The 115,288-nt window shown below is 42.5% G+C and overlaps 1 protein-coding gene and 1 pseudogene across 1 annotated transcript; one reads left to right on the top strand and one right to left on the bottom strand.

Moving 5' to 3' along the window:
• The first annotated feature begins 24,053 nt into the window (after positions 1-24,053).
• Positions 24,054-79,962, top strand: ZNF280C (zinc finger protein 280C). The gene is made up of 18 exons (XM_056107744.1): positions 24,054-24,153; positions 34,375-34,421; positions 43,423-43,611; positions 46,403-46,468; positions 46,561-46,697; positions 49,640-49,751; positions 53,073-53,179; positions 54,887-55,107; positions 58,721-58,878; positions 59,476-59,576; positions 60,331-60,477; positions 64,958-65,089; positions 67,983-68,506; positions 68,929-69,069; positions 74,464-74,526; positions 78,039-78,157; positions 78,293-78,330; positions 78,435-79,962. The coding sequence occupies exons 2-17, from the start codon at positions 34,391-34,393 to the stop codon at positions 78,316-78,318; spliced, it is 2,274 nt and encodes a 757-aa protein (XP_055963719.1). The 5' UTR covers positions 24,054-24,153; positions 34,375-34,390; the 3' UTR covers positions 78,319-78,330; positions 78,435-79,962.
• On the bottom strand, positions 40,157-40,280 carry LOC130017067 (uncharacterized; annotated as a pseudogene).
• Positions 79,963-115,288: the final 35,326 nt, after the last annotated feature.

Here is a 115,288-nt window from a genome sequence, read left to right as displayed (position 1 = left end):
ATTTTCCACCGCCACAGGTCCCAGTATCCCTCCCAGCCCCCAGCCCCCCCCATCCCACCCTGCCTCTGTGGCAGGGCATTCCCTTTTGTTCTCTCCCTCTCTCCTTTTGGGTGTTGTGGTTTGCAAAAGAGGCATTGAGTGGCAATCATGTTTGGTCTATAGTCTACTTTCAGCATGCTTCTCCCATCCTGGGAGGATCCTCCCAACACCCTTTATTTGGTGCTCCCTTCTCTATCTGAGCTGCCTTTTCCCCTAGCATGTGTGGCTGGCCTCCAAGCCATGGGAGAACTGCTCTTTTTAAATTTTGTTTGTACTCTCTGGCCTGGGATATAGGTTTTTAGTGGACATTGTCTGTGCCAGCTTCATTAAAATAAACAAAACATTTGTAAACACTGTCAAAAATATTGTTCCACATATTAATAACTTATTCATAGGTAAGAAAGATAGTTCAAATGGCTGGAGCACATACAAAGCATGGGGAAGTTCCAGGTACAAATTTCAGCACCACATGATCCCCGAGTATTACTGGGAGTAGTCCCTGAGTAAAAGCACCACCATGTCCCCTTCCCCCCAAAATTATTTATAGGACGAGATTAGTGCAAAGGGCTAGTGTGCATGCTTTGCATATTAAAAGCACTAACTTGATCCCTGGCACTACATGTTCCCTTGAGCATCATTAAGAGAGACCTCCAAGAACTAAGCAGACAGTAATGTCTGAGCACCACTGGATGTGGTTCCAAAACAAACAAAATATTTCTTTTTATTGTTGCATCCCTTTACATGGGCATGAAACTGTTTCATTCTATTCCACAGTTTGTTTACTTTTTCTTCTGTTGAAAGATATTTTAGGTCTGGAGCAATAGTACAGCTGGTGTTTGCCTTGCAATGGGGGCTGACCCAGGTTCCAACCTCCAGCATCCCATATAGTCCCCAGAGGACCTCCCGGAGTTAATTCCTGAGTGCAGAGCCAGGAGAACATCCCCCCGCGGGGTCCCTCCCAACACGGCAACGTGTGACCCAAAAACCAAAACCAAAACCCAAACCAAACAAAGACATTTTAGTTGTTTCAGTTGTAGTAGTTTTTGCTATTTCAAAGAAAGCAGCAATGAATAGTATTGAATGTTTTCCTTTTTTTTTTCTTTTGGGTTTTGGAATACACTCAGTGTCACTTGGTTACTATGCTCAGAAGACCATGAAGAGCCAGGGATCAAACCCATGATTCCCACATGCAAAGTACATGCTCCAGTTTTGAATACAAGTCTTAATATGGACATACGTTTTCATTTCCTTTTATAAGGGGTGTGGTTAGGACCACACTCATCTATGCTTTTAGGGCTCACTCCTGGCTCTCTTCTCAGGGATCACTCCAGGAAGGGCTGGGGGACCATCTGCAATGCCAGGGAAATTGAACCCAGGTTGGCAGTATGCAAGGCACGTGCTAAACCCTGTACTATTTATCCAGCCGTGTTTTTGATTTCTCAACAAGATAGTAGTCTTTGTTGATTATAGTGATTTTATACAATAGTTACTATTTGGAAGCAACAAATGCTCAAAGACAGATGAGTGGAAAAAAGATGTGGTCGGGCCAAAGCAATAATATAGTGGGTAGGTCGCCTGCCTTGTATATAGCCAACCCTGGCACCCCATGTGGTCCCCTGAGCCCTGTGATCTCTGAACACAGAACCAGGTATAAGCCTGTAGCACTACTAGTTATGGCACCCCAGAAACAAAAAAGATGTTAAACACACAATGGAATACTATTAAGCTATAGGGAAAATGAGATCTGGGGTGCTGTAGAGATGGTGCAATGGGCTTGCTTGCATGTCCTCAACCTGGGTTTGATTCCCAGCACTCCATATGGTCCTTTGAGCACCACTAGTAGTAATTTCTGAGTGCAAAGCCAAGAGTAACCCCTGAACATCATCAAAACAAACAAACAAAGATGAAATCTGGACTTTTGCAGCAGCAGGGGTGAAACAAGAAGGGATTCTACTAAGCCAGATAATTAAAAGGAAAAAGTCAAATACCAGATAACTTCATTCATACATATAGTAAAAAGAATCAGGGACTGAAGAGATAGTGCATACTGGGGTTAAGGCACTTGTTTTGTATGTGGGTGACCGTGATTTGATCCCCAACACCACATATGACCTGAATATACAAAACCCAAAGAAAAGAAAACGCTTGAATTCTGACCACAGAACTGAGGTTACCAGAAAAGGACCTTTTGAAATTGAAAGGGTAGAGGGAATTCAGTGAACTGTGGTAAAGGAACATCAGTACTTTGGTGATGATATAACGTGAAACAATTTAAGTTGTGTGAATCTATACCCATAAAACATACACAGTCTGTGAGTTAATGTTGCCTCAACAGAAAAATCTTTAATGTGTCATAATCCACAATTATTTGGAAAAGTAAAGGGAGTTCTCTTATTAAAAGTTTAAGTACTATCTACCTGTACTTGTTCTGATACCACAAGTTTGAGTACTATCTACTTGATTACCTATCTATTATCCTATGAATAAAATATTTTTAATATTCCTGTATATATCTCATGGTAGATCATTATATTTTTGGCTGCTAGATGTCTAGATGTGAAATTGCTGGAATTCCTGGTATTTTTTTTTGTTTTTGGCTTTTTGTCTTTTTGGGTCACACCTGGTGATGCTCAGGGATTTTTCCTGGTTCTGCACTCAGAAATCTCTCCTAGCGGTGCTCAGAAGACCATATGGGATGTCAGGAATTGCATCTTAGTCGGCTGTGTGCAAGGCAAATGCCCTACCCACTAAACTATCGCTCCAGCCCTTTTCCTGGTATTTCTTAAACAGATGGTGTTGAATATCAAATTGTTGTTGAATCCAGAGTTGATTGACTATGTTTCAAAGAGTGATATGTAATTGTTTTGTTTTGTTTTGTTTTGATCCATACCTGGCAGTGCTCAGGGCTTACTCCTGGCTCTGTGTTCAGGGAGCATTCCTTGTGGTGCATAGGGGACAGTATGCAGTGCCAAGAGTTGAACCAGAGTTGACTGCATGCAAAGCAAGGTCCTTAATCCCTGTATTATCTCTCTAGCCCGTGTAATATGTTTATACACAATGGTGTCACTTCTATATTTATCTTCAGTTAATTCCTTTTTTTTCATTTCACCCATTATGCCACGTGAATTTTCTCTCTTTCTCCCTCTCTCTCTCTCTTCTCTCTCTCTCTCTCTCTCTCACACACACACACACACACACACACACACACACACAAAATCTTTATCTCTAACTCAGAATTATCCCTTGAGTTCTAAACTTCCACATAGGACAACTTGCTGAATATCTTTATGTTCCATATATGTCATGTGCCATTCCATAGAGCACACAACTCAAATATGCCCTAAATGGAACTTGAAATAATATATCATTGTGTTCTCAAAAATGTTTGCTGGGGGGCTGAAAAGATAGTACAGTGGGTAGGGTGCTTGCCTTGCATGCGGCTGACTTGGGTTCTATCCTCAGCATGCCATATGATTCCCTGAGCACTGCCAGAAGTAATTCCTGAGTGCAGAGCCAGCAGTAACCCATTATTCTAGGTGAATAAACACACACACACACACACTGTTAGAATTGCCGGGTGTGGCCCAAAAACTTTTTACGAAATTCTTTGCTAGAGAGCAACTTCATTCTAGTTTCTGCCTTCACATTTAATTCCTTCAGCCAGGAAATCACCATGGTGACACCTTCAATTTTTCTGTCTAAATATTAGTTGAGTCCATTTTCTAGCTTCCCTCCCTTCCTTCATATTGTTGCTGTTCGTATCAATTCTGGTGCTCAGAAAGTCCGGAGACCCCACTTGAATTTCTCAGTTAACTGGGCAGGTTATTCAATGTAAGGGCCTGAGATGCTTCTTGGGTCCAGCAGTGCTGAAGACCTCCAAGGCCACACTAGGTAATTCTTGGGGGACCATTGGTAGAGGAAATCAAATCCAGGTCAAGCACATATGCCCTAACAGCTATACTATATCCAAGTCATAGTTTTTTTTCTGAACTATCACAAAGGCATCTTAATTGGTGTCCTTGCATCCAGCATTAACACCTTCTATTCTCTTCCATTGAATCTACAGAAATCAAAATCAGGAACTAGAAAGATAGTATATGGGCTAAGGTCCTGCACATGACTGGCCCAGATATGATCACCAGCACAGCACATGGTCCCCTGAGCACTTCCAGGAATGATCCTTGAGCACAGAGTCAGGAATAAGCCCTGAATCCTGCTGGGTATGGTCCAAAAACCAAAAAGGAAAACGTGAAATAAATTAAAATTGATCACAGATCTATAACTGGAGTAAAATTACAGTGAGTAGGGTGTTTGCCTTGCATGAGGCCATCCCAGGTTCGATCCCTGGCATCCCATATGGTCTCCTGAATGATACCTGAGTGTAGAGTCAGAGTAATCCGTAAGGATAAACTCAGAGTCAGAGTAATCCAGGAATGGCTTAACTACCCTCCCCCAAAATTGATCACACACCTGTTCTTCATTCTTACATCAAAATCTTTGATGATTCCCTCTATCTATAGATTTAAAGTCCAACTGTATGGGACCAGAGAAATAGTACAGGGTAAGGTGCTTACATCACATGTGGCTGGTTTTAAATCTCTGACACTGCATGTGGGCCCCTGAACACTTCAAGAAGTGTCTCCTAAGCTGTGCTTGGTGTGTATCCCCACCCCCAAATCCACCTCAAGCAAGATATTCAGTGCCATCTGTTGTATGGCACCCCCACCTACCTCTCAATTAGCTTACACTATCCCTTATCTACAAGTAATAATAATGCATTGCTTCTCATTATTTTTCAATAACTTTGATGCCATATATCAGTTCAGCTTCTCCAAGAAGCAAATATCAAGATAGAATTAGACAAGCAATATATTTATTGGGAGGACTACCCGTAGAGGCTAAAAGCAGAGGGAGCAGGAATGTGTAGGAAGAGATTAAAAAAAACATGAAGGGTATCTGATTTTTGTGAAAGGAAGGAAAAGATTGAGTAGGAGGGACCTCATACTGTAATGCAGTTCTAAGAAGGCTTTGTTCAGAATAATGGGGAGAAACCAAGCAAAAGTTTCCTATTAGAGAAATTCCACAACATGCCAGAATGTCCCAGTACTAATATTCTGTCTTTCTCAGTCACTGTCTAATATTTCCCTGGAGGGAAGCATAACTTGGTGGGAACATTGCATCAGATTAAAAACTCCTGCAGCTGGAGACTGTTGATCATCAATCATCTCCATAGCAAGTTATTTTGAGGGGAGGGGCACACCAAGCAATGCTCAGGGGTTACTTCTGACTATGCACTAAGAAATTACTCATGCTGGTGCTTGGAGGGTCTTATGGAATGCCAGGGATCAAAACCAGTTCAGTAGCAGCCAAGGCAAACATGCCTACTTGCTGTACTACCACTCCAGTCCCACTGCAAGTGTTTTGGGGATAGAAAAATATTAGTGTGGTATTACATCAGTGCTACAAGCTACTATCCCTGCAATATCGGTCCAGGATGTTCTATTCACGACTCTCACTTTCCACTCCATGTTTGGTTGGTTAACTCCTAACAATACCCAAAGAGATAGTACAGTTATCAGTGCATTTGCCTTGCTTGAGGCCAGCTCAGGTTCAATCCCCAGCACCTCACGTGGTTCCTTGAGCACTGCCAGGAGTGAACTCTGAGTGCAGAGGCAGGAGTAATCCCCGATCACTGCCAGATGTGGCCCCAAAAGATAAAAAGTAATACCCCGAATTCCCTTTCCTTTTGCCAGTTTCCTTACTGAAATATAAGTTGTATATGCAACTTCTCTAACAGTAATTTAAGTTCGCAAATCACTCACTCACTCCATCAAGTATTCCTTTACATACCGGGCTGGAGCGATAGCACAGCGGGTAGGGCGTTCGCCTTACACGCGGCCAACATGGCCGACCCGAGTTCGATTCCTCCGCCCCTCTCGGAGAGCCCGGCAAGCTACCGAGAGTATTCGATATGCCAGACACAGTAACAACAAAGTCTCCAATGGAGACGTTACTGGGCCCGCTTGAGCAAATCAATGAACAACGGGAGGGCCTTTACCTTTACCTTACCGAGGCTGAAACAGGAAGTCACTTTGCACATACCTCTATCACAGAACTTACATGTTTATGAACCTTATGAACCTACTTCCACCACTTGAATTTAATCAATCTGAAAGCAGGAACTGGGTCCAATTTATATCACTATGTCCAACACCTGATATTGTTCTCAATAAGCATTTTCTATATGAATGAATGAGAAAATCAATTAATGCTCAAAATCAGTATCTCATGTTCTTTCGTTTTGTTTTGGTTTTTATCTATTCCTGGTAGTGTTCAGAACTATTCCTGGTTCTGCACTCAAGGTGGGCTTGGGAGACCTGATGGGATTCCAGAGACAGAATCAAGGTTGGCTGTGGTGCAAGGCAAGTGCCCTATTCATTGAACTGAGGCCTAATATACCTGTTGGTTTGTGATAGCTACTCTCAGCTGAGTGTTTATGGAAACATCCAGTGTCAGGAACCAAACCCAGGACTTCACACATGCAAGGCAAGTGCTTACTGTTGAGCTATAGCCCCGGTACCATTTGCATCTCATATTCCTGTTCTTAACCTAAAATGCCTCCTCTTTGCTTTATCTCTCCTTCATCTGGTCACATCTTTTTTTTTTTTTTTTTTGCTTTTTGGGTCACACCCAGCGATGCACAGGGGTTACTCCTGGCTTTGCACTCAGGAACTACTCCTGGCGGTGCTCAGGGGACGATATGGGATGCTGGGAATTGAACCCAGGTTGGCCGTGTGCAAGGCAAATGCCCTACCCACTGTGCTATCGCTCCAACCTCACATCACACCTACTTTTATCTGTATCTGCTTTATATCTACTTGTATCTGCATGAATTCTCACTGCACTTAACAGTCTGAGTGACACCAAGCTTGCACTTGATCGTGCATATTATTACACTGTTCACTAATCATTTCTTCAGAGTTACCAAAGCTTGTCCATTATATGTTAATGATGCAAGAACAGGATCTACAGTTGCATACTTTTTTTGTTTTCCCACCTTACTGAATAGTGTAATGAAAAGTACTGATTAAAAAAATTTAAACTGTACTGAGAGGTTATCATGCAAGCCATAATGTCCCAAAGTGGGGGAGGGGAGAGAGACAGACAGACACACACACACACACACACAGAGAGAGAGAGAGAGGGAGAGAGAGAGAGTGTGTGTACCGGAGTTAAGGAACATCCCTTACATTTACCTTTCCCAGGTTCAACCTTTTGCATCTCAGGGTCCTCTGAGCATTACTGTGTGTAAACTTGGAGACTCCCCAGAACTGCTAGGGTGGCTTGAGTAATCTAGTACTGCAGGGGCTGAGGAATTCATTTTTTGGCCCTAGCATTGAACCCCTTGCCCGGGTGGCTGCAAATTGCCAGGTTAGGGCCTCCCCACCATCAAAAGCAAAGAAAAGAAATAAAAGAAACCATATACAGTCCAACTGACTTATGGAGAGAATTCCCAGGATATGAGAGAAATGGGCCCAGATCAAGGAATTTCCATGGAATAGTTAACAACTCAATCCTTTGAAGAGATGAGGAAATCAAGCTGGTAAAGTTTCACTTGAAATACTTAAATATAAAACTTAAAATCCCTGGTACCCTGAGTACTGCCAGGAGTAATTCCTAAATGCTGAGTGCAGACCCGGAGTAACCCCTGAGTGTCGCCAGGTGTGATCCAAAAAGTGAAGAAAAAAAACCCTGAAAACTTAAAATCTTGCTGTGTGTTTGATGCATTCCTGCGACTTTTGGGGGGGGGGTGGAAGATAGGTTTGGGCCACATCTGACTGTGTTCAGGCCTTACCTCTGGCTCTGTCCTCAAGGATCACTCCAAATGGGGCTCCATATGTGGGACAGAATCAGAGTTGACTGGACAGAGAAAGCACCTTAGCCCTGTTCTATCTCTCCAGGCCTCCATTTCTTTTCATTCTTATTTTGGTAATGTTTAGCTTACTAAGAGAACCTGAAGTCTTTCCCGTGACCCCAAATGCCTTAACAATGATCTCCTGTGCCCATACCTGGCCTTGGCACCTGAGAAGAACAGTTTAGATGTTGTTGTCACTGTCAAATGGACATGAACACTGTGCTGTGAGCTGTGTGCCAGGTGTTGCGTTTTCAGAACTTCAAGGGCCCCTGGCCAGAGCAGCTTACTAAGCACTCTCTTCTTTCACTTCCTAGTCTCTCTCGGGATAGGATCTACATGGGCTGGGACTTCTATGTACTAGGCACATGGAGGTGAGGATATCTGGGATGTGAGACTCAGATACATCAATTGCCCTGGATTTCTTATTTTAAATAATTAATTGTTTCATAGTTCAGTTAACATGGTTACAACAGTATTAAAGTTCATGGTTCCTGTGTACAAAGGTAATTGAATCTTCCCTGTCCAGCGGCTTTCTAAGAACTTTGGTTAGAAAATACTTGACGCTAGTCTCTTGGCAAGAGCATCTCAAGAAAATCGTATTTATAGCCTCTGAAACAGAGAGGTCTAACTTGAATATTTTCTTTGCAAATAATAAAAAAGAATACTGAAATAGTAAATAATTGGAAATGTTTATTTCCTGATACTTAATATACCTGTTATAATATCTCATGGAATGCACATGTTAGAATAACAAAAATAATTTCTCAATAGCCTTGAATTAGGTGATCACTTTAGGGTGTGTTCTGCCATTTAGAAGACATAGCAGGAGAATTAAGTGATTTTTCCATGCATATAGAAAAATTATTAGGAATATTGATGATTGTTTTAAATTCGAAGCAAAAGAGGGCCAGAGAGTGTTGAGGTGGGGAGAGAGAAAGAGAAAGAGAAGGACAGAGAGAGAGAATTTAAAGTGTATGCTTTGTGTTCAGAGTGCCAGAGTTAGATCCCTGGCACCATATGATCCCCTAAGCATCACTGAGAACAACCCAGAGCACAGAGATAGGAGTAGATTCTGGGCACTGCTGGGTATGGCTACCCCTAACCGCTCCCAAAGGAAAAACATTAAAACTAAAGAAATCAATGTAGGAGGGAAATTGATCAAAGTATCTCATTGGATATTAGTTTAATCAATGTAAAGTTTTCATTACCTATCTATCGCTTAGCGTTCTAGAAGCACGTAAAATTACAAACAAAAAGAATAGAATATGCTTTTGAGTCTGGTCTTATTTATACTGGTGTCCAGAGTAGTATCTTACTCGCACTCCATTCTGTAGTCACATCATCCTAAGCTGAGATGCATCACTTCTTTCCTTTATGGCACGCTCCTCTTGGAGTTGTCCACAGTACTCTGCCACTTCTTCCCTTTCCTTATGGTGCACCACATTCCAGCTTACCGTGAGTAACATCTCTTCCTTTATTCTTTGTCTCTCTCTCTCTCTCCTCATACTTACTAAACAAAATGATTTTACTTTACTATAAAGCAAAATGTTTCTTACCAAGACCACCAATAATACACTAAAGCCAATGGCTGATGATCTCACTCATATGTGGTATACAAAAAAAAAAAAAAGCCAGAGCCAGACAGTGTCCCATACAAACAAACCCTTGGACTTTGGCAACAGAACCAAGGTTACCACATGGGGGTGGGGTGGAGGAAAGGGCTTGGGGAAGTGGAGGAATGGAAGCCAGACTAGAAATGACATAAGGACAGTGGTGAAGGCTCAGGCACTCAGGCACTGGCTTCTCCAGGGTAGAAAATCCTGAACACTTTTCTACTTGGATTCACCTGGATTTCTCTCTTAGTGCCCTTTGTTAGGGCTTTCTCTTCTCCTCCACTTTAAATGGATTAGCTCAAAACTCTATATCCAGTCCTTTTTTCTTTTCTCCTGTCTCTTTCCTTCCTCTCTCTTCCACCAACAATGGATATTAAGCCTGTTTTACTCCTAACTTCTAGGCTAACTGCCTCCTCGGTGTCCCTATCTCCTTAATAAACATCTCAAATTAAATATGCTAAACTACAAAATGTGATTTCCACCAGTTTTTCCTATTTCCCAAACATGGACCTCCTTTTTCTGTTTCATTTTCTATTTTATTTTTTATAAATTTATTTATTGTATCACCGTGAGAAAAGTTACAAAGCTTTCATGTTTAAGTCTTGGTCATACAATGATCAAACACCCATCCCTTCACCGGTGCACATTTTCCACTACCAAAAATCCCAGTATACCCCCCATCCCACCACTACCCCTACCTGTGTGGCAGATAATTTCCATATTACTCTCTCTCTACTTTGATTACATTCAATATTTTGACACCAGTCACACCATTATTATTTGGAAATTTTCCCCAACACTCAGCCAAAAAGGCAACATTAGACAATTTGTTTTCTATTGCTGATTATGAATAGCATATGATGTCTTGGAATTCTAAAACTTGTAAAATTAGATCTGGAGAGATTTCTGCCAAGAGCCTCTTGGTTCCAAGATTCCGAGATTTGTTTGTGTGTCTCTGGGATCAAAACATGGACCTCCTTAACTATAAATTGTACCTCTATTACTTATCCAGCTTCTTGATAAAAGTGTCATTTTCTCTCTTTAATTCACACCCTACATCCACACCACTGGTAGATTTTTTTTAATCAAATGCACCTCAAAATTATATCCAGCTGGGCCAGGGATGTATCTCAGTGGTAGAGGACTTGCCTTGCATGAGTGAGACTATGGGTTTTATGCCTGGCACCACAACAAAACAAAACAAATTATATTCAGAATTCCATTAATTCTTATTACATTTGGTTCAGTAACTGTAATGTATACCACCATAATAGTTTCCCCTCACTTACTGCAAGTACATTCTAACTGGTTGTTTGAATTATTAGATGCAGGTGAGCCAAGATGGGTAAGCAGATATGCAGAGAAATTTAAGGACTTTCTATGAGGGCAAATTTCAGAGCATGTGGGATCTACACTAGGAGAACCATAGTGAGGTGAACCGTGGGACTAGATTGAGACTCAGGATACTAAAAGACTTTGCATTTTAAGTTTGTGACTGGAGCAGATGAAAAACCTCCGGCTCCAGGCTACATCTCTTCAATTCCACTGTTCTTCCTGCATTAACATATGCTTCAGAGACCTGGGCCCTACGAAAACAGGATGAGAACACAATTCGGGTCTCCCAAAGAGGAATCAAAAGAGCTATGCTTGGAGTATCACGTTTCGCTCAAATGAAAGAAAGAATCCGGAGTTCCGACCTCCGTCGATGGTCAAGAATCAGGGATGCTGTCTCATTTGCCAAGGCGTCAAAAATCAGATGGGCTGGACACATGAGATTTGGAGACAACCACTGGACTAGAGCCGTTAACGACTGGATTCCATGGGACGTCAAAAGATCGCGTGGACGCCCACCTACAAGATGGTCAGACTTCTTCAACAAGACCCTGAATGATCGATTTGAGGCTCTTCATGTTCCTAGAACGAACAGACGCCATTGGACTACACTAGCACGCGGCAGGGACAAATGGAGACGTTACTGGCGCCCGCTCGAGCAAATCGGAAGTCAAGTGATCAAGTGATCAAGTGACTAGAGTCTATCTGATGTTTCTTTTATATATACACACCACTGGTGCTATGAAAAGACAAACATAGCATAGGAAAAATTCTTCTTTCTGCAATATTTCTCCAGTAGCCTCTTCAACTCACTTTAACATTGTATTCATCGTTAATAAGGGAGAAATTTTTATTTTAAAATCCTTCTGTTTGGGTTGGAGCAATAGCACAGCGGGTAGGGCATTTGCCTTGCACGTGTCAGACCCGGGTTCGATTCCCAGCATCCCATATCGTCCCCCGAGCACCACCAGGAGTAATTTCTGAGTGCAGAACCAGGAGTAAGCCCTGAGCATCGCTGGGTGTGACCCAAAAGGCAAAAAACAATACAAAACCAAAAAAAAAAAACCAACCTTCTGTTTGTTTTTGGGCCACACCTGGAGTTTCACTGGGCATATTCCTGGCTCTGTGCTCAGGGATCACCCTAGCAGTGCTCAGGAGATCACATGCAATTTCAGGGACTGAATTGGGATTAGCTACTTAAAGGTCTAGCACCTAAGCCCCTCTACTATTTTCTGGAGAAATTATTAAAGAGTCTAGTCTATTGCAGATCACTCTTCACTTCAGGATAAGTTTAGAACTGAGAAGCAGTAGATTGGTGCTGGAGCGATAATACAGCAGGTAGGGCATTTCCCTTGCACATGGCCAACCTGGTTTCTATTCCAGGCATCCTATATGGTCCCCCAAGCACTGCCAAGAGTAATTCCTGTGTGAATAGCCAGAAGTAATCCCTGAGCATCAGTAGATGTGGCCCCCAAAACCAAAATAATCATACTTGTAAGAAAATATATATTGATAATTGGCACATATTTCATAATCATTACATAAGCCTTATGTTAGTTTCTCAAACCACTATAGTATAGGACTTCTTATAATTCTAGAATTATGCATGAGTTATTTTTGGAGATGAAATTCAATATTATAATTTACAATTCCCATGCCTTTCCCTCCATTTTTAGTTTAAGCTTCTTCCTTGACAAAGATTACTACAATAACAAATTTATTTTTTTAAATATTTGCTTTTAGTATCTGCGTTATTTTTATTTTATTTATTTATTTATTTATTTTGCTTTTTGGGTCATACCCGGCGATGCACAGGGGTTACTCCTTGGCTCTGCACTCAGGAGTTACTTCTGGTGGTGCTCAGGGGACCATATGGGATGCTGGGAATAGAACCCGGATTGGTCGCGTGCAAGGCAAACGCCCTACCTGCTGTGCTATCCCTCCAGCCCCACAATGACAAATTTAAAGTTCAATAAAATACATGCCAGCAATGTGACTGGGCCACTGAATCCACATATAGTGAATACTGGGGCAGAGGATTGAGCCACAGGAGCAATTTGGGATGGCTTTGTTACAGATTGAACATGAATGTTGTAAGCGTTCTTTAAACTTATTCTGGAGGTAAGAATTGCTATACTGGGCCAGAGAGATTGCTCAACAGGCCGGAGTGTATCCTTTACATGCACAAGGCCCTAGTTAGATCCCTAGCACTGCATAATCCCTCAAGTACCAGCAAGAGGTGACCCCACGCCTAAGGCTGAGAGTAGAACAAACACTATAAAAATTTGTATGGGATCATAAAGTTCTCCAAATAGCCCAAGAAATCCTGACAGAATAAGATGGGAGGAATTGCATTACCTAACTTTAAAGTATCATATAAAGGTCTTGTAATCAAAACAGTGTGACAATAAGATAAAAGTAGACTCTCAGACCAATAGAAATAAAATTGAGATCCCAGAAGTAAATCCTCAAATATACATATAGCTAACTTTTGACAAAGGATCCAGGAGCGAAGAGAAAAAAAGAAAAAAAATGTCGCTAGCAATAAGCAAAATATTGGCATATTGGCATTGAACTACTACTTCAGACCATACATAAAAGTTACTTCAAAACCAATGAAAGACCTTAATGTCAGATCTGAATCCATAAGCAAAATATTGGCATTGAACTACTACTTCAGACCATACATAAAAGTTAATTCAAAACCAATGAAAGACCTTAATGTCAGATCTGAATCCATAAAATACATCAAGGGAAACATAGGTTCAACTCTATGATATTGAGTCAGGGACATATTAATGATTTATCCCCATTAGCAAATACAGAAAAACCAGATAGACTACATAAAACTAAAATGCCTGGGCTGGACTGATAGGACAGCGGGTAAGGTGCTTGCCTTGCCCATGGCCAACCCTGGTTCGATCCCAGCATCCCATATTGTCTCCCTAGCACAGTCAGGAATGATCCCTGAATGTAGAGCCAGGAGTTAATTCTGAGCACATCCAGGTGTGTACCACAAACAAACAAACAAACAAACAAAACAAAAACTAAAAAAGATTTTGTGCTGCAAAGGAAACTGACACCAAAATCAAGAGATCTAAGTGAATGGAAGACAATAACCACACATTATACATTTGCCAAAGGGAGTAATATCCAAGATATGCAAAGTTCTTACAAAACAAAAGGACCAAACAACACCATCAAAAATGGGGGGAATGGGGCTGGAGCAATAGCACAGCGGGTAGGGTGTTTGCCTTGCACGCGGCCAACCCTGGTTCGATTCCCAGCATCCCATATGGTCCCCTGAGCACCGCCAGAAATAATTCCTGAGTACGTGAACCAGGAATAACCCCTGTGCATTGCTGGCTGTGACCCAATAAAGCAAAAGATAAATAAATAAATAAATAAATTTTAAAAATAAATAATTTTAAAATGGGGGGAAGAGCTGAACTGATATTTCTCCAGAAAGGACATGCTGATGGCCAACAGGCACCATGAAAAAGTGTTCATCACTGGAACTGGGAAATAGTTCAGCAGTTAAGGTGCATGGCTAGCATGCCCCTGACCCAAGTTCTTTTCTTGCATCCACATGGTAATTTGAGCATTGCTAGCATGGTCTGAGTAATCCTTGGCACCACGAAGACTGAGAAGGATCGCATCCTCTGACCCTTATGTTAGATCACTGACCCAGTTGACCATGTTGTATACCAAGAGTCAATGGAAGGAAATGCTCGATAAAAACAAACCTTAGATTCTGATAACAGAATTGAGGTAACCTAGGGTGAGTGGAAGAAGGTGAGGGGGAAGGGGAAGATAAGGTGGGGCATAGGGACATTGGTGGGGGGATGGTATTTTGATTGTGGGTGTGGTGCAGTAACAATTATGCCTAAAATATAAATATCAACATTATTATAAAACATGTGACTTCAATACTAATTAAAATCTTAAAATAGTTAAAACATGTTGTTTTTACTGGAAATGGAACTAATATCTTCTAATGGGCCTGGAACAATAGTACAGCAGGTAAAGCACTTGTGTTTGCACGCAGCCGACTCAAGTTTTATCACCTCCACTCCATATGTTCCTCTGAATGTCACCAGAAGTGATCTGTGAGCACACAGTCAGGATTGTGCCCTGAGCACTACCAGGTGTTGCCAAAAAACAAAAACAGGCAAAAGAATATCCCTTAAACATGCAACAGTCTTATATTTGTCTATTGAGTGAGTGTGAAATTATTTTATTTTCATTTGAATATATCTCTGTAGGAGTTCTCTTAAATGTAAAACATGACATGACTCAGCTGGGCATATAGCTCATGTCGTAGAATGCATGCATTTCATAGGTGAGGCCCTGGGCTAGATTCCCAGTACTGCATGTTCCCCTAAGCAAGGCTGGGTGTAGCCCCAAGAACAACTGAGGACCACCAGTCTGTGCACTGCTTCCTGGAGTGGCCCCAGTCCTCTTGCACAGTCAAGAGTGTTCTGGTTCCCACTACAAAGAAACATAAAATGGCTCAGAAAAAAATATGAAACTAGTTTTCTTATCTGGCTTTATTTTCAACTACATGCAACCAGCAACTTGCTATCAAGGGACCATTTTTTAAAAATGTATATTTATGTAGGTAACTTGGTTTTTGTATTTTAACTGAAATAATTTCAAAAAATTTTTATGGGAGTAACAGTGTAAATGTTTGTAGGCTTTAGGGATATGTTACCACACCACACTCATCACCGAAACGCCAATATTACCTTACACCAGTTCTCAAGAATTCATTCTCTCTCATCATTATATATGTGCTTCCTTCACTAATTCAGCGCCCAAAAGATGGCTTGAGTGGGGTGACATTTAGTTTTCCTGCAATCACCATGAGTCATAGTCCCCAGGCTTACTCTCAATTGATTGATAATACTCTTTTACTTGAATTTTTTTTGCTTTTAGGCCACACAAGGCAATGCTCAGGTGTTTCTTCTGGCTATATACTCAGGGATTACTCCTGGAGGAGCTCAGGGGACCATTTGTGGTGCTGGGAATCAAACCCAGGTTGGCTGCTTGAAAGATAAGCACCTTACCTGCTCTACCATCTCTATGGTCCCTGAACTCTACTTTTCCTCCAATTTTATACGAAGTAAATCTCTAAAACATAACTGTTATTAATGGTGTCAATTGATTCTCTCCTATATAGAAAGGGAGCATTAGTTGTTAGTTCACTTTGGGGGTTCTTCTTAGTGGAAGAACATGGGAAATTTGAGTTTAAAATGCCTTCCCTGAAGACAAACTCTGCAAAAAGTATAGAGATATTCATTGCATTTTAATTTAGTTTAATTTTTCCACTTCTGGAGGTGATGGAAACTTACTCCTGCCTCTGCACTCTGGGATCACTCCTAGCAGGTTTCATGGGACCATTTGGGGTGCCAGGGACTGAACCCAGGTCTGGTGTGTGTAAGTCAAGCGCCTTACCTGCTGTACTCTCTCTCTAACTCCATCTATTAGATTTGTTTTGCTTTTTGGGTCACACCTGGCGATGCACAGGGGTTACTCCTGGCTCTGCACTCAGGAGTTACTCCTGGTGGTGCTCAGGGGATCATATGGGATGCTGGGAATCAAACCTGGGTCGGCCACCTGCAAGGCAAATGCCCTACCCACTGTGCTATCTCTCCAGCCCCTAGATTTTAAATTAAAACACTTAGGTATAAACTCTTAGTCTTATGATATTTAGGCAGTAGGTGCTCCAAAATGTCACTGAAGTCAGTAACTAAAGCACTGACATTTAAGCCCCGCTTGCCTCATTTATCCATTCCCATACTAAGAATATCATTAGTAGATATTACAAGCTCCTCTCATTTTCTAAACCTAGCTCAAATATTTGCTGCATATACAAACATGAGTAATTCGTCTGTGGAAAAACTATTATTGGCAGTAAAGGGGCAGAAAGCCCACTCAATGGGTTGAGCACAAGCTATTGCATGTAGGAGAGTTTGAAGCTTGGATTCAATCTATGATACACATGGTCCTTCCAGGACAGCTGGGAGTGATTCTCAGCATAGAACTGAGAGAAAGTAGGGGCTGGAGTGATTGTATAGTGGGTAGGAAGTTTACCTTTCACGCTGCCGATGTGGGTTTGACCCCCAGCATCTCATATGGTCCCCTGAACACTGCCAGGAGTAATTCCTGAGTGGAGAGCCAGGAATAACTGGTTAGTGTCACTGGGTGTGACCCAAAGAAGAACTGCGTGTAGCCCCTGAGAATTGCCAATCCCAAAACGAACAAATAAAAAAATCTCAAACTATTAATTTTGGTAATAGACGTGCATATGCTGCCCAAGCCCCTTGTGCTGCTTCTGCCCATGTCGCCGAGTACATGCGGTGCCTGAGCACATGTGTCGCCCGCATCTCCCCGCTTGAGATGTGTACTTTTATGCTTTCCTATCTCTTTAATGCTAGGACGTGTGTAGGGGCTCTTTCGGCCCTTGGAGAAGCCCGCGTTCTCTCTTGAGCACATTTCTCTGTCTATCTCACTCTACACTTTCTCTTCCTCCTTCCCTTTAAAAGTCCTCCAAATAAAATCTGTTTTACTTCAAAAAATTTTGGTAATAGAAACTTGAAAATTTTATAATAAATGGATGCTTATATGAACTGGAACAGTAGGTCAGGCTGTTATACAGGTCATGTATACTCACAACAGCAGGTCATCTTATACATGGCTGACTTAGGTTCAAATTTTAACACTCTATATGGTTCCCTGAGCCCCACCAGGAGTGATCTCTAAGCATAGAGCCAGGACTAAGTCCTGAGTGCTACCGGATGTGGCCCAAAAATTTTTTAAAAGAATGATTATAAGATTAATTGGACGGGCTGGAGAGATAGCACAGCGGGTAGAGCGTTTGCTTTGCACGCGACTCACCAGGGTTCGATTCCCAGCATCTCATATGGTCCTCTGAGCACCGCCAGGAGTAACTCCTGAGTGCAGAGCCAGGAGTAACCCCTGTGTATCGCCAGGTGTGACCCAAAAAGCAAAAAAAAAAAAAAAAGATTAATTGGAAAAGTCAAAATGCAAATTTGTTTGTGCAATCCAAATTTAACTATGTAAAAATGAAAAAAAGTTGGAGGGAATAAAATAAAAGAATGGCTGCCTCTAGATGGTAGCATTATGCATTTTTTGTCTTTCTTTAAAATTTCTCATACAGCAACACTTTTCTGTAAGGAACTTGTTTTCTTTTTAATAAGAATGATACATTAAGTAACAGTTGAAGGGTCCAGAGAGATTGTACAGGGTATAAAGCATGAAGTTGTATTGCATGAAGTTAACTTTGTTTGATGCCTGACACTACATATGATCCCCTGAGCACAGCCCGGAGTGTTCCCTGAGCACAAAGGCAGGAGTAATCCCTGAGCACAGTTGGATGTAGCCGCTCCAAAAAACAAACAAAAAAGTATTCATGAAACCCTATCATTAATAGCACTGTAAATCACAGTGTCCCAAATGAAAGGTTTTGGATTTTTTGTTGGGGGCCATACCAGGTGGTGCTCAGGATTTACTCCTGACTTTGTACTCAGGGATAAATCTTGGCCAGGCTTGGTGCCCTTTATGGGATGCTGGGGATCAAACCCATGTCAGCATGTGCAAAGCAAATGTGCTACCCATTATATTATCTCTTTGGGCTCAATAATAGCTTTTTTTTGGTACGGAGCTGCCTTGTACTCAGCCGATCCAGGTTTGATTCTGGCATCACATATAGTCCCCTTAGCCTTGCCAGGAGTGACCCTAGATCACACAGCCAAGACTAAGCCCTGAGCATAGCCACTTCGGGCCCCCACACCAAAACAAAAAACAAAAAAACCCCAAACCCTAAAACCAAGTTCAACAAAAGGAGAAAAAAAACCACAACTGGAATCTTCTATATTGCAATGTAAGAACCTTAACCCCTGTACCATCTCTCTGGTCCTAGGAAAGTTGATCATAGGTTGATGAAAGTATTTAATTGGTTATGAATAATTCAATCATTGGTGTTAGGAAATTCATGCATTTAATTTTATTGAAAAGTATGATGCTTGGAAACTAAAAGGCATGCATCAAACCAGAAAAAAAAATTAAACACACAAAGCTACAGCTGATTTGAAAATGGTATGCTAATCAATTATTCTAATTCCAAATATCAATGTATTATTGTTATTTGAAAATAACTTTTTTGTGTTTGGGGCCATAACTTATAGGTGATGTTCAGGGGTTACTCTCTACAGTGGTTGGGGACCATGTACTGCTGAGGATTGAACCTGTGGCTCCAGCAAGCAAAGGGTATGTTCTAGCCCTGTGAACTATCTTCTAGTCCCAGAATAAGTTGCAAGCATAGAATTGAAGTCCTTTATTGTAGAAATACTTTCAGAATTATAGTACAAATAACATCCCTATATCTTTTACCCAAATTCCCATATTATCAGCAATTTATGTGGGAAATCATCCCCTAACTATAATCCCAAGATACTTCCCGGACAAAAACACTTTAGGCCCTAGAAGATAAACGGGTAGCAAAGCTGCACCCAAGAAAGAATAGAATAAAAGAATTCAGGGGCTTTTATTGGGTATAAGTAGAACAGGAAATATTCATTTTAATATGAATATTAAATAGAGTTAATACCTAACTCTAAACTTTAAGGATGCCTGCTGATTGGCACTGTGAAATATCATAGTCTCTGCTCTTAGTGTTAGACTTTGGATTTTGATGTGCTTACGAACTAATCTTAATGTCTCTGTCCACTTAAGCAATAAATAACTCACATGTTTGAAATGGTGGTGGGGGAGCAATATTGTATTGATTAAATGGCTAGTCTGTGAGCGCACTCAGGGCTGCCCGGGCAATCCTGAAGCTTGGATTTGTCTTCTTATACGTGTGTCTCATTCTCTGCAATCGACCTCCTGCTGGAAAATGGCTTGTCTGTGAGCTCTCTCAGGGCTACGCAGGCAATCCTGAAGCTTGGATTCATTCTCCTTTTATGTTTCTCTCATTCTCTGCAATCGACGCCCTGCTGGACAGGAATTGAAGGTGCCAATCTCACCGGCAAGAGACAACTTATCCCATTTTCATTGTCATCCTCTGGATTCTCTACCACAGACTGAATATTTATGCCACCCTTACAATTCATATGTTAAAATGGTAATCTCTAACGTGATGGAATGAGGAGGTGGGGCCTTTGGGAGCTAATTTGATGAATGGGATTAGTACACATACTAAAGGCACCTCTTCTGTATGTCAAAACACAGCAAGAAGGCCATCTATGAGTCAGGTAGCAGGTTCTCACTCAAATCTGCCAGGGCCCCTTTTTGTACTTCCTGGCCTCCAGAACTAAAAGAAAGAAATGCTTGTTGTTTAAGCCACCGAATCTGTTTTCTCTTATAGCACTCCAAACTATACTACCTATCAACAATTGTGTACACATACATAGATATATGGATACATGGAATGATTTTTGAATCATTTGAGAATAAGTTGAATGCATTATCAACCAGTTACCAATAAATACTTCAGTATATGCTTCCCAATACTATGTTTAATCTTTTACATAATCACCATATAGCTATCAACTTTAGTAAATTTCTTTCTTTCTTTCTTTCTCTTCTTTCTTTCTTTCTTTCTTTCTTACTTTCCTTCCTTCCTTCCTTCCTTCCTTCCTTCCTTCCTTCCTTCCTTTCTTTTATCTTTGGTTTGGGGGCCACACCAAGTGGCACTCAGAATTTACTCCTAGCTCTGTGCTCAGAAATCACTCCTGGTACTGTTTGGGGAACCGTATGTAGTTCCAGGTATAGAAACCAGGATAATCACATACAAGGCAAGCTCCTTGACACCTCTCCAGCCCCACATTGAATTTAAAAAACTTAATTAGGGGGCTGGAGCAATAGAACAGAGGGTAGGGTGTTTGCCTTGTATGCGGCCAACTTGGGTTCAATCCCCAGCATCCCATATGGTCCCCCAAGCACCACCAGGAATAATTCCTTAGTGCAAAGCCAGGAATAACCCCTGAGCATCGCTGGGTGTGACCCCAAAAAGCAAAAATATTAAAAAATTAAAAAAAACTTAATTAGTATCCTATAGGCTGTATGTTTACAGTAGTGCTGGTATTTGTGATTTTGGTGCATACAGTTATCTCACCATACCATACCAAAGTGCCCAAGACCCTCCACCAGTACCTTTTGCTAACTTCAGTTCACCTCATCATTGCTCCCATCCCCCATCTAGCTATTTTATGTTTTGTAATCCAACATCCAGAATTTATTATCAACTGATATTATTTATGCCCTTGATTTGTTTCTCTGTATAACACAGCTGAATGGGAGCAGAGAGGATGTATTTTATATGGACACATATCAATAAAAATAGCCCAGAGTGGAGAGAGTCCGGTGGATACGGCATTTGCCTTGCATATAATAAACACAGGCTTGATTCCTGATTCCATATATGATCCCCAAGCCCATCCGAAAGTGATCCTGAGCACAGAGGCAAGAATGAACCCTGAGCAGTGCCAGGTGTGAACCAAAAACCAAAAAAGCAAATAAAATAAAGTCCCCAACAGACCATAGAGGCATAAATTCTCATTTAATGACAGTCCTGAAAGGAAAGAAAAAGGACACATGGCCAGTTCTTGGCCAATCAACATGAATTTTCTAGAAATTTGAGGTAGTCTTATGGGTAAAGTATTAAACATTTAAAATTTTCCACATGTTAATTCTTTTTTTTTTTTTCATGCAGCAAGGAAGCACACCTCCTGGCTGTGTTCAGGGCTTACTCCTGGCTCTGTGCTCAGAAATCATTTTTGGTGGTCCTAGGGGAATCTATGCAGTGCCATGGATGGTGTGTAACGAAGTGCCTTACTCCCTAGACTCTACCCCTATTCTTTTGTTGGACATTTAAACTATTTTAATTGTAATTTGACTTGTATACTTTGACATATGGGTTCTGGCTTCACCTGGGAGTACTTAGAGCATACTCCTGACTCTGTGTTCAGGGATCACTCATGGTGGGACAAGGAGTACTGGGATATTACCAAACTTGCCGTGTGCAAGGCAACCCACTGTTCTATCTCTCCAAGCTCCATGCGTACCTTGTTTTTTGGTGGGAGGGATGTCAGGGTTTACTCCTAGCCCTTCACTGAGGAATCACTCCTGGCAGGCTCAGCGCACTGGATGTGGCACTGGGATCAACCTATGTCAGTCGTGTGCAGAGCTATAAGCACTATGCCTGCTGTACTGTCTCTCTGATCCCTGTGCATTTTTCTAAAGCGAAAAATTTCTGATATTTACATTTTTTCCATGAAAACATAGTAAATTGGATTTGATTTTGGTTTATAAAACTTTTCTGCTCATCCCATTGAACAGATTGGCTGATCTTTCTACCTCCTCTTTTTTTTTTTTTTTTTGCTTTTTGGGCTACTCCCAGCCATGCACAGGGGTTACTCCTAGCTTTGCACTCAGGAATTACTCCTGGAGGTGCTCAGGGGACCATGCTGGGAATCGAACCCGGGTCGGCCACATGCAAGGCAAATGCCCTACCCGCTGTAAGATCGCTCTAGCCCTCCACCTCCTCATTTTAGTTGAACTGTAAAGGTTCATGAGACCACATACAAAGAAAATTTGGGGCCGGAGCGATGGTACAGAGAGTAGGGCATTTGCCTTGTCTGTAGCTGATGTGGGTCCCGTATGGCCCCACGAGCACTACCAGGAGTAATTCCTGCGTATAGAGCCAGGAGTAACCCCTGAGCATCGCGGGGTGTGACCCAAAAAGCCACAAAAAAGAATTTTAAAGAAATTTTACTGGTTAAATAAAATTCCCAGGGAAAGTACTCCTCAGGAAAGCTGAGGGGTCTTAACAGAGCTTGGCTGCCATAAGAGACAGAGCGGGTATATTGAGCTTTCACATTTTGTAGGGGGGAGGGGTTCTGAGGAAAAGTTTTCCCAGAGTTTGTATATTCGCATCTTTTAGATTTCTCACTGCCTACATGCGAGAGGTGCTGGGCTTAGTTATTAGCCTGTTCAGAAGTGGATGGCAATGTATAAGTGCTTGAAGATTTCGAACTTTTCGCTTTCCATCTTTGGATCTTCTGATTATCCTGTCCTTTCTCACAAAACATGTTTTCAGGGAATTCTAAAAGGCCTTCTCTACAGCAAAGGGCAGGAGAGATGACGAAGAAAAAACCAGCGCAAACCGGCTTGAACTGCTAGGATTCGGTTTCTAACAATGTAACGGTACTACGGGAGCAGTTGACATAAGATTTTACATCTGGCAGCTGGGACACAACAATCCGCTAGTTTCATAGCTTGGGAGGAGAGATACTTTTTATTTATGGTTCAGAACACAGAGTGCAGGGGCCGGAGAGATAATATGAGGGTGGGGGCAGGGCGCTTGTTTTTCAGGCAGCTGCCCCGTGTTTCAATCACCTGCAACCCCTCCTGAGCCCTCCAGGAGCTTATCCCCTGAGCTAAGAGCCCGGAATAAGCCCTGAGCACCGCAGGGTGTGCCCCCTCCTCCCTTAAAAGAATGCCCAGTTTAGAAAATGTTTAAGCAGTCCGTCGGCAAATGTTCTTTTTTATGCATGCCCTTTTCTTAACATTCTAATAATTTCTATGGACATTTCAACGACAGGAAAAAGATGCAAGCAAAAGATGCAAAAAAAAAAGAAAGAAAAAGAAAGAATAAAACAAATGGAGCAACAGCAACCAGTTGTTAAAAAAGCGTGACGTTCATTCTTTTTTCTCTGATCTGTAACATCCCCTCGCAGGGCTTTTATGATTCCTTTTAAAAAGAATTTGTCAGGCGAGTGCTCTCAAGCCCCAGGCACAGGTTAGGACACAGAGTCCACGTTTCCAGGTTCTTGGATACTTTCTTCGGGGCTTGCCCCTCGCAGCTGGAACATGGCCTCCCCCAACCACGGCCCACTGCCACAATGTTTCAGCCTTCGACGACCTATAAGATTGCGCACATGTCCGCGCCGGCTGTCTCCGAGCAATTAAGGCGAGAAACCCGGATGTGCGGGGAGGGGGGTGGGGTTGGCGAGCGTGCGAGTAGCCGTCGACTTACCCAGGAGGCCTCGCGCGCGCGCATATAAACTCCGGCGGCGGCCGCGGCGCTCACTCGTCGCTCGCTGGGAGTCGCCGAGGCAGTTTCTGCTTTGGAAGGGGGGCCTCGGCGGGCGTTTTCGCGGACCAGCCGGCCCCCAGCCTCCTCCCGCTCCGTTCGAGTCCCGGACAGGCGGATGTCGCTAGCGTGCGGTAAGTGTCCCTCTCGGCCGCCGATCGCGCCACACACACACACACACACACACACACACACATCCCGAAGCGCTTGTGGCGCCAGCGGCCGCTTAGCTCCCTGGGCGCCCGCGACCGCTCGGCTCCGAGCGCGACGGCGGGGAAAAGTGTGGAGCTGGGGCGCTTGAGGGTGGCCCCGGGAGCGGGGGAGGGGACGGCGCGGGCGGCGCGGCGGCGGCGGCGGGTGGGCCACCATCTTGCCGGGGCCCCGGCCGGGGAGGGGACGTCCTGGAGGAGGCAGCCGCGCTGTGGCGGCTTCGGGGCCGCGGGGGCTCCGGCGCTGGGGCGACTCGCCGTGGTGCCCCTCGCCGGCTCGCCTCTCTAATTCGGCCTGGGGGGAAGGGGCAGGGGAAGGGGGGGTGGGCGTCTCTGCGTCGGTCCCCAGATCGCTTTTACTCTTTCCTTTCTGGAGAAAAATTCCCTTTCGTCTTTTGTACATTTGATGCGGACGTTAGTAGAGACCCGCCCCCCCGCCACCCTCCGCCAGGTCTCCTCCGGCGTCAGGCGAGAGCGTGGCGCTGCTTGGAACTTTCTCGCATGGGAAGGGGGGGGGGGGCTTAGAATCAAGTCCTCCTTCGGGTCCGGGTTCCCGCCCCCCGCCCCCCCCCCGCTCCCCCCCGCCCCCCACTCCCCGCCCCTCTCCCCCACCCCCCACTCCCCGCCCCCTGGTTATTGGTCATTCTGTGCTCAGATTCTCGTTCTCGCCGCTTTTCCAAGACGGGCGTTCTTGGAACCCCTGTTCCATTCCGTTATTGTCTGGAGAGGGGGAAGAGAATCGCGGGAGTTAGATAAGAACGGCTTTGAAGCAATTTGCTTTGCAGTTTTTAACGAAACGAGGGGGGGGCGGTAAATGATCGCCTTTGGAGCTTCTGGAGCTCTCTAGATGCGGAGAGGGCGGGGGTCCTGATAACTTAAGTTTTCCTGTTTCCTAAAGGAGAAGTCAGAGACGAAAATGTCTAGTGAGCTAGCTTCTACAAGCATGGAGGATCTTCAATCAAGAGCCTGTCTTTGTTTGCAAAGCTTTATTTTTTATCAATTTTTTTAGTTTTTTTAAAAAAATAAAATTGGTGACTCTTAGTTAATGCCTTTATTCTTTTTCAGTTTTGAAATGTGAGTTATAATGTCTTTTAGTGCCATTAAATATTAAATTGAAACCTAGAAATGAAACCTTAAACAGAGAAGTTTTCTCTTAGCATTTGTGAATTGTCCTGCTTTGGGCATTACTGTGAAAATGCTAACTTGATCCTTAAACTGATGATTTAACGGGTCTTAAGACGGCTATGGTTTGTTCATAAATTTAAATAGCAGGTATGAGTCTTTAATGTTTATGGTCACTACAAAAATCGACATACTCTTATCTTGCATTTGTTAATTTTGTTGCTCTCCTTTTGAGATGGGCTGTGGAGTGTTGATAGAACAATCCAGAAGCTGAGCAAATAACTTAAGAGAGGCTTTAGAGAGTTAATATGGCTCAAAAACCCTGCAATAAATTCTTCATTGTAGGTCTTCTAACTTCAGGTAATGCCCAAGTTACTGTTCATAGCCCCCACTTTTTATGTGAGGTGATGAAGAATTAAAAGCATTGGGGCCAGAGCAATAGTAAAGAGGATAGGGAACATTTGACCTTGTATGAGGCTGACTTAGGATTCCCAGAATTTCCAGTGGTCCCCTTAGCCCACCAGGAGTAAGCCCTGAGCCACCAAGTGTGGCCCAAAAACCAAAAAAAAAAAATTAGCAAGGAGATTCACCAAATTGTGGGTGGGCGTGGCGGGATTAAGGGGTGGCCAGGGTTGTTGGGCCAAATCCAGAAGTGCTCAGGAACTACTTCTGGGTGTATATTATGTATACAATATGTATTAAATATAATTATAAATGTACATGTTTATAAAACATATTTTTGATTCACACCCAGTTGTGATCTGGGGCTGCTGCTGGCTCAGTGCTTGGGGTTCTCTCTCAAGTGGTGCTCTGGGGATCATGCAGTGCTGGGGATGGAGCCCCAGCCTTTTTTTTGCATGCAAAGTGTGTGTTCTAGTCTGTTGAGCTCTCTGACCTATGTTTGTATTTTAAGACTTTGTATCTCCTCACCTCTTTAGTATTTAACACTATGACTTTATCCAGGTAAGTGGAAGAATTCAGGTAAAGCCCATTTACAACCTCAGAAAAAAAAGTCCTGTTGTTGAAGGACTTACCTTGTTTGGCTTGTTTCCTCCCGTAGGTACTGTTGTCCACTTTAGGTTCTTCAGGCCGGGGACAAAGTTCAGGTGTAGAACAACCTAGCATGTATGAGGTCCTGGGTTCAATTCCTAGCATTGCAAAACAAGCCACAAAGTGTTTCCATTTAGTTTTTTCAGCCCAGGGCTTTGCTACACAGCATTAGATAATGGTAGAGGAGCCAGAGAGAGAGATGAGTTCAGTTGTAGGGTGCTTGCCTTGCGCATGGATGATCTGGGTTCAATTCCTGCCACCCCATATGATCTTCCAAGCTCGCCAGGATTGATCTCTTTGAGTGCAGAGCCGGGAATAAGCCCTGAGTGCAGCCCAGTGTGGGCCCCAAAACAAACTAAATATTTAGACTCATACCAGAATTATTTTGATGAGGGCTTAGCAGTGCTCAGGAGGCCCAGGGGCCCTTCTGGATGATTCTTGGCTGACCAGGTTGATACTGCAATATGAGGACCCAATGATATGGTCGTCCTGCTGAACATGTGCCAGGAACTACCCAGACCACCCTGCTGGGGTTGTGAGGGCCTCTAGGGTCACGCCCAGAGTGCTCCCAGAGAATTTTGTGGTGCTAAGTATTGAGCCAGGGTCACCCATATGCAAAGGCATGTACGCTCCTTAACTTTTATACTGTGTCTCTGGCTTCATATTAGCATTGGGGGTGGCGAGGGGTTGCTGCTTTTAGGTTAAATGGACAAAGAAAATGCCTAAATGAATACTTAGCCACTATGAACATGCTGGCAGGACCTGAGATCTGAGTCGGTCCTCAGCTTGCTCTTGACTCTTCCTTTCTGGAGACAATTCCCTTTGGTCTTTTTGTACAGTTGATACTTGTAGAGACCCGCCCACTCCCCCCTCCCCCACCAGGTCTCCTCTGGCATCAGGCAAGAGTGTGGTTGCTTGGAACTTTCTGGAATCTTGGCCTCAGAATCAAGTCCTTTTGTTCTGGGTTGCCAGCCCCCCCTCACTCCCAGCGTGCTCCCCCCACCCCGGTTATTGGTCATCCTGTGCTCAGAGCCTAGTTCTCGCCAAAAGAGCCTCGCTCTCGCTGCTTTTCCAAGACCGTTATTTTCTAAATTGCGCAGTTAGATAAGAATGGGTTTGAAGCAATTTGCTTAGCAGCTTTTAATGAAATGGGGATAATGATCTCCTTCGGAGGTTCTGGAGTTCTCTAGCCGGGGAGAGGGCGGGGGTCCTGATAACTTAAGTTTTCCTGTTTTCTAAAGGAGAAGTCAGAGATGAAAATGTCTAGTGAGCTAGCTTCTACAAGCATGGAAGATCTTCAATCAACAGCCTGTCTTTGTTTGCAAAGCATTTTTTTTATAATTTAAAAAAATTTAAATAAAAATTGGTGACTTTTAGTTAATGCCTTTATTCTTTTCAGGTTTGAAATGGGAGTTAAAATGTCTTTTAGTACCATTAAATATTAAATTGAAACATAGGAATGAAACCTTTCACATGTTATGACCTGGGTTCAATCCCTGCCACCCCATATGGTCTCCCAGGCTCACCAGGATTGATCTCTTTGAGTACAGAGCCAGGGATAAGCCCCAAGCGCAGCCCAGTGTGAGCCCCAAAACAAACAAAAAATTAGACTCATACTAGAATTCTTCTGGTGGGGGCTTAGCAGTGCTCAGAAGGCCCAGGGACCCTTCTGGGTGATCTTGGCCGACCAGGTTGGCACTACATTATGAAGACCTAGTGATATGATCCTTTTGGACATGTTGTGCCAGAGACTACCCAGACCATCCTGCTGGTGGTGTGGGGGTCTCCTGGGCCACGCCCAGAGTGCTCCCAGAGAATTTTGTGGTGCTAAGGATTGAACCAGGGTTACCCATATGCAAAAGCACATGCACACCTTAAGTCCTGTACTATGTCTCTGGCTTCATATCAGAATCGTGTGTGGGGTGGGGTTGCTGCTGTTATATTAAATGAACAAGAAAACTACCTAAATATAGGATGCCGCAGATTGAACCTGGGACAGTTGTGTGTATGGCAAATGCCCTACCCTCTGTACTATCCCTCTGAGCTTTTTACTTTAAGTAAAAAAAAAAAACAAACTTTGGAATGTGCACATGGCTCAAGGATGGGAGCACATACTTGGCATAGATGATGCCCCAGATTCAATATCCAGCTTGGCATTCCTCCCAGCACTACTGGGTGACTCCACGCATCTGCCAGGGTAGTGCCACAGCACTGGCTGGGCACTGAACCGTCATTAGTTCTACACTGCCAGGCCAAAAATGGCTTGTCTATAAAAATAACATTTACTTTTTCAGTTTCAGTTTCTAGGAAAGTAAGTATAAAAATCCACATAGGGCCAAAGAGATAATATAACACTATCTTGCTATACTATAAGGTGCTTGCCTTCCATATGGCTGATCGAGTTGAAGCTCCAGCACCACCTACGGCCCCCCTCAAGCACCACCAGGAATGATTTCTGAGCCAGGGTAAGCCCTAAATGTGGCAGGGTATGACCCAAACCCCCCCCAAAAAACCCCTCAGTTCACATTAATAGAAAGCTCATTGGAGCCCTTGGTAAGCTTTATTTGTTCTTGTTAAGGGCGTCACACCTTTTGCTAGACTGGGTGGTGATGGAGTAGAGGCAATTAATTGAACTCAGAGCACATGCAAGGCATGTACCCTACTATGTGGATCACATTCTTGACTCCTCGGTTAAGTTCTGAGAATGAAAACAGGTCCTGAAACCAAAAAAATTGAGAATTGCTGATTTGGTGTATGTTGTAACAATATTTTAACAATTATTCATGTGAACCAGAATTTTAATATTTACCAGTTTACAGTATGACTTCCAAGTAAAGAAAATCGGGAGCTGGACAGAACAAATTAAGGTGCTTGTCTTGCATGCAGCCAAGTCTAATTTGATCACAGGTCCCACGTTTGGTCCTCTGAGAATTTCTATGAGCAATCCCTGAGCACAGAGCTAGGAGTAGCTCCAGAATACTTATTATACAGAATACTGAAAGGAAAAACTATCCATAAAAGGAAAATGGATTGAACTAATGCAAAAATACTGAACAGTAAGTTTCCATGTCATTTATTTCAGATTGTGCCTCAAGGAAAACATTACATGTAGAAAAACTAAAAACTCAAGGATGTTGATCTTGCAGTTTTCAGAACTAGAAAGTTATAGGATTTTAATTCCTATTCATTTAACCTTTATATCTGGTGTTCCTATCGGATTTCTCTGTTATTGACATCCATAGTGGGTAAGCTTAATGCTTATAAAGCATGGTATGTATTTCCTAAGTGACTTTAGGAATTAGTGATTATACAACAGCTTATACGGCAGAGTCTGGCAAACTCCCCGTGGTGTATCCAATATGCCAAATACCAGTAACAATGATGGGTCTCATTCTCCTAACCCTGGAAGAGCTTTTAATATGGCACTTTTTAAAAAAATCTCAGGGCTAGGACGAAGGGGCCTGCTCGAGGCAATCGACGAACAACAGGATGGTCGTGATCATCATGATAACAGCTTATAATACAAAAGATTATATGGATAAACTTTGGCCTGTTATGCAGTAGATTTGTTTCAGGTCACGTTTTACATACATAAATTATAATTAAAGCATATTCTTTGGTTTGTTGCCTTTTCTGATGAGGGGGTATTGGACCGCACTTGTGCTCAGGGACTCTTCCCAGTGTAGTGCTCAGGGGTCACTCCCAGTCCAGTAGCATATGGTGCTGGGGACCAAACTTGGATATCAAGCATGCAGATAATGAACTAGCTCAAAAGTCTCGACACCCTATCTGCCAAACCTTCGAAAAGATATTTTTCAATCAAAAATTATAATTCAGGGGGCTGGAGGTAGGGTTGAGGTAGGTTCAGCAGGAAGGCTGAGGTAGGTTGGAGGTAGGCTGAAGGTAGGTTCAGCAGGTAGGGTTTGCCTTGCATGCAGCCAACCTGGGTTCAATTCAGCATCCCATACGATCCCCTGAGCACCTCCAGGAGTGATTCCTGAGTGCAGAGCCAGGAATAACTATCCCTGAGCATCACTAGGTGTGACTCAAAAGAAAAAAAAGTTACAATTCATATATAATAGCAGCCCAACCTTCTGGATTTGTTTGGTGTTTCAGTAAGGATTTTTTAAGCCTTTCTTTTGGGGTTGTTTTTGGGCAACACACAGTTGTGTTCAGGGGAGCATGTAGTGCTGAGGATTAAGCCTGGGGTCCTACATATCTTCATTTTGTTTGGTGGGGGCACACTTTGTCAGTGATTCGGTGTATATTCCCAGCAGGGTGCTCAGGGTTTTCTCCTGGTATTACTCGGGATTGACCAGAGTTGGGGATAGAAATTGGATCTCCATATGCAGAACATGTGTTCCAGTTCTTTGTGCTATCTCTCCTCATTTTGTTTTGTCTTCTCATTGATGCTAGCGTCCGCCAGAGCTACAACCTAGCAGTGCTTGGGAGGGCATGTGGTGCCAGTGATCGAACTGGGAGCATGCAAGGTATGCTCACTGGCACTTTGATCTATCTACCTAACCCAAAGCGCATTCTCTTTGTTTTTGGTTTTTGAGCCACACCTGGTGGTGCTCAGGGGTTATTCCTCGCTCTATACTCAGGAATTATTCCTAGTTGTTAGGCTCATGGGACCATGTGAGTTGCCCGGGATCAAATCCAAATCAACAGTATGCAAGGCAAGCACCCTACCTGCTGTACTTCTTTCCATCCCATGTATCGTAATCTTCGTATGTAATCGTTACCAGTTCAGAAGACTGGAGAGATAGGTAGGAGTCCTGGTTCTTTCGCCAAAACTACCACCAACTCCAGTACTGAGTTGGTAGTAGGCCTTGAGCACTACCATGTGTGGCCCCTTAGAAGAAGAAAAAGGTTACTTCTCAGAAAGTAAATATTATTATATTGCCCCATCCCACAGAGAAATTGTACAGGGGTTTAAGTGCATGCCTTGCATGCAGCTGACCTTGTCTCAGTCTCTGGCACCGCATAGTCCTCCAGGCATCACCAGGTCTGGCTTTTGAGGCCCTGAGCTACTAGGGGACCTGGATAATTCCAGAACTCCCAGGACTGAGTAGCAGCAATTCTTTGGACTCTTTCTTGCATTGAACTACTGAGACTCACTGGCTGAGACTCACTGTGAAGGAACCTCCAGGCTTCCTGAGCATTGTGTGGGAGTCCAACAAGGAAGAAAAGGATATTTTGAGTTTTAGAAAGAATGAAAGAAGTCATAAGTGAACTATTTGGTACGTGATATATATATATATATATTTTATATACATATATATTGCAAAATGCAGTCTAAATTATCCTGATTGTATATAATGTTTACCCGAAAAATACATTACTTTTATTCTAAAGTCTTTATATTTACTTAAATATACAATAAAATCTTCTTTGGTTTTTTTACACAAGCAAAAAAAAGGAAAGGACTGGGTGGGGCCAGAGTAATAGTATAGTGGGTAGGATGTTTGCCTTACACAATTGACCTGGGTTCTATCCCTGGCATCTTGTATGGTTATTCAAGCACCACCAGGAATTACCCTTGAATGCAGAGCCAAAGTAGGCTCTGAATACAGCCGTGTGTGGGCACACCCCCAAAAATACATATAAAAAAGAAAGAAAAGAAATGGGCACCAGAAATGTACTCAGGATAGAGTTTTCTAGGTGTAAAGGACAACATGGGCTAAAATATAATAGTGAAGTGTCATGACCTTACTCTAAACTTTAAGGGTGCTTTAAAGTCTCTGTTCTTAATGTACCCATTGAATTTTGATGTGCTTACTAATTGTTCTTTCTGGCAACTTAAACAAGAAGTCAGGTGTTGGGTCCAGTGGTGGGGGAAGAATACTGTATTGAATAAATGACTAGCCTGTGTATTCTGCTCAAGACTGTCCAGGCAACCCTGATAGTGTGTGCCTGTCTCTTCAGCCAACCTTCGCTGGACAATTGGCATTAGACACAGTCCTTTGAGCCATCTCCATAGCCCTCCAAAAATTAATTTACACTCAATTACTTGGAACTATTTTTTCTGCTTGGCAACAGTATGTTAAAATAGACATAGTGTCTCTTACCTGGGTCAGTAGCTGGGGTAGCAAGTTTGTTCTTCCATGGATCTCCAGTTGCAGAACTAAGAGAACTTCTGAAACTGACATTGTAGGAATCTCTCCACGTCTTTGCTGGATATGCAGTACATTTCTCTGACACATGACAATCTCCCATAAAGTTTCTTTCCCTACCACCAAAACTCTGAAGCAAGGATTTGAGAGTTTTTTCATGGTAATAGTTTTTATAATAAGTACTAATGTTAGTTGTTTGTGCCAACAGACAGTTTATATAACCACTTAATTAAAGTGTTTTAGGTAAGTTCTAGATTATTCAGTTGTAGCTCTTTTATTGTTGTCTTTTTTGGGGGGTGGGGCACACCCAGCTGTGCTCCGGAATTACTCCTGGCTCAGCACTGAAGAATTATTCCCGATAGGCCTTAGGGATCATATGGGATGCTAAGGATAGAACCTGGGTCGGCTGCATGCAAGGCAGTCGTTCTGCCGGCTGTACTATGGGTCTATCCATAGCATCTGCCTGCCGTAATATGGGTCTATCCCTGGTAGCAATAGATTCTTAATTCTGAGCATCATTTGTCATGTATTTGACATACAAAGCCCTGATTATATTTAGGTCAAGTGATAACTTTTCAAATTATTGAGAGAAAGCGATTGGAATAGGGTTTTTTCAGGGAGGGGTTGTTTGTTTTTTGGGTCAGTGATGGGAGTTACCCCTGTCTCTGCACTCAGGAATTACTCCCGGCAGTGTTCAAGGGACCATATGGAATGCTGGCGATTGAACCAGGGCCGGCCACATGCAAGGCACAAGACACCTTTAAGAAAAGTGCAAGTACCTGTCTTTTAGTTTTAGCTTCTGAGCCACACTTTGTGGTGCTCGCAGGCTCCTCCCAGCTTGATGCTTAGAGCTGACTCCCAGTAGCCCTCAAGGAATCATGGTGTACTGGGGATCAAACCTGCACCACCCTAAGCATAGCCTGTGCCCCAGACCTTGGAACTAGCTCCAAAATCACAAATCCTTGTTTTGTTTTTAATTGAAATATTTATTTGAAAATTGAGGGTGTATTTCAGCAGTAGCACACTTGCCCTGCATGTGTGAAGTCCTGGGTTCAATCCCTGGTACTGCCAAAAATGTTTACAGACTAGAGAGATCAGCTCAGTGGGCTGGAGGGCTTTCTTCGCAAGCCTCATTGCAATTCCAAGCACCCAGCTGGGAGTAGCCCCTGAACACTGCTCCAGGTGTGGGTCCAAAACCATAAAAGCCAAGACAGATTACCTTATTTTTTCCTAAAATTGAGCATATTAGTTTGAGAATAAAAGGCAGTGATTGAAATTGGTAATTTAATAATTTCGTTAATTTCTTCAAGTACCTGATACATTCAACATTTTATTTACTGTTTGCCTTCGTTCAGGAATAACTGCTGATGGAAAATGAGTTGCATGTATAGATCAAACATGGCAAACTCAAAAGATAAACTTTGCTTAGGAGGACAAAATTAGATTATATTTAGGGTCTGAAGCGATAGCACAGGGTAGGGCGATAGGCGTTTGCCTTGCACGCGGCCAATCCAGGTTTGATTCCCAGCATCCTATATGGTCCCCTGAGCATCGCCAGGAGTTATTCCTGAGTGCAGAGCCAGGAGTAACCCCTGTGTATTGCCGGGGGTGACCCAAAAAGCAAAAAAAAAATTAGATTAGATTTAACATAGTTCAATCTTAGTAAACAACCAGTTGTATACATTTTCATTTGTAAATTGAAAGCTAATATACCTGATTTTCTTCCTGTGTTGAAATCACATGGTAAGTTTGTTAGAGATTGATGTAGTCTCAAGATTTATGAATTCCAAGTTTCATGTTTCAGTATTTGGTGTATTTTAGTGACTTTTGAAATTAATTGATCTCATTTTGTGTTTAGGTGATCCTGAAACTTGATGGATGACAGCAGTCCTTTGCAGCCAAAAAGTAAGTATTACAATCAATATATGTATGCATGGCATTTGTACTGAAAATCTTGCTTTATGCGAAAAGGTGAAAGAGACAAAGATGGGAATATTAAAAAAGAAGTTTCACCTTATTAAAGTGTTTATTAAGAAGCTAGAAAGCTAGTATAGTGGGTTAGGCACGTGCCTGGTACATGGCCGATCTGGGTTCAATACCCAGCACCCAGCTGAGTAGGAGTGACCCCTTAGTGCAGAGCTAGGAATAAGTCCTAAGCACAGCTGGGTGTGGCCCCCAAATAAAAATGTTTATTAAGGTTAAAAAGAATAATACACTATAAAGAGTAATGTAGAAATAAGACATTTCTTCCTCATCTCTGTAGATAACTACTATTATTTTTCCTGGTATATATAATCAAAAACTTCTATCATAGACCAAAATTTCTAAGATAGGGCTAGAGTGCTAGCACAGTGGTAAGGGCATTTGCCTTGCATGTGACTGACCCGGATTCTATTGCTCCGCCCCTCTTGGAGAGCCCGACAAGCTACCGAGAGTATCTCGCCCGCACGGTAAAGCCTGGCAAGCTACCTGTGACGTATTTTATATGCCAAAACAGTAACAAAAAGTCTCACAATTTGTTGAGAGACATTACTGGTACCCGCTTGAGCAAATCGAACAATGGGAGGACAGTACTATATTTATAATCAAAAACTTTTCTATGTATAGATCAAAAATTATTTCTAAGATCACCTAAGGGCAGAGGTGTAGATCAGTGGTAGAGAGAGTATTTTGCATATGTGAGACCCTGGGTTTGTTCACTGGTACACTGCAAATAATAATAATACTTGTATGTACTATTATGTACCTTTCAAAAAGTTTCTCTGAACATATCTAACACTGGAAGCACCCAGTTGAAAAGAATTAGAGAAAAGAATGAGAATAGCCAGAGGGAGTACAGTAGGTAAAGTGCTTGCCTTGCATCCAGCCAACCCAGGTTTGATTGGGCACCACATATGGTCTCCAGAAGCGAACACTGAGTGCAGGGTCAGATGTAAGTACTGAGCACTGCGAGGTGTGGCCCCCAAACAAAACAAAAAGAATGAGGGGAGCTGAGGTTGTAGCTCAAATTGTAGATCTGCATGGCCAGCATGTGTGAGACCATCCATCTTCAGCACTTACAGGCTCTCCTCCTAAGCATTGCTGGGAATGTCCCTAATGGCCTCCATGCACTGTTGGAACTGAGCACTGCTTGGATTGCCTCCCCATAACAATATTAAAAATAGGGAAAACTATGTGTCAAGTGGTATTAAGACCATGGAAACAAGAAAGTGACAAATTATTAATCTATTTCTTATTTATTATTTTGGGGTTTTTTTTTGGGTTCATACCTAGTGATACTCAGGGGTTAACTCTTGGCTCTGCAATCAGGAATTACTCCTGACAATGCACAGGTGGACCATATGGGATGCTGGGGATTGAACCCGGTTTGGCTGTGTGCAAGGCAAATGCCTTACCCATTGTTCTATCTCTTCGACCTCTAATCTATTTCTTTTAGGGAGGTCACACCTTTTTAAAAATGCTCAGCGGTTACTCCTGAGTCTATACTCAGGAATTACTCCTGTCAGTGCTTGGGGGATCATATTGGATGCTGGGGATCGGGAATCAAACCTGGGTTGGCTGCATGCAAGGCCAATACCCTCCCTGCTGTATTATCACTCTGGCACCAATATTTTTTTTTAAATTTAAGAAATTTTAGACTGAAAATTTAAAGGTATAAGTCTAATATTGTAAAATTTAACATTGCCTAATTTTACCTAGCTTTTGATGGTTTTTGTTTTTATAGTGCTTAAGGGGCTGGAGTGATAGCACAGCGGGTAGGGCATTTGCCTTGCACACAGCTGACCAGGTTGGATTCCTCTGTCCCTCTCAGAGAGCCCGGCAAGCTACCGAGAGTATCCTGCCCACATGGCAGAGCCTGGCAAGCTCCTGGCAAGCTCCATATTCGATATGCCAAAAACAGTAACAAGTCTCACAATGGAGACATTACTGGTGTCCGCTTGAGCAAATCGATGAACAATGGGAGGACAGTGCTGCAGTGCTATAGAGCTTAAGATTAAACCTAGGACGTACACTCTGCCACAAATTTTATTCCTGTCCCTTCCTAGTTTCTTAGCTCGCAGAGTAACATATTTTAAGTGCCATTACATATACAATAGTCTACGGGTTTAGGAGGAAATGAAAAAGAAAGTATGTTATTCAGACTCAAGGAACTTGCTTTGGAGTTAGTTGTATCTGGTTATGTCATATTAAGTGATAGACATTTGGGATCATACATGACAAAGGTCAAATTACATGGCATAGACTAGTAAGGGGAGGAAGAAAAACATGATGTAATGTGTTATTGTGGAAGTTGTAATTGAACTAAGAGTTGGAAAGAGGCAGGGAATTAAAATTTGTTGAATACTAGTAGTTGATATATAATTTTCTTGAATTACAGTACTATTTGATATATCAATATTCGAGGTGAAAAATAGATTTAAGAAACTTATGATTAGGAATGGTACAATGAAGATTTGAAATAGGTAATTTAATATCATATACATTCTTTCTAATATATTTATTGTGGACAGTATAAGGTAAGGAGGGAAGGGAAGATGTTTATAGATTGAAGGAGAAGGAAAAAGAATACTCCAAGGGAAATAATAAGGGTGGTGTTTTAAATTAAACTTAATTATTTGACTTAGAGCACCCTGTATTTTTATTTCTTGGTTTGGAGTCCACATCCAGGATTACTTTAGTTCTTGGGTCTGTGCATGGAAATGACTCCTGGCTCTGCTGGGGAGAACGAATAGGGTGTTGTGAATCAAACACAGCTGAGTTGAAGGCAGGGCTCTGCCCACTCTACTGTCTCTCAAGTTCCATTTTCTCTATATTTTTAAAAGATATAGTTTAGACAGGAAGGACATTAGTCAATAAAATTGGTTACATTTGTGAGGATGGAAAGGTTTTTTTCGGTTTTGTTTTATGCTAAGTGGACTACTAAACATTAGACAACTTTATGCCAAGAAATGATTTTTATGTTCCTATATAAAACAGGATCTTAAACTAAAAAAATTAAATAATGGCACCGATTTCTTAATGTGTTTATTTTGTATGTCATTCCCTCTCCATCATTTTTTTACATTGGTACCTTTATTTTGGTTTGGGGGGCCGTACCTGGAGGTGTTCAGGGCTAACTTCTAGATCTGTGCTCCGGTGTCACTCGTGGTGCTCAGGGCACCATATGGGCTGCCAGGGATTGAACTCAGGTTGGCCATGTGCAAGGGAAATGCCCTACTTGCAGTACTGTCTCTCCCATCCCTAAATGGTTCCTTTAAATCTTGGAATAAAATGTACAGGATGGGACGGGGTGGGGGGGATGCTGGGACCTGTGGTGATGGATGACGGGCACCGGTGGAGGGATGGGCACTTGATCATTGTATAACTGAAACCCAAGCACAAAATTTGTAAGCCTATAACTGTACCTCATGGTGTTTCACTAATAAAAAAGAAAAAAAATAAAAATAAATAAAAAAAATGTACAAATGACATGTTCATCTAGTAAAATTATCTTTAGAAATAGCTGCATTTAAAAGATAATTTTTTTCCAGAAAAAAAGATATAATTTTATAAGTTAGGACCCTGGAATCACCTTTTTTAAAAAATTTGGGGGTTGGGCTCCCAAAGCAGTATTCAGGAGGCTCCAGAACCTGGTGCACTTGGACAACAGGACCAGATGTTCCAATGCTTCAACCTAGTAATGTAATATTTCTTGGGTCCTCTTGTGGTAGGTGCCAGCAGGACCACCTCAGTGCTGCTCCAGCCATGTAAAACCAGGGATTGAATTTGGCACTGTGAAGGTGCAAGGTGTTCACTATAGCCCTCGAGGTTGTCTCCCTGTTCTTTTTTTTTTTTTCAGTTGTTCCTCTATTCACATCTCACTTCATACATCCAGCACCACTTGTATTCTTTCCAATTCCTATTAATTTTCTTTTTCTTTTTGGGTCATACCCAGCAATGTACAGAGGTTACTCCTGGCTCTGCACTCAGGAATTATTCCTGGCAGTGTTTGGGGAACCATGCTGGGAATTGAACCCAGGTTGACCGCATGCAAGGCAAACTCCCTACCTGCTGTGCTATCACTCCAGCCCCTCCATTGCTATTATTTTAATTTAGGTCTTCCCTAACTTTTTTATAAATCTGAGTAATCTATGCATAGTTTGAAAAGGATAAATCTTAAATAAAGACAATGTTTTAAATTGCAAGTCACAATCATAGTCTTAAGGGTGGGAGAGAAAGGTGTATCCAGTCTTAAGGGTGGGAGAGAAAGGTGGGAGAAGATAAATATTCATGTGTTGGCAAGTTTTTTTTTCAAACGTTCACTTTCAATATTATTCTGTTATTCTAAAATTTTTCTTTTCACATTATGAAATCTCAAAACACATATATTGCTCTCTTGAATCATTTTTGCCATTATTTAATTTTTCCTGCCAGAAAAATTTTCCTTTTTTAGTTTTCCTCTTAGAATAAGATTGTTTTCTATTTTTTTCCAATAATGTTTATGCTCTTACTGTAGAAAATTACTTCCACCAATACCACCAATGGTGCCGCAAAAGAGTTTTCTTATATTTAGCCTCCCTCCAAGTGTCTCCCAGTATGGTTATATCTTAATTCGAAGACTATGATAACTGTTCCCTAATAAACTTAATATTGTTGTGTTAATGTTATGGATATATTTCCTTTTTTTCTCTTTTATACAGCAGTTTAAAATTGTATTTTAAAAAAACTTGCTTAATTTATTGAACGTTATAGCCAAGTCTTCTCACACCCTTCTGCAGCCTCTTAAGTCAATTTCCTACATGGTAATACCTGCCAGGTAATCTTACAATTTTTAATCTGTGTACGAGTAAGTGACTGTGTGTGTGTGTGTTGTCTCTTGGAGACATTTCTTTTGGGAGTAATGTTCTCCTGCTCTACTCCTGCTGGTTGCTCTCTAAATCTTGAACTTCTGTTGTCCTCTGAGACTTTCCTTTGTCTTTGTATTACGTTAAATGTGATGTTTTTGTGGCCTGTGTCTTCCTCATTATAAGTCTTGTATATCCATCAAATCTTGCTAAGAAATAGTGAATTGGAGGTAAGTTTTGTATAATGTCACTTGTCTCTGGGGGGTTGTCCTCAAAGGACTCAGGCTACTACATTTCTCTGATGGACAGTTCAGTGTCAAAGCACAAGGATGTGGTGCTTCTTGGGTTCTGCTATGCCAAGGATCTTCATGATTACTCCAGAGGATTTTGAAGTCCACCAGCACTTCACTTCTCAATGCCAGATATCAAGTCAAGGTCTTATGCATACAAAGCCTAACCCTTATACCACATCCCCAGCCCCTTGTCTGTATTCTTGATAAAGACTATGTACCTTATGCTCAGTGGAAAAAAATGGCTGGGTATAGAATTATACATTGAAAACTATTTTTACTAATACCCTCGATGAGATCATTAGTTCTGCTTTCTTCTCTCTCTGTCTCTCTCTCTGTGTATGTGTGTGTATCTGTTTCTAATATTTGGTTATATTGTTAAATCTCATGATTTGCCTGTCTACATCCTTTATTCACTTATTATTTTTGTTTTATTTTGAGTCACACCAAGCAGTACTCGGGTTATTGCTGACTCTGCACTCAGGAATCACTCTGGACCCTATATCCATTTTTTAAAAAATTAAGAACCAGATAGGAGCAATTAGTGTGTTTTCAGGCATAATCACGCATGAATCATGCAAACTCTAATCATCATTCTCTATCTGCCCTCTAAATAGAGAGAAACAGGTAAGGATTATCCTACCTGATCATGTCCTTTATTATTTTTTAAATTTTTTTTTCTTTTTGGGTCACACCCGGTGATGCACAGGGTTTACTCCTGGCTCTGCACTCAGGAATTACCCCTGGCAGTGCTTAGGGGGACCATATGGGATGCTGAAAATTGAACCCGGGTCGGCCGCATGCAAGGCAAATGCCCTACTTGCTGTGCTATTGCTCCAGCCCATGTCCTTTATTTTTATCTTTGAGAATTTTTTGTGCAGGGTCCCAGTGGGCTATATCAATCTTGAGATTTATATTCTTTAAAATTGGAATTTTGTTTTGTTTTGGGACCATACCTGGCAGTTTGCAGGGCCCGTTACTGGCTCTGCACAGGAGTGACCCTTGATGGTGCTCAGGGAACCATATTTAGTCTCGAGGATTCAAACTAGAGTCACAGCTTCATGCAAGACAAGTGCCTTACTTCTTATACTATCTCACCAGCTCCAAACTGGGGCTTTTTATTATAGTTTACTATAATTGTTTCCTCTTTTCCCTGTATTGCTGGAAGTTTCATTACATGGTTTTACCTTTGAAATTGGTTTTCTAGCAGTCTTGTGTTCTCTAGTATACACATGTAGTTTTCACTTTTCTTTTGGTGGTGGGTGGGGCATTCCTGGTGATGCTCAGGATGTACTCCTGGCTCTGTACTTATGGATCAATCCTGGCGGAGCTCAGAGGTTCATATGTAGTGCTAGGGATAGAACCTGGGCCAGCCACGTGTAAGGCAAGTTCCTTACCTGCTGTACTATCTCTCTGGCCATCTAGATTTTTACGGTTTAATTTCAGATTTTTTTTATATTTTTTGTTTTTTGGTCCACACCTGGGTGTGCTCAGGATTTATTCCTGCCTCTGAGCTCAGGAATCATTCCTGGTGGGCTCAGGGGAACCTTGGTGAGCCGTGTGCGAGGTAAATGCCTTACCCTCTTTACTATTTCCAGCCCCTGGATATTGCTTTTTATTTTTGGGTCACACCCAGTTATGCTCAGTGGTTAATCCTGGCTCTGCCCTTGGGAATTAATCCTGGTGGTTCTCAGGAGACCATATGGGATACTGGGGATCAAACATGGGTCAGCCGCATGCAAGGTAGGCAGCCTGCCCGCTATACTAGCTCTCCAACCCCTGAGTATTACTTTTTTATAAAATATCTTGTCTCTGAAAATGATAACACAGTCTCCAGTGTTCCCCCCTGGTCGTTGTAATATTTTTACTTAAGATTATTTAATCTTATATTGCCTTTGTTTTTCACAGCTTTATTTGTTGTATGAGGATCAAGGCAAGGACCTCACAAATGCAGCTAGTTTCTAGTATTGAGTCTCATCATCGGTCATAACATTTTTAGTTTCAGTCTGGTGCTTACTCATTCGTCTACATTTCAGAATGAGGCACTTTTAGTGAGGTGCCCTTGATGAAGTAATATCAATGCATCAATTAAAGAAGTGTCTAGTTTACAGTGCTGTTCACTGTTGTATGTTCTGTGGGCTTGAAAAATGTATGTTGTGTATTCATCGTTAGAGTATTATTCAGAGTAGTTGTACTGCTCTAAAAATCATTTGTTCTCTGCCTTTTCACTCTTTCCACCCCTCTGGTTAGCCACTGATCTCTTCACTTTCTCTGTAGCTTTTCTTTCCCAGAATGTTGTGGAGTTAGATTCACACAGGACATAACTTGTCTAGATTGTCTTCTTTCACTTAGTAATGTGCAATGTCTCTTCTTATTTCTGAAGTTCTCCAATCACAAATTATGTGTCATTTGTAATCAGTCTATTGAATGTAGTTAAATTTTAAGATTTGGGAAAATTAGTTTCCATGGTAACAAAAGTGCTTTGGTTGACTCTGTTTCAACCTGAATTTGTCTCACCTTGGACCAGCTGTCTATGTATAAAGCCCTATTTTCAGTGATGGTAGACTGGACAGGTTGTTGATCAGCAGTTGTTTAGTTGTTGACTACTAAAGATTTCAGTACCCACCCTGAAACCTGTAACCTTTTGTTTACAATGGTCAGTACCCGTGGGACCGTGTGGGCCCGAATGTAAAATATGTGCCCTTGACCCATAGAACATAAAGAAATTCTGTGTGTGGGGGGTGTTTGTTTTAGGTCATACCCAGCTGTGTTCTCTGTGCTCAGGATCACTCCTGTCAGGGCTGGGGAGCATAGGTGATGCCAGAATCAAACCCATGTCATCCATTTACAAAACCCTCTTATTTCCTGAAATATTATGAAACCAGCCAGGCTTCATACAATACCTCAGTAAATATTGAATTTACTGAAAGGATATTGAGTTAATAAAATCACTATTGAATTATTTGAAAGAAAATTTTTCTGTTCAGTGAAAAGAAAAATGAGAGTCTCGTAGATAACCTCAAAGGGATGGTGCATATGCTTTGCATTCAGGATCCCAGGTTCGACCCCTGGCACTACATGGTCCCTGAGTACCACCAGGGTACCCACCTCGCTCCCAAACGAGCAACTAATTGTTAAACACCTGAGCACTGTTTGGTCTGCCCCCCTCCCCCAAACAAAAAACCAAATCCCAAATGAAAAAAAAAAAAACGAAGCACTAATTCCTAGAAGCTGTGTGCATGTTCAATATCTGTAGGCAGGTGGCAGCCCCAGATTCTATGTTTGTTGAAGGTGAGAATTCTTTTATTTGCCCTTGATCTGTAATAAGCCTCACATAACTCCCCTTTTTCATACAAGTACTAAATCCCTGCACGTCTGTTCCTGGTATCTCTGAATCTGGTTCGGTTTTTTTTTTGTGTGTGTGTATCTCCCACCTGTCGCCTCTTACTCTTAATTTATCTTCCTTTTGTTATACAATCATATTTTAGCCCTAAAATGGAAACTCACTATGAGTGGATTTGATCTTCTAAGATTCACTGGCCACTATAAATAACTGCTGTCATGCGTTAGCTAGTTTGGTTTTACCAGTTAAGATCTTAGAGATTGAGGACTGGGTTTCTTTTACTTCTACAGATACCAATTCATTAATTACTATTAGGACATATTAGTAATAACAGTAGTTGCTATTATTACTATAATACAGTAATATTAAAGTATAATTTAAATAAGCTGTGTATTGCAGGAAAAGTTTTCTTTAGAAATAGAGACTTGCTTTTCTCCTTATAAAATTAGGTAATTTCAGAATGGCAGAACTCTTTATGGAATGTGAAGAAGAGGAACTGGAGCCATGGCAGAGAAAAGTAGAAGAAATGCAGGAACAACAACTAGAGGAGGAAGAAGAAGAAGAAGTAGAAGAAGAAGATGATGATGATGAGCTGATTTTTGTTGGAGAGATATTAAGTTCAAAACCAGCCATTTCAAGTAAGCATTTAATTCAGTGAGTTAATGTTTTATAAGAGCTTCCTAATGGAAGAAGCTAGTGGTTTGTCTAGTGATTAGGTATAATATAATCTTAATATGTCACTATTATCTGGATGCATTTGGAGGTAAGAGCAAGCCTAGAATAATTCAGTTCTCAACATCATTTCCTATAACGAATTGAGAGATGCTTAATGGAGTGTTAATTCAGTTATAAAATGTACAAGGCATGTTGGCATGCTCATTGCTGATGGTGGTAAAGAATATTATGTTCTTATTTTTGTTTCCCTAGTGCCTGTGATTAGTTTTGTGCTTAAATATTGCCATATTTCAAAATTATTCAAATCGTCTTACTGAAAGCATGACAATTCAAGTGGAGTTTAATAGCATTCAATTTCTGGTCTGGAGGCATAGCTCAACATGCAGGAGGCCTGGGATCAATCCCAGGCACCACGCAGTTCCCCAAACCCTGCTTGAAGCAACTTCTGAGCACTAGACTTGAGTAGTCTCTGAGCACTGTTGGCTCATAAACCAAAAAATTGTGCTGAATTAGAACAATATATATATATTAGATTGTAAATAATTTTACTCAAAACAAAATTAAGCCTAGTGTACTTTTTTTTAAGCCTAGTGTACTTTTAATTAATTCAGATCATTTTACTGATTTTGAATTACAAAATATTTTTGATGTATGGAGTTTCAAATACATATAAATATTTAAATATATGTATATATATGCACATATGCATACACACATATATATCTAATATATATACATACATAGATACATATGTGTGTGTGTACAGTCACCATAAAGGGAGGGAACAAAATATTTGTGTTAAATGATTTTAATATCTTAAAGGGTCAAAAGGTTAGCACATGGGTTAAGGTACTTGCCATGTATCCCAGTTTGAATTTCTGGCACCGCGTATTGTGAGCCCCTAACCCAGCACTGCCAGAGGTGCCATTTTCTGGCACCAGAATAACTCCTGAGCTCTTCTGCGTGTGGCAAATGCCTTGAATGTATGAGTGAAAACTATATCAATATATGAATTAACAGATTTTTTGATCTTTGAAGACTTAGGTTGTACTTGATGCTGTATTTTAATTTTCACAAAGAGCAAAACCACTATTTTTTTAAAAAATAAAAGATAAATATATGAGATATGTAAAATAATAATAAATATATATCTTTTCCCTTTGGTGCTAGGAATGAAAAGAGGAATTATTTTAGCTTTTATGGGGTTTTATTTTTGGTCTCCCGAAATCAAATACCTATTTTGCACAAGGTTTTTTTTTTGTTTGTTTATCTGTTTTTGCTTTTTGGGTTACAACCAGTGATGCTCAGGGGTTACTCCTGGCTCTGCACTCAGGAATTACTCCTGACAGTGCTGGGGAGACCATATGGGATGCCAGGGATCAAGCCCGAGTCGGCCACATGCAAGGCAAATGCCCTACCTGCTGTACTATCGCTCTGGCCCCTGTTTTACACAAGTTTTTAAAAATTTTTTTTATTTGTGAATCACCGTGAGTTACAGTTACAGACTTAGAGACTTTTGTGCTTACATTTCAATAATACAATGGTCAAGTACCCATCCCTTCACCGGTGCCCATTTTCCACCACCAATGGGCCCAGCATCCCTCCCACCACCTCCACCCCATCCCCCACCACCCCGCTCCACCTCTGTGGCAGGGAATTCCCTTTTGCGCGCTCTCTCTCCTTTTGGGTGTTGTGGTTTGCAATAGAGGTATTCAGCAGCCATCATGTTCAGTCTATAGTCTACTTTCGGCACACATCTTTCAACCTGAATGGGTCCTCCCAACATCCTTTACTTCGTGTTCCCTTCCCTATCTGAGCTGCCTTTTCCCCCAGCATGTGTGAGGCTGGTTTTCCAAGCTGTGGAGCACACCTCCTGGTCCTTATCTGTACTACTCTTGGGTGTTAGTGTTCCATTCTGTTACTTTATATTCCACAGATGAGTGCAATCTTTCTATGCCTATCCCTCTCTTTCTGACTCATTTCAATTGCTACTTTCCATGTTGATCGACTTATATGCAAATTTCATGACTTCATCTTATCTAGCAGCTGCGTAGTATTCCATAGTGTAGATATACCAAAGTTTCTTTAACCAGTCATCTGTTCTTGGGCACATTTCCACATTTTTGCTTTTGTAAACAGTATTTTGCACAAGTTTTATGGAATTTTCTAAAAAGTTTTATACCTTTTCCTGATTAATGATTTTAGGCAAATCTCTATTAAATTTTTTATTTGGTTCTTTAATCTAAAAGTTAGGAGTTCGCATGGGTATAAAGTGAGCAGACTTGAATTGATCTAGATGTTTATGTTAGGCTAAAATTGGTTATTGGTATTGTGAGTGGATTTAAGATTTTCTGGTGGACTAGAGATTCAATTTTAGACTATGGTCTTTGATGCCGTAATTTTTTCAGAATCTAAAGAATAAAATTGAGCTGGCACTGCATGGTCTATGTACTGCTGGCAGTAGCCTGCAGTACTGGCAGGTATAGCCCAAAACTATCAAACAAAAGAATAAAAGTTTAGATAATCAAATCAGTTTTACCCATAATGAAACTTTGCAGGATATGAATGTAGATGGGATTTTGGGGACAGCTTGATTTTTGAATCAGGAACATGAGTCTGTTTATAACGTTGTCACTATCAAGGAAAGGATATACTTGAATCATTGGTTGTGTATGGATATATTTTCGTATATTTTTTCTCATCTTACTATATATTCCCTCAAGCAACACATTTAAAAATAATTCTATATTTTAGATATTTTAAACAGGGGTAACCCCAGCTCATCTTCAAATGGAATAAAGAATGAGATACTCAGTCAAGGTACAGTATTATCTTAGTTTTAAAGTGACATACTTTGGTCAAATTAGTTATATTGAAATGCACTCACTATATTGTGTAATTTTAAAAAATAGGTGGTACTGATCTAATGAGGTCTGCAAGTCAACACAGCAAAAGCCCAGCATCAAGACCAGCGACTCCATTGTCTATATTTAATCTTGACTCTGAATCTAAATCTTCGCAGAGCTCTATTTCTAATGTGTCTAAACCAGTAAGTATTTTTTTAAAGTATGCAATTAACTTAGGTATACAACAGACTTTATAATACTGAGAATTGTGAACTAGCATAGCTGGCCACCATTCCTGACAAAAGCATAATTGCTATCAGAAAATTTCACCACCTTTATGTAAGATCGTTCAACTAATACCTAATCTCTGCAGGAACTAATTAGCTAATATTTTTAAATAGTTACTAAGATTGAAGATTGTCATCTAAAGGTAAGTTAAATGTATTATCAGTAATGAAATGCTGGATAATTACAATAGATAGTAAACTATTGCACTGGTGGAGGGATGGGTGTTGGATCATTGTATGACTGAAACCCAATCGTGAACAGCTTTGTAATGCTCTGTCTCACGGTGATTCAATAGAAAATAAATACATAAATAAAGATAGTAAACTGAAACATGTTTTCTTTATTAGGACGATAGTTCTAAGGTCATTGTGTTTTGTTCGGAAAACGTATCTTCATAATTTAGTAGAAAATGGTAGTATTTAACCTTTTATATTTGTACCCCTGTAAACTAGCATTATTTAAATAAAAATAAAAAGTTCACATCCTTGATTCAGTTATTTCACATTCCTTGTGGGTAAGTATTTGTGTTAAATGTTACACACATGTAAATTAGTCTCATTTAATTCTATGATTTCCTTATAAGATAGGCATTATCATTATCCCAATTTTTTAATTGAGGAAACTAAAACTCAAAATGTTAGATAATTTACTCAAGACCACACAGATGAAAATGATGGAACTGAGATGTCAAAATCCAGAGTTTTATAAAATAGGCACAGATACTCTCCATGCATATAAATTTATACTTATGAAAGTTAAAGGACAGAGAGATATTTCAGAAGGTAAGGTGCTTTCTTTGCATGCAGCTAACCCAGGTTCGATTCCCAACATTCCATGAAATCCCTTGAACTGTATAGTAGAGGAATATGGTATTTTTTCAAAGAATGTGCAGTTATACCCCTAAATCTGTGTATATTTATACCCCTGTAAACCAGCATTATTTTAATAAAAGTAAAAAGTTCACGTCCTTAATTCAGTTACTTCACATTCCATTTCCAAGAATTTAAGGATATTACATATTTATTTGGTTTTGGTTTCTGGGCTACACCTTTTGGTACTCAGGGCTTACTCCTGGCTCTGCACTCAGAGATCACTCCTGGTGGGCTCAAGGGATAATATGGGTGATAATATGAGATCAAACCCAGGTTAGCCGTGTGCAAGGCAAATGCCCTCTACCCACTGTACTATCTCTCTGGCCCACAAAATGACAATGTTTAATGGAGAAGTATTTAAAATAGGAAAAAGTAAAACCTATAATCCAGCAATAGGATATTGAAACAAATTAAATAATGGACCGTGTGCAACATGATTTTGATAAATAGTTTGATAGCTATTTTGATAAATAGTTCATGTTAAAGAAGTGGTTTCTAATGTCAAGTTCAGGGGAAAATAATGTTGCTATGTATAAAATATTAACATTTTCTCCTATTAGGATTAAAATATAGAACATAAGTTACTAACAATTTTCAAGATAGTTCTTTACCAGAAGTTCTTCCAAAGAGAGTTAATACGTCAAATCTCTTCCTGAGTCTAAAGTGCTACCACTTTATAAACTTTTATTACTGAAACACCATGAGGTCCAGTTGTAGACTTACAAGTTTTTGTGCTTGGGTTTCAATTATACAATGATCGAGTACCCATCCCTCCACCAGTGCCAATTCTCCACCACCACTGATCCCAGTATCCCTCCCACCCCCCATCCCCCATCCCACCCTGCCTCTGTGGCAGGGCATTCCCTTTTGTTCTCCAAAGAGCATATATATTAATCAACAAATAACTTGTTAAAAGATTTGTTCAGAACCAGTGTAATAGTAGAGAGGGTAGGGCATTTGCCTTGCACACAGCTGGGTTCAATCTCTGGCACCCCATGTTATGTCTTGAACCCACCAGGAGTAAGCCCTGAGGACCACCAGGCGTAGCCCAGAAACCAAAACCAAAATCGAATATATATGTAATTTCCTTAGAGTAAATTCTGGGAAATGGAATGTGAAATACTGAACCAACTATTTGAACCTTTTACTTTTATTCAAATAATGGTTTACAGGCCTATAAATGTGTATGAATATTATATGTATTTTATAGGTATTTATAATTATATGTATTTAGGGGTATAATTGCACATTCCCTCAACAAGTACTTTATCTCCTTATTATAGTTCATTTTATGTTACTTTTATTGACTCAACGTGAGATCTGTAGTTAAAATGTTGTTCATGATTGGGTTTCAGTCATACAACTTCCCAACACCCATCCATTGTGCAATGTAGATTTCCTACCACCTATATCCCCAGTTTCCCTCTGGCCCCTGTCTGCATCTTTCCTCTCTCCCCTTCTCCCTGTACCTACCCATTTGTCCCTCTCTCCACTCTTTCTCCCTCTCCCCCTCACTTCGTCCTCTCTCTCTCTCTTTCTCTCTTCCTCCCTCCTTCCCATTTTTTCTCATATCATTTTTCCTCCTTTTCATACCCAGTTCTTGTCCATAGTGATCATTACCAATTATGTTGTCATAGTAGTCCCTCCTCTGTCATACCTGCATTCCCTACCCCTAAGCCCCCCATGACAAGCTTCCTCTTCGTGATGAGCTTTCTGCCATGGACATATCCTCCTGACCCTTATTTCTATTGTCTTTGGGTATTATTTGCATATTAGGTTGTTTCATGTTCTACAAATGAATGTGATCCCTCTCTTTCCGACCCTCTCCCTCTGACCCATTTCAGCCAGCATAATAGCCATGTCCATAAGTAAATTTTCACAGACTAATGATTACTTTAAAGCTAATGTTTCTTTATAATATTGACATACAGTTAAATTGACTTTTTAAAAAAGTTCATGAAACAGAGTTATTATCATTTTTACAGGATTTTGCAAGTGACTCACTAGAAATTGATTCGGATGAGTCTCAGGAATTGTTTGACTTGACCCAGGATTCAGAGTCACTGTCCCAAGATAACATCGCAGATGATATAGAAGGTTTGGGTTTTTTTTTTTCTTTTATCAAGTCCCCATCCCTCCACCAGTGCCCGTCATCCATCCCCATGGGTCCCAGCATCCCCCCCACCCTTATCCCCCCCCCCATCCCATCCTGCCTCTGTGGCAGGGTATTCCCCCCTGTTCTCTCTCTCTTCTTTTGGGTACTGTGTTTTGCAAGAGAGGCTTTGAGTGGCAATCATGTTTGGTCTATCGACTACCTTCAGCATGCTTCTCCCACCCTGGGAGGGCCCTCACAACACCATTCATTTGGTACTCTCTTCTCTATCTGAGCTTCCTTTTCACCTAGAGTCTGTGGCTGGCCTTCCATTCATGGAGCAAAATTCCTGGTACTAATCTCAGCCATTCCTGTGTGTCACTCTCCCTTTTTGTTGCTTTATGTTCCCCAGATGAATGCAATCTTTCTGTGTCTATCCCGCTCTTTCTGACTCATTTCGCTTAACATGATACTTTCCATGTAGTACCACTTGTATGTAAATTTCATAACTTCATCTTTTCTAACAGCTACATAGTACTCCATTGTGTAAATGTACCAAAGTTTCTTTAACCAGTCATCTGTTCTTGGGCACTCAGGTTTTTTCCAGATTCTGGCTATTGTAAAGAGTGCTGCAATGAACAAACAATTGCAGATGTCACTTCGACTATACCTTTTTGCCTCTCTGGGATATATTCCCAGGAGTGCTATAGCTGGGTCAAATGGCAGATCAAATTCTAATTTTTTGAGAGTCGTCCATACTGTTTTCCAAAAGGGTTGGACCAGCCGGCATTCCCACCAGCAGTGAAGGAGGGTTCCTTTCTCGCCACATCCGCGCCAGCACCGGTTGCTTTTGTTCTTGTGGATGTGGGCCAGTCTCTGTGGTGTGAAATGATATCTCATTGTGGTTTTGATCTGCATCTCTCTGATGATTAGTGATGTAGAGCATTTTCTCATGTGCCTTTTTGCCATTCGAATTTCTTCTTTGCGAAAGTTTCTGTTCATTTCCTCACCCCATTTTTTGATGGGGTTGGGTGATTTCTTCTTGTGGAGTTTAACCAGTACCTTGTATATCCTTGATATCAACCCCTTGTCGGATGTGTACTTGGTGAATATCCTTTCCCATTCTGTAGGCTGTCTTTGTATTTTGGTCAATGTTTCTTTTGAGGTGCAGAAGCTTCTTAGTTTAAGATAGTCCCATTTGTCTATCTCTGTTTTCACTTGCTCGGCCAGTGGCGTGACATCTTTGAAGATACCATTAGCTTCAATATCATGGAGAGTTTTGCCGACTTTGTCTTCAATAAACATTATGGATTCTGGTCTGATGTTGAGGTCATAAATCCATTTTGATCTTACTTTTGTGCATGGTGTTAGGCAGAAGGTTTGGTTTTTTATGTCTTTATAATAAACTTTATAATAAACTTGTTGAATACAAATAGAGAATGAGTTTCAATTTTTATTTTATACTTTCATGTTAAGTTTTTCATATGCTGTAAGATAGGAGCTTATAGTTCCTAAAAGCCCTTCTAGGTGATTTTATGTAAAATTGTATAGGATGTTTTGTATCTTATACATTAGCTAGCATGTACCCTTGAGCTCTTTCTCACTTAGAATCAGCCATGGACTGAAAAATCTTAATATAGTTTCTGTGAGTCGTGGATCTCCCTTGATATCCTAATACTGTGCTTTTAGAAAGAAGCTTCAGTTATTTGGAAGGTCATTAGTATGAGACTAATGAATGATTATTTATAATTGATTTCTTAATAGGATAGTGCCTTTCTGTTGGAATAAATGATATAGCTGTAGTAGTTAAATGTAATTATTTTTTAAAGTGGCTTTACTGAAGTAATAGTTAAAGTTAAATAATCAATACCAGTAAATTTCCATGAAATACAAACCTTCGATTTAATAATTTTTTTTGTATCGTATACCAAAGTTTTTTATTAATCTCATAAATTGATATGCCATGAAGAATTTTGGGAATTAACTACACCTGGAAGTGCTCAGTATTTACTCCTGGCTCTGCACCCAGTAATCACTCCTGGCAACATAGAAAATAAAAACAAATTATTGTTTTGGGGCACACCTGGCAATGTTTGAGGGAGCATGTGGTGCCAGAGTTTGAACCTGGGGCTCCAGCATGCAAAGCATGTACCCCAGCACTTGGAGCTAGCTCCTTGCTCCTCTTTGTAATTTTAATATACTTTATGTTGGGGCTGAGGATATAGATCAGCAGTAGAGCATTTGCTTTGCATCTGTGAAAATACATATCTCACATGTGTGGAAACCAGCACTGCTGATTGTCTGTTATTTTCAAGAGAACTTTGGTTTGGTTTAATTATAGACTAGCTCACTCGTTAGGCCAGGGAGATAGTACAATGAATAGTGCACTTACCTTAAATGCTGCCAGCAGGATCAATCTCCAACATCCATATGGTCCCCAAACCCCTCCAGGAGTGATCCTTGAGCTCATAGCCAGGAGTAAGCCCTGAGTACTGCTGGGTGCAGCCCCCAAAATTAAATATATTTGAACAAAATTTTGGGTAAATGTCTAATTAAAAAAACAATAAATGTGCAAGGGCGGAAAAGGTAAAAATGAGTTTCCTGACATGCCCATTCATATCCCATTAGACTGAACCATTAAGCTCTGGGCAGTATAATTGTTCTGGTCTTTGCTTGAGATATTTTTGGTCTGATTTCTTTCATGGTGTTTATTCATATTTTTAATTTGAAAGCTTCCTTAGAATTTTGTGGCATAAAAAGTTTATTTCATGAACTGATCAAATTATGCACAGTTCAAATTGTTTTAAAGTAGCTATTTGTGCTCTCTCTGCCTATTCCATCACATAATTTTTGTCATTATTTGCTCAGCTTACATATAATAATTGAATGCTATTATATTTAATTTAGCTCAAAAATATGTTTATTTGATTTAAACTGTAATATTATACTGCTCTGAGAGCAAACAGTATTACTCCCCAGAAACCAAAGATCAGTGAAGCTGTTACCCAAGTAAATGCTTCTGCCTCATTGTCTTTAAGTAGTTCTTCAGAGTCATCCTCTTGTGGTATGTTTTTAAAGAGTGAGTATTAAAAAAAGAGTATAAAGTCTATCATAGAAAAAAGAGAAATTATATTATTTGTAGTTTTGAAAGTATGATAAATTTATAAAGCTAAATTACCGGTTCTTTAGGATTTAACTAAGTGTAGGGGCAGAGAATGTGACTCTGGTAGAGGGCTTAGTTCGTCTGTTCGAGACCCTAGATTTGATCCTTAGCAGGAAAAAATTGCATAAGATTTTGACTTGTGACAGTTCTTAATTTATTTTAGATCCAGATAATGCATCATTTCATTTTACAACTGGAATACCTGTAAGAGCTTGTCCAAAGTGCAGTACCCACTTCACTCATTTTGAGACTCTGCAATTTCATATGAAGGTAAATCGCATCTAAAATTTGATTTTTTAAATAGTCACCAATCAGGTTGGAGGGATAGTACAGTGGGTAGGAACTTGCCTTGCATGTAGCCAATCTGGGTTTGATCCCTGGCACCCTTCCTGAACACCACCGGATATAGCCCAAAAGTAAAAAAATTGTCACCACATCTCTGAAAATTCTAAGACTTAACAAATAGTAAAAGGTTATTCGTCCAGATATTTAGATAAATCTTACTAGTAATTTCATATGGTCAGGAGTGGGATCCTATTTTCCTGCCAACAGTTATCTGGGTATTAACATTATCCACAGACCATATATAAAGGCAGACTTGCTATAGGCAGCTGACAAGAAGCACACATGTCTGTCCTAGAATGTACCAAGGCCAGACCATGTGATTTTGACATTTTGTGGCCCACAAGCCAGACATTCCCCACTTTTACCTTAAGTAAAATATTCATTTGGTCAGAGAGACAATATAGCAAGCAGGGTAACTACCTTGTATGTGGACAACCCAGATTTGATCCCCAGCACCCTATATGGTCCCCTGATCCCTAGCAGGAATGATCCCTGAGCACAGATGAGTAATCCATGAACACTGCCATTTGTGACCATTAAACAGAAAACAAGGGCCGGAGCAATAATACAGCGGGGAGGGTGTTTGCCTTGCACACGGCCAACCCGGGTTCAGTCCCTGGCATCCTATACGGTCCCCCAAGCACCGCCAGGAGTAATTCCTGAGTGCATGAGCCAGGAGTAACCCCTGAGCATCGCTGGGTATGACCCAAAAAGCAAAAAAAATAAAATACTCAGAAAACAAATTCGGGACCAGAGCAATAGTACAGTGGGTAGGGTATTTGCCTTGCATGCAGCTGACCCAGGTTGGATCACTGGCATCCAATATGGTTCCTGATCATCACCAGGAGTAATTCCTGAGTGCAGAACCAGGAGTAACCCCTGAGCATTGCTGTGTATGACCCAAAAAAAGCCCTGATCACTGCTAGGTGTGGCCCTCAAACAAAAAATTTTAAAAATAATAATTTTGCAGGAATTTAGGTGTGGAACACAGGTCTAACCCATGCAAAGCAAGAACACTACTTTATCCCTTAATCCTTAGAAAATTCTTGAGGATAGATCTTTTCTCTTTGTTTTATAGCTAAATGACATAGCTGAGATTCAACCTCCAATCCCTTTCAAAAGTCCCCGTAATCCCTTCAACCCAAAGTTAAATGGCTTAGGTACAGAAGATTGTTCTGGTTTAATGGCTTAATATGATTGCCTAACAATTTCAAAGCTGAGTTAAAAGCACAGTTCCCCAACATGTACTGAGATTTCGAGATTTCTTTTTTAAAGAAACCAGTGTTTCTTTTTGGGGGGGGGGTGTCTTGTTTTGTTTTGCTTTTTGGGTCACACCCAGCGATGCATAGGGGTTACTCCTGGCTCTGCGCTCAGGAATTACCCCTGGAGGTACTCAGGGGACCATATGAGATGCTGGGAGTCAAACCCAGGTTGGCTGTGTGCAAGGCAAATGCCCTACCTGCTGTGCTATTGCTCCACCCCGCAAGAAGCCAGTGTTTTAATGAATATTTTTTCAAATATATTTCCAGCAGCAATTTTAAATGAATTAGCTCCAGTTATAAATGTTGAATCTTTCGTTATCTAGTTTTTAAAGATATATATATATAAGACATAACATTTTTTCTCTTTCAGCATTGTTGCCCAGATATGATACATACAATTTTGGAAAGCGCTAACATAGATCTTACAGATACTGAAAATACAAACAAGACTAGCTCAGAAAAAGGAAAATTGATCATGCTAGTTAGTGACTTTTATTATGGCAGACATGAAGGAGCTGTTGATGATGAACCGAAGACTTTCACAACCTTTAAATGCTTCAGTTGCTCAAAAGTTCTTAAAAATAATATAAGGTATGTAAATACTCATTGTATGCTGTGAGCATAGATAGTGTATATTTTGCTCCTGTAATACTTTCTACTAAGAACAAAAGGCAGATTATCACGTTGTAATTTGGGTTTGGGGCCACACTCAGCAGTTCTCAGGGCTTATTGCCGACTCTGCACTTAGGAATGACTCCTGGCAGGCTTGGGGGACCATAAGAGATGCCAGGAATGGAATCTGGGTCAGCAGTGTGAAAGGCAAACTCCCGCCCCACTGTGCTATCATTCCAGCCCCCATGATGTAAACTTTTTTCTTTTCTGGCATTTTTAGAAGTTTCACACATAGCTCCACCCTGTATTTCAGATAATTTTAAAAAGGGAGAAATATATTTTACCCTGAGGAAAATTATTTTTTTTCTTATAGTTATCATTGAAATAGGAATCTTTGTGAGGTATTTAGAAAACACATTTTCGTTGCTTCTGGATCTCTTTCTAGCATATAAAACTACTTTATCAGGATGAGGGAGTGGACTCAAGTGGCAGAGCACACGTCTAACATAAGCAAGGCCCTGGGTCATCCTCAGCACCAGAGCTGGAGAGAGAGATAACTCAATGAACTCAACATATACTTTGCACGTAGGAGGTGCAAGTTAGGTCCTTGGCATCACAAGTTCCTCAGAACACCACTGTGGGTAGCCCTGTTAGCCCCTGCTCAGTATTCCTAGGCCGTTCACTGCCAAGACTGGCCTTTGGAGTCCCCAGCCTCTCCAGGTATGGTCGCCACAACAATTTTTTTAATCAACTTTTGGGCTGGAGCTATAGTACAGCGGGTCGGGCGTTTACCTTGCACACAGCTGACCCGGATTCAATCCTCAGCATCCGATCTGATCCCTGGAGCACCTCCAGGAGTTATTCCCGAGTACAAAGCCAGGAGTAACCCCCTGAGCATCACCGGGTCTGACCCAAAAAGCCAAAAAAAAAAATCAAGTTCTACACAGAGATGGTATGGAGGTTAAGGTGGTTGCCTTGCATGTCGCTGACCTGGATTCGATCTCCAGCACTGCATAATGGTCCCTTGACCACAGAACCAGGCTGTTTTGAGCATCACTAGATGTGGCCTCTGAAAAATAACCAACTTTAGAAAATCAAGACACAAAAACACTGCTAGTATTTTGTATTTAAAGCAGCTATAATGTATCATACATCTTCAGAGTCTTCCGAAGATTTCTGTCATGACCCTGTGGCTATTGGGTGATACAATTTCTTTCAAGTGTTTGATTTAAAACATGATTTTAAAATGTAAATAGTACTTTATGTATTGAAAAGCGTCCAGATACTTTTCTTTTGAGGGAGGGGAGGGTTTTTGAGCCACACCCACCAATGCTCAGGGATGATTCCTGGCTCTGCACTCAGAAATTAATTTTCGTGGACTTAGGGAGACCATGTGGGATGCCGGAGATTGAATCCGGGTCAGGCATGTACAAAGCAAGCACCCTACCCGTTGTACTATTGCTCTGGCCCCCAGCTTTTTTTCATCCTTTTGTGTGTTGCTGCAGATTGAACCCAGGTTCTCACAAATACAAATTTCTCTCTTTTTTTTCTTTTCTTTATTTTGCTTTTTGGGGGGTCATACCCAGAGATGGTCAGGGGTTACTCCTGGCTCTGCACTCAGGAATTATTCCTGGAGGTGCTCAAAGGACCATAAGGGATGTCCAGGATTGAAGCCAGGTTGGCAGCATGCAAGGCAGACTCCCTCCCTACCCACTGTACTACCACTCTGGCCCCTTCATTTTGCTTTTAGTTTTGGGGTCACACCTTGTGTTACTCAGGGATTACTCCCAGTTTAATGCTTAGGGCTTACTGTTCTCTGAAGCTTTTGGTTGAAAATGAGGTGCCAGGAAATTAAATCCATGCAGGATTTAATGAATGCAGGGAAGTGCTCAATCACTGAGCCACATTCCTGGCCCTTGTTTTGTTCTTTGAGTATGGACCTCCACAGAAGTTCTGGTGATCACCAGAGTTACACCTGGCAGTACTCTGGAGGCCATGCAGTTCCAGAGATTAGCTTGAAGCACTGTGCATGACAGGTATGTGCCCTGAGAGCTGTCTAACTTCTTGGTTCATTAACCAATTATTTTTAAACAAAGCTGCAAAAAAAACCCCATTTGCCAGCGTCTTAGTGGAAGTGGTTATTTAAAATAAAATGTTTGCTTTCCTAGTGGGTTTAGGTATTTGGAATTTTGAGTAGTAGAATGTTTTGGAGAAGGTGCTTAGGGACCTTGGAGGCTATTTTCAAGCAGTGCTTAGGGGCCCTGGGGTCCACTCCCACAATCAGTATTTAGTGAACCAAGACATGTGGTTCAGTGCCTGGACCTTTTGGTGTGGAGCAGTACTGGTGGGGTGAGCATGTGGCAAGGACTTTGAACTTGGTGTCTCCAGTGAACATAAAGCATGCTCCATTGACCACTATGCTATTGCTCAGCTGCATTTTTTTTTTGCTTTTTTTTTTTGGCTCACACCCAACATGCACTCAGGAATTAATCCTGGCAGTGCTTGGGGGACCATATGGGTTGCTAGGGATTGAACCCAGGTCAGCCGCATGCAAGGCAGACTCCCTACCTGCTGTACTATCGCTCCGGCCCGTCCCAGCTTTATTTTTAACATTGAGGTTCAGATACCTCTTTAAGGAGATTGACGACAATACAGTGTAAGGTTCTTGCTGTGCACACAGCTGACCCAAGTTTGATCACAAGTACCTTATTTGGTCACCCTAAGCCCTGCCAGGAATGATCCTGGAGCACAGAGCCAGGAGTAAGACCTGAGCACCACCAGTTGTGGCACCAGAAAAAAAAAAGATTCCCTCCCCCCCTCCCCCGTATCTTGTTTGAGATTTTTCTTGGTTGAGATTTTTCTTAGTTATAAATATGAATATATTTTTAAGTTTAAAATATACCAATTATTTTATTTTATAGGGTTGTTCACAATAATTTACTACATTCAATATTCCAACACCAATCCCACCACCATTACATCTTTCATCCACCATTATTTCTTATTTTCCCAGCCACCATCCAAGTCTGCCCCCAATAGCAGACCGTAAAAATTTATTTTGTATTGCTTGTTAGGAATAATTCTCTAAAAATGTTCAAAAAGTTTTCCTTAGGAGAAAGTGTGTGAAGATTGTTGTATCTCACCCTGGAGTCATTGAACCCTTGTATACGAGATTCTTAACATGTTCTAGCAGGTTGCATCCTTGTGTACTAATATTTTTAATTGCATTTTTGCTTGCCTTCTATCTTACATCCTATCCATTGTGTGCTACTCCTGGTACATCAGTGGTATAGAGTATTCACACTCCAAGAATTCTAAAATTTTAAAAAAGGTGATACCACTATAGTTAAATTTTTAACTGGATGGTGATTTAGGGGTCTGAGGCATCTCTGGAGCTTGTTGATCTCTTCTGAGATTTGTGAGTCTCTGGATCTCCGCGGGTTAATGAGCTTAGATTGTGAGAGAGGCAGTGTGTGGGTGTGACTGCCAGGTTCTGGAAAGAACAGGGGCATGGGGGTAGGTAGCCCATCCCTAACTCTGAGAGGACCTGGAGGAAATTTGAATATTTATGCCTAGTGATACTCATTTCTAGATTTATGAATCATATGAAGCACCATCTGGAACTGGAGAAGCAAAACAGTGAAAGCTGGGAAAACCACACCACGTGCCAGCACTGCTACCGCCAGTTTCCAACTCCTTTCCAGCTGCAGTGCCACATTGAGAGTACACATACTCCCCACGAGTTCTCAAGTAAGTCACCAGTTCATTGAAGCCCAGAACTTCATATTGAGGATTGAAACTCTAAGGAATCCTGGGTCAATTTGGTAGTGGAATAAGAGTCAGAAAGATATTTCTAAATTGCGGACAAAGTAGCTTTGTCCTTCAACCTTCACTGAAATCCCTCTTAGAAATAGAAACTTCTTTGACAGTGACTCATACATTCTGTGGGCAATATGAGAAAATGCCATGGCTTTTGTGTATGAAACCAGTAGTCTTCATTTACATTTTACTAAGAAAAGGAACACTTTTTCAGGAAGATGGGTTAAAGGACTGGGGTGCATGCTTTGTATGCAAGAGCCTCTGTTTTGAGCCCTGGTCTCCCATGTACTGCTGGGTGTGGCCAAAATCCCTAGAGAAAAGATATGGAAAAACAGTAAAAGCCAAGTATGGAGTGAGACCATAAGTAAACATAAGTTATTAGAATGGTATTAGGAGGTTATCAACTATAGAATTTTAGGAACCACCAGCACTACTGTAATTATTACTTCATATTGTTGGTATGGATGTATAAAATAGAATTATTATTTATATGTACTTAAAATGGTATATGCTTTTTCCTCATTTTAGCTATTTGCAAAATCTGTGAATTATCATTTGAAACGGAACATACTCTTTTACAACATATGAAGGACACTCATAAACCTGGTGAAATGCCATATGTTTGTCAGGTACACACATTTTGTCATTAGGTATTTGATATTTGTGCTATAGGATACATTTTATTTTTGGCTAAACATTGTTATCAAAATTTAAGACCCACTTAATGTAGTCAATCATAGTTGGCTTGGTTTAACTCACATAAGGGAGGGGGAGTTGGATTTGACCTGTGGGCCATAGACCTCAGTGCTAGATAAAAAGAATCCCCTGCTGAAAAAAGGCAGACATAGGACATAAAATAACAATAAAAATGCCTATGTCATTGCCCAAGTCTATTTGAAATGGAGAATACTCTTGTTTTATATAGCAGGATTTTTTTTTATGACAAGGGGTTAGAGTTTAGAATTTGAAGTTAATATAGGAAAAGATGTTGGGAATTCTATGTTTAGGAATATCTCCTTAAATTTTTTTTTTAGTTTTTTGGGTCACACCCGGTGATGCTCAGGGGTTACTCATGACTTTGCACTCAGGAATTACTGCAGGCAGTGCTCGGGGGACCATATGGGATGCTGGGAATCGAACCTGGGTCAGCCGCGTGCAAGACAAACGTCCTACCTGCTGTACTATCGCTCCAGCCCCTCCTTAAAGTTTAAAAGTAGTTTTCTGTTTCAAAGATTACTATATTACTTGCGGTGGTGGGATGCTTGGTTGTATAAGGCTGCAAGGCTGAGTTAGCAGTACATGATGTTTCTCTAAAATTACTTATCATTGCTACTCTGATGTAATCTCATGTCAGATGTTACACCACACTCTTTATATTTCTAGGTTTGCCAGTTTAGATCATCTACATTTTCTGATGTCGAAGCTCATTTCAGAGCATCCCATGAAAACACTAAGAACTTGCTCTGTCCTTTTTGCCTAAAAGTTAGTAGAATGGCAACTCCCTACATGAATCATTACATGAAGCACCAGGTAAGATTTAGCTTTTTTCTTTTTTTATTTTGTCTTTGTGAAATGGTATATACAGTTTATCTTCACTTTCTGTCATTGATTCATAGTCCTTAGAAACGGAATTTTAAGCAAAATAACATGTAATGAGAATAGTTTGACCACAGGCTAATTTTATAAACAAAGAGTTAAGTTCCTATGGCATGGTCCTGTCCTGTCCTCCCGTTGTTCATCGATTTGCTCAAGCGGGCCTAGTAACGTCTCCATCATTGTGAGACTTGTTGTTACTGTCTTTGGCATATCGAATACATCACAGGTAGCTTGCCAGACTCTGCTGTGCGGGAGAGATACTGTCGGTAGCTTGCCAGGCTCTCCGAGAGAGTCGGAGGAATCAAACTCGGACTGACCTGGCCGGCCGCGTGTAAGGCAAACGCCCTACTGCCGTGCTATCGCTCCAGCCCATCCTATAGCATATTTTGAAAATTTTATTATTACACCAAGATTTACCAAGTGATTCATAGTACGGTTGTTTCAGGTATTAAATGTTCCAACACTAATACCACCACCACAGTGTGTTCCTCCCTCCACCTATGTCCCCAGTTACCCATCTACCACCCCAGCCTGGCCCCTTGGAGGCACAAACAAATTTACTTCATATTGCTATTTACAGCACAAAGGCAAATGGAATTATCAAAGCTTAGATCAATAGGAGTCAAATTGTGTAATTGTTGTATCCTATACAATAGTGTTACTTAAGTCATTGAGGATCTACTGTGCTGGTTAGTGCTAGTTGAACCTTCTGTGTTATTGTTTGGGCTCATTGAGCTTGGTGGGCTTCTATGCCACTTTCCCATCAGATGTGCTGGTCTGACGCTGCTATGAAATGTGGAGATGTCGCATGGCTGCATGTGCTGCTGCTATCCAGAAGCTATAGATCTGGAGGGGCTGGAGCGATAGCACAGCGGTAGGGCATTTGCCTTGCACGCAGCCAACATGGCCGACCCGAGTTCGATTCCTCTGCCCCTCTCGGAGAGCCTGGCAAGCTACCGAGAGTATCTCGCCCGCACGGCAGAGCCTGGCAAGCTCCCCGCGACGTATTCGATATGCCAAACACAGTAACAACAAAGTCTCCAATGGAGACGTTACTGGGCCCGCTCGAGCAAATCGATGATCAACGGGAGGGCCTTTACTTTACTTACTTTACTTATAGCTCTGGAGCTGGTAGCCTGGCAGCTTGCTGGGGTTCAGTTGGGGCTTTGGGCCATGTCTATGTTGAGGGTGTTGGTGTGGCTGAGGGCTGCTATGCCTTCAGGCTGAAAGAGGAGTCAGCCCACCCCCATTCAGAAAAGGCCCCAGAGCTCTCAGCCTGGACCAGTCTACCCAGGAACATTGGTACCAGCAGGGGCCAGAGAAATAATACAGTGGGCAAGGCACTTGCCTTGCATGCTATTGACTGGGATGCTATCCCTGGCATCCTACATGGTCTCCAGCACACTACCAGGTGTCATTCCTGAGTACAGAGCCAGGAGTGACCTTGAGCATGGCCAGGTGTGGCAAAAAAAAAACAAACTGAAAATTGAATGAAGATTTGGTTAAGTTTGGTTAGTTGTGGAGCTGGGTCGTTTCTCTGCCATCAATATGACTGGTGTGGGAGTAGGGGTTGGGGTTGCTGAGTTTTACAGTGGCAGGGCTTGGGTGGGGACTCACCCCCCACACACCATTTCTAGAATCTCCTTGAGTTCTCAGCTTATAAGCTTGTCTTACTTGGGACATTCAGCTGCTCTTTGTTCTTTATTGAGATTAGCTACCTACAGCATATATCTGATCACAGAAACATCACTATACTTCTAAATAAAGACCCCCTCCAAAGACAAATAATTGAAATATGATTATTTAATCAAGTATTGTATTCTCATCAACTCACTAATTTTCTTACTCTTGATTGCATTATAAATGCCAATTCAGCATTGATGCTGCATTATTTTTAGCTTGACTCATTTGATAATCGTGAAATTAATTTGTACTTAATTGTGTAAAAATTATAAAAAATAGTTGTTCAGACACCTACAGGATCATCTATGTTACTGGGATAGTAACAGCATGCGTTCCCCCTTTTTTTCGGAGAGTTCTACAACTGGCAATACAAAGGGGTTACTCTTGGTTTTGCGCTCAGGAATTCCTCCTGGCAGTGTTCAGGGGATCATATGGGATACTAGGGATCTAACCAGTGTCAGGCGCATGCCAAGGTAAATGCCCTACCCACTGTACTCTCTCCAGTCTCAGCTTTTTTCAATTTTTGCTTTTTGAGACATAACTCAGGGTAATCAGAAACTGCTCTCGAATCTTTTTCAGGGTTCACTACCAACAGTGCTCGAGGCACCATGTGGTGCTGGGAATCAAACCTGGACCTCCTACATGCAAAGCATGTGCTCAGTCATTTGAGTCCCCAGCTTATGCTTACATTTTAAAAACCTTGGTAGTCTACCTCACCCTAAGAACTTCTGGCAGAATCTCTTCTATGGTTTCCCAGAAGTTTCATTTTGGGGCTGAAAAGATATGACAGCAAGTAGGGAACTTGGCTGATCCAAGTTCAATCCTCGGCATCCCATATGGTCTCCTGGGCACCATCAGGAATGATTTCTGAGTGTAGAGCCAGGACAACCTCTGAGCATCACCAAGTATGGCTCTAAAATAAAACAACAAACAACAACAAGCAAAAAAAAAAAGTTTATGGGGGAACATCTCTAGAAAAGCTTTAGGTTCCTAGGAATAATCTTGCTCTGTAGGCTTCACAATTCAGTGTTTGGGCCCTGAGATGTGGTGCTGCACAGGCCCAGCAGTGTCAGGGATTCAGATAGGGGCTGACTTGCAAGGTCTGCACTCCAGACCTTTGAGCTATCTCCCTGGCTTCCCAAACTCTATTCTATCAAATGTTAGTATATGTCCTGCTTAAAATTTGTTCTTGCAACAAGAGATGCAATAAATGGCTCAATTTACAGTTAGTCATTTTTAAATTTATTTCGGTTTAGGGGCCACACCCAGCGGTGCTTACTCTTGGCTCTGGGCTCAGGGATCATTCCTAGCAGATCAGGGGACCATATGGGATCCAGGGATCGAACCCAGATTTTCCCACATGCAAGGCAGGTGTCCTGCACACTGGACTATCTTTCCAACCCTATTTATTTGTGTATTTTTAAAGCAAGATTTTTCAGGGGCAGGAGAGATAGCTCAAAGTAATAGGATTCATGCCTAACATGTGCAAATGACTCACTCCAGCCCTTTGAGCTATATTCCCTGCCTGACACTGAGCTTTCCATGAACTAATATGAGATGTAAATGCCAGGACTGGAGAGATAGTACAGCAGGTAAGGTGCCTGCCTTGGACACCTCCAGGCAACCTGAATTTCATGCCCAGGACCATATATGTATGGTCCCTTGAGCACCACCAGGAGTGATCCCTGAGCACAGAAGGATGTGGCTGCCAACAACCAAATTTTAAAAAATGAATGTGCTCGAAGCCTTGAATCACATGGTACAGTTTATATAAATCACTTATGCAAAAGAATGTAATTACAGTTAAATATTTTCTTTTTTTCCTTTGGCTAAACTTTTGTTTGGGTGCCTCACCCGCAGTGCTCAGAGCTTTCTTCTGGCTCTGAGCTCAGAAATCACTCCTGGTGGGCTGGGATAACATATGGGAGGCAAGGGTCAAACCTGGGTCAGCCATGTGCAAGACAACCACCCTACCCTCTGTGCTACTGCTCCAGCCCCAGTTGCTTCTCTTCTGAGAATTAGAAAAATCTGCGGACAATAAAAAAAACACCCCAGAATCTGAACACTTAGCCTCTAGGGCATTTCCCTGACAAAAACAAAATAGAAAAACCACCTCATATGTTGCTGCAGTTAGGTACTAGGGGATTGATTAAACTTGTCCTGTGCAACTCCATTGGGAAAGGATTCTTAGAAACCGTTTCCTAGTATCCTCCAGACTCCACCCAAGGCACCTTTGAAAATTCTTTTCTTCTCTGTAGCCTTTTACTGTAATAAATCATAGATCACGAGTGGTAAAACTTCTAAGTCTTTCAGATCCTCTTCAGAAACATCAAATTTGTGGGGGCCGGAGGGAGAGAGGGAGAGAGAGAATGAGTGTACTTGGAGGTTGCTCCCCGTATTCTTTCAAAATCAAATTATTTATAATGGGAGATGATAAAAGACTATTTATTTCACTCTCTGGAACCAGAGAGACAGACTGACCAACTGACCAGTCTATCAGTTGATTTACCTGTGGGAGGCCTACATTCAATCCCCAGTATCACACAATTCCCAGGAAAATCACTGGGTTTGGCCACACACCTCTCCAACAAAATAAAGCCAAAAGATCATAATTACATTTTTACAGTTAGAATTCAGAGTATTTTCAGAGCCTGAGATTTTATGGTGGTAGAAATTATTTCTAATAGTATGTTTGTAAACTGTTTTGTATGTTTACACTGTTTGTAAACAGAAAAAAGGAGTTCATCGTTGTGCAAAATGTAGACTACAGTTTTTGACCTGCAAGGAGAAACTGGAGCATAAGAACCAGCATCGAACATTTATAAAGCCAAAAGAGCTTGAAGGATTGCCTTCTGGTACAAAAGTGAGTTTTTAATATATTGTCTTTTCATATTTTATATAAGGATAGAAATAAACTCCTGTCTGATTTTATCCAATGGTAAAGGTTTCTTCTGGTTATAACTAAAATTTTAATTTTAGCTTTTGTCATCCTAATACTACTTGGAAAACATTTTGTGAGAGCTGTTGCTTTTTTGAATAATACTTGGAAACCATTGGTTGTTTTTTTAAGTGATTGTTATATGCCAAACTGCAACATTCTCCTTTGTGGTAAGTGCAAGAAGATTAACTGTAGACTGAAGTCAGGGGCTTAATTCAACATTCTCTAGGCTTATTTTTGGCAGTTCCAGTTGGCAGCATGTGACGTGTCTGCTTCAGCTGCTAGACTCAAGTTCAGATATCATGTTTAATTTATTTTTGTTCCACTATCAGTCATAGTGACTTGAATGCCACAGTTAGCTCAAATTGGTGTTTCTATGTCTATTGTCCATTCTCAGTGAAGTTATTTCACTTCTGAATAACAGCGCTCTCTTCAGTGAGCTAACACACATCTGACTACAAACTTCATTTTCCCTGATGACCTTATATATGTGTTTTCTCTGATTCTCTTTTTGTTTGGGGGGCACATCGGGCAGTGCTCTGGGCTTAGTCCTGGCTCAGAGCTCAAGGGTCACTCATAGTGGACTTGGGGGAACATATCTGTTTAAACTTAAGGTACATACAATAATTGAAACGTCCAAGTTTTATATGGTAGCTCCCTTTAAGGAAATTTTGTATATTACTCTTTGTGGGGCCTTCATGGTAACCTTTGGAACCATAAATCCTGCCCAGTACGTCCTCAAGAAAGAGCAGGTTATATCTGCTAGAGTGCTATTTTACAGTACCTAAGAGAAATGCAGGCCTTTTCAGAGTTGTTATTTTAGGCTTATGAAAGCTTTTTAGTTCTATCAGGGCATATGATAGCACATCAATTTGTACAGGTTCATTAGTATTTGTGTCAATATGTAGCTGTCATAATGTTAAGCTATTTTATTAATGACAGTAAACTAATACCGAGGTGAATTTTATCTAATTGGGATGACCATTTAAAGCACATGGAAACTGATAGAAATTTGTATTTGGAATTTTCAAATTAACTATGGTTTTCTTTTTCTATTGAAGTATCATAACAGTAGTTGAGGTATTCATATACCATATAATTCACCTGTATTAAGTATAAAATTTAACAATGGCTTTTAGCATATTCACAAAAACGTGCAAACATCACTGCAGTGCTTTTCTTTTGGTTTTTGAACTATACTTGATGGTGCTCAGGACTTAACTCCTGGCTCTACATTCAGGGATCACTTCTGGCATATAGGATGCAAAGGATCAAGCCTGCGTCTGCTACATTTAAGAAAAGCACCCTATCTGCTGAATTACTGTTTTGGCCCCAGAAGTACTTTTAATTTTTTATGACTATATTTTTTGGCCACACAAGGTTGAGCTTAGTGCTTCCTCCTGGCTCTTTGCTCAGGGATCAGTTCTGGCAGGACTCGGTGGGACTATATGTGGTGCCAGGTATCAAACCTGGGTCCGCCACGTGCAAGGCAAGCACCCTAACTACTGTTCACTCACACTGGCTGTACTCTCTTTTTTCCCTGTGGCTTTGCATATACTGGAAATTTTATTTAAGTGGAGTCATTCATTATGTGATCATTCACAATCAGCTTCTTCCACTTAGTATAATGTTTCTTGAATTTGTCCATATTTAGTTGTATCAGTACTTAACTCATTCTTATGGCTGAATATTATTCCATTGTATGGATCAACTGTAATTCATCATTTGACAGGTATTTGACATGTTTCTGGTTTTTTCCTTTTATGAATAATGTGTCTGGCAAATTACATGTACAGGCATACCTTGGAGATATTATGGATTTGGTTTCAGGTCACTGCCATAAAGCAGCCATCATAATAAAGCAAGTTGCATAAATTGTCTGGTTTCCAATAGCATATAAAATTTCTGTGTATTAGGTCCAGAGAGATAATATAGGGGTTAGGATGCTTGCCTTACATCTTGTGAACCTGATTTGAATCCTTGACGCCACAGATGTTCCCCTAAGCACAGAGAAAGAATAGCCCCTGAGTATCTCCAGGTGTCGCTCCAACCCCTGCCCCAAAACAAAAGTTTCGTTTGAACTATACTGTAGTTTATTAAGTGTGCAGTAGCACTATGTCAGAAAAAAATGTACAAGTCTTACTTTAAAAGTATTTTGCATACAGGAGGCCAGGGTTCTATCTCCAGCACCACATGGTCATGAGAACAACCAGGAGCAACCCTGGAGTAAAAAATCAGGAATAATCCCTGAGCATCACTGGGTGTGGATGACCCCAAACACACAAAAAAATCCTTCAGTACAAAAAATGCTAACCATGGGGCTGGAGAGATAGCACAGCGGGTAGGGCATTTGCTTTGCACGCGGCCTACCCGGGTTCGATTCCCAGCATCCCATATGGTCCCCTGAGCACCGCCAGGATTAACTCCTGAGTGCAGAGCCAGGAGTAACCCCTGTGCACCACCAGGTGTGACCCAAAAAGCAAAAAAAATGCTAACCATGATCTGAGGTTATTTATTATTGACTATACTGACATTTAATAGTAGTGTGGTGATTACTTTTTTATGGTTCATGGGATAAAACTTAGGTCTCATGAGGCAGGCACCTCATCACTGAGTCACATTCCCAGCTAATGATTTTTTCTAAAACTATTTATTGCATGGCCAGAGCAATAGTACAGCAGGTAGGGAGCTTGTCTTGCACATGACTGACCCGGGTTCAATCGCCGGCATCCCATATGGTTCCCTGAGCATTGCCGGGTATGGCCCCAAAACCAAAACAGTAAAAAGTAAAACTACTTATTGCCTCTATTTCTTATAGGTTACCATTCGAGCTTCATTTGGATCTGTTCATTCAAGACCATCAACTACATCACCTCCCAGTAGTCCGAGTACTTCTTCTTTTCAGCTCCCAGCTCCGAAATCTAAAAGTGCAACTGCCAAAAGTTCTGCAAAATGTGCTGCCAGCAAATCTAAGGCTGGCAAAGCTAAAGTGAACAAAGCTAATGCCAGCAAAGCTAAGGCTAGCAAAGCTAAGGCCAGCAGAGCTAAGGTCCTCAAAGCTAAGGTCATTAAGGCTAAGGCTGTCAAGGCTAAGGCTGTCAGGGTTAAGGTTGGCAAGGCTAAGGCTGGCAAAGCTAAGGATATCAAAACTAAATCTGGCAAAGCCAAGGTAACCAAATATAAGATCAACCCGGATTGCCCATCTACATCTGCATCTGCTGCAGGTAAAGCTAGTGCAAGTAACGCAGTGCAAAGTGACATACAACAAAAAATCAGAACCGCTATCAGAAGACGGTATCGCAGGAGAAAGACTGCTATCACTGTAGCTATGAAGAATGTAAGGTAAAATCTTTTATTCTTGGTATACAGTATTAATTTCATCTTAACTATGAGAAGTTTGCTTTGTTAGAATTTATCGTATCACAAAACCTCCACAAATATTTATGAGATAATCTCTTACCTGGATAAAGGCCAAGGAGAGAATAAAAGGATACTGTATATAGCTGCTGAGCAGAGTTCATCGTTTATTCTGTTGTCCTTCTATGTTAATCTATATTTTACGCTTGTATCTTGTGATAATTGAATATATCATCATTTTTGCAGGGCAACATTATTAAATTTTTTACACTTAGCTTGTTTGGAAAAAATTTCCTAATTATAAGTATTTAAAATGTTAATTTAAATATTTTGGCATTGGTTAATAAAAGGCTTTCCCTTACTACCTTTGTTTTATATTTTTGTCATTTCTTTCTGTCTCCCATAAGGTGTAATCGGGGACTTCACAAGTGCATTGAATGTCATTCCAAAATAAAAGATTTTGCAGGCCACTTTTCAATATATATTCAGTGTAATTTTTGCAAATATAATACTAACTGCAACAAAGCCTTCGTAAATCATATGGTGAGGTAAGTTGACCATATATTATCAGAATTTTCATTCAAGATGTTTGATTTTTGAAAACAAAGTTGTAATGTTAGAAGCCAGGTTGTCACATCAAGGAGCTAATGGATTTCAAAATATTACACACTACTGTTTTCTAGCTCTATAATGAATCAGTAAGACATCAGTAAGACAAAAATTAAAATAGTACTTAGGCTAATCAATTTAGTATAGGAAAATTAATTTTTCTATGTCTTTTAAAAAGTGGTTATTTAAAATATTTTCAAGACATTTAGCAAACCCATACATGCAACAGCATGTTCCCCTCTTCAGAATAGTCACTTTGAGAGAGTCCAGATTTATCAAAGATGTGAAGAAAATTATTGATGCTCCCAAGTATACATGCTTTACTCTTTCCCTCCATCTTGCCCTTCCCTTTCTCTCATCTATTTGTTCATATTCACTGAAATAGGAGATTTCAAGTGAGGCTATAGTATACTTCAGTCATAATAATAGTTCTGAAATTCATTTTTCTACATCATTTTACATCGTGAGTACCTACTACGTAACTCTGTGTTAGAGAAAGACTGTAAAGCCCACATTATGTTCCTGTAAGCCTCACTCATAGGCACTTACTTTATTCCTGAGGGTGGGTTTGGTTTTGGTTTTGTTTTGTGGCCACACCCAGCAGTGCTCAGGGCTTTTTCCTAGCAATGCTCAGGGGACCATATGGGGTAAACTCAGGTTGGTCATGTGCAAGGCAAGAATCCTGCCTACAGTACTCTCTCTCTGGGCCCCGTATTGATTTTTTAAGCAGACAGAAAAGTTCATTTCTTTTAGGCCACCATAATAAGACTTCTATTTATGTTAACTTTCTGATTGTAGCCAATTGCCGTATTCAAGAATTGTCATACTTTAGTACTTCACTCATGAGATTTTTCTTTCCCATGGTGATCAATTTTACCTCAAGGTACCATGGCATATTTTTTTTTGCTTTTTGGGTCACACCCCGCAATGCACAGAGGTCACTCCTGGCTCTGCACACTCAGGAATTATCCCTGGCGGGGCTCTGGGGACCATGTGGGATGCTGAGACTCAAACATGGGTTGGCCACACTCAAGGCAAATGCCCTACTGTGCTATCACTCTAGCCCCATCCATGACAACTTTTAAGTCCAGCATTTCTCATTAACTCTGATGTGTGGCACCCATTCCTTACTGTTCTCCCATTTTACTTCATCATACATAGTATTTATTTGTTTTGATTTTCTTTTTAATGTAATTTTTAAATTTCTAATAATTTTATTAGATGAGATCTATTATAGTGCCTTATTACTTTATTCAAAAATATCAAAGTAAAATTAACCATATTTATTCTGTTCTGATGTAATATAAGTTACATGTTTGTTTTCTTTTGCTTTCCTTAAAGTTTTTGATATATGAAGTTTTTTAAATTTCTTTTCAAATTTTATTTTCCCTTTACACCTTATATAAACACTGGTTTACAAAGTTGTTCATGATGATTTGCTGCAGTCAGTATACCAACACAAATCACACCACTGTTGCACCTTCCCACCAGTATTATCTTCAGTTTTCCCAGCCACCCCTTAAGCCTACCTCATAGCAGGCCCTCGATAATTTATTTTATATTGCTTTCTGAAACATTGATCAAAAATTGTTTCTTTAGCAGAAAGTTAGTGAAGATTGTTTATCTTACCATATAACTATTAAGCCCTTTTGTAAGAAATTACTAAGATGTAATTACAGTTTAATCCATTTGTGTTGGTATTTTAATCGAGATTGGTCACCTTCTACAGTATATCCCATCCAATCTGGTGTGCTACTCCTGGTTTATCAGTGTTGCAGAGTTTGAGGTTTCACTCCAGGAAGTCCAGAATTTTTAGCAGGGTGATGCAGCTGGAGTTATATATAGTTGGCATTTGGGGGCATGTGTGTAACTTCCTGAGCTTCCGGAAGTGCAGGGAGATGTGGGGAGGTAGCCCATACCCGATTTCATGAAAGCCTGCAGATTTCTGTCACAAAACCTACATATCTTGAGTTTTTCAACAGATGAATTTTTGGATGAGGCTCATTCCAGGCAGTGGAGTCTGACCTGGAACATGGCAATTGGAGTGTGGAGATTTTTGTCTGCTGGGGCTCTGCTTGGTCGGGTGCTGGGCTCACTGGCCCCCCTGTGGAGTGCATCAAACAACTAATGTTTCGGAAGAATCTCTGCATCTTGTTGATCTTTCTCGAGATTTATTTATGAGTCAATATTTTGACTTCTATCGGACTTTCAGTTTTGACACTTCAGTTCAGCAGCACCAGTCCAACTTACTCGCCAGTCTCCCCCTTAAGTCATCTATTTTGAACATTGCTTCAATTTTTATTCTAGAATTCTTTTCATCTTTAGTCATCCTTATTCGTACTATCCTTGAATCCCCCATCCTTTTTAAGTTTTCTTCTATGCTTGGTTCTAGACGACTGTACTGCTGCTCATTGAATCCACTCTTGGAAAGGTTGTTAGTCATGTAGTAATAGTTCATATTTAACCTATCATCTATAACTTTTCTCTTTGTTTCATATTTTGGTGGCAATGCTCAGGGCATACTCCTGGCAGTACCAAGGTATTGCAACTAGGTTAGCCACACACAAGGCAAGTGCCCTGCTCATTGTACTCTCTCTTCGGCCCCTAACTCACTATTTTATTACCCTTTTCCCTTCAACTCTTAGTGCCTCCTTATATACCCTTTCTTTATACCCTTGCTGGGTACCTAAACTACTCTTAGAGGTTTTTTTGAGCCACACCTGGCATTGCTCAAGCCTTACTCTTTGTGGTGCTCAAGGGACCATTTCATATAGAGTGCTGGCGATTGAACCCAGTTCTGCCACGTGCAAGGCAAACACCCTATTATCACTCCTGCACCCACTCTGAGAGTTTTTTCTTTAACCTATCACCTGTAAATACTTCAATTTCAGTGCTGATTTTTCCTGATATCTATTCCTTCATCTATAACCATTTGATAGATGTTTTCACTTTTTTTTTCTTTTTGGGTCACACACGGCGATGCAAAGGGGTTACTCCTGGCTCTGCACTCAGGAATTACCCCTGTCGGTGCTCAGGGGACCATATGGGATGCTGGGAATTGAACCTGGGTCGGCTGCGTGCAAGGCAAACACTCTACCCGCTGTGCTATCACTCCAGCCCCCAATGTTTTCAATTTTGATATACTAGGATCTGTATGAAGCACAGATAGGGCCAGAGATAGAGGACAGGAGGTAAGACACTTACCTCGCACACAGCCAACCCCTGTTTAATCCCTGGCACTGCATATCATCTGAGCATGACGTAGCCTGTGCCACCCCCCAAAAGTTCCATATTAATATGTGTCTGGGATCTCAGATACTGTAACTCCAACATCCTTTTGACACTATTTTTCAAGGCCTCAGTTATATAATCATGGAACATCAATTGGAAATAATACACTTTTAGTGTTTGAAGCCTTTGAAGTTCTTTTTTGGGGGATGGGTCACAGCCAGTGATGCACTGGTGTTACTCCTGGCTCTGCACTCAGGAATTACCCCTGGCAATGCTCTGGACCATATGGGATGCTGGGAATGAGCCCCAGATCAGCCGCGTGCAAGACACACGCCCTACCTGCTGTACTATTGTTCCGGTACCCTGTGAAGTTCTTTTGATTTCTCACCATTTGCCATGGCATCTTTGAGAATCCAACCATCCTGCCTCCCAGTTACTGTGATAGTTCTGCATCCGTGCCATGGTTTGCTCTAAACCAGATTCCAGCCAATCTCCATAAATCACTCAGATGAATTTAACCTCTAATCCTTGTCAAACACGTGTCTGGCCCAAAAGGGCCTTAATTCTCCCCATGATTTATAATATATTGAATTAGAAAATTATTTTCAAGCCTTGGGTTAATTCTGTCCTCCTTTCTCCTGTTTTTAAATTCTTTTGTAGGACTTCCAGCCTCATTTAATCCTAGAACATTTGGATTGGTTTGAGACTTTGTTCATAACTACTTCCCAACTTTAGTGAGCCCAAAGGCTTCGTTGTGATCTCACACAACTCTCAGTACTTTCTATTCCCCTCCTAGAGAGCTGAAAGTACCCATTTCTTTTCTAAGGAACTTGCAGGTCTCTATTTCTGCATTTCCCGTAATTTAGTAGTGCATCATGTCCCTTGTTCCTACCCAGTGTGGACTTTGTGTCATAGACACAAACTCTATATGATGGAGAAAATATACATGAAGTGGTTTTTTTCTTATTATGATTTCTTGGAGTGCCCCCCCTCTTGCCTTCTGTTACCTCCTTCTATGAAGCATCATAGCAACTCACAGGAATCACCCTTTCTTTGAGTTCTTCCTTATATTAAATATGTGTCTCTCTTATCTCAGAGAAGATTTTCTTGCTTTCACCATGACAACCTACTCTGAGGATATTTTCCTGAAATTTATAGCTAATTAGAATCTTTCTTGTCCTGTGATGCATGATACACTGAATATAGTTACCTTTTGTGTAACAGCAACCATTAACTTCATGTATTGACAGGTTTATTGCTCTCGGTGCTTCTCAAACTTTATCTTGCATACAGGCAGTCCGAAAAATACTAACACTGGTTTCTGTAGCCCCATGAGAATTAATTCAGGTCTGGAGTCATCAGACCTGAGAGTTTGTATATTTAATTAGCTCCTAGTGGATATAGGTGCTTTTGGGCCAGTGGAATACACTTTTGAGTTATACTGTGCCCTGCTAATTCTGGCCAATCCTGTTTTCTAAAACAGGAAGCTTTCCTTATCAATTTGAAGGGGAAGTGTAAAAGCTGTTACCATTGGCTATGAAATTTGGTTAGTGGTTTTCTGTATATAAAGGAAGTGTTGGTTTTTAACTCATGAGCTTTGCTTTCTTTCGTTCACTTTCTTTTGAATCTTTCCTAGTTCTTACAAAGGATTTTTTAAATGTTTCCTTTTACTGATGGTAAGTAATGCTATTTAGCTCATGTAGCATTTGCTTTGAGAATCATTCAGATTCTCCCCACCCTGAGTACATTACAATTAGGTAATTCTTATCTATGACAATTTGTCTTATAGCAAAATATTAGCAATCACCTTCAAATTGTTTTCAATTCCTGATAGCTGAAAACATTACATTTCATGCTCTTTGCATTTTCACTTAAGGGTTTTTAAAAGGGTACTACTGATTATCTAAGAATATTAGAAAATACAGATGTGAAATAGAGTATAATATTAAGAATTTGAATTAACCAGAGTTTACTAACAGAATTCTATGATTTAGATAATGTTTTAATTGCAAACTTAGAAACTAATCGACTTGAAATATGGTTATAAAAGTAATAGAATATAAGTTATAAAATAATAATAAAATCTCTTGTTTCTTATCTAGTTCTCACAGCAACCCTCCAAGTAAGCGGTTTTATATCTTTAGGAAGCATCCTGGAGCGTTCAGGTAACTAGTCAATCTTTTTCCATTCTCTGTTAATTGTAACTTTTGTCCAGCCTGATGCTTGAGTGCCTAGAAAATTAAATGGTGATTGCTTATTAGAATTTTATTCATTCTTTACTTTTAGATAAAAGGGGTATGGTAGTCTATTCTCTCATCAAACGTTCATTGATATTAGGCACTGAGATGAAAATTTCAGGTTGAAGTGATAATACAGCAGGTAGGGCACTTACCTTGCATGCAGCCAACCTGGCTTTAGTCCCCAGCACCACAGGAGTGATCCTCTGAGTACAGAGCCAGAAGCAAGCCCTAAACACAGCTGAGTGTTACCAAAACACTGAAAAAAAGATGAAAAATATTTGTTTTATGCATAAATAAGTTCCCCCAACAATAATTTAAATATTAAAAAGAGGTTTAAGATATAAAATGCCTACTATTTAGTTTGATCAATATATAGACTAATTATTTTTATTTTTACTTTTGAAATAAAAATGTACAATGCGCAACTTCTGTACCATAGAGGAAAAAATAACATTACAAAGTAATTGATAATTGATAATACAAACTAACTCAGATTCCTGAAAACATCTTTGTGGGATTTTGGGGGAGTGAGTGGGTAAGGAGTTAGACTATACCTGGGTGCTTCTTTGGGATTACTCCTGGCTTTGTGCTCAGATATCACTCCTAGTGGTACTTGAGACTAGTACTACTTTGACCCTGGGATCAAATCAGGGTCAGGCTACATGCAAGACAAGCACCTTAACTCCTGCACTGTCTCTCCAGCCCCTTACTTTAAGCATCCTATTTTCCACATTCTTCTGAATCCTTTGACTGTGTCTTCCCTAAACAAGTTACTTTGCTCATGTTGTCATTGCTGTTTGAAATTCTAGTGTCAAGATCTTTGTAGCGCCAGGCTAACTCATAGTCTGAGTTCTGCTGGGAGTGACCCCTAAGCACAGAGCCAGAAGTGGCTAGAGTATGGCCAAGTATAATCCTAAATCCCTCCCAATGCATGCACGCACACACACTCACACATTCGTCCCATAAAAAGTGGGGGGGACTTAAATTCAAGGGCCCAGTTTCAGTTCAGTTTATTTAGTTCTATCAGTCGGATATAAATCTGACCCTCTGTAAAAAGAAGTGATTAAATTATAGCACCTATCCTTTGGATTATTATAAAATTTAATCTAGACTGCTCAATCTAACCTGGATGCTGAAAGGAAGTAAAATGATATGAGTGATACACTGTCAGTAACAGTATTGCAAACCACTGTATTGCAACAGTATTGCAAAGGGGCAAGTGCCTGCCATAGTGGCAGGACACGGGTTGGAGGGAAACTGGGGACATTGATGGAGGGAGGTGGACACTGTTGAAGGGATTGGTTTTGGAACCTTGTAGGCCTGAAACTAAATCGTGAATAACTTTGTAACTTGGTAATTCACTGTGATGCAATAAATTTTAAATAAATTGCACAGTTTTCATAGAGTATTCAGTAAGTGGTTGATATCTTAAAATGTTTGAAATATTGACTGTTTTAAGGAAGAAGTTATCACTGTCACTGTCCTCCCATTGTTCATCGATTTGCTCGAGCGGGCCCAGTAATGTCTTCATTGTGAAATTTGTTATTACTGTGTTTGGCATATCGAACATGTCATGGGTAGCTTGCCAGGCTTTGCCATGCAGGCGAAATACTCTAGGTACCTTGCTGGGCTCTCCAAGAGGGGCAGAGGAATCGAACCCGGGTCGGCCGGGTTGGCTGCGTGCAAGGCAAATGCCCTACCCACTGTGCTATCGCTAAAGTCCAAGGAAGAAGTTAGAAATAATGTATGTTTTTCTTGCTGGAACCTTCACACCACATAGTCCCCCAAGTAGCCCACCTCAGAGAGACAACAGCTGGGAGGAATTTCAAGGGTGGGGCAGAAAGTATGAGGCTTAAGTTTTACGCCTAGTGGGGCTCAGAGATTGTTAGGGAACCATGGAGTGTCACATATTGAATCCAGGGCTCTAACATGTGTTACAGCACTTTGAGCTGTCTCTCCAGCCTGTGAAGCTCATGTGCCAGTGTGGCATGTAGGTATAAATAGACAACAGGCAACAGAAAATAAAGCTGCTAGGGAGGAATCAGTCTAAGTAAGGCATGCTACTGGTTTTTATTCCCCTAAGATAAAGTACCAGTTTCTACTTAAAATGAACTTTAGAATTTGTTAATAACAATAATACAGAATTTGTTAATAGCAATAATTACAGTATGTAATCAGGGAATGGTTTGGATCATCCCGGCAGTGCTCAGATCATACTCTTGGCTCTGCATTCAGGGATCACTCCTGGCAGACTCGGGGGTCCATATGGGGTGCCGGAGATCAAAACTAGAACAGCCACATACAAGGCAAACGACCCACCTGCTATACTATCACTCCAGCTCTTACATGATTTATTTTTATTTTTAGTTAATTTTTTATTTTGGCTTTTTGGGTCACACCGGGCGATGCCCAGGGGTGACTCCTGGTGGTGCTCAGGGGACTATATGGGATACTGGGGATCAAACCCAGGTCGACCACATGCAAGGCAAATACCCTACCTGCTGTACTATTGCGCCAGTCCCCATGATTTATTTTTAAAGCCTTACAGTTTCTTCTCTAGTTTTCTTATCACTTAAATAAGGTAGTAGGTTGTAGAGTCCACCAAAAGTACCTCTTTTTGTTTGCTCTTTCATTTGGGCGGCCACACGCAGTGGTGCTCAGGACTTGCTTTTGGCTCTGTGTTCAAGGATCACTTCTGGCAGGGCATGGAGCACCATCTGTGGTGCTGGGAATCAAACTCGGGTTAGCTACATGTAAGGCAAGTGCCCACCCATGTTACTATCTTTCCAACCCTCCTTTGCTCCTGCATCTACAATAACAATAGCGTACATATGAAAGAAATATGCTCTGCCACTGGTTTATATTCTTGGTTCCTCTGCCCTTTTATTCATGCTTTAACTTCCAACTGAGTAACCTCTGATAAGTAGTCTTTGAAGTCAGAACTCTCATTGCACTTACTACGAGTCTTGTATTACTTTAACTGCTGAAATGGTGCTTGAAAAAGATATGTCTGACAAAATTGGGGCGGGAAAGTCACAATACACTATAAGCAAATCAAAAGTTTTTACGTGGAAGATAAAATATTTTTCTTGGGGCTGGAGCCAATAGCACAGCGGGTAGGGCTGAGCACCTGAGCACCGCCAGGGATGATTCCTGAGCTCAGAGCCAGGAGTAACCCCTGTGCATTGCTGGGTGTCACCCAAAAAGCAAAAAAAATAAAATAAAATAAAATACTTTTCTTTGGGAGGCCAGAGTGATAGTACAGTGGGTAGGGCGCTTGTCTTGCATATGGCAAACGTGGGTTCAATCACTAGCAGCCCATGTGGTCTGAGAACCTCCAGGAGTGATCCCTGAGTGCAGAGCCAGGAGTAAAGCACCAAGCACCGCTGGGTGTGCCCACCGCCAAAAAGTTTATTTTCTGTCTTCTTTTTCCATAGGGCCATGACTCTGGTGTGCCTTAAATGTGATTTCCTAGCTCATTCTTCTTGTTTGGATCTCATGGCTAAACACTTAAGCCAGCGTAAAAATCACACCTGCCAAGTCATTGAGGAAAGAGGTATGTATATGAAATCATTTTACTTTACTGGTATTTTAGTGTTTCGATTAGTCTCAATCTTTGCTCTTACTATTAAATCGATAGTCTTACTCATTGTGTATGCTACTTTTTAATGGAAACTGCTTACAATTTCAGTTCGTCGTGGTATTTTCCATTTCTGAAGCCAGCTAAGAGTAAGTTTAATTTTTTAGTGCATTTTGGATGAATTTTAGCACTGTTGAATTTTTTTAATGAATTCTTAATACAAAAATAATAATTTTTTTTTCTGTTTTTAAAGATGCATTTGAAATAAGATTCCTGCTCTATGGAGCTCGTGCAACCTGGTGCAAGACAAGTTGGAATTAGTTCAAAGTCCTGAAGTGTTTTCTTACTCACATGCAGTTTCCTAAGTTGACGGTTCCTAAGTTCAGAGTTCTGAAGTGTTTCCTCAGAAGAAAGCAGTTAAAACAGTCAAGTTCACGACACTATCTCTCATTATTTAGCTCTTTAGGTCTCAGATGACACTAGATTCTTATTCCACCTTATCTTTGTGTCAGGTTACTGTATCTTAGTATATGAAGTGGACTCCAGAAAAAGCTTTCCTTGCTATGGCCTTTTCTCGCTTTGCTAAAATAATTGTGGTTTTCACTGCTGACTTGCCTTCAGAATATTGCATTCCAAAAAATATGGCTGTTTATCTTTTTCTCTGTGCGTTTTCTATATTGTACGTGTTTGGGTCATGTGATTGATTGATTGTCTTTTCCCCCATCCCTCGTCTGTTCTCAGAAGAAACGCAGAGTTTTCAAAAAAATGGTCAGGGTACTCCTGGCCAGTGTCCTCCTGGACACAGCTAATGCCTGTTTTCTCTTTCCAAGGAATGTGAATTATTTGACTGTGAGACTTCCTCTAGGTTGTGGCCTTAAGAAATCAGATTTTGGGGAGAGTCTCTTCATGACTGGCCTCCCATAAGGCTAATGCCAATTTGGCCAGAGATAACCTCAAGGCCCATCAAATTGAGCACAACTTTGCCCAGGGGGGCTTTGGTTATTGATCTCTAATGGGTTTATGGGTAGATACTGACTGAGAAAAGTTCTTCAACCTGTAAGTTGAAGTTTAATCTTTTTGACTGCTGCTTTTTAATCTTTCTAGCATGCATGCAGTCCAACTGGTTGTGTAGGGAACCAAGCTTACTTTTGTATTCTTGGAAAACAAGTTTTTAAAATTACAGTTCCAAAGCTACAGTTATTTGTACTGTTGTTTGAAGTTTTATCCAGTATTAACTTTAGGAGTTTTCAGCTATACTAGTAGTCAATTTTTTTAAGTTTGTTATCGTGTTTTTTTATGTTGATCTTCACCAAAATTATTGATGTCTGTTTTGTTACGTCCGTTTTATTTCTTCTCTTACAACTCTAAAGAATTTCTTAAAATTCTCTACAGATTTTATGTATCAGTAACTCCCCTTAATGCTCATAACATTGGATATTATTACATCCTCTATATTAAAATTACCAACTTTACCTTAGTAATTGAGTTCCAAAAACAGAGAATTGGCAGAACCTTCCCACACACCTTAAAAAGTTTTAAAGTTACATTTCTGTACATCTAATACATAATATCTCTTAGCCATTAATGTAGTTCCCTTGGATAAAGATAATATATTCACAAAATATTGGGACCAAAAAAAAGCACTTGTTTCTTGCCCATATATATATAGATGTATATTTTTTTTAATTTCGTGTTTGTTTATTTTGGTTACATTGAGTATAGATTTGCTGGACAGTTTCGATGTTATTTTTTTAATAAAAGTTGTTAAAGTGCTTCATGAATTATTTTCTAATAATTTTGTATAGAGCTGTATATTGTCTTTATTGATATCTGTGGTCTACCCTACTATTAATAATGGTTTCTCATCCACATATTCCAATACTACACCTATCACCAGCGTACCCACCTTCTCGCAAGGATCCCAACACCCTCCCTCAAGTCACCTCCAACTGAATTGTGTGGATCAGTATTCCTATTACGTTGCCTTTGGACCTTTGTCAATACCTTGCTGTGTACCTTTAAATACCACATATGAGAGATTATTCTGTGTCTATCGTTTTCATATCTATAAATTTTATCATAAAACTAGGAGCATGGATTTGCTTCCTACATGGAAACCTGGTTACTTAGCCTTAGAAACTTAAGAATGCCTCTTCATTATCTGTTGAGTATATCTTGCCATTTTGTTTCTGTTTGCAGTACCAAGGATTGAATTCAGGACCTCATACATGCAAGGCAAGCACTTTGTGCTAAACGACAGCCCCAGTTCCTAATTAGTTGAATTCTAAAGAATCTCATTGTGGTTCTTATTTTGGTCTTCAGGAGATAACCTAGTGCTGCTTCAGGTGTCACTGGAGAACCAGAGATCAGACCAGGGCTGCCACATGCAAAGCCTGCACTTAGCTCTTTGAACCGTCTCCCTGGTCCTCTGTTGTAAAAACTGAAGTCATTTAACTCAATCATGGATGAGATTTATCCCCCACTTCTTCACTTCAGAGCACAGCTAAAAAGTTGTTTGTGATTGGGTTTCAGTCATAAAGTATTGCAGCACCCATCCCTTCACCAGTTTCCCTCCCTGCCCCCAGCCAGCCTGTCTGGCAGACACGTCCACCCCCCTTGCTCATTCACTTTCTCCTTTTGATTTGTACTACAGGTACTGAAAGGTTATCATGTTTGTCCCTTCAACAATTTTCAGCACTTGGTTCTTACCCAGAGTAATCACACACAGTTGAACCACCATCTATGTTCATTGTAGCACAATTAACAGGAGGCAGAATCTGAAAGCAACCGAAGTACCCAGGAACAGACGATTAGATAAAGAAACTATGGTACATATACACGATGAAATACTATGCATCCACTAAGACAAATGAAGTCATAAAATGTGCTTATAAATGGATGGATATTGAGAGTATCTCCCTGAGTAAAATGAATCAGAGAGAGGGATAGACAGAATGATTGCACCCATTTGTGGCATAAAAATAAACAATACTTTCAGTAATAGAGTTTTAAGCATATATTGTTCCTAGTCTGCACCACCACCAGTGTTAGTGTCCTTTCACCAATGCCATAGGTCCCATAACCCTTTAGAAATTGATTTTAAACTAACAAAACTCAAACTGTGATATAGACTGAGTTTTAAAGGTTTGGGCAGATTTTTTCTTGTTTTAACATAGGTTCTTTTTTAATTGGGTCGTTTCCCAAGCAGTGTTCGGGGGCCCAGGTGCCACTCCCAGTGGTTGTCTGATCTACTCACTGTGCAAGTAGAATGGTTCAAAGCTTGCTGGGGCCCACCAGGACATGCCTAGCCATGCTCACAGGACCATCAGGTGCTGCAGATTGAACTTGGAACCCAATACATGTGAAACATTGTAAGCTACTGAATTATATGCCCCAGCATGCAGTAATTTTTATAGTATTAGGTTTATAGTACTCACCAAGTCCTGTGTCCTATAGCATCATCATCATCATTATTATTATTATTATTATTACTGTGTCACACCCGGCAATGCACAGGGGTTACTCCTGTCTCATACACTCAGGAATTACTCCTGGAGGTGTTTGGGGGGCCATATGGGACGCTGGGAATCGAACCTGTGTCGGCCGCATGCACGGCAAATGCCCTACCCGTATAGTGTTATTTTAAAATGTTAAAAAAAAATTGCTCGAGCAGGCCCAGTAACATCTCCATTTTGAGACTTGTTACTGTGTTTGGCATATTGAATACATCATGGGTAGCTTGTCAGGCTTTGCCGTGCGGGAAAGATACTCTTCAGTAGCTTGCCAGGCTCTCTGAGAGGGGCGGAGGAATCAAACCTGGCTCTGTCGGGGCTGGCTGCGCACAAGGCAAACGCCCTATCACTGTGCTTGAGATTTGGGCCACACCCAGTGGTACTTGACGTTTATTTACTCCTGGATCTGCACTAAGGAATTAGTCCTGCCTCTGCTGAGGGACCGTATGTGGTGCCAGGAATCAAACCTGGGTTGGCCATGTTCAAGGCAAGTGCCCTACCTGCTATACTGTGAGTCAGACCTTTAAAACATTTTACACGGAACTGAGCTTGCTTAATATAGACAGTTGAGGACTTTTCCCACTCGGGCGAAGGTAGGTAGTCTACAGCCTGCAGTACTCAGAGCTTAATCCAGCTGGTCCTATGGGGACCGTATTAAGTGGATCATATGCAGTGCCTGGCAGAATCTACCTGTGCCCAAAGTGCCTTACTTAATTCCTGTATTATCTCTCCAGCCTTAGGTAGTTTTAATTTGTGCTAATAGGCTTTAACTTGACAGTCTAATCCTTTTACCTTCATGCCACTATAAATAGTTCTTTGACCTGATTCAGAAATAGCCATCTCAGAGACAGAGTTAGCTCAATTAGCTAAGAATGAAAATGTTTTGGTGACCTCCAAACACTTAGGTATAATCCCTAAATTCTGCTGAGTGTAGGACTCTTCCCCCTTCAAATAAATAGTTGTCTCACAGAGTTTTGCTTTTTTTGTAGGCCCACGATTTACCAAACTTAACAGTAGAGTTTCAGGGGCACAGTGTTCTAACTCAAACCCCACCACTGGTGTCTGTATTTCTCCATCAATGATCCCAAGTTCCCCCAACACAACCCACTCCCCAACCTGTGGCAAACACATCTTTAGGTTAATTGTCATTTGGGTCCCACGCTCACAGTTGTTTGGGTTCATTTGTGCTTTTGGGTTACAGTTAAAAGGTATAATTGTCTTGGTTTCAGTCCACTGCCGCTAGAAAAAAATCCTATCTAAATGACAGAAATTTTGTTTCTTGCTCCTTTTAGTCACACTTTGGCAAAACACCTCTTTGGACCTTCCTTTTTTGTTTCGTGATAGTTTTCGTAGCTGGGGCGGCGGGGGTTTGAGAGGTCACACCTCATGCTGTCCTACACTAGTCCCATCTCCATGCCCATGGGTCACTCCCTGGTAGTGCTCAGGGGACCATGCAGGGCCAGAGATCAAATCTTCATGCAAAGCATGTGTTTAGCACATTCAGCTAACTCTCTGACCCTGCACTTTGTTTAAATGGTCATCAAATACTATTGAGCACTTAATATATAGTCACCAAGACTTACATGCAAGAAAGACAAGCTGAAATATCTGCCCTTGTGGAGCTTGGATTTCAGTGGGGGAAGATAGACGATAGAAAATAAATCAGTAGGGTTCTGGAGCAATAGTATAGCGAGTAGCGTGTTTGCCTGGCACACAACTGACCCAGGTTTGATCCCTGGCATCCCATGTTATCCCTTGAGCCCACCAGGAGGAGCACAGAGCCAGGAGTAAGCCCTGAGCACACTGGGTATGGCCAAAAATAAATAAAAATTACAATTATAGGGGCCAAGGAAGGAGTACAGTATACAAGGTGCCTGCTATGCATGCAGCCAATGTGGGTTTGGTCTCCGGCATCCGATATGGTCCCCTGAGTTCCATCAGTAGTGATTCCTGAGTGCAGAGCCAGGAGTAAACCCTGCCAGGTGTGCCCCCGCCTTACTAATAAAATAAATCCATACGTTAGGTTCAGATTACTACTGGAGAGAAAAAGGAGACTTAGTGGAGTTTCAGAGCTAGTCATTAAAAATTTATAGTCCAGTCTGAGGGCTGGAGAGTTTGTATGGGTCTTAATTAAGGTGCTTGTCTTGCATGCAGCTGGCTCAAGTTTCGATCCCTGGTACTGCCAGGAGTTAAGCCATAATCACCACTTGGTATAGACCCAAAAAAGAAAATAAAATGAGACAAAATTCAGTAATCAGTGCCTACCTTTCATGTGTGAGGCCCTTGGGTTTGATTCCTGGCACCACAAAATAGTAAGATTTGGTAGGGTAGGCCTCTGTGAAGCAATGAGAGTGGAGGAATATCTGATGGGAATTAGGAAGGGAATATCTTGTGACCTATGAGAATAGCACACCAGGAAGAGGAAAGACACAGGATTGGTGGTTGCCAGTGGTTGAGGGGAGGAAGAAAGGCTCAACTGCTTAATTGAGTATAGGGTTTTTCTCAGGATAATGAAAATGTTTAGGAACTAGATGGTAGCTATCAGGCATTGTGAATGTAAACAGGATGTGGCTCAATGTTAGAGCATATGCCTTGCAGGTGGGTTTGATTCCAGCAGCACAAAAAGTACAGTAAAATACAGTATTAAAATATCAGTGAATTCAATTTAGATAGTTAATTTTATGGTATGTGAATCTTACCTCTGCCTTACCGAGAGAGAGAGAGAGAGAGAGAGAGAGAGTACTATGAGGAAAGTAGGAATATGAAGGAAAGCTTCTTCAACTGATAAAAATCAAGAGCTAGCATCTAACATGGGGCCAGTGCAGTAGCACACCAGGTAGGGGTTTGCCATACACGCTGCCAGCCTGGGTTTGATCCCTGGCATCCCATATAGTAGTCCCCTGAGCTCTGACAGAATTGGTCTCTGAGTGCAGAGCCAGAAGTCTGCCCTAAGCACCACTGGGTAGGACCCCAAAACAAAAAAATCTAAAGACAACATCATAAAGACTGGAAGGAAACAAAGAACCCTTAAAAGAGAATCATACCTGACTCAAGAACAGCTTTGCGGCTGGAGTGATAGCACAGCTGGTAGGGTGTTTGCCTTGCACGTGGCTGACCCAGGTTCGATTCCCAGCATCCCATAGGGTCCCCTGATCACCGCCAGGAGTAATTCGTGAGTACAGAGCCAGGAGGAACCCCTGTACATCGCCGGGTGTGACCCAAAAAGAAAAAAAAAGAATAGCATTAAAATTAGCATTAATTTAATGCAAACAGCATTAACCCCCACCCCCAAAGAAAACCCTAATGGCCTTGTAGGCAGGAGAAACAATACAGGGCTTAAAGTGCTTACCAACCCTTGCTTGATCCTCAGCCTAAGCACTGCTGGAAGTGACCCCCCCCAAGTATACCCCCAAACACCCCTGGATAAACAAAAAATATTAATGTTTCAATGGAGGTGGGCCAGGGGAGACTGGGAATAGAGCCTGAGTGGGAGGTGATGTAGGCCACTCCCTGAGAAGAGTGATTCCTGAGTGCAAAGCAAGAAGTAAGTCCTGAGCACTACTAGGTGTGATTTAAAAAGCCAAAAACTCGGTTTGCAGTATTTACTGAGGGTTATAGACGTCAGTCGCAATGCTTGCTCAGAATCATTTGCTTGTGATGCTCTCAACACTGGTTGTAGCGCTTAAGAGAGATAGCTGTGGTACTCACACATGTGTTCTCCAGGGGTCACATTCCTCCCACATCCATAATTGCAGTGCCTGCACATCTTGGTTTGTGCACCAGAGTCCGCACACTCTGTTGCAGCTCTAGGGAGCCCAGACAGCAGAGGCTCATGCAGATGACACCAGGAATCAAACTCATAGCTTCATGTTTGCAACACAGCCACCTTTATCCACTAAGCTATTCCTCTAAGTCCCTATTATTATTTTTACATAGGTCTTAGGCGGGGCTGTTAGGCGGGGCTGGAGCGATAGCACAATGGGTAGGGCATTTGCCTTGCATGTGGCCAAACCGGGTTCGATTCTTCTGCCCCTCTCGGAGAGCCCAGCAAGCTACCGAGAGTATCTCACCCGCAGGGAAAAGCCTGGAAAGCTACCCATGATGTATTCGATATGCCAAACACAGTAACAACATGTCTCACAATTTGTTGTGAGACATTATTGGTGCCCACTAGAGCAAATCAATGAACAACAGGAGGACAGTACAGTGCAGTTCAGGTCTTAGGGGACTCCCAAAAGGTGATCAGGAGTCATTCTTGGTGATATTTGGCCAAGCAGGATAGTGATTCAATACAAGGGCTTGAAAATGCAGTGCCGTTTGAACCAGTGCTGGAGAATCTCCCAGGCTGCCCCCATGGTGTTCAAGGGCGCACAAGGCCAAACCCAGCAATATGCAAGAGGACATATGGCTCCAGAGATAAAACCCAGGTACTATCTTCCTAGTCCCCTATTATTATCTTTCAAGAAATGTCTTACTCTGTCAAGTTGATTTCCTGCTTCAACAGCTTCAAGAAGTCTCTTTTGACCCTGAGGTTACCAGTTTTTTTCAAAATGTGGTCACCATAAAATTACAAAGTTATTCATGTTTGGATTTCAGGCATAAGATGTTTCAACACCAATCCCTTCACCAGTGTCCACTTCCTTCCACCAGTTCCCCCCACCATTTGCTTCCCACCCTGCTTTGACGAGAGGCAATTTTTTTTGCTTTTTGGGTCACACCCAGCATTGCACAGGGGTTACTCCTGGCTCATGCACTAAGGAATTACTCCTGGCAGTGCTTGGGGACCATATGCGATGCTGGGACTCGAACCCAAGTCGGCCGCGTGCAAGGCAAACGCCCTACCCACTGTGCTATCGCTCCAGCCCCCAGAGACACTTTAAAAATATATATGTTTTGCAATGTCATTTGCAGTACTGTTGTTGATAGGGTTTCATACAGAACACTTTACCATTTTTTAGCAACACCCTCCTCCCAATCGAATGCTTCCTTTCATCATAGGTGTTGCCCCCCTGTCCTATTCCCCAGATCCTTGAAAAGGTATGTTTTTTGCTGAATATCAGTATTCATGTTCTTTGTTTCCATTGCCATTGGGTATTCCTTCTTCCACCATTATGTTTATTCATATACTGCATAGGAGAGAGATCATTCAGTGTCTCTTTCCCTCTGACTAACTTCATTCAGCTTGAAACTCTCCAGAACCCTCCACGTAGCAGCAGATTTCATGATTTATCATTTTAATGGCCAAGTAATATTCCATTGTGTATATACCATAGTTTCTTTGTCCAGTCATCCATTCTTTGACACTTTGGTTGTGTCCAGATTTTGATGATTGTGTATATTGCTGCAAGGAACATGGGGGTACAGATATCTTTTCTCCATTTATTTTGCCCAATTTGGGGGGTTTTATTTTTATCTTTTTATATTGTGTATTGAATGTCTGTGACATAGGCCATTACACAGCTGTTCATGATGGGGTTTCAGTCATATAATAATTCAACACCCATTCCTATACCAGTGTACGTTTCGCATCACCAATGTCCCCCATTTGACTCCCTCCATGCCCCACCCCACCCCCCAGCCTGCCTCTATGGCAGGCACTTTTCTCCTTTCTCTCTTTCCTTTTGTGCATTATGGTTTGAAATACAGAGTTCATCGTGTTTGTTCAGGGCATTTAGTATTTTTAGAGGAAAGTTAAGGCTGGAGTAGCTTTTAACTGGGTGCAGGCTTTGGGGTGTGGATGTGACTCCCAAGGACTCCAGAAGTACAGGAAGGTGGGTGGAGGTAGCCATCACCATCCTAAGTTGCCTGGAGATTTCAGTCACAAAACGTGCATACCAGAATTTTCAGCAATTTATATCTTGGTGAGGTCCATCCCTAGACAATGGAGTCGGCTATGGGGTGTGGCGGTGATTTTGGATTGTGGAAGCAAGCAGCTGCCAGGGGCTTTGCTTGGATGGGCACCAGGCTGACCTGCCCTCCTTCAATTTACCCTTGTGTGGATCTAAGATTAACTGCGGTTTTTGATCTCTTTCGAGATTTATTTACGGTCTCTGAAGCAAGGCCGATAAATGAACTTGTATCACTGAGCCGGAGTTGGTTTGTAGGAGTGACTCCCACATACCTAACTTTTGGCTGTTTAATTTCTTGAGAAATTTGGTTCCGAGTTATTAGGGTATGGCCAGAGACACAGTGGCAATTTTGGGGTACCAAGAAGCCTGAAGGCACCATCAGGCTGCTGATGCACTTGTCCCGCAGGTACAGGTTGACCTGCTGGCAGAATCGCACCTCCTATTTTCTCCATTTTGTTTTTGAACCCTTAGAGTATATTCTAAAAAGTGTGATTGCTGGGTCAAATGGAAGGTCAATTCCTAGTTTTTAGTAATGTCTGTATTGTTTTCCAGAAAGTCTTGGCCAGTTAACCTCCAAACAGGGAACGAAAAGAACCATTCTCCCCGTATCCAAGCCAGCACTGTCCTTTTTGGTGTGTGCCAAGCTCTATGCCATGAGATGATATCTCACTGTTACTTTGATTTGCATTTCCCTGATAAATAGTGATGCAGAACATTTTTTTCATATGCCTTTTGGCCATTTGTATTTCTTTGCAGAAATTTCTTTTCCTCTCTTCTCCCCGTTTATTGGGGTTTTTTTTTTCTTGTAAAGTTCCACCTGTGCCTTATATATCTTTGATATTAACCCCTAATCAGATGCGTGTTGTGAAGATTGCCAGTCTTGATACCCAGCTCAACAGTAAATTCTGTGTACTTTCAAGGGGCAGAGTGGTAGAATGGCTAAGAATCCAGACTATGACAGACTGCCTACATCATCCCTGCTCTGTGAATGACTCTGCATCTCAGTTTATTCACTTGTAAAATGCAAAAGCCAGCCCCTAGTTGATAGGGTTGAGGGGATGAAAAGAGTTAATACATGGAAAGAACACTTAGACACATTGATTGGCATAAGGGAGTGTTGTCATTTTTACTACCACTAGTATTGCAACCCTTTCGTGTTTTTATTATTATTATTATTATTATTATTATTATTATTTTGCTTTTTGGGTCACATCCGGCGATGCACAGGAGTTACTCCTGGTTCATGCACTCAGGAATTACTCCTGGCGGTGCTTGGGGGACCATATGGGATGCTGGGAATCGAACCTAGGTCGGCTGCGTGCAAGGCAAACGCCCTACCCGCTGTGCTATTGCTCCAGCCCCTCGAGTTTTATTTTTGTCTTCATTTTCTTCAGCTAGAATGGCCCTAATTTTCACCTAATTTTATTTAAATAAAAGCTTTTAAGCTGTGACTGGAGAGGAGTACAATATGTAGGGCACTTGCCTTGCACGCAGCGGACTCGGGTTCAATCCTTGGCATCCCATCCTATATGGTCCCCTGAGCACCACCAGAATAATTGTGGGTGCAGATCTAGGAGTAACCCCTGAGCATCACCAGCTGTGCCCACCAAAACAGAATACTTTTTAAAAACCCTTTTAACAGGGCCTGGAGTGATAGTACAATGGGTAGGGCACTTACCTTTTACACAAACGACCTGAGTTTGATCCCAGCATCCCATATGGTCCCCTGAACAACATCGGGAGCGATTCCTGAGTGCAGAGCCAGACAGAAGTAAACCCTGACCATCACCCAGTGTTACACCCCCCCTGCAAAAAATAATTAAAACCTTTTAGTAATGCATTTTTTAAAGTTTATTTATGGTGGTGGGGGCAGGTGTATGTTTCCAGTGGTGCTTAGAAGCTGTCCTAACATGATACCTCCGTGGTGCCCATATGCAGTGCTCAGGATTAAACTGGGGTTCGCAGCGTGCAAGGAAATTGCCTTGACCTCTACATTATCTCATTGGCCCCTTTGCCCTGTTTTTCATTCCCATCTTCCGACACCACTTGCACCATCATTCTGTGACCTTTTTCCTAACCTAGTGCCTTTTTTGTTTATTTGCTTTGTTTTTGGGCAACACCCAGAAGTACTTAGGAGTTACTACTGGCTCTGCACTCAAAAATTACTCCTGGGGGCCGGAGTGATAGTACAGCGGGTAGGGAATCTGCTTTGCATGCAGCCAATCTGAGTTCAATCTCCTGCATCCCATATGATCCCCCGAGTACCAGCAGGAGTAATTCCTGAGTGCAGAGCCAGGAGTTACCCCTGAGCATTGCCGGGTGAGACCTAAAATGACAGGAAAAAAAGGGAATTACTCCTGGCAGTGCTTGAGGGACCATACGGGATACCAAGGATTGAACTCTGGTGGACTGCGTGCGTGGCCAGTGCCTTCCCCACTGTACTATCACTCTGGCCCCCTAGTTTATTTTTCTGAACAGTCACTCTTTAAGTATATGATATTAAAGGTTAGCATGCCATTGGTGGTTTTGTTTCTCAAGATTCCATTATCCTTTATAGTTTTCTTGATTCTTAACTCTGCTAGAACAATGTCTGTTCTTTACCTTTACTTTGAAAGGACTATTTTAAGTGTATTAAGAAAGCACAAAAAAGAAAGTCAGCACATTATAAAAATAAGATATGTTGTTGTCATAATATTTGCCCAGCTATTATTTGTGCTACTTCTACTTTTATAGAATTTCTCTTTCTTTAAACTTTCTATATTTGAAATTTTGTAATTGATATTTTGTTTCAGTTTCTTCTCCTGAAAAGAACATCCCAAAAAGATTCTACTATCAAAGAACATCACTAAATGCTCCTAGGTTTATTGGAGCCATAACTTTTTAAAATAGCATTAGTATTATTCCTTCATATCCACCGCTTCAAACTTACATCATGCTTATATTCACACACTTCACTTCTCTCATTTTGAGATCAGCCTGGAGCCTCACTTCTACCCTTAGGAAGAGCTTGTTGTCATCAGCAAATCTGAGGAAACCTGCTGTACATCTCTCCCACTGTCTTTATGCCTGCACACTGGAAAACATCTATTCATCCACACCACTGTGCTCATATTATGTGGAAATGGAGGTTAGCCTTGAAATAAGCCTAAAGTTTAAATCCTGGTTTGGGGGGCTTTTTTTTTTTTGCTTTTTGGGTCACACCCAGCAATGCACAGGGGTTACTCCTGGCTCGTGCACTCAGGAATTACTTGTGGCAGTGCCAGGGACCCGGAAGCACAGCGAGATGGGAGGAGGGAGTGCATTCCTGACTCTGTGCGAGCCTGGAGATTTCAGTCACAAAACCCACATATCTCTGTTTTTTGGCAGATTCATTCTCATGCGTGAGGGGCTTGTCCTGAGCCTGTGAAAATCAGTCATGAGCATGGCAGCGATTGGGTTCTGGAGATTTGATGCTGCCACAGTTTTTTGGGGCAGGTGGAGGGACACACTAACCCCCTCTGAGGTACCTGGATGAAGTCACCCTGGATTGTACCATCTTTTGAATAAAAAAGTTATATAAGATGTGTGATCTAATCCTTATAAAGCAAAATTGTGAAAAAATGAATGGGTACCTTTCACTGATGAGGAGGTTGAGCTTTGACAAATCTGGGTAATTTGTTTTGGGGAGGCTATACCCAGCACTGCTTGGGACTGTTCCCTGGTTTCCCTCTGCAGTGCTCAGGGCACTCCAAACTATTGAACTCTCTCCATTGCCAGGTTTAGGTAACTTACTTGAGGCTATTCAGCTAGTTAGACACAAAACCAGGATTTAGGGGCTGGAGCAATAGCACAGCAGGTAGGGAATTTGCCTTGCACGCAGCCGACCCAGGTTCAATTCCCATCATCCCATATGTTCCCCCAAGCACCGCCAGGAGTAATTCCTGAGTGCAGAGCCAGGAGTAACCCCTCAGTATCACTGGGTGTGACCCCCCAAAAAAACTTAACTCCAGCTCTAGCACCCTATTTAAAATTTTGAAATTTCTGGAGCAACATCTCATCCACTGATATAGCAAAAGTAGCACACCATATTTGATGGGGTGTTAAGGTATAAGGCAACCAATCTTGATCACAAAGATTGCTTATATATGTGTATGTATATACATCACTGTCACTGTGTCACTGTCACTGTTCTCCCGTTGTTCATCGATTTGCTCAAGCAGGCCCAGTAACATTGTGAGACTTGTTACTGTATTTGGCATATTGAATACATCATGGGTAGCTTGCCAGACTTTGCCGTGTGGGTGAGATACTCTTGGTAGCTTGCCGGGCTTTCTGAGAAGGGGTGTATATATATATATATATATATATATATATATATATATGCACATACAAGGTCCAACCTGTAACAACATGTTACAACAGGGGCTTAAAGATTCCAAGGTGAGATACAACAATTTTCACATACTTTCCTCTAAGGAAACCTTTTTTGATCATTTTAAATTGATTATTAATAACAGGCAATACAAACTAAATTATTTAGCATGTGCCTTTGGGGCAAGCTTGGGTGGTGGTGGGAAGGTGTAATGGTGGTGAGATGGTGTTGAAATATTGAATGTAATAAATTATTGTGAACAACTTTATAAAACTAAAATGGCACATTCTATAAGGTTGGAACAATAGTACAACAGGTAGTACACTTGCCTCGCACACAGCCAAACTGCAATCAATCCTCAGCATCCGATATGGTCCACCAAGTCCCACCAGGGGTAAGCCCTGAGCACTGCCAGGTGTGGCCCCTCCCCAAAATGGCAATTCTATATTAAAATATTTATTTTTTCTTACATATTATATCAATATATATTTGATATATATCATATATTTAAAGATATATATGTGGCTTCTGGTTCTCAAACACCACTAGAGAGACTCACCCAAATATATATATATAGTATTAATATAATTTAATATGTATTAAATTTGGCAGCTGTGGTCTGACAAAAAGTAGCTCCTTGATGACTATGTTATTCTTGCAGTGGTGGCAGCAGTGACTGCTGCTATTGTTGTTATTACCATTACTACTACTCAGCCAAGCCCCTGGAAATGACACCTCAGTGCAATCTTATCTTATCATAGACAGTTTTAGAAGCAATCCCTCAGCACTGTGGTTATCCGTTACTTTGACTTGTAGTTTCCAAGTCTTGCAATATATTCCTCCAAACTGCTGGGTGGATGACATCGTATCATGATGCTTCAATTACATGTGGTCGAGTCTCTAATGTCAGAAAGGAGTCTCTGTTTTTTCCTGCCCAAAGACTAGGAAATGACACCACCTTGTTGAGAACCAGAAACAGGACTGGAGAGATGGTACAGCAGCTAGGGCATTTGACCCAGGTTTGATCCCTAGCACCTTATAGGGTCCCCTGGGCCCACCAGGAGTGTTTCTGAGCAGAGACCCATGAGTAAGCCCTGAGCATAGCCAAGTGTGGCCCAAAACACAGTAATAATAAGAAAAAAAAAAGAAACCAGAATAGAATCCCATCTGCTTTGGAGTAAAACATTCCTTCTGCACTAAGACAATCCTGTTCTATAAGAAACGTTGTAGTAATATTATGAGGAATTCATTTCCAGAAACCTTGGCAACTTCTCCAGTACTGTTCAATGAATTTCATGAAAAGAAAGTTTAGTTGTTGGGCAATGGATCTTGTTTAGTTCCAGAGAACATGCCTCACATATCTGAGAGCCTGGATTCCATCTCCAGCACCAAAAAAAATGAATAAGAAAAGTATGATTATAAACTTCAACAGTAGTGATTTTTGGGTAGCACTGTAGCACTGTCCTCCCGATGTTCATCAATTTGCTCGAATGGACTCAGTAATGTTTCCATTGTGAGACTTGTTGTTACTGTGTTTGGCATATCAAATATGTCACGGGTAGCTTGCCAGGCTTTGCCGTGTGGGCGAGATACTCTCGGTAGCTTGCCAAGCTCTCTGAGAGGGGTAGAGGAATCGAACCCAGGTAAGCCAGGTCAGCTGCATGCAAGGCGTGCTATCACTCCAGCCCGATTTTGGGGTAGGTTTTTAAAATTATTAGTAAAGCACCTTCTTTGGGTTTAGAGAGATAGTGCAATGGGTAGGGTGCTTGCTTTGCACACAGTTAACCCAGGTTCAATATCCAGCACCACATACAGTCCTTGAAGCATAGCCAGGAGTGATCATTGAGCACAGATCCAGGACTAAGTCTGAGCACAGCCAGGTGTGGCCCTCCAAGAATCAAAACTAAAAAAAAAAAATAGAAGTACTTGCCTTTCTGAAAATTCAGGGATGTTGTAAAATCAATTATATTCAACCTTCAACTTTATTTGCTCTCTTTCCATTTTACCCACTCCCATCTTTTCCAATATATCTACATGAATAATGCATTAGAACAGAATAAAAGGAATGTTCCACTTGAAATTGTACAAATTTTGCTTTTGATGAATTGAACTATATCCATTCATGCTCTCCAGCATATAGAATGCTTGAGAAAATCAATAACAATCTCAAGCTTAGCAAACCAGGATATTTAGCCACTCATCTGTTGATTGAATCAAATGTCCTGAAGACTGTAATTTGAAATGATTCAAAAATTTTATTTAGTTATTTCAGTAATTTTCAAGTGGCTTTGTGGTCAAATTACTTCAGTACTGAATAATTTAAAAAGAAGAACCAGCTCAATTCTGCTTTGCTTTTTTTAAGCTAGAAGGGAAAAACCTAAATGTTCTAACATTTTCTCCTTCCCATTCCTCTTTTTATCAGGGAAATTGAATAAAATACATTATATATATGGTTGTACATAAAGTGCATTTCATATGTTATTTCATTTCAATCTCCCCCAAGGGGCTGGAGAGATAGTACAGCAGGTAGGTTATTTGCCTTGCATGCAGCTGACCCGGGTTCTATCCCCAGCAACCTACATGGTCCCCCAAGCACCCAAAAAACAAAAAATAAAATAAAATCTTCCCAAATCCTATAGATCTTTTTTGGCTTGGGGGCTACACCCAGTTGTTCTCAGGGCTTGCTCCTGGCTCTGTGCTCAGGGTTCACCTGGCAGAGCTCATATGGGGTGCCAGGAATCAAACCTGGGTCAGGTACAAACAAGGCAAGGATCCTACCCACTGTATTATCACTCTGGTCCCTATCAAAATTATTCTCAACCTCATTTTAGAAATGAGAAAACTTAGGCCACTTGTCATTCGTGGGTTTTTTTTTTTGGTTGGGGCTTGGGGAGGGGGGAAGGTCACTCCACCTGGCAGCGCTGAGGGCTTGCTCCTGGCTCTGCATTCAGGGATCACTTCCGGCGGGATTCAGGGGAACCATATGTGGTGCTGGAGATTGAACCCAGATCGGCCGCAGGCAAGGCAAGCTGCACTAACTCTACAACATCATCATTCTGAAAGTAGAATGATATCAGGAACATTCTCCTGTTCACATTACAGGACATCATTATCCCTACCCCAGGTATAGTCAAATCTGAGCATTTTCTTCATAGTGGAAGATCTGCACATTTCAAAGCTACCTTCTGATCCACAAATCAGCTGTCTTTATCTGGAGGCCCAAAACTTCATTATCTTCATAGCTGATTTAAAATGCAGATGATGATCAGAAAGGGTGACTGTATAATCGTTGTTGGTTTTTTTTTTTTTGGTTACTCATTTTTGTTAGGAATGGAGAATTGGAAAAGACCCTAGAGGTCATCTCTCAAATGGTACATGAAGGTCTTCTAACATAGCTCTGGAACTGGAGAGTTAGTACAGGGATTAAGGTGCTTGCTTAGAATGCAGCTGAGCTGCTGCAACCCTGGTTTGAATCTCAGCACCATATATGATCTCTCAAGCACTACCAGGAATGATCCCTGAGCACAGAGCCAAGAGTAGGCCGTTAAAACTACTGGATGCGCCTTAACCCTCCCCAAAAACACAAAATAATAAATAAAATACCACTCTTTAAAAGGTTCCATTTGTGGGGCCAGAGCGATAGTATAGCCAGTAGGGCACTTGCCCTGCATGTGGCCAACATGAGTTCAATCCCCGACATCCCATATGGTCCCCTATTCACTGCCAGGAGTAACTCTTGAATACAAAGCCAGGAGGAAACTCTGACCATCGCTGGGTGTGCTGCCCTCCCCCCCACCAAAACAAAACAAAACAAAAGAAGTTCTATTTGTGGACTTGTCGAAATAATTCAATGGTGGGGGCTGGAGTAATAGTGCAGCAGGTAGGGTGTTTGTCTTGCATATGGCAGGCCTGGGTTCGATCCCCAGCTTCCCATATGGTTACCTAAGCACCAAAAGGAATAATTCCTGAGCACAGGGCCATAAGTAAGCCCTGAACATTGCCAAGTATGATTCATTCTTCCTCAAAAAAAAGCTCAACTGAGCACAGGCTTTACATGAAGGAGGCGCAGGTTCAATCCCTGGCACTGCAATGTCCCAACAGCACTGCCAGGGGCTGGAGTAATAGCACAGCGGGTAGGGCATTTGCCTTGCATGAGGTCGACCTGGGTTCGATTCCCAGCATCCCATATGGTCCCCTGAGCACCATTAGGGGTAATACCTGAATGCAGAGCAAGGAGTAACCGCTGTGCATCACCGGGTATGACCCAAAAAGAAAAAAAAGCAAAAAAGTACTGCAGCACTGAGCTGGAAATAGCTCCTGAGCTCCACTGGGTGTAACTCAAAAAACAAAAAATGGAAAAATAAATTAAAACTAAAATAAAGTGCCAGTTGTGAGAGCAGGCCTATTTCTAGACTTTCTGTTGGCCTGGCGCCATCCCATCTTGGTCCCTCAGGTTATTTGATCCTCTGGAACCTCCTGAGTCTCACCCGCCAGGTTGCACTCATATCTAGCATCCAGACCTATTTCATCTCCAGCTTTTTCCTGAATCCAGCAAAGACAAAGTCCTTATGCTGGAACTCGGGAGCGTTTTCTCCACGCAGGCTCGAGAGAAATAGAGCAGAACAAAAAAAGTCAGCATTGTGAGTATAGCTTGGCAGCAAGATGGTCCTGTGTTCTCCCTGGCTCTAACCCTGGCATTATCACAACCTTCTGCAATCTGCATTGATTATTCTGGGCCTCAGAGAGAGTTATTGTGAAGATGAAGCATGATAGTGCATGATAATCACAGAACAGAAGAGAGGAGACATAGGGTAGGGGTTAAAACACTTGCCTTGCACACGGCCAACCCTGTTTTGGTCCCCAGCAGCTTATCTATTTTTTTCTTTTTGGGTCACACCTGGTGATGCACAGGGGTTATTCCTGGCTCATGCACTCAGAAATTACTCCTGGCTGTGCTTGGGGGACCATATGGGATGCTGAGAATCAAACCCGGGTCGGCCACGTGCAAGGCAAATGCCCTACCCGCTGTGCTATCATTCCCACCCACCCCCCAGCACCTCATCTAAACCTCTGAACACCACCATGAGGCACCCCTGAGCACAGAGCCAGGAGCAAGCCCCAAGCATCACCAGTGTGGACCCCTGAAAAGGGAGCTTAGTCCAGGAGCTCAGTCCAGAGTTGCTCACTGCCAACTCCAGTTCAAATCCTTGCACCACAAATTGTTCCCCGAACATCATCAGGAGTGACCCCTGAACACAGAGTCAAGAATAAGCTCTGAGCACTGCTGGGCTGCCCCCACCAACCCACCCACACAAGCATCTCACAGAATACTAAGCAGTGCATAGTCAAGAAGAGATATTGACTGTCATTTATAGTTGTCATTGTTTCAGAGAGAGAAAGGCTCAGGACCAGGCAAAGTCTGATATCATCCTTCCCATCAAATTAGCTCCCTAAGCACCAAATAAGGGTGTTGGGAGGATCGTCCCAGGATGGGAGATGCATGCTTAAAGTAGACTATAGACCGAACATGATTGCCACTCAATGCCTCTTTTGCAAACCACAGCACCCAAAAGAAGAGAGAGAACAAAAGGGAATGCCCTGCCACAGAGGCAGGGGGGATGGGGGAATAGGAGGTGGGAGGGATACTGGGATCAGTGGTGGTGGAGAATGGGCACTGGTGGAGGGATGGGTACTTGATCATTGTATAACTGAAAACCAAGCACAAAAGTTTGTAAGTCTACAACTGTACCTCATAGTGTTTCACTAATAAAAATTTTAAAAAATTAGCTCCCTAGAAGGATGGACAGGATCTCAATTCTTGGGGCACCTCACCTGATCTATAACATTGGGCTTTCTATTTAGGTTTGGTGGTTAAGAACCAGGTTTCTTGCTGTTCTTTTCCTTATTCCTTCCTTCTTGAGATTTGTTGCTTTTTTGCTTGCTCTTTCTTTAGTTCTTTCTGTCTTCTTTCTCTCTCACTTTCTCTTTCTTCCACTCCTTCTTTTTAATTTATATTGCAGCCACACCCAGCAGTGCTCAGGAGCTATTCCTGTGCTCATGAGTAACCCTGTTCGTGTTCAGGGGACGATATGTGGTGCCAGGCATTCAGCCATGGTCATGGCCTTCACAGCTGCATGCAAGGCAATAACTTACTTCCTGTTTTAGCGCTCTATCCTAGTTTTCAGTTTTTGTTTTAAAAGAAAACCATTACATTCTTTGTTCCATCATTGTTGTTGATGTTGCTGCAATGATAGGAAGACACATACGCATACACACATACACCTTGTTGTGGTGCTGACACATTTTCCATTGTGGTGCTTGCCAAAGTCACAATCCTTTAGTTGTGGTCTTGCACACAGTATAGCCAGGAATCGTGCTCTCTTTTGGGGGGAGGGTGTTAGGACACACCCAGAAATGCTCACCTGGCTCTGTACTCAGATATTATTCCTGGCAGTGTTCTGAGGACCATATGGCATGCTGGGATCCTAGACTGCCTCAAAAAGGTGTAGTCATTTTTTGGGAGGTGGGGTCTACACTCCGCAGTACTCAGGGCTTACTCCTGGCTGGCTCTGGACTCAGGAATCTCTCCTGGGCGGCTCATGGGACATATGGGAGGCCAGGGGTCTAAGCCAGTTCAGTCATGTGCAAGGTAAGCACTCGCCCCAAGGAGTAGTATTCTTTGGTTGTGGTGTTCAAGCACACTCTGGTGCTCAGCAGAGATCACAGTTCCTGGCTGCAATGTTTGAGCATCCCTTAGTTGTAGTGCCAGGTATCACAGACAGCAGTGTGCCAGACTTCAATAGCAGAGATGCTAAGAGAGAACTTTCTCTTTCTCTCTCTCTGGGTCTTTTTCTCCATACTTTTGGGCCACACTCAATTACGCTCAGGTTTTACTCCTGGCCCTGCACTCAGGGGTTACTACTGTTGAGGCTCAGGGAACCATATGAGCTGCCAGGGATCAAACCCAGGTCAGTTGCATGCAAGGCAAACGTCCTACCATGGTCAGCCCCTAAACCAGTGTTTCTTAGCCTTCTTTTCACTGTGGCTCTCTTCCTACCTGTAGTGCCCTTCCTGTAGTGTCCATGTTCTCCCAGTTTCCCCCACCCCCCCCAGTCTCATGCCATGGCCCTCCACTTATAGGACTTTCACCTATGACCTCTAGTGAACTATCCTGGGGGATCTCATGGGTCATATGGCCCCCTGTTGAGAAATGCTGTTTGAAGCCAAGGAGTTGTTCCTCCATGCCCCAGGCGAGGCTTTGTGACCATGCTTTATCTGATGTTTTCTGCAGTGCTTTGAATTCCTGGGAAAGGAATTAAGTACCAATCACAGTCAGCTCAGGTCTTTTTTCTTTTTTTTTTTTTTTTTTTTTTTTTTTTTAATTTATTTATTGAATCACTGTGGGAAAGGTTACAAAGCTTTCAGGTTTATGTCTCAGTCATGCAAATATCAAACACATTTCCCTTTACCAATACTTATTTTTTACCATGAAGAACCCCAATAAAACTCCACCCCCCACCCCTCTCCGTCCCTGTGAAGCAGATGAATTCTAGTTAACACTCTATCTGCTTTGATTAGATTCATTGTTTCAATAAAAGATTCACCACTATTATTTAGAGTTTACCCCCCCCCCCCAAATCAGACATGCTGAAAAAGCATTGTGAACTGATTTGCTTTCTACGGCTGGGTTCAAGAATTAAATGTTGGTTTTGGATTTCTGCTCTTTTACCTATTGACCCTGGAAGTATTTCTACTGAAAGTCAGATAGTTAAGAAATTGGTTTCTGTGTTCTGGAGTCCTGGCCGTGCTGGAGAGCCGCTCGCGGGGGGCAGCCAGGTGGCCTCGGTAGGGCATGAAGGGCGGACCGAAACGCCCCCCTTCCCATGAGGTTTTAGTCGCCCCCACACTCCCGGCTCATACCTGCTGTCCACAAGGCTCCCATGTGGCCGCCATCTTTCTTTCCAAAGAGGAGAGGGCGAATGGGGCAACACCCTTTCCCCTCCGGCAGACTTGATGGCCTGGATCAATGCAGAGTCCGTTCACTTTTCTGCTCCAAGCTGCTGGGTTCTGCATTAAGTCCTTGTGCTTCTGGGGCCGTGGCCGTGCTGGAGAGCCGCTCGCGGGGGGCAACTGGTGACCTCAGTAGGGCGTGAAGGACGGACCAGAACGCCCCCCTTCCCATGAGGTTTTAGTCGCCCCCACACCCCCAGCTCATACCTGCTGTCCACAAGGCTCCCATGTGGCCGCCATCTTTCTTTCCAGAGGGAGGAGGGCGGAAGGGAGCAACACCCTTTCCCCTCTGGGCAGAAATGATTGCCTGGATCAACGCATAGTCCTTTCACTTTTCTGCTCCAAGCTGCTGGGTTCTGCATTAGGTCATTGTGCTTCTGGGGCTGTGGCCGTGCTGGAGAGCCGCTCGTGGGGGCAACTGGTGGCCTCGGTAGGGCGTGAAGGGCGGACCGAAACGCCCCCCTTCCCATGAGGTTTTAGTCGCCCCCACACTCCCGGCTCATACCTGCTGTCCACAAGGCTCCCATGTGGCCGCCATCTTTCTTTCCAGAGAGGAGAGGGCGAATGGGGCAACACCCTTTCCCCTCCGGCAGACTTGATGGCCTGGATCAATGCAGAGTCCGTTCACTTTTCTGCTCCAAGCTGCTGGGTTCTGCATTAAGTCCTTGTGCTTCTGGGGCCGTGGCTGTGCTGGAGAGCCGCTCGTGGGGGGCAACTGGTGACCTCGGTAGGGCGTGAAGGACGGACCAGAACGCCCCCCTTCCCATGAGGTTTTAGTCGCCCCCACACCCCCGGCTCATATCTGCTGTCCACAAGGCCCCCATGTGGCCGCCATCTTTCTTTCCAGAGGGAGGAGGGCGGAAGGGAGCAACACCCTTTCCCCTCTGGGCAGAAATGATTGCCTGGATTAATGCATAGTCCTTTCACTTTTCTGCTCCAAGCTGCTGGGTTCTGCATTAAGCCCTTGTGCTTCTGGGGCTGTGGCCGTGCTGGAGAGCCGTTCGTGGGGGGCAACTGGTGACCTCGGTAGGGCGTGAAGGACGGACCGGAACGCCCCCCTTCCCATGAGGTTTTAGTCGCCCCCACACTCCCGGCTCATACCTGCTGTCCACAAGGCTCCCATGTGGCCGCCATCTTTCTTTCCAGAGAGGAGAGGGCGAATGGGGCAACACCCTTTCCCCTCCAGCAGACTTGATGGGCTGGATCAACGCATAGTCCATTCACTTTTCTGCTCCAAGCTGCTGGGTTCTGCATTAAGTCCTTGTGCTTCTGGGGCCGTAGCCGTGCTGGAGAGCCGCTCGTGAGGGGTGACTGGTGACCTCGGTAGGGCGTGAAGGACGGACTGGAACGCCCCCCTTCCCATGAGGTTTTAGTCGCCCCCACACCCCCGGCTCATACCTGCTGTCCACAAGGCTCCCATGCGGCCGCCATCCTTCTTTCCAGAGAAGAGAGGGCGAATGGGGCAACACCCTTTCCCCTCCGGCAGACTTGATGGCCTGGATTAACGCATAGTCCTTTCACTTTTCTGCTCCAAGCTGCTGGGTTCTGCATTAAGTCCTTGTGCTTCTGGGACTGTGGCCGTGCTGGGGAGCCGCTCGTGGGGGGCAACTGGTGACCTCGGTAGGGCGTGAAGGACGGACCAGAACGCCCCTCTTCCCATGAGGTTTTAGTCGCCCCCACACCCCCGGCTCATACCTGCTGTCCACAAGGCTCCCATGTGGCCGCCATCTTTCTTTCCAGAGGGAGGAGGGCGGAAGGGAGCAACACCCTTTCCCCTCTGGGCAGAAATGATTGCCTGGATTAACGCATAGTCCTTTCACTTTTCTGCTCCAAGCTGCTGGGTTCTGCATTAAGCCCTTGTGCTTCTGGGGCTGTGGCCGTGCTGGAGAGCCGCTCGTGGGGGGCAACTGGTGACCTCGGTAGGGCGTGAAGGACGGACCGGAACGCCCCCCTTCCCATGAGGTTTTAGTCGCCCCCACACCCCCGGCTCATACCTGCTGTCCACAAGGCTCCCATGCGGCCGCCATCCTTCTTTCCAGAGAAGAGAGGGCGAATGGGGCAACACCCTTTTCCCCTCTGGGCAGAAATGATGGCCTGGGTTAACGCATCGTCCGTTCACTTTTCTGCTCTAAGCTGCTGGTTTCTGCATTAAGTCCTTGTGTTTCTGGGGCTGTGGCCATGCTCCAAACTTAACTCTGATTTTCAGGGAGAAAGATTGGGTGGTTTACTTCTCATTGATCACTTTGTATATAGAGAGATGTCGCGCGGCCGCTTACGCGGCCGCGCGGTTTTGAGAAAAAGTCCTCGTTCCCGCATACTCGAGCTGTGTTTGTAGAGGCTTCTGGTCACCAGGGTTCCATCTGGGGGAGGCGGGATGCGGCGCCTACTCCATCTGGAACTTCCCGGTGCTCTCGGCTCTTTTTGGAACCTGTTTTTTCTTTTTTCTTTTCCTCCGGGATCCCGCACCCTCCATGTGTTCCTTCTCTTATTCTGAACGTTTCAAAGATGGCGCTGGGGGGCGGGCTGTGGGCATGACTTCCGGGATCAGAGGTTACCTGGGAGGTGTAGTCCGGCAGATTTGAGAAAAAGTCCTCGTTCCCGCATACTCGAGCTGTGTTTGTAGAGGCTTCTGGTCACCAGGGTTCCATCTGGGGGAGGCGGGATGCGGCGCCTACTCCATCTGGAACTTCCCGGTGCTCTCGGCTCTTTTTGGAACCTGTTTTTTCTTTTTTCTTTTCCTCCGGGATCCCGCACCCTCCATGTGTTCCTTCTCTTATTCTGAACGTTTCCAGCTCAGGTCTTAAAGTCTCTTTCTCAGTCTGTTGTAACTGAGTCATGAATTAGGGGATTGTACCTGGGTTCCTAGTAGTCTCTCAAGACCACCAGGGCAACTTACCGGCTCAGCTTCAACATCTATAGGCAGGCAGGGCACTTCTCTCTGAGGCAGGGAAAAAACTTCTCAATGTCTTCCCTATGTTCATGTTCCCAAGCCAGTATTCCTTTTCCTCCCTCCCTCTCCCCTCTATTTCTTGTTTTCTCTCTCTCTCCCTCCCTCCCTCCCTCCCTCCCTCCCTCCCTCCCTCCCTCCTTCCTTCTTTCTTTCCTTCCTTCCTTCCTTCCTTCCTTTCTCTTTTTTGGCAGAGGGATCTCCCAAGCAGTGTTCAGGGGATCTGAGGAGCACTCCCAGTGATTCTCAGTGAAGTGCCATAGAGCAGAGTTGCTGTGGGAGTGGGCTCCAAGGCCCTGTCCAGCAATGTTTGTGACCCATGTGGTCCCAGGGATCAAAGCCACTTGGCAAGTGCCCCAAACCCTGTACTGTCTTTGGTCTAGGTTAGAATTTCTTTGGGTTTTGTGTAAGGTTATTTTGTTGTTGTTGTTGTTGTTGTTGTTGTTGTTGTTGTTGTTGTTAGTTTTGGGAGTCTATATCCTATGGTGTTCAGGGACTCTTCCCAGAACTGTATTCGGGATGAACCCTGGTGGTGCTTGGGAGAACCATATACAGTGCTAGAGAAGGAACCCAGTGCCCACACTTTCTCTCTGGCCCTAAGTTTTTTCTTTATTTCAGTTTTCAGGCCACACCCAGCGGTGCTCAGGGTTCACTCCTGGCTCTGTTCTCAGGAATCACTGTTGGCTATGCTCAGGGGATTGTATGTGGGGCTTTACCCACTGTATTATCTCTCTGGCCCCTGTTCAGATTTTTTTTGACCAGAGAGCTAGCACATGGGTAAAGGCACTTGCCTTGCACCTTACTGACACTGGTTCGAATCCCCAGCACAGTATATAGTCCACCAAACACTGACAAGAGTCACTCTAGCACAAAGCCAGAGCCAGGAATAGCTCCTGAAGGGCCAGGGCGATCATACAGCAGGTAAGCACTTGCCATGCACCTGGCCCACTGGTTCAATCTCCAGTACCCACTATGGTTCTCTGAGCCAGGCAAAAGTAATTGCTGAGTGCGGAGGCAGGAGTGAGTCCTGAGCATCATCAGATGCTGGGGGGCCCATACGGGATGCTGGGGATTAAACCCGGGTCTGCCGCGTGCAAGGCAATGCCCTATCTATTGTACTATCACTCAGGCTCCGTTTTTAATATTTTTATATGTTAATTATGCCTCAAAAAAGCTATTAAAGGAATGGTGGTGCTGGGAGGGATAACTGGGATCATTGGTGGTGGAGAATGGGCACTGGTGGAGGGATGGGTACTCGATCATTGTATGACTGAAACGCAAGCACGAAAGTTTATAAGTCTGTAACTGTACCTCACTAATAAAAATTTTTTTTGAAAAAAGCTGTTAAAGTAAGGAGGGGCCATAGAGATAGCACAAAGGTAAGGCAATTGCCTAGCATGCACTGCGACCACAACCTTGGCTCAAAACTCGGCACCACATTAGTCTCTTGAGTACTACAAGGCATGGTTCTTAAGCACAGAGCCAGGTGTGTTCGCCCCTCCGAAAAAGTAAGCTTCTGAAACCCTTTTTATGAAGATGGCGCCAAAGGCCAAGAAGGAAGCCCCTCCCCCCTCCCAAAGTTGAAGCCAAAGCCAAAGCTTTGAAGGCCAAGAAAGCAGTGCTGGAAAAAAAAAAAGAAAGAAAGCAGTGCTGAAAGGCGTCCACAGGCAGAAAAAGAAAAAGAAACGCACATCACCCACCTTCAAAAGACCCAAAATGCTGCGGCTGAGAAGGCAACCCAAATACCTCGGAAGAGCGCCCCCAGGGGAAACAAGCTTGACCATTTTGCCATCATCAAGTTTCCTCTGACTGCTGAGTCAGCCATGAAGAAAATAGAAGATAACAACACACTTGTGTTCATTGTGGATGTCAAGGCCAACAAGCACCAGATTAAACAGGCTGTGAAGAAGCTCTGTGACATTGATGTAGCCAAGGTCAACACCCTGATTAGGTCTGATGGAGAGAAAAAGGCATATGTTCGGCTGGCTCTTGATTATGACGCCTTGGATGTTGCCAACAAAATTGGGATCATCTAAACAGTCCAGCTGGCTACTCTTAAATACAGTTTCTTTTCCACCATAAAAAAAGTAAGCTTCTATTTCTGGGCGTCTAGGTTCCCACAATGGATGGAGCTGGAATACTGGAATTAGGTATACTGGAATTCCATCCCAGGAAACCGGAAACCTACTAGTCAACACTTTGCAGTCTTTTATATTACCAGCAGGGGGCGAGCGACAGACATTCTACTTCTATTTGTCAATTTCCTATCTTGCTTCCAGAAGGGTCCTCATAATACAGAGGTATTTATACTCTGAATTAGCCCTTAATTGCCTCTTATGGTTAAACGGCTCTAGTGTACTTTTTTGAGACAATCAGCCCAAGGTCATTTGGACTAACTAGAACACTTTCATTTATCCAATCCTTTATTCAAGAAAAGAGCCTGAAATGATCTGCCTCTCTAGGCTGGATTCCATGGTTACCCAGTTTCTCATACTTAAAGCTTTGACTCAGAAAAGGTAGTTTCTGACTTTTTAGCTCATTGGGAAGCTGAGGCATAGCCACACATACTTACACATAGAAAGCGTGCAAGCACTCATGCACGCACACATGTGCACACACAATCTGTAGTAAGATTCACAACTGGTTTTTCTTTCTTTGGTGTAATGCAGGGTTTAGCTTCATATTTGATTGCTGGGGCATTCTCTTCAGGGAGCATTATTTCAAATAAACACTGTGCCAAAGAGCACAGGAAAAGCCAATCTCTTTCCTTGTACCTTTGTTTTAGAGATCTTGATTGTGTTCATTAACGGACCATTTGGGCTACTTGGGTTCTCTCTCTCTCTCCCCCCACATTTTAAATACAACTTCCCCTGCCCCTTCCTTTTCCCCTGCCCCTTCCTTTTCTTGTTGTTGTTGCAAAGAACAGAGAGGCATAATATATACTCTTGGTTGTGATACTTGAATACTTGACTATCATGCTCATCAAGCTACAGTTTGCACAAAACCTACCCTTGAAAACTTCCTCTTGAGGGCTGAAGGGATAGTCCAGCCAGTAGGGTGTTTGCCTTGCACACAGCTGACCTGGATTCATTCCCTAGCATCCCATTTGGTCCCTAGCATCCCACCACCCCCCACTCACCATGCACTCCCAGGAGTAATTCCTAGGCATTACTGAGTGTGGCCCAAAAAGCAAAAAAAAAATCCTACTTGTATTTAAAATCCACCAGAACAAGAAAGAGTCAATGAAAACCTCTTTTCCCACTCTCATCCTCAAGAGAAGCAAGAACCCAAGGCCAGTGAATTCACTTGCTTGCTCATTCCTGCTCTCTCCTCTTACTTTGTCTCCTCTCTCACTTTTGTTCTCCATTCTATTCTCTCTCCTTCCTCTCCTTATTCCCACAATGCCCCTTACCATGACCTTTCTTTCTCTCTCGGGGCGACCCCAGATGTGCTATGTAATTTCTAGGTCTTGTGAATAATTTCTTTTGTTTGGTTTGGTTTGGCAGCCATACCCAACTGCCCTCAGAGCTTACTCATAATTTTGTTCCCCAAAATCACTGCTAGCTTGGGGAACCATATGGGGGTGCTAGGGATAAAACCCAGGTCAGCTGCAACGAAGACAAGCACCTTAGCCGCTATCCTATCTCCCTGACCCTTATTTTTTCTTTCCTTTTTTAAAAAAAAATTTTTATTAGTGAAACACCATGAGGTACAGTTGTTGACTTACAAGTTTTTGTGCTTGGGTTTCAATTATACAATGATCGAGTACCTCCACCAGTGCCCATTCTCTGGCCCTTATTTTTTCAAAGTTGATAAACAGTTGTTGCTGAAGGGTATCTTGCAATCATAAGAGGAACCAAAAGGGTTGTCCGACCATGGTATTGACTACTTGATAGAATGAAACTGCTACAAAACAAACACACACTCCTAGGGGTACATCAATATCATATGTTATTTTATTTTATTATTTGGGTTTTTTTTGGTCAATCCTAGAAGTACTGAAGGCTTACTCCTAGCTCTGTGCTTAGGGATCACTCCTGGTGGTGCTCAGGGGAGACTGTGCAGTGCCAGGAATTGAGGTGGGATCGGCCTTACGCAAAGCAAGCACCTTAATTCCTGTTATATCTCTCTGCCCCTCAATAGGTAATTTAAAAATATAAACTTTTGGACCCTGCCCCCAGATATAGTAGTTCAGATTGTCTAGGGCTAATCCCTCAGAAATCTAACTGATATTCACAAGTTCCCAACTGTTTTCATGCAGTCAACTGTGACTGAACATTTGGGAACTGCTAATGAAGGGAAATATCTGGGACCCTTATATCAGTTATGCTGCTTCAGCACCAACTCTTAAGGTCCTTGGAGTGAGAACACGGCTTGAAAGCAGTGGCTCTTTCATTTAAATCAAGCTGAGATCTTCAGGGAACTTAGGAGCCTTAATGAGCCCTTCCAGTGGGGGCAATAGTGGTGAGTGGAGGGAGGCACAATTCCATCCCTTCAAAACAACACTGAGGTGCTGGAGCGATAGCACAGAGGGTAGGGTGTTTGCCTTGCACGCGGCTGACCTGGGTTCGATTCCCAGGATCCCATATGGTCCCCTGAGTACCACCAGGAGTAATCCCTGTACATCACCAGGTGTGACTCAAAAAGCAAAAATAAATAAATAAATAAACAAATAAATAAAACAAAAAACAACACTGACCTCTGCTGAGCATGGCTTTCCTCTGAGCACTAACACATCCCCATGCTCTATGTCGCCAGCCCAGCCACACACTCAGGTTTTAGTGGAGAGGAAGGAAGGTGCAGGGTTGGGGTCACACGTGGCAGTGCCCAGGGCTTCCTCCTAACTCTGTGCTCAGGGAAAACTCCTAGTTGTACTCAGGAAATCAGATGTGGGGCTGGGGATGGAACTTGGCTGGTCAAATCAAGGCAAGCGCCCTACCCATTGTACTGTCTCTCTGGCCCCGGACATTCAGGGCGAACCGCAGTCAGCTTCTTTTGGCAGGGTCATCTTCAGCTATTGTGGGAGAGGAGGCTCTCCCTGGAACTGTTCTACATGGTGCTCAGAGCAGGATCTGGCCTCAGTCTGACTGCTCAAATGGCTCTCAGCCTCGGCAAGCTGAGCCAGAGCAGATGCTTAGGCTAAATCTGGGAGCCTAGGCAAATGGGCAGTTATCGGTAGAGGGGACTGGAGAATTCTGGGGTCCAATGATAAGACCCCACAGCCCCCCCAAACTGAGCAGCAGAATCCAGCTGGCTGTGTGGTTCCCATCTATTTCCCAAGATAAGGACAAATGAGTTGTTCCATTTGCCCAAAGCCGACGCTTCTGTCAGCCAGTTGGGTTTCCTGGAGGGATTTGGCTAGGGGCATCCTATTCAGAAAAATGTCACAGTCTGGACTCCCACATACTGGCCTGCTCCCCAAGGTCCTATATGAGTCTGAGTGTAGGAGTGCTAGGGTTTGGAACTAGCTGAAAAAAAAAAACTAGAGAAGCCCAAAAAGAACCTCGATTTGAAGAAAAACAGATCATGCTTCACTGTGTTCTCCCTCGGACAAGTCATGTGTGCAGAGATTAAGATGCCCTAAATTTATGTATGTATGTATGTATGTATTTATTTATTGTCTTTTGGGTCACATCTGGTGATATTCAGCGCTTACTCCTGGCTATACTTTCAGGAATTACCCCTGATTGCCTCAGGGGATCATATAAGATGTGGGAGATGGAACCCAGATTGGCCATGTGCAAGGCAAATGCCCTACCTGCTGTGCTATCATTGTGCCCGCCCCCCCCCCAAGAAGTTTGTGGAAGAGGGACCTCCACTGAAGATACTCAGCTAACCAGGCCAGTAGTTCAGTGCTAGAGCCCAGGATATGGTGCTCTTTGGGCCCAGCAGTGCCAGAGACTATCAGGGCCACCCCATTGTGTGATGTTGGGGGGTAATCTCCAGGATTGCATCTGATGATGCTCAGGAGGCCATGTCATTGACAAAGATGAGATTTGAGTCCAGCCAGCGAGGCAGGCAACCTAATAACCCCTGAAGCCTCCACTGAGAAATTTTCACATGGCCCTTAGAAAATAGGTATATAAATTAGGTGTGGAAATCAAGCATTTACTGATAATAACTCATAAAGTAATTGATTTTGACCAGATTTTCTAAGCTTTGTGACCCGGGAGTTACAGTGCCACCAGCAGGTCAACTTTTACCTGGAGGGTAAAGCCTGATGGTGTCTTCACGCTTCCTAATACCCCAGAATTTCTGCTGCGCCTCTGTCAGACCCCAACAACTCAGGACTAAGTTTTCCAAGAAATTAAATGGCCAAAAGTTAAGTTTGTCGGAGCCACACCCACAAACCACTGCCAATTCAGCTATACAAGCTCATTTATAAGCCTTGATTCAGAGACCATAACTAAATCTCTGTAGCACTGTGAACTGTCCTCTGATTGTTCATTGATTTGTTCGAGCAGGCCCAGTAACGTCTCCATTGTGAGACTTGTTGTTACTGTGTTTGGCATATCGAATATATCCCGGGCAGCTTGCCAGGCTTTTCCGTGTGGGCCAGATACTCTCGATAGCTTGCAAGGCTCTCCGAGAGGGGCGGAGGAATTGAAACCCGCTCAGCCAGGGCCGGCTGAGCACAAGGCAAACGCCCTACCACTGTGCTATCACTCTAGCCAAAGAGATCAAAAGCCACAGTTAATCTCGGACCCACACATGGCTGAGCAGACTGGGGTAAATCAAAGGGGGGCAGGTCAGCCTGGTGCCACCCGAGCAGAGCCCCCAGCAGATCCTTGCTTCTGCAATTCAAAATCGCCATATGACAGCTGGACTCTACCATTTCAGGACAGACCTCACTGAGAGATTAACCTGTTGAAAATTTGGATATGTGTATTCTGTGACTGAAATTTCCAGGCCTTCTCAGAGTTGGGATGGGCTTCCTACCCACAACTCCCTGTACTTCCAGAAGCCTCGGCAGTCACTTCCACACCCCAAAGCTGCCACCCAGTTAAAAAAGCTACTCCAGCATTACCATCCTGATAAAAATACTGAATGCCCTAAACAAACATGATGACCCCTTAGCACCTGTGTTGCAAACAATAGTACACAAAAGGTAAAGGAAAGAAAGAGAAAGAAAAGAACTCCACATTGGGATGGGGGGTGGGGTGTTGAGAGATGGTGGGAGGGAAATGGAGGACATTGGTGGTGAGAAATGTACACTGGTGGAGACATGGGTGTGGATCATTGTATGACTGAAACCCAATCATGAACAAGTTTTTAATGGGCTGGAGCGATAGCACAGCGGGTAGGGCGTTCGCCTTACACGCGGCCAACATGGCCGACCCGAGTTCGATTCCTCCGCCCCTCTCGGAGAGCCCGGCAAGCTACCGAGAGTATTCGATATGCCAGACACAGTAACAACAAAGTCTCCAATGGAGACGTTACTGGGCCCGCTCAAGCAAATCTCACAGATAATCAATACAAAAATGTAAACATGCATTGTGATCCAAAGCTGGAAAGATAGTACAGGGGTTTGCCTTGCAAACAGCCAACCCTAGTTCAATCCCTGATACCACATAGGGTCCCCCAAACACTTCCAAGAGTAATCCCTGAGCACAGAGCCATGAGTAAATCCTGAGTCATGCTGAGTGTGGCCCCTAAGCAAACAAAAAGTCAAACCAAAGCAATAAAAGTCAGGATGTTTCATGACCGTCTAAGCAGCTAGGAGTTAGTGGATACATATAAAGCAAACATCTAGCCCAGAAAAGGGCACATAGCAAGTCTTCCCATATTAGTAGTTCTTCCTATAAGGGCAAAACGCCCAAGGCCACAGGGTTGAAGAGTGAAGAAATATTGCAGTGGAGATATGGTCAGTCGTGAACTGATCAAGACAGAGACACAGGACAGCAGGTAGCACACTTTCCTTGCTTGTAACCCGCCTGATTTCAATCCCTGAGGACCACCATAAGTGATTCCCTGAGCACATCCAAGGGTGGCCCCAAAATGAAAAACTAAAACAAAACAGCTACTGATGCTCTCTAAGGAGCCTGGAAGTCCTCTGCTCCCCCTTCCCTTCCTTCTGCTCCTCACCACCGGCGTATTACTGGTCTCAGACCTCCTAGTTCCCTGCCTCTGGGTATGCAGCGGGAACATTCCATTCCCAAGTCCTCTTGCTTAATCTCAGGGAGTCCTGACCAAAACTGTGGCGTCAGGCTAGTGCCAGAAAAAAGTTCTTGGAGCCTGGGAGGAGCCCAGAGATTCTCAGGATTCCTGGGAGCACAGTGGGAAGCTCCAGGACCTCTTTTTATTTTATTTTATTTTATTTTATTTTGCTTTTTGGGCCATACCCAGCAATGCACAGGGGTTATTCCTGACTCTGAACTCAGGAATTACTCCTGGTGGTGCTCAGGGACCATATGGGATGCTGGGAATCGAACCCGGGTCGGCCACGTGCAAGGCAAATGCCCTATCTTCTATACTATCGCTCCAGCCCCCACTCCAGGACTTCTTGACTCTCCCCTAAGAACCCCAGGGAGGGCTTCGTCCCAGTCCAGGGAGGAACAGTCTTGGGCAGATAAGGCATATGGGATGGAGGCAAGAATCTGAGGGCTGGTTTAGCCACAGACAGACCCGAGCCCTTACAGGACCAAAAGCTGGTCATCTGGGGGAAGTTTTCAGACTCTGGACTTTTGGGTTCTGCTGATATATATTTTTCCATAGACACCTCCGAGCAGCACTTGACTTGCACGTGGCCAGGACTTGAGAGTTCAGTGCTGAGGGCACTAGGGCCACCCTGGAGGTGATTTTGTAGAATCATGTATGCCACTCCCTTGCCATGGAAACTTGGGGGGGGGCGGTGAGGAGAGCTATTTGGAACACACTCAGAAGAGCTCAGGGCTTACATCTGACTCTGCACTCAGGGATCACATCTGGCAGTGCTCAGAGCACCCCTGTGCAGTTCTGGGGATTGAACTGGACTCTGATCACATTCCAGGCAAATGCTTTAAGCTCTGTATTATTTCTCCCACCCCAAAGTTTCTTTTATACTTTTATGGGTAGGGAGTTTGTCTTGCATGCAGCCAATACCTCCAACCTGAGTTTGATTCCTCCACCCCTCTCAAAGAGCCCGGCAAGCTACCGAGAGTATTTCACCCGCATGGCAAAGCCTGGCAAGCTACCCGTGACATATTCGATATGCCAAATGCAGTAACAAGTCTCACAATGTTACTGGGCCCGCTCGAGCAAATCAATGAACAACAGGAGGACAGTGACAGTGACAGTGACCTCCAGGTTTATTTTCTTTATGCTGAGAGTCAGCGAGCATGGAAGTGACAATTCGAGGCACCAAGAAAGGGGGTCTTAGCCCTCTCCAAGGAGCTAAAAATCTCAGAGGCTTGGGCCAGAGTGATACTATGGCGGGTAGGGCACTTGCCTTGCAAATGGCTGCCCTGGGCTCAATCCGCGGCATCCCATATGACCCCCTGAGCACCCTCAGAAGTGATTCCTGAGTGTAGAGCCAGGAGTGACCCCTGAGCATTGCCAGGTGTGTCAGCAGAACAAACAAACAAAAAATTATCAGAGACTCTTCTCTTTGGAATATCAGCAAGCCTCTGAAGCTTTGCCCAGGTTGCTGAACCCAACGGAGGTGAGAAGAAATAAGGGGAGTAGAAATGACACAAAGATAGTGACGCAGGCTCTGTGACCCTTTGATGCTGGTGGTGCTGTAACTGTACAACCACCCTGTTAGTGTTAGCCCTATTGCAGCTGTGTGCCCTCAACTATCACCAAAATGAATTAATGATAGTAATCCAGAGGTTGCTGAGACAAGATGCTAAGAAATGCCTACAGGTTTCCTGCTGGAAAGCCACCAATAGTTTCCATTGGCTAAAAAAGCATCAAACTGTATAGTACTTACCTCTGTGACTGCCCTCCACACTGCAGCTTCTCAGCTGTCAGAGCTAAGACACCAAATTTTCCTCCTCCTCAGCAACCGCCCTTTCCTGTCTTTCCCCTCTTTTTGGATTTTTTCTTTTGTTTTGAGGTCACACCAGTAGTGCTCAGGGCTTACTCCTGGCTCCACACAGAGGTTCACTTCTTGCAGTGCTCAGGGGGCTATATCTGGTGCCAGGATCAAACCAGGCTTGCCACTGGCCAAGGCAAGTTGCCTACCCACTGCACTATCTCTTCGGCCTTACCCTTCTCCTTTTGTGTTGTTTTTGAGCCATACCCTGTGGTGCTCAGAGGTCACCTCTGATGGTGTTTGGGGTGACAATGCAGTGTTAAGGGCTTAAACCTGGGACTGATCCGGGCCTTCTGCCTGCAAAGCATGTGCCCAGTCCATTGAACTCTCTCTCTCTCTCTCTCTCTCTCTCACACACACACACACACACACAAACACACACACACACACACATCTCTTCCCTGCTATTTTGTTTACTTGGTTGGTTTTGGAGCCACACCTGGCGATGCTCAAGGGTGACTTCTGGCTCTGCACTCAGAAATTACCCTTTGGCAGTTCAAGGGGGGGTCATATGGGATCAAACCCAGGTCAGCTGCATGTAAAACAAATTTCCTACTTGCTGTACTATCTCTCCAGCCCTCCTTCCCTGCTCTTTACCAGTCCAAACATGGCAACCTCAGGCCCAGTTTGTTCTCAGTGAACACTATCTGAAGATTAGTCCATCATACTCTTTATTCCTAGATCATAGCCCATATCCACATACCTGATGGGGGACAATATGGAGTGCCTGGGAGCAAATCAGGTTGGTCACCTGCAAGGCAAGCACTCTACCCCCTGAATTGTTGCTTGGCTCCCATTGATCTTTCATTTTTTGGTTTGGTTTTGTTTTTTGGCTTTTTGGTTCACACCCGGCAATGCTCAGGGGCTATCTTGGCTCTGTTCTCAGGAATCACTCCTGGCAGTGCTCAGGGAACCATATGGGATGCTGGAGATCGAACCTGGGTTGGCTAATTGCAGGGCAAATGCCTACCCACTATACTATCACTCCAGCCCACCCGGTGATCTTTTGAAGAGGAGGAACTTCTCCAGCTAATGGTCAGGAGGTCCAAAAGCTAATCCTGGTGCTACCCAGCCAAGCAGGTTAGAACTAATGCCCAGGCCCAGTAATTGCCAAAAGGGACACCCTGAGGCTGTCTGTCAGGGGCCTCTATGGACACACCTGATAGTATAGGGGGTGGGGAAGCATGTAGTGCAGTGGCATGTCCCTCCAACCCTTTCAGCTATTTCCCTGGCCCCCACTTGGGGATCTTTTCTAATTTCAGTTCTCAAGTAGTTCCACTGTGCACTTTGATCGGGAAATACTTTTTTATTTTTTACTTTTTGCTTTTCGGGTCACACCCGACGATGCTCAGGGGTTACTCCTGGCTTTGCACTCAGAAATTACTCCTGGTGATGCTTGGGGGACCATATGGGATACAGGGAATTGAACCCGGGTCAGTCGCATGCAAGGCAAACACCCTACCCGCTGATTATCGCTACAGCCCTTGGAAAATTACTTCAAAGGGTCTTTAAACTGAGGGACCGAATTGTCCTCCGGTTATAATTCTTCACTAGCATGAAGCAAGAATATGGGAGCATGATGCCAAACAGGAGAGAGGAAGAGAGGGGGGGGGAGAGAGAAAGAGAAAGAGAGAGGAAAGTGTCTGCCATAGAGACAGGCTGGGGGTAGGGTGGCAGGAAGTAAACTGGGGATACTGGTGGTAGAAAACATACACTGGTGGAGGGATGGGTGTTGGAACATGCTATGACTGAAACCCAACCATGAACAGCTTTGCAACTCTGTATCTCATGGTGATTCATTTTGATATATATGAGCTCTTGAAAGATATTTATTGGTGGAGTCAGAGAAAGAGTACAATGGGAAAGGCACTTACTTACCTTGCACGGAGCTAACCCATGTTTGAGGCTCAGCACCAAACAGGATTCCCTGTGCCCCACCAGGAGTGATCCCTGAGCACAGAGCAAGGAGAAAGCCCTGAGCAAAGCCATGTATGACCCCGCAAAACAAACAACCCCCAAGATATGTATTAGCTTTGATCCCTGCTCTCTCCAAGAAGAGGCAGGATGAGAATTGCTTATGATGTGGAAAACTGCTTGGTGGCAAACTGAAGCAGGATGTAGGACTGGAGCGATAATGCAGTGGGTAGGATGCTTGCCTTGCACAAAGCCAAGTTGGGTTTGATCCCCAGAATCCTGTATGGTCTCCCAAGTGCTCCAAGAGTGATTCCTGGGGGAGGAAAAAAATAACAAAATGAAAACATGAGAAAGAGCGGTTCGTGGGTGTGAAACCAGGAGTATCCCCTGAGCTCCACAAGGTGTGGCCCCCAAACAAAACCAAAACAGAACAGAAGCAGGAACTAACTTCCATGGAAGCGATAGGGGTTATTGGGCAAGCAATACATTTTCCTTTTCAACTTGGGAAA

This window comes from Sorex fumeus, unplaced genomic scaffold (assembly GCF_029834395.1).
Source record: "Sorex fumeus unplaced genomic scaffold, SorFum_2.1 ptg000171l, whole genome shotgun sequence".
NCBI classification, from domain to species: Eukaryota; Metazoa; Chordata; class Mammalia; order Eulipotyphla; family Soricidae; genus Sorex; species Sorex fumeus.
The sequence above is the reverse complement of the archived record's forward strand: the minus strand, read 5'-3'. Positions and strand labels throughout refer to the sequence as shown.

Excerpts from the sequence above, each read along its gene's own strand:
- ZNF280C (XM_056107744.1), top strand. The coding sequence starts at position 34,391 with ATGGATGACAGCAGTCCTTTGCAGCCAAAAA. Across the intron at positions 43,612-46,402 it reads TTCAAAACCAGCCATTTCAA|ATATTTTAAACAGGGGTAAC; the intron begins GTAAGCATTTAA and ends TCTATATTTTAG. Across the intron at positions 65,090-67,982 it reads GATTGCCTTCTGGTACAAAA|GTTACCATTCGAGCTTCATT; the intron begins GTGAGTTTTTAA and ends TATTTCTTATAG.